The following is a 144,179-nucleotide window of genomic DNA, read 5'->3' on the forward strand; positions in this document are numbered from 1 at the left end:
CTTCTGCCGCTGGAGATCGGGTTGAATCAGCTTCAAAAAAGGTATGTATACTGATTTCTTCATTACAGGGCTAGATAGGTTTTTCTTAGATGGAGGAAGTCTATAGATGCAGGGATTTAAGTTTTAGTAAAACATGTGTAAAAAAAAATAATAAAGTTACAGCTAAGCACATAACACCCCCCAGAAAGTTTGAGGCACCACATACACACACTAATGAACATAAATGCAAGCATCCAGGGATGTCTATGCATAAACACATCAATTTATATGCACATGTTACATATCGCCATGCATGCTGAAGTAAGATCTATCTAAGATTTTAGCACTAGAGCTTCTGCTTACTGTAGCTCTAAACTTTTAATGCATCGCCTATAAAGATATAGTGTACTAAAGTTTGTTGTAATTTCATGGATGCATGCAATGTTAAGTTTTAACATCTTGGGTATCCGTTTACTCTTGGGTATCCGTGTAACCTCATCTTTTATATTTTACCAAGAACTTTGGTGATTTATTGTGTTTGTATACCCTAAAATTACCTTTAGGGTATTTTTTTACTGTAATGTGTGTATTCTAGAACTTTTCACTAATATCGTAGCGTAAAAATTGGAACAATCATCATTTTTATCTCTAGGGTGTCTGTTTTCATAAAATATATGATGTTTTGGGGGTTTTAGGCAATCTTTAGTGCTAAAATAATTTTTTAAGCATGTGTGCAAAAACACAAAAATGGCACTGGCAGCAAAAGGGTTTGTCATGCTGCACTTTTCATACACTCTGAAATAGTGTATTCTAACAGTGATTCATTTTTTTTAAATACAAATGCAGATTCTCACAAGGCTTAAAAACTGTGCAACGTATGCATACAATATTTATGTCTGGAAGCCCCCAGATTCGGATGTTATTGCACCTGTGGTGGTTCTCCAGATTTCCAAGCTGGAACCAGAGGCCCTAGATATAGGCCTGGTGGGTAATGGCTTTTCAGATCTTCCTTTCTGTCTTGCTTGTGAGAGCTCTCTACTCGGGAGAAAGTATTCCAGCTCACTTGGCAGCAAGGAAAAGTATTTGTGGAAAAGTTCATCTATGTGAGGGCCCTGCAGAGATGCAGAGATTTCCAGTGAACCCTCGTCATGCCAGGATTGATCTGTTTTGATGTCAAATAAAGGGGCTGGCGGAGAGGAAGACTCTGAGTGTGTCTCCCGGGTGCCATATTGGCTGAACGATGCAGGGCAGACTGATCTTCATTGCGGCCGAAGAAGGAGACTTTGGAGTCACTGGGTGCTTCCTTACAGTGCTCTGGGTGTTGCGGATGCTGTTATGGCTCATGGCCTAGATCAATGAGCAGTAGGGTGCATAGACAGGGCTGATTTTTTCTAGGTGGTAGCGGGAGCTCCCTCACGCACATCAGCTCTCAACCCTTACCGTAGCTTTAATATACCTAGATAGTTCCTCTTTTTTTGTGAAAGCAATGAGATAAATGAAAAAGTAATGAGTACTGTGGTGGTGGAGTTACAGCAGGGACCCAGTGAATATTTTCTAGTGGTGTACAAGAATCTATACCAAGGAACATAAGGGATTTTTCCTTGCCTCCACACTGCACTAATACCTTGATCACCTAAAGTTTGAATGACTCTTGGCAAGCGACAGTACCATACATAGTCAATTAAGATAAAATACCAGCACACCAGGTTCCAATACAGTACTTAAAGAGGTTGTAAACCCCCCCAAAAAAATGAAAAAAATAAAAAAAAAACCCTGTAAAACAATGGCATAATGAGCTAGTATGCATTGCATACTAGCTCATTATAAAATACTTACCTTAGAATGAAGCCCTCGCAGTGCTGCCACGTTCAGCCATCCTGCTTCCTGGTTCGCTTCCTTCAGCCATCTGATTGGCCAGAGGCGCGATGACATCACTCCCACACATGTGCATGGGAGCCACTGTTCACGACACAGGGCTCTGAAAGAACAGCAGGGGCGGCCGTTCCTTTAGAGGGCAGCCGCCAATGATGTCAACGGCTGCATTAAAAGTAAATATCTTCTAAACTGTGCAAGTTTATGAGATATTTACAGTACCTATAGGTAAGCCTTATAAAAGGCTTACCTATAGGTACAAGTTATAAGAGAGGGTTTACAAACTCTTTAATTAAAGTTCCATACAAGACCAACATAATCTTTTGGTGATAGGTAAGTCCCTTCATTAAGGTGACATTATTGACATACAGAACAGCCAAAGATACTGTGTCATGACTGTCTTTCTAACTTGTGATCAGGCTATTTTACTACACTTGCATTAGGGGCCTGGATATGGCATTGCGTTTATGGCTAGTGAGTCACCATGGGACTTCATTGTTGGGGGGGGGGGGGATATATTTGTAGTACATAGTATTTTTGCTGTTGGGTCACTTTGATAAATTTATGTTGATTTTATATATAAGACAGTTAACTCAAGCATATTATGTTGGCTTACACCTTAACAATTTACACATACACACACAAACATTATAGTATGAAAATACAATAAATAGGGGGGCACATGAGCAGGCCAGGATGGTCACACCTGACTAGAGTTCTGCTTCCTTTAAAAATATACTACCATCCACAGTGCTTTGCCTGGCTGCATCTTGCTCACCCACTGCATTGCTTTGATTTGGTCTTCAGAGGCCCCCAGCAGAAACCCAAAATTAAATCTATCAAGAATGTGCTAGTTCGAACCTTGTCCAAGATGGCTCAGCCATGTGCCTTCCGGAACACATTAAACAGACCTCTGATCATATCCCTGAAGGCCGGTCATGGGAGATCCATGAATTAGGCCAATGCACAGCAAATCTAGAGCAGAAGGTGGATGACATGGATGTTACAATTAAAAACCATTTGGAAGAACTTAAAGCCCACAAAGAAGAAAATCTCTCCCTATACATTTGGAGGACAATGAAATTAGGGTTCCTCCCACAACCTCTGCATCCATGGCAAATCCGGAATCAGTGGTTGAGCTTCAATCCACAGTGATGGCTCTATTCCAGGAACTCACTCTCTTTTGAGCATCTCAAAATGGATAGGGTCCACAGGGCATTGGCCCTACACAAACCAGAGGACCCCCCCATGATCTATTAACAAAATTGAATTTTTTTGCACTAAAGAACAACTTCTGACTGCAGCACAGCATCAAGATGCCCTTTCCTTCTAAGGTCTCTCCTACCAACTTTTTGTTGACCTCTCATAGCTGATCATCGCTGAACACCATGAAGTGTCATCTACAGATCCTGCATGGCATTACTTGGAGTTTCCCTTTTTCTCTTCACTTTACGCATCAGGGCACTAATTATGTCTGCAAATTTTCTGAAGACCTCCAAACTGTACTGCAAGACTTACGCCTCGTTTCACTAGCTTCTTCCTCCGATGGACATCATAAATGTTCAGCTTCCTTTCCCCACAGAAAGCCACCACTTCAGCACACAACAGGGGTCGCCAGAGACTTTATAAGAGGAGCCACTTTTCATCCTCTGCTTTTGTACAGTTGGATTCCATGGATTTACTGCTCTTCCTTTGACTCCTACCTCCAATACTCCCGGATTTTTATTGCTAGCTGATGGCTAGTTCTCTTTTTTTGTGTGCAGCTTTGGGCTTTGATTTTGGCACAATCCTGCAGCTTTCTACTACCAGAAATTACCACTTCCTTCAGTCTTTCATTATAAGGGATGCCTGAAGACCAGCCTCATTTGCTCATTAACTCTAAAGACCCCCCTTCTTGATGTAGTTCCTCAGAGAACCCATAAATACCTACTATTTGCTGGGTTACAGCTTTATTTTTATCATTTAGGATGCAATACGTTCATGTTCCCTGTGTTTTTTGGATTACACTTACCCATATTTGATTTCTCACCAGGGTGTTATCTATTTAGTCAGGGTTTTGCTTGCTTGCTTTGTTCTCACACCACCTCAGGCTATCGCCATAACTCTCATTGGTCCAGTGAATATGGCCAGAGGTTATCGCTTGTTCTTATGTGCTATATATAGTGATAATAGTTTTTGTTGCCACTGCAGAATTCACTTTATAGAAACCTAAGCCTTTTCCCCTAGAAAGCGTCTATCTACATTAGCTACCAGGCCTTTAGTTGGGTGCCATGCCCATGTCACTATAGTTTCATCACCCTACCTTGCCCCTTCATATGATGGAGGTTCACATTTCTATTTTGCCCTGAGTGGGTCACCTTCAAGTTCCCAGGTGTCCATCTCCAGCTGGGCTCCATCACCCTTCTTGCTTATAATACAAGGTACATAGCTGGTGCGGTCTTTAGTGATTTGCCCTTAGATACCCCAATTTTGGTTCTCCTTGGGCTGTGATTTGACCTCCAGACACCTGCCTGTCATTCTTTTGGAGGAAGTTTTCTCCTTTTTTTTCTTTTTTCTTCCATTTTTAGTCTACTGTTGCTACTCTATTCTTGTCCCTTTCCTCTTTGTTCTGTTTGTATTCCCTTCCTGCACTCCTCTCCTCTGTTTTTCTTCTGCTTCTCCTCTGTTTATGAACCATTAAACCCAAAGTTTTTTAATAACTCATATCCACAAGTTTTTACAGCTGCTGACAATTCTAAGCATAAGGACGTTCTCATGGCATTCCATCGTACTACTCCCTTCACCCTCCTGCTATAGATCAAAGCTCCTGAGGGACAATACATAGTTTTAACTGGTCATATTTTTGACTCAGAGGTTACTGTAGTCTCCTATTATGCCCCAAATAGAATTCCACTTCCTTTTCTCTCCCATTTATTGCAAGTTGTGGAGACTCATAAAAAGGTACACTGGGACTGTAATCAAGTTCTATACCCGTCGCCTTTCCCTGCTTTGGCTAGTTTAGGCAAATTGTCTTTCCAACAACTACTACATCAAAACTCCATATTCAATTTCTTGCAAGAAATCAACCCTGCCAGACACCAGTATACCCATTACTCCTATCTGCACACATATCAACTACATCTTTCTAACTGTGGGGGCGTCTCCAGCTTTTATCTCTTCTGTTATCCTTCCTTATATGTTGATGGACCATAATGCCGTCCTCATGATAATGGCTTAATTGGAGCCCCGACACTCTGATCCTTCCTGGTGTATCAATGACATTCTCCTGTCCCATCCAGCGCACTGGATGGATATCAAATTAGCACTTAAAGAATATATTACCCAAAACTTCAAAAACTTCACAGCTGAGGTCTCCCAATTGACTCTTTGGGAGGCCCATAAACTGGTGATATGTATTTGACAGGCATCTTATCTTAAGAAGGAGAAGCTGCTTCTCTATCAACGCGTGGAGGCTGAGTTCTATAATGCCCATGAATCCTTTCAGACTCACCCCTTCCCGACCACTAGGCAAACCCTAGATAAAGCTTGGCTTGAGGTGGACTTTTTTTTAATGGAGTCTGCAGAAAAAGCATTGCGTAGGTCTCGGCATAAGTTCTATATGAAAGCTAATAAAACTGATACTTTTCATACTCTGGCCCTCAGCAGATTGGACCATGTACCCAAGCCTATCCTTACCACAATCAAGGTGCTAAAACCAAACAAATGTCCTTGCTATTCATTACAAGAAATTATCCAACTTATTAGCACCCCCTGTTGGTGAGTGCCTTTAACTCCCTTCTAGATGGCCACTCAGAAACGCTCACTGCTCTCATCTCTATACTTCCTAAACATCACTGTCTGTTTGTGGATGATGCCCTCATCTTTATATTCCACCACTGATCTCCAACCCCAACCTTCTTAAAATTCTCGACCAGTTTGCAGTGGTCTCGGGCCTCATGGTGAACCACCGAAAACCCACAGCACTCAACATACAATAACTCTGCCGCCTTCCATCCTTCATCAAGTGCAGGAGATCTTACCATTCCCTTGGTTGACCCAAAACATTTCCTACATTGGCATCAAATTGTCAGCTAACCCAAACAATGCACACTGTGTCTGGAGTAGCACCCTAAGTTGTGCAGACCAACCCCACTCCCCAGGGACCCCGTTCCCTGTACTCTCCCCCTCCCCTTTTCTCTCTCTTATTCCTTACTCCTATTTCTCCTCTGCTCTTTTTCCCCAACAACCTTTTTAATTTCTTTCCTAATTCCTGCCCACTGCATGTGATTGTGGACAATGTCAATTTTTTTTTGTCAATGCTTTTGAACAAGCTGAAGTTAAATGCTGATTGGCTACCATGCCCCATTGCATCAGATTTTGCACACTCGTTTTGATAAATCAACTTCAAAGGTTTTAGTCTTATAATGTCGTATTGTTTTATAAAGAATGTGACTTCCTAGGAAAACTGTAATTTTCTTTCTTGGGAAATAAACTTTGGAGTGATTCTATCTGCTGTGATTACATATGTGCTCAAATCAACTTCCTTTTTTATAAATACAAGATAATCAGTCAAACATACACTTGTAAGGAGACTTGAACTTAAGTTTAATACTAGCAAGTGTTTAGTAGTTGGACATTTAATTAAAAATTATATTCAAAGTATGTGCTTGTGATATAACTTAAAATTGGCATTTGACATAATGTTAGTCTAGGGAAAAAATATGAATAACTTTGTAAAGGCATTTTTCTGATTATTACTAGAATTTTTTGAACATACTTCTAAAGCCTTTAGTTAGTTTATGTATCAAAAATAATATATTCTTACGCAATACCTATAATGTGTTTAAAGGACTTATGCTACAGTATACATTCACTGCCTAAGCTAATTTCTCTTTTACAAAATTAGGACTACTTGGAAGAGGTAATTATTTATTTATTTTTTGTCTGTGTCCACACAGAGACCTCCCCATACTTTATTTCTACTGATCAATGTATTCATTTAAATTTCCCTTCACTCTGGGAACACAGGAAGCAATACAAACCTGATAGGGGTTTGAATCATACCACACTCCACATCAAAAACTAGAGAACAACAGTTGGCTGGAATTAAATTAAAAGTGTTATTTGTGTTTGTCTCTACTGCTATTTAAACTTTCAATCATCTTGATGTATTTTAAGGCTTGAGCAGCTATCTCCCTGGGAAATATGACTAGGGGGCAACTGATAGTTCTCAGATGCATCAAATTCTGCAGTGTAATTCATATGTTGTCTAAGTGGATTAAAGTAGCGCATGTGCGGCTTACAACCTCCTTACTTCTTCTCAATGATAAAATAAAAGGCTTATTTTATCAGGTTACTCAGATGTTTTTTTTTAACTGGCAGATCTCTGCAGACCAAAATCATTACTTAATTAGAAGTGCCAATGCCCCCTCCCTAGTGTAGCCATAAACAACCTGCACCAGAGTGATTTATTATTCATTGGATACGTAATAAGTAGTAAAGGCAAAAGAAACAGATCTCTGGTTTGTCTTGGCTATTACTAGACAGGTAGAATTCTGCTAGTGATAAGTGAACAGGTATGACTGAACCAAGAGTTGTATTAAGTGGATCTTCCACACTGATCTCCAATACTCCGGTGGGTGACTGATCTACTCACATGAACCACTAAAGGCATGCGTCAGATCCCTTACCAGTTTACTTCCAATTTGGGAGAATCCGTTCACTGATCTTTTGCTCAGCTGTATGCCCTATTGACATTGCACTTATTGTAAAATAATATTAGGTTAACTAATTAAAAATAATATTAGGTTCAATCGTTTAGGAGGGAGGAGTGATAAACAGTGTTGTATTCAAAATAAAATGCTTACATTAAAGGAAAAGAAGTAAAGAATCAATTTGGATGTTGGACTTCTTAAATATAAATTCCACACTGGAGAAGGATTCAGTTGTGATGAAGGCAGTGGGGGGTTTATAATAGCAACCTAGTATTTGTAATTTTTCTCCCTCTTAGTCTGGAAGTATGCATTTCTTTCCTCTTTCCCCAGGAACACACACACAATATGCACAGTGGTACCAGAGGCCTGGCTGACCACAGGGTAAATGTATCATGCCAGAGGGACACATTCCAGGGGGACGATTGCTGCTGTTGTTCCAAAGAAGTGGCATTCTTTAATTTGGTGGCACTTCTGGTTTCGATAATTCAGAACATCTCTTCTGCTGTTTCCCTTCCACCTTAAACTGAATACAGACTGACACAGGACCCTGCTCCAAACCCAGAGGACATGGACAGCACTGAGCCTGCTCCAGTACCTTATCAAGGCTCAGCTGCTGATAGAGGTAAGTGGGCAGCACAGTCTCCAGCACTCTCTCTATCCAAAGCTGTATAAAAAACAGCATTGGGATGCCCTTGACAATTTTCCTCATGGCGAGGACAGCCATGAATCCTTGGCTGCCCACCTAGCCAGTGCAAGAAAGGAGAGAGCGGCGCCAGCTTAGTATAGTACAAGTTTATTTAACACTGTTAAAATTGGTGACTCACTGTCCGAGGTTGGGTGAGACGCCTGACGAAGGAGCACGGATGCTCTGAACGCGTGCAACCCCTATTTTTCTCCTGCCAGGAAGTGATGTCATCAGGGATCAGAAGTCGGCAGCCGGAGCCCTGTTGTGCATGCTCCGCCGCGGCCAGTGACAACTAGCAGCCCCACAGCGGCTCGGCTATACCTCTGGAACCTCACCACCTTCTCCTATGACCACTATCCTGGAAGAGGAAGATGGATGACCCTAACAGTCTTTGTGTACCGGTCTCACCCAACCTCGGACAGTGAGTCACCAATTTTAACAGTGTTAAATAAACTTGTACTATACTAAGCTGGCGCCGCTCTCTCCTTTCTTGCATCTCTCAGGGCTTCTCCACGCTTCAGCCGGCTGCCGCGGACTATAGCTTCCCTACAGTACCAAACTTTGTTCCCCCCCCCCCCCACGCAGCCCCATAACCCCCCCCTCCCATCCACCCACATTCCTTGTACCATCTTGGGATATTAGAAGAGCGCCATGACACCCCCCACTTCCACCTAGCCAGTGACCAGCCTGCCTTGGAGCAAATCCTTAAGCTTATGCTTCTTTCTCAGCAGAAAGACCTATGCAATCAGCTCCACTAATCCTTATCTTCCCTGCATTCCAGAGTGGAACAGGGAGAGGAACGCACAGATATCCTTGAGGGACAGATTACAGAACATGCCTCTGCTCACCATGAGGATTCTGAGGCTTATCACTAACACTCTAAGGAAATACTTTTTTTTTTGCAAGCTAAAGTGGTAGATCTGGAGGATCGCTCCAGAAGAAACAATATTAAGTTCAGGGATATCCCTGAGACTGTCATACCTCCAGATCCAATCCATATTATACAACAATTGTTTCTTAAACTCATTCCTCAACTATCACAAGCTGATATTGCCATATATCATTCTCACCGGATCGCTATACCTAACTATCTGCCACAGTCAGTCCTGGGACATGTATTCAATGTTTTCAAGTAAAAGAGAGAATTATGTCTGCAGCCCGTTCTGCCACTGCATTACCAGACCCCTTTTCCTCTGTTTACCTGTATATGGATATATTGGCTGCTATCACTCCAAAATGGAGAGAGTTCACCCAAGTCATGGTAGTCCTCCGAGATCATATTATCGCATACAAATGAGGCATTCCTGCCAAATTGGTGGTGACATTCAAAAACCAAGCAACGGATTGCTACACACCCAAGGAGGACATCAAAAGGCTGCTGAATCGGGTTCTCATCTCTTCATCTCTGCCAGACCTCAAGTCATGCCATCCACAAACCCACGGTCATGGCCGTAACAATTACAAACACGCTCCACCCCACTAACCAACATCGCTGCTGATATTTAAGCTTTTCCCGCGGGTGCCCTTGTTCCTCAACAGGCGATTGAAATGTTACTTTTCCCTTCAGCAGCAGACGTGTCCCAAATGAGTATTACTGTGTTTAGTGTTCTTCTTTTTGTTCTTGTTCTTTTTCACTTACCCCCCCTTGGAACCACAGAGTGCTAAGCACTCTGCTAAGCTAACTATCTCAAGTTAAGAAGTGTGCGTTAAATTTATTCAAATATTTGCCCCATTTTACATTATCTGTACTACTGTACTAATTGTTTATAAGTTCTACTGTTTGTGTTCTTCAACCAGTACTCAGCTATTTTGTGTGCGAAATTAGCAGGTGTTTCCCCCCCCTCCCCATTTAGGTCCATCCCTAACGAACAACCACTATGGCTATTAACATCACCTTCCTGAATATCAAGGACCTTAATTCCCACTTTAAGCATCATTTGTTTTGGAAAGAAGCTCTTAGACTTAACTCAGACCTCATATGTGTGCAGGAGACTCACTTCTCCTCTCGCAAACCTCCATATTGCTCTCACAAACCGTTTCCGCACTGTTTTTTTTGCCAATTCCCCTAAGAAAAAGGCTGGCGTCCTCATTGCCATATGCTCCACAGTAGCATTCCAATTACTGACATTCTGAGATCGATCCCCATGGCAGGTATGTCATCTTACATTCCTCCATTAACAATCACACTATGACTAGCATCAATGTTTACGCCCCAATTACTCATCACAGATAGTTTTATAAAAATGTAATGGGGAAACTAGAACCCTTCCAGCAAAACACCCTAATCTTCTGTGGCAACTTTAATCAAATAGTAGACCCAGCTTTAGACTCCTCCAACCAATCTCATATACAATTCACTGGTCTCCTCCCTCACTCCGATCTGAAGATATGTTTATCTTGGTCTCATTAGACCACAGGACATGGTTCCAGTAATCCATGTCCTTAGTCTGCTTGTCTTCAGCAAACTTGTTTGCAGGCTTTCTTGTGCATCATCTATAGAAGAGGCTTCCTTCTGGGACGACAGCCATGCAGACCAATTTGATGCAGTGTGTGGCGTATTGTCTGAGCACTGACAGGCTGACTCCCCACCCCTTCAACCTCTGAAGCAATGCTGGCAGCACTCATATGTCTATTTCCCAAAGACAACCTCTGGATATGATCCTGAGCACATGCAATAAATGTCTTTGGTCGACCATGGCGAGGCCTGTTCTGAGTGGAACCTGTCCTGTTTAACTACTGTATGGTCTTGGCCACTGTGCTGCAGATCAGTTTCAGGGTCTTGTCAATCTTCTTATAGCCTAGGCCATCTTTATTAAGAGCAACAATTCTTCTTTCAGATCATCAGGGAGTTCTTTGCCACGGGGTGCCATGTTGAACTTCCAGTGACCAGCATGAGAAGGTGAGAGCGATAGCACCAAATTTTTCCACACCTGTTTCCCATTCACATCCGATACCTTGTAACACTAATGACTCACATGACACTGGGGCGCTAGCTAATTGGGCCCAATTTGGACATGTTCACTTAGGGGTTTACTCACTTTTGTTGCCAGCAGTTTAGACATTTATGGCTGTGTATTGAGTTATTGTGAGGGGAAAGCAAATTTACACTGTTATAAAAGCTGTACACTCACTACTTTACATTGTAGCAAAGTGTCATTTCTTGTGTTATCACATGAGAAGATATAATAAAATATTTACAAAAATGTGAGGGGTGTACTCACTTTTGTGAGATACTGTACAACTTCTTTTCACATATATGCAAAAATCCTATTCTAGGATAGACATGTTTCTGGTAGATAAGCATACCCTTCAAGCAGTGCAAGGTGCCAAAATTGACACCATTGCATGGTCAGACCATACTCCAATTTTGCTTAAACTATTCTCTCCTCACCACACGTAATCAGGAACAATGTGGAGGTTTAACCGCTCCCTCATCTCTCATCACATCCGAGATTAAAAATTATTTATTGCTAAAAGCCGACTCTCTGCCTGATCCCGCAGTCAGTTGAAAGGTGCACAGGGCATATCTCAGAGGCCTTCTCATTAAATTAGGAGCTCATGAAAAAGGAAACACAATGCTACCACCCATAAATTACTGGAACAAATATACTCTCTTGAAATTGCACATAAGACCCAGCCCTCCTCATTTCTAGAGACCGAAATACGCAATACCAGATGAACACTAATGCCCCATACACATGTGCATATTATCTGCAGACTTTTGTCTGCAGACTTACCAAAACCATATAATATGAGGTCAAACCTAAACACTTTCAATTTGTATGCAATCCGGCAGGCCCTTGCTCTACATACAAAAGGTAAGTCTGCAGACAAAAGTCTGCAGATAATCTGCACGTGTGTATGGGGCATAAGCAAACACTTACATGCAAACTTTGACCTATCTCTGAGGCAACACTTCTACGTTTGCCACAATAAACCAGGAGCTGGCTTGTGAAACAACCTAATGGCTGACTAGTATACACTAAAATCTCATATCTTACCTCCCCTACTTGCACATGCCTTACCAACCCTAATGACAAAGCCAACTGATTTAGTCAGTTCTACGCCAACTTACACAACCTTGTCTCTACAGGTGAAGCCCTGTCCCCCACACCAACATACATATAACAGTTTCTAGACCATACCTAGACCATATACACCTACCATCATTATCCCCGGGAAAAACTGCACACCATCTCTAGCCCCTTCCTGTTATTTGAACTCAAACAAGCTGTCTTCTCTCCCCCAGTACACAAAGCCCCTGGGCCTGATGGCTTTAGCAATGAATATTATAAATGATTTTCCAAACTACTAGCCCCTCATCTCTATCAATTCTTCAATCATATTGTCGCCACAAGCTCATTCCCCCCGTAAGCGCTTGAAGCCAACATCAACACAATCCCCAAACCTGGTAAAAAAAATCTGATGACTCAGCCAGCTATAGGCCCATTTCACTACTAAATACTGACACAAAACTCTATGTCAAACTTTTAGCCATGCAACTTTCCTCCATCATTCCACACCTGGTACATCCCAACCAAGTGGGATTTGTGGCTGGTAGGCAGGCATCTGACGGCACACATTGATACATCGAATTACTACAATGGGACGAATATCACCGAAGCCTTCTCTCTTTATCTACCTAGATGCAGAGAAGGCATTCCACAGAGTTGACTGGAACTTCTTAGAAGCAGTTCTAATAGAATTTACCTCAGATACTTAAAGCCATAATGGCACTTTATTCCTCCCCCTAGTGCTAAAGTTATAACCTCAGGCATTCTGTCAGACCTCCTTTCATATAATTAGTGGAACCCGTCAGTGCTGTCCTCTGTCTCCACAGATTTTTAACCTTGTTATGAAGCCACGAGCACACTCAATTCCTACCAATACCTCTGGCATTGAAGTTGGTGATCTCAACCCCAAAATCAGCCTCTACCCCGATGATGTGATAAATTCTATAACCAACCCCACAAATCACTTCCTCATCTCCATTATACCCTGGACCTTTTTAGCAAACCATCCTTATACCAGATCAACTAATCCAAGTCATGTATGATTGGAGCAAATATTGACCTAAATACCAAGAATGTGCTCAGCACACCTCTTTTGCATTGGCCCTTGACTCTTTCCTCTCATATCTGGGTATATGCCTGACTACTCCTAACTCCCACCTCCTTCTACTTAACTTGTCACATCTAGTATCAAAGCTTCAAAAAACAGCACAGGATCTACAAAATATTCAAGCATCATGAGTCGGTCACATTGCAAGATGTACCTCTTATCTCATAAACTATATGTGTTTCAAACTTTGCCTATCCCTTTCTTGCAGTCACACCTCAACAAACTACAGACCATCGTGAAATTTGAAGAAATGGTGCCTCCTAGTGATATACTTCTGAAAATGTATAACGTAAAGATTAGAGAAATTTGAGGCACTGTATCTCAAAGTGCTAAGATCAATAAACAATTAATATACTGTAGCTTAGTGATAAATAAAAATCAATTAGGTGTTAAAAAATCTCTTTCATTAGTTATGGAAAAAATTGTATTTAAAGAATGAACAATAAAAAACCTTAGTGATCAATATAATATTAATAAAATAAGTATTAAAAGTCCATTGACATTTCCAAGACAGCAGTTCCACCAAAATTGTGCAAAAGTGCTCAAAAAGATCTTCTGCTATAAGGTGCTAGTGCTTAATAATCCTTCACCCATTAATATGAGGGTCACTCACCAGATGACTAAGGGCCTCTGGGACCCAACTCGCTTTACTATTTATTCCATAAGGGATAACCCTCTTGGTGATGGAAATGACTCACTGGACAGCCCCCTGGGCTCACAATGTAGGGTACAGTGCTTGTCCCACAATATGATGATATACAACGTCCCCCAAGAAAATAAAATAGGTGATTGCGCAATACCGTTTTTATTGTATGGTTAAAAGTGAATACAATTGGATTACTCAGATTTAAAAGTGCTTAAATCTGGCACACAATACAGGCAATGTAAAGATCCTGGAACGCCGCTCGAACCCGGCGTGTGACCAAAATGCATTCCAACAAAAGGCAGAAATGATGAAACCAGAAGTAATTGCCACTAGATCGACCTTAATGCATTTTGCAGGGTTGCGTTATCAGGAAGTTCTACTACAGGCCATATTGACCTCCTTTATATGGAATGGGAAGCATCCCAGAATTAAATGCTCTTCTCTATGTTCACCAACATCTGCCAGTGGAAGAGGAGCACCTGACATCTCAGCTTACTTTAAAGCAACCATTCTTGACCAAGTCAAATATTGGTGGAAGACGGACCTAAAACACACTTGGCTCCAAACAGAAACAACAGCATTAGCAACCTGCCCTAAGATGCTTCTCTGTGCATTACTTCTACAACACCACGAACAGCAATGCTATCTCAGCACTGTCAATGCAACTATCAGAACATGGCGAGCAGCCTATCAACATAATGGAGGCATTCCCACCTACTAATGAACTTTATGCCTCTAAACAGTCTGCAAACCATCACACCTGATATCCCATTATCAAACTGGTTGTATGCCAGCCTTAAAACAATTGGAGATCTCTATCAGACTTCCTCATTCCTTCCAACCCCTACAAACATCCCACTAAATCCCTCCTAAAGATTTCTTCACATATCTTAGAATCCGCTCAGCTCTTTCACATGTACCAAGGCCAAAGAACCTCTTTTTTTGGCACCTTCTGAAATTTTGCAACACTGAAAAGCCCCATCAGAGAGCTATCTCCTACATCTATAAGCTCAGCACTGACCCTGCACCTGAAACTAAACTTCTGCCATGCTATACTGGGAAAAGGCCACAAAAAATCTCCCGATGTATACTAAACTGGAAAACTATACAGAAAATTCTCAACAAATGGTAATCTACGCCTTCTAAGTTACCCTTCCAGATCAAATACCTGTTGGTGGAACTGTGAACATCCTGCAAAACCTTAACACATTTGGTGGACTTGCCCCAAACTAAAGCCTTTCTGGTCTATCCTTACAAGATTTCTGTCCTCTATTTTCTAAACCTCCATTTCCTTATCCTCTCAAATGGTCCTCTTGGGTTTAGACATAGACCCCTGGCCACCAACCACCCACACAATCCTATTCCATATACCTATTGCCACATGTTTGGCTATCGCTAAAAATTGGAAGTCTCCAAGTCCCCCTTCCATGACGAAAATGTTACTGTCACTGAACAACCAATGTCTAATGTAAATTTATGTATGCCAGGCCCACCTGCAAGTTCCTGCATTTGTTAAAAAGTGGAACTCCTGGCTAGTACATCTCAAATGCTTACCCTTGCCCTTATTACACATTATTTGGCTTCATTTTAGAATCTCAACACCCAATGGGACCACTTGCTCTATTACTAAGCTTACTAAGTGTGTAGTCCTACACTCTGTAGGCAACACACTATGTATACAAATGTTTACTTACCCTCCTGTTGCTTAGCGTAAATTACAACAACATGCTTTATTGTATTTATCTGTACCTTGTACCTGTTACCAAATTATCTGTATTCATTGAAATATATATTGCTGTATCACTAAAATATTTGAATAAATATTAAAGTTAAAAAAAAAATCAGGCCACGACCCTTACATCCCTGGCAGATAACATCAAAAGTCTCAAAAAACGTAGTCACGCTCTTGAGCATCTGTGGTGTAAGACTAAGTCTCACAAAGACTTCAACCAATACAAATCTGCCCCCCAAAAATATAATTATTGCCTCCACACTGCCAAGCAGACCTATTTTATCACTCACATTAACACCTTCTGATCCAGTTCCCATCAACTCTTCTTTACTTTTAACTCTCTACTTCGTCCTCCACTGCCTCCACCAACTAACTCACTCACTGCCCAGGAGATTGCCAATCACTTCAAAAATAAGATTGATTCAATTCATGATGAAATCTCCCCTCTATAGATATCGCTCCCACTTAACACCCCATGTCCACAGGTACAATCAACACTTCCCTTATTCAACCCTGCTACTATAGACGAGGTTGCTAAACATATTTCTAATGTCCACCTAGCCACCTTCCCCTCTGGACCCTGTTCCCTCTCAAAAATTGTGGTCACCCTCTGACTCTATCCTACACTTTCTAACCCACATGTTCAATTTCTCCCTCTCTTCTGGCATCTTCTCCAACTCTCTAAAACATGCACTAGTCACCCCCATACTTAAAAAAAGTCCTCCTTGGACCCCACCAATTTTGGTGAACCACCTCATTAAGAATAATTTTCTTGATCTCCTTTAGTCTGGATTTCACCCTCATCACTCCACAGAAACTGCTGTCCTTTAACTCACAAACGATTTACTAACCCCCAAAACCAACGGACGCTATTCTGTACTCCTACTTCTGGACCTTTTGGCTGCCATTGATACGGTTGACTACTCCTCCTCCTCAAAAATGTTACTTCTTTGGTCTCGGGGGCTGTGCTCTTTGCTGGCTCTCACCCTATTTATCCCACCACACCTTCAGTGCCACATTACAATTCTACTTCCTCCTCTCCTCTTCATTTCTCTGTCGGGGTCCCCCAAGGTTCTGTTCTTGGACCTCTCCTATTCTCAATCTACACCTCCTCACTGGGTCACTCCCATGGCTTTCAATATCATTTCTACGCTGACGACACCCAAATCTATCTCAGCTCACAACATTGGTCTCCTCACGGAACACTACTTTACTAACCGACTTATCAGTCTGGATGTTACACTACTTCCTCAAACACAACCTGTCCAAAAACAAGTTTATAATATTTCCTCCCCCACATGCCCCTTCCCCTGACTTAGCTTTCAAGATCAATGGCACAACCACCAACCCATCTCCGCATGCCGGGGTTCCAGGTGTTATCCTGGACTCTGAACTCACCTTTCGGCCCCACATCTAATCAATTTCCAAAGCTTGCCACCTCAATCTCCGCAACATCTCCAAAATATGTCCCTTCCTAACCAATGACAACCTAAAGTCTCTAATCCACTCCCTGGTTATCTCTCGCCTCGACCTCTGCAACTCCTTCCTCACTGGCTTACCTTTAAATAGGCTATCCTCTATTCAGTCCATCATGAATGCTGCTGTCAGACTCACTCACCTTACAAACCACTCAACATATGCTACCCCTCTCTTCCAATCCCTCCATTGTCTGAACTTCACCCAAATAATTAAATTCAAAATACCAATGAAACCTTACAAAGCCATCCACAACTTGGCCCCCAGCTACATCACTAACCTAGGCTCAATATACCAACCAAATTGGGCACCACTTCGCTCCTACCAAAACCTTCTGCTCTCTAATTCCCGTGTCACCTCCTCCTATGCTAAGATGCTGTCCAATTATCTCCAACACTATTTAGGCGATCCCTGAAAATGTTTCTCTTTAGAGAAGCCTATCCTGCCTCCACCTAACAGCTACTTTTATTTTCTCCATCAGCCCATCCCCCACAGTTATTATCTTTTGTATCACTTGACCTTCCCTCTTAGATTGTAAGCTCTAAAGAGCAGGGCCCTCTGATTCCTACTGTATTGAATTGTATTGAACCATACTGTTAGCAGGAACAGAGGTAGCAATTCTGGGTGACAGGGTGATTGCCGTAAGGGACTGTGTCTTGGGTGTTGGGGCCTAATGTCAGAGGTGCTGAGTGGCAGGAAGTTTCAGAGTCAGGGGTGCAAGGGAGTTCAGTGGTAAAAGTGAGGGATAGAAGGGAGATGCAATGTCAGAGTGCAAAAACATAAATAGAAAAGACAGGGTGAGCTGGCTCCTAGTGCAACACCGTTTATTGTTTCAGATAAAAAGATAACACTGTAAAACTCAATATTCACATTGTGTGCAGAGAGCAAGTGCATCTATGTAAAACTGTGGTGCCTTCCCATATGTAGGGCTCCAGGCTGGATCCAGGGTAAGCTGACAAGCAAAGTTCTCAGTGTAACTGCGTGCAGCCGCCAGCAAGCAGCATACAAGCCATCCCCACACAACGAGGATCCTCCGTTTACCAGGAGACTCGATTCAGATACACATCCAAGTGATCCTCGAGCAGTGCCAGCTGGTATCTGAAGCTAAGGTTGCTATGACAATGTTTTACAGAGGCCGTGGCCTCCTTCAGGTATGCCCAATGTTCTCAAGGAGGCCCTTATGTAATGTCATTTATATGGTTATTAACCCATTCCATGTCAGACAATAGGCTTCTCCAAGGAACATATGGCTACTAATTTATTAGCAAGGCAACTAAATGTGCAATTGTGGCGTGCATTCAAATATCATTAACATCAACCCCGTCCATTATGTGCTACAAACCTTACCTTGCCTTACCTTGCTATCAAACCTATCCTCTATTGTAACAAAACATACATTTAAAACATACAGTTAATTTAATAGAATCACTTTTACAAGCATCTATTTAGAAGCATCTATTAAAAATCCCAGAGGGAGGTGCAAATGATGGAAAACAAAAGTCTATAACTTTGCAACAGCAGTTTCTTTCATAAAATATCTATACAATAATATAATGGATATATGTAAATTTATTAAAATGATTTCTATATTGTAGTAAAAAACACAAAAAAACATCTGAACTCACTGTAGGATCACAATAGACAGGAAGGCTACCGACTCAATGTGTTTACCTATATGACACTGGGTTGGGTCATTATAACCACTACAGTATCATTGAATAACAATTTATTATATGTCCTAATTACGATATGAGTAGATCTTATAAGATTTCTTCAGTTTCTATAGTTTTTATAATATAGTTTCTATAGTTTCTGATACACCCTGCACATCCAGCTCAAATGGTATACTACCCAACTTGAACCGTCTGCATGTGCATATGCATTAGAAATAGTTCAATATAGTCACACAATATGTCTCTAAACATGGGGACACTGGTTGGCATCATGTGCATGTGTGAGAGGTGTACAAGAGCACACGTGAAGAGACACAGCCTCCCCATACGCGTGCCCCACCACACAAGCACATAAGCCCACATGCACCCGCAACCACAGTGAACTATGGTGTAGCATGCCAAATGTCACCCTATGTCTTTTGTTGTAAAACAATACAAAACAAATAAGGGCAGTAATACAGGAAATGCAGGCCTCACAGCCAAGACAGTGATAAAATAGGGAGAAACACAGGTAAATGCATTATTGGTTATATAACATGACAGAAATTAGTATAGACAGACAGGAGTCCAAGTGATTTGGTTTATAACCACAAAGAACAATACCCTATGGGGCTACCATCAAAATGGGGGTCTAAAGATAATTTTAGATAAGGTTTCATTGAGCAAGTAGATACTAAACATTCCTTGTCTTAAAAATGTGTGATATCGACAAAAACTTTGGTGCCCAAAAATCCCCATAGGTGATGCTTTAAAAGCCTTTACAGTTCATCATTTTAAATTTACCTAGGAGCTTTTGTGCTAGAATTATTGTTCTCACTCTGACATTCACAGTGCTATGTCATACATTTGGTGTAACCGTGGTTTACATACGCGTGCACATCCTGGGCTTGTATTTGCATTTGCGCAGGTGTGCAGGGCATCAGGGGTTACGGTAATTTTTTTTTTAAATTTTAATATATTTTTTTATATTGTTATTTTCTAAAACTTTTTTATTTTATTTATTTTATTTATTTTTACTTGATTGCTATCACAAGGAGTTAATAATCCCCTATGTGATAGCCATGAGCAGGTGACAGGTACTCTTTATTTAGACATTAGGGGTCTAATAGACCCCCATTTCTCTCCTGCCTTTCACAACATCTAACCAAGCACAGATCGGCTTGGTTAGATGTGTCCTCTAGCTGTACTGGCAAGGAAATGGTGCATCTTTATATGCCTTTAACCCTTTCACACCAATGGAACATAAATATGCGGCCTTGGCTTTAGGGTGATGCCTGTAGCTAGGGGCAACACCCCAGTGCCATTGTTAAAAGCCTGACTGTCGGCTTTCTTGCAATAGCAACCTATGCGGCTGAGCAGCTGCTCGGCTGCCATTACAAGGTGCAGTAGGGGACGTTCCCCGCTGCCCATTGCCTTCCGCTGCTCATCCGGGTCTCTCATCCCACCAGGAGACCCGAGCGACCAACCGGCACATCCGCCGTCTGGCCGAAGACCTCAAAAAAGCCGAATGTAAAAACCCCGAAGCAATATCATGACATCACTTCCGGGTACTGGAGCCTTAAAGGCGCCAGTTTAAAAAAAAAAAAATGACAGCCTTCAAAACAGCCAAACTTGCCATTTTGAATGCTTTTAAGTTCAAAGGAGAGATTTGGGGTCTTAGACCCCAGATCCCTCCATAAAGGGCACCTGTCACTGTCTATTTTTGTCAGAAGGGATGTTTATATTCCTTGTGAAAGCAAAAAAAGCAATCTTTTTTTTTTTAATGGATAATGTAAAAATAAAAAAAGTAAAATAATTAGGAAAAAAAAATTGAAAGTGCCCTGACCCTCTGCGTTCGCGCGCAGAAGCAAACGCATATGCAAGTTGTGCCTACATATGTAAACTGTGTTTAAATCACACATGTGAGGTTTTGCCACAATTGTTAGAGTGAGAGCAATAATTTTAGAACAGGACCTTCTCCGTAACTTTAAACAGGTAACCGTTAACATTTTTTAAAGCGTTGCCTATGGAGATTTCTAAGTACCAAAGTTTGTCGCCATTCCATGCAATTTTAAAGCATGACATGCTAGGTATCTATTTACTTGACATAACATCATCTTTCACGTTACATTACAAAAAAATTAGGCTAACTTAACTGTTTTGTTTTTTTTAATTTATGAAAGTGTATTTCTTCCCAAAATTGTTATTTTGAAAGACCACTGCACAAATACAATGTGACATAACATTTTGCAATGATTGCCATTTTATTCCCTAGGGTCTCTGATAAAAAAAACACACACACATATATATATATATAGTGCCTTGAGAAAGTATTCGGCCCCCTTGAACTTTTCGACCTTTTGCCACATTTCAGGCTTCAAATATAAAGATATAAAACTGTAATTTTTGGTGAAGAATCAACAACAAGTGGGACACAATCATGAAGTGGAACGAAATTTATTGGATATTTCAAACTTTTTTAACAAATAAAAAACTAAAAAATTGGGCGTGCAAAATTATTCAGCCCCCTTAAGTTAATACTTTGTAGCGCCACCTTTTGCTGCGATTACAGCTGTAAGTCAATTGGGGTATGTCTCTATCAGTTTTGCACATCGAGAGACTGACATTTTTGCCCATTCCTCCTTGCAAAACAGCTCGAGCTTAGTGAGGTTGGATGGAGAGCGTTTGTGAACAGCAGTTTTCAGTTCTTTCCACAGATTCTCGATTGGATTCAGGTCTGGACTTTGACTTGGCCATTCTAACACCTGGATATGTTTATTTGTATACCATTCCATTGTAGATTTTGCTTTATGTTTTGGATCATTGTCTTGTTGGAAGACAAATCTCTGTCCCAGTCTGAGGTCTTTTCAGACTCCATCAGGTTTTCTTCCAGAATGGTCCTGTATTTGGCTCCATCCATCTTCCCATCAATTTTAACCATCTTCTCTGTCCCTGCTGAAGAAAAGCAGGCCCAAACCATGATGCTGCCACCACCATGTTTGACAGTGAGGATGGTGTGTTCAGGGTGATGAGCTGTGTTGCTTTCACGCCAAACATAACGTTTTGCATTGTTGCCAAAAAGTTTGATTTTGGTTTCATCTGACCAGAGTACCTTCTTCCACATGTTTGGTGTGTCTCCCAGGTGGCTTGTGGCAAACTTTAAACGACACTTTTTATGGATATTTTTAAGAAATGGCTTTCTTCTTGCCACTCTTCCATAAAGGCCAGATTTGTGCAGTATACGACTGATTGTTGTCCTATGGACAGAGTCTCCCACCTCAGCTGTAGATCTCTGCAGTTCATCCAGAGTGATCATGGGCCTCTTGGCTGCATCTCTGATCAGTCTTCTCCTTGTATGAGCTTAAAGTTTAGAGGGACGGCCAGGTTTTCGTAGATTTGCAGTGGTCTGATACTCCTTCCATTTAAATATTATCGCTTGCACAGTGCTCCTTGGGATGTTTAAAGCTTGGGAAATCTTTTTTTATCCAAATCTGGCTTTAAACTTCTCCACAACAGTATCTCGGACCTGCCTGGTGTGTTCCTTGTTCTTCATGATGCTCTCTGCGCCTTAAACGGACCTCTGAGACTATCACAGTGCAGGTGCATTTATACAGAGACTTGATTACACACAGGTGGATTCTATTTATCATAATTTCATTTAGGTCAACATTGGATCATTCAGAAATCCTCACTGAACTTCTGGAGAGAGTTTGCTGCACTGAAAGTAAAGGGGCTGAATAATTTTGCACACCCAATTTTTCAGTTTTTTATTTGTTAACAAAGTTTGAAATATCCAATAAATTTCGTTCCACTTCATGATTGTGTCCCACTTGTTGTTGATTCTTCACAAAAAATTACAGTTTTATATCTTTATGTTTGAAGCCTGAAATGTGGCAAAAGGTCGCAAAGTTCAAGGGGGCTGAATACTTTTGCAAGGCACTGTATATATATATCTATATATATATATATATATATATATATATATATAGATATATATATATATATATAATGTTTGAGGGTTCCAAGTAATTTTCTAGCAAAAAATACAGATTTTAACTTAGGCAGCATATGTCAGAAAAAGGCTTAAGCTCCAAGGGGTTGAGTACGATCTCCACACATAAAAAAAAATTAATCCCCCCTAAAATTATATACCACATCATATTTAGTCATTTAAACATTAATAGCCTGTAAGACTGATATAAAGGACCTTGTTTGGGCTCTTTGACTTATGAGGTCACATTGCTGAGCCCGTCTCCCACAATCTCCTGCCTACAAGTCACATGCCTTCCCAAATGCAAAAAAAATGCTTCTGTACTGGTACACATTCCTCAGGAATATTACTCTGTTTTTGCAAAAAAGGCCTTTAAAATATATAGTTTAGCTAGCAACAATTAGAAAATATGCCTTGTCAAAATACACATGTAGCTGGTTATCAGGGAAATACATGTAAACCTTGAGACAGGTGATTAAAAAAATGCAAGCAGCAAGATATGGAAAATATGCCATTTTAAAAGCACACATGCAACCTAGTATGTTTGTTGATAGTTCATGTGAAAAGGCTGCAAAGAAGCTGCAGGAGCTCATTCTGCAACCCTTGCCCCACCATGCCTGTCCCAAAACTTTTTACCACTGTGCCTTCAGCCCATTTCCACCACTTTGCCTAATACACACCCCCCCTCACTCTCACTACTACATCTGACCCCATCCCCTCTTGCTCTCATTACTTCTTCCACGTACCTGCACTGTACTTGTCACAGCAATGTTTGGCTTTGTGCTTCTCACCACTGCACCAGTGTGCCATTGTACCAATGCACACATATGTGCTCACCACTTCTGTAGTGACATACCACTGCAGTGATATATTCAGCTTTATAAATTAATGAATGCATTTTCTAGCTCTATCATTAATAAGAAACAACTCTATCTTCTTCACATTTTTTTTTGTGCTGTTATTTACTGCTTTAACTTCTAGAATTATTACTTAACTGGCAGGCTTTGAGTCTGAGCTTCACTGTCTTCAAAGGTAAAGCAACATCTTCTGCATTTGACTTCTTCAGGGATGGTTCCTTCCCCATCTTCTTGGATGCCCTATCATTTCACTCATGGAGCATGTGAGGGATATATTTTGACTATACTCTTCAGCGTTTTGTGTTAATTTAGTTTTTTTATGTTAGGAATACTATGCATCTTTCAACATTATTGCTTGATTTAGTAGTACCGAAAAATGCCCTTCTACTCACTTTAGACATAGAGGCACTTTATTCATCCATTCCACTTTATAGGGGGATTCAAGTAGTGGAAAAAGTGCTCCAGATGAGGATCATCCACTGCAATGGGCACAAAGTGTGCCCCAGCCTATGCAAACATTTACTTAGGCAATTGAGAGACATTTCTGTTTAATAAGGGGGTGGCGTCAGTGTACCTGTCCAAAATTCTTTCTTGGTTCAGGTACACAGATGATGTCTGTTATATTTTGGGAAGGTTTAAATGAGGAAACTTTGGGATTTGTGGACAGTTTGGCACAGAATTTACTATCATCAAGTCCCTTTTTGGATTTAACTATCCATTTGGGACAAGGTTGCTCTTTCAGGACCAAACTGTATAGGAAGCCCACAGCCATGAACAGTTTTATTTACATACCAATAGCTTCCATCTGCGAGCATTGATTTGGAACATTGCTACAGGTCAGTTTTTAAGGTTCGTCTGTTATTGCAGGGTACAAAGGGATTTTGAACAGGAGAATGAAAGCCTGAATGATAGATTCCTGAGGTGAGAGGTTATAAAAAGGAATGGTTGAGTATGGCCTATAAATTAGCCAACGATAGCAATGGGAGCCTCTATTGTATAGTCAAGAAAGATGGATTGATCTTATACAGAACACAACAAGGCTACATCTGCAGTATATGAACCTCCTGCTGAGAGCTAAACAAATTTATAACAAACACTGGCACCTATTTACGAATAATGAACTGGTTGAAAAGTTCATCCCCAGATGCCATCAATATGTTTATAAAAAGGCTTAATCCCTGGGCGATTTTTTTGATTCACGTTTTTCTTTGATTTATGATATATCTAAGAAACCCACAAGTTTTTGAAAGATGACTGGAAAGAGATGTAGGTCCTGCTACTTCTGTGAATTTATGTTGGAAGGAGAGAGATAGACGATAGAGCCTCTGCTCTCTTGTACTTTACATCACTGGATCAAGATTGGGCTCAGGTAAGTATAAGGGGGGCTTAGAAGTAGCAGCACACTGAAGCTTTTTTGACCTTAGTACAGGGAAAGCATTAAAGTAAAAAAGCGTCAGGTTTTTGAAACACTTTAAGTGTGCACATGTGAAGCATTGGACATACTAAAGAATGATAGATTTAGCTCCAAGTCCTTGTAGTCAATGGGAAGTTTAGAGTGTTTATCCATCAAATGGTGGGATGTACACAAGTGCTGTCAGCAAAACATTTCTGCATGTTATGATCTGTGTCATATATTATACACTCCTTGTTAACTGTTTCCCATATTTTGGTGGACTACATTGATTTTGAATATATGCTTTGGGAAACAGCTGTGGCAGAGGGTTGCATTTACTTTCCCATTGTTGGAGTTTAAATATATTAATGGGCAATAGTTTCATGAGGGTGTTGTTCATTATGTATTTGAACAATATTTTAATCTTGTTTTGCTTTCTACAATGAAATATTTAAACAAGTAATATATTTTTAAATACATATTTGTAGTGTCTTAGGATTACCATTTGATATAATAACAATAATAATAATCATAATAATAATATATAATTATATGTCTGATTCAATGAGATAACTTGTGAAGTGAAGACTGCAAGCCAGGCTTTTATATGCGATTTTTGTGGTACCTGATGGGTAAACACCACAGTTTGATGGTATATTATTTCTTTTAAATTTTCTTTCAGCTGTTTTGTTCCTTGCAAAAAAAATTAAAGTCAGACAATTGACATGATTTTGTGATGTTTTATGATGAGTCATACTGGTACCTATTAAGAATTTTGATTATGATGATTTCCATATTCTAGCAAAGGGGGTGTGAGGAAAAAATGGTGCAACCCATATTAAAAAGATTAAGAAACGCTGCTTTGGAAGCTAACTTAAAGAAGCCTAGGCAGTCAGGATGAGTGTACTTTATTGTACACATGCACTTATCTTTCAAGGGTTTTATTCACTTTATGTTTAAAATTCAATCAAACACACAAAATGCTTGTATGCTACTTTTTCAGAGCTCACAGCAAAGCAGCACATGTGGACAGTGTATTTTGTAAGTATTGTATTTTCTCTTTCTAATTCATTATGTTGTTCTTTGCAACACATCCAGTTTGCACACGCCTGACTTAAAACTAGTTCTTATTTGTGAACTCAAAAATTAAAGGAACACTTTGAAAACACATCAGATCTCAATGGGGAAAAATATCATGCTGGATATCTATACTGATATGGACTGGGTAATGTGTTTCGGAATGAAAGGATGCCCCATCATTTACCAGTACCAGTTCACCATAGGTTGGGTGGTTCCAAAAAAGGAGTTAGGTACAAGTATAGGCAATGTTCTATAGAATAAGTATAGAAATTGGGGGAGGAGGATCATCCTAAAGCTGCTGAACGGCCTGACCAAAAAGTTCAACCCTAGATATATCCTGAACTTTTGAACGTAGTTTGTCTAGAAATGGGATATAGTTAGTTTTGAACAATACTTCTACTCTTGGCATTCGTGTAATACCCAAGTAATTTATTTTTGTATCGCTTCGTGTGTAGGGAAACGCTGCCCTAAGTTTTTGCTTGATGGGTGGAGGGATATCTAGCCCTAAGACATAAGATTTCATCTCATTCACTAGTAAAAGGAAATGCAGTTGAACAGTTTTAAAGCAGCGTCTACCGAAGCCAGGGAGTTCTCTACATCTGCGAGCATCAATATAATATCATTGGCAAAGAGGCTGATGTGTGTGATGTATGTGATGAGTTTTGAACTTGAAAACCTGTAATGCGGGAAAAGTTGCAAATATAAGTTGCCAAAGGTTCCATAAGTAAATTGAAGATAAGTGGGGAGAGTGGACATCCCTGATGGGTCCCATTCGTAATAATGAAAGGAATAGAAAGGACGCCAGAAGTGTATACCTGAGCCGAAGGTTTGGTATATAATGCCATTATGGCCTAATATATTGGGCCTGCAAATCCAAAGGCTGAAAATACTTTAGCTAAATAGCCCCAATGAATCAAAGCCTTCTCTACATCTAGTGCCAGAAGCAGAGAAGGTGACCCTCGTACTTTATTGCAATGGATAATATTTGTTAGACATTGTGTCGCATCTGAGGTCTGGCGTCCCTTGGCGAACCCTGATTGGTCCGAGTGTATGAGCAGTGGGAGAACATCTATTAGATGCAGGGCAATAAGCTTGGCATATACAGACATTTTAGGTCATTGTTAAGGAGTGAAAAAGGCCTAAAATTTTGAAATGTAAATGGATTCTTCCCTGGCTTGGATAGGGTTATTATTAAGGCTTTAAGCATCTCTGGGGGAAAAGAGGAAGAGGCAGCTGCAGTGTTGAAGATGTGAGCCAAATAAGGGGTCAAAACCTGTTTAAAGGTTTTATAATATTCCCCTTTGAAGCCATCTAGCTCGGGAGATTTAGTGATCAGTAGTGTATCTATTGCTTTGTGGATCTTTTGAGGGTCAAAGGGCACATTTAGTTTCTGAAGTTGTTCTGGGGTCAGTTGGGGAACAGTTAGTTTATGTAGAAAGTTTTTAATATATTCAGACGTTGGTTGGAATGTTTCTTGATCTTTATTAAGATTATAGAGAGAACTGTAATAGTGGCTGAAGGCATCCGCTATATCTTTAGGATGATGGCGTTTGTCTTTGGTATGTGGGTGTATTTTGTATGGGATTTTAGATGCAGCCTTGGAGGCGTTGGACCAAGACCTTCCCGCCCTGTTACCGTTAGCATAATATGTCATTTTTATTCTCCTGGAGGCCTTCTCAAAGTTCTCCAAAAGGAGTAGTTGAGATTATAGCGGAGTTGTGTTAGTTTGTGGGAGATCGAGGGTGAAGGGTTTTGTTTATTTAGGGCATCTAGTTAATTAATTTTGTCATTGAGTTTGCATAGACACCCTTTTGTCGCTGCCTCTTTACTCCTGCCCCCAGTTTAATGAAAATACCCCTAATAAATGCTTTATTAGCATTCCATAAGGTATCGTGGTCAGCTACTGAGGCATCGTTATCTGCAAAAAACCACAATAAATGTCTTTCTATTGTTTGTTTTATGTCATTACTTTGCAGACCATTCCATGTAATAGAGTTAATCGAGGTCAAGGTAGTCTTGGTCAGAAGCCACTGATCCACTAAGAAAAGGTCTATACAATAATAGGATTGATGGGGTGGGGAGAAGAAGGTAAAGTCTCTCTCGCCTGCATCAAAGCAAATTCATGCGTCAAACAGATTGTGTTGATATATTGAATTATTGAGTGAAGGTCCTAGACATCTAAAGGAAGACGTGGAGTCCATAGATAGGTCAGGGATGAGATTGAAGTCCCCACATATCAATAGAGAGCCTTTTTATTGTGTACAGATTTATTATAACAATTTATTGAGGAAGCAGGCTTGATGGGAGTTGGGAGCATATACATTGGCAATGATATAGGTTGTGGAGTTATTATCACAGATTAAAAGTAAGTAGCATCCTTGTGGGTCTTTGCCTTCCCCATGGAGGATGTCGCATTTAAATTGACTTCCTTTTAGCTGGGTGGTTAAGCCCTTTAGGTATTTATAGAAAGAAATGTTACTCCTATGTGGATGTCATGAGGATGATGAACTTAGATAAAATGCAGAAATGGCTCTTTGTGTGTAGGGAGCTCCCCCCAGTTACATAGTTAGTGAGGTTGAAAAAAAAAAAAAAAAGTCCATCCAGCTCAACCAGTGGACAATGTTGTTATTGTACCTTTAATATAGGAAGTATTTGAGATGAGTACTGATAGTACTCACAATGTGATGCTTGTTTTTTTCCGTAGGTAGCTGATAAAGTCCCCGAATGAAACGTTTGCAATGAGATATCTGTGAGGAAGGACTCAGGGAATGTAGTAGATCATAGTGTTCTGAGATGCAAAGTATCTGATGAAGTCTCCAGATAAAGATTTTTGCGCATGAGAATGCCTATGTGAGAGATCTCAAAGATTTTGGCACTTTATCGGGTGTTGACTGTGGTGTAAAGGAAGAAAACAGTAACAATAAAAAAATATAAAACCATATTTTAAATAGCAAACATCCAGTTTCCTGGGAAGGCACATACTTTTTGGATTAACGTTCCAAAACCAGAAAAGGGTATTTTGTAACCAACCGGATGCAGCTTACTTATGCTCAGGTTGATTAAGGAGTGACTCGTGGAAGGACTTCGATCTCCAGAGGAACATAAAGATTATATTATGCATTTTTCCAGGTTCAAGCATGGTCCTTGGAATTTTTAGCAGTAACCATTTGGCACTCAGGTTCTACTGGTGTGACAGCCCAAGGGGAGTTGGAATGTTGGGCATTTTCAGGCATAATCTGCCACTATTTTAGTAGAGAGAGACCTTTTTCCAGTAAACCATTATGTATGCGGAACCCTCTTTAGTGATGGAGAGTTTTGCTTGGTATCCCCATTTGTAGCCAATCCTGTGGTTCCTGAGAGTGTTAGTAATAGTAGTAAGTTTTTTTCTTTTTTTGGAGAGTATACTGGGATAGATCTGTGTGGAATTGGATATTCTGATACTGTGGAGAAATTTGCTCTTTATTATGCATTGCTGCCATGAGTTTTTAGTTTTTCTTTGGCTTGGTAAAAATGCAAGAGTAGTATCATATCTCTTGGAATCTGGTCAGGGAGGTATGTTGATTTAGGTAGATGATGGGCTCTGTCTATATCATCCAGCTCAGTGAGATCATGTAGGATCTTTTCAAACAATTTGCCAGCATAGGCACCCAGATCATTCTGTTGGACAGATTCAGGAATCCCTCTAATCTTCATATTATTCCTCCTTTTTTTTTTTTTTTTTTTAACAACATTTTTATTGAAATTTGTTACAAATACAGTGATAAAATCGTAACGGCATTTAAAAAAAAAATAAATAAATAAATTTATCCAAGGGAAGAAACATGTATCTTAAGAAAGAAAACCGTTGATAATGGTATACAAAACTTGAGCAAATTTCACATTTTTTTTTTTCCCTACATCGTTAGATAGCAAAATAATGGAACAGCAAAACTCGAAAATGTAGGTAGTGATGCGGAGAGGGGTGGGGGGGGAATGGGTGAGGGAAGAGAAGGGGAGGGGGGAGGGGTAGCAGATGCAGATATGGAAGAATTAACAACATCAGGAGACTCAGTCACTGGGGAGTCAGGGTCAGGTTGTGCCATCTTACATAAGCGAAGATGACCGTGGAATAATCAACATGGGATAGGCTAATCATCAATTACCAACAATCACCTAAAGCAACTGGTGTGGGCACTCTCCGTACCAGGAAAGTTGCGGCGGAGATTAGGACAATCCTGAGGGATTAGTAAGCAGGGTATGGTGGTGCGCCCTCAAGTGGACTGAGAGAGGGGGAGCGTTGGCGAGATAGGAAGGTGTCCATGATCTGTGGAACCGCCTATGTTGAGGGTGTGGGCTGTGATATAAGTCCAACAGATCAAATTTCAGTAGGGTATTGAGTTCAGTGCAGACTTCCGAAACCGAAGGAGGAGAAGTGGCAGTCCATTGTCGAAGGATGGCTCTTCTCGCTATCATGAGGCAGTTGAGGAGCCGTGGTTTGTGGAAGAGGAGGGATTTCCTATCGGAGGGCGGCAACATAGCACAGACGCCCTCCGTGTAGCCAAAGAGCAAAGCGAAAATGTCTTTAGGCAGGTCCATGCCAAGTGTAGAAGAAATGAAAAAGAGGATCTTGTCCCAGAAGCGAGAGATATCCGTACAAGTCCAGAGTTTGTGGAGTAACGTAGGTAGCTGAATCCCGCATAGGGTGCACACTTTGTGGGCCGGATCATTTGACCATCGAAGGCAAGGGAAGTATGCTCCATGCAGAATCTTAAATTGCTGCTCCCTCCAAAATTCATTGCGGACATACAAGCGTGTGGCGTTGTAGCCTTTGAGGGCCAGGTGGTGAGCATTGGGGGAGTCCAGCACTTTATTCCATTGTTTGGCTACTTGGAGAATGTCTGCGGCATGCCATTCTTGGCAAAGGGGAGCATAGATGTGGGAGATCCTGTGCCTGCCCTGCGAGACCCAACAGTCAATCAGAGTATGCTGAAAGCGTGTGACCTTATTTGAACATAGAGAGTTAACAAAACAAATACATTGTTGTACATACAAGTGATGGGAGAGCGGGATGCCAAATTGGGCGTTGAGTGCCTCTACAGAGGTTGGGGTACCTGAAATAGGGTCGAACAATTGTACAAACTTGGTCAGGCCTTTAGAGGCCCAGTCAGAGAAGGGGAAGCGCTGCTGGGCATGGGGGAACAGAGGATGGTTGCAAATAGGAAGAAAGGGGATAGCCTTTGGGGGGCCCCCAGTTTCTTCCGGACTTCCCGCCATGCCAAGACCGTGTCTCTAATTAAGACATTCTGCCGCAACGGCGTGGGAAGATCCCTGTGCCCACAATGCAGCAGCGCCACCAAATCATACGGCCCGACCATACTGTATTCTAGCTCTAAGTTGGTATATCTGGAATCTCTGGTGATCCAATCTAGAGCAACCCGGATGAGGCATGACAAGTTGTATAAGCGTATATCAGGGAGACCTACCCCCCCATCCTTGGTGGGCAGGAACAATTTGGCTATAGCCATACGTGGTCTACGACCTTTCCATATGAACTTAGCAACGGCCTTGTTTAGTCTGGAGACATCAGTGTGTTTTAAGAGGAGGGGTAAAGTTTGAAGAGGATATAGTAGTTTAGAGAAGCTCATCATTTTGTATAGGTGACAGCGACCTAGAAACGATATAGGGAGTTTTTGCCAGGAATGGAGTTCAGCTATAATTTTATCAATAGTGGACGATAGATTTAAACGATAAAGGGAGAACGGATGTTTACCTATTTTAATTCCCAAATAAGTGATGGAGGAGTGTACTACCTTGAACGACGAACTGGAGGCCCAGGGGGGTTGACGGTGGGTGTGGAGAGGGAGCACCTCGCTCTTACTGAAATTTATGCGCAACCCTGAGCACCGGCGAAAGTTGGCAAAGATGTCCTGTATCACTGGGAGGTCTTGACTGGGGTTTGCAGTGAAGATCAGGACATCGTCAGCGAAAAGCGCCGAACGCAAGTCCTTGTCCCCCACCGGAATGCCATGTAGCTGCGGGTGAGCGGTAATGAGTCTAGACAAAGGCTCCACTGCCAAATTGAACAACAGCGGAGACAGGGGGCAGCCCTGTCTCGTACCCTTGTGCAACCTGAAGGAGCCTGAAGCACAACCCGCCACCATCACTTGAGCCATCGGTTCGGAATACATAGTTCTGATCAAGTGGGTAAAAGGTCCTGAGAACCCGAGTTTGGCGAGGACCAAATCCAACCAACGGAAGCTCACATTATCGAATGCTTTTTCAGCGTTGAGCGTGATGATGGCAGAGTCCGAGGTTGGATTGGTCCTCGCGTATTCCAAGGCCGCTACAACCTTTCTAATGTTGGAGGTGGCGGATCTGCCTTGGATGAAACCCGCCTGGGCGGGGTGAATAAGAGAGGGGAGAATAGTGGCAAGGCGATTCGCGAGTATTTTGGAAAAAATTTTTGCATCAAGGATGAGCATTGAGATGGGACGGTACGATCCCGGATTGGTGGGATCCTTTCCTTTCTTATGAATAAGCTTTATGTGCGCTTGGAACCCGGTGGGCAGATAGGGGCTGCCAGAGTATATGAGATTATAAAGGTTTAGAAGGGTGGGGGCTACAGCATCGATGGCCATCTTATAAAAGTCTGAGGTGTACCCATCTGGACCAGGGGCTTTCCCGGGGGTGAGGGCTTGTACCGTAGTGACTATTTCTTCCAGCGTTATTGGCTCATTAAGGAGAGTCAGTTGGTCAGGGGATATCGTGGGGAGCGAGATGGAGGCTAGAAGAGAGTTAGCCTCCGCCTCATCAATGGGATCAGGGCCGTACAGCGATTTATAGAAATGCTCAAAAACGTCAGTGATGCCTTGGGGAGAGTCGACCGAGTTACCCTGGGCATCCGTCAGTGTCGTGATATGGGTAGGTGTATAGGGAGGTTTGCAGAGGGAAGCCAGAAGTTTACCTGGCTTGTTGCCAAATTTATGAAAGTTCCAGGCCTGCTGCGTCGCATGGATGGACTCCTGTGCCGCAGCCCATTTATCAAAGTCCAGCTTGGCATCGTGCCAGCGACTCCTGTGTTCTGGAGTGTTGGAGTGATTCACAAGCCTCTGCGCCTCTCTGAGAGACTCGCTGGCTGCCGTATAGGCTTTATTAATCTTTTTCTTATGGGCAGAGGCATAGGAGATAATCCGTCCCCGTAATACCGTCTTGCCCGTTTCCCAAAGTAGTGTGGGGGAGCAGTCAGGGGTAGCGTTTAGCTGAAGAAATTCATTCCATGAGTCCACTATTAGCTTGCGGGCTCCTGGATCTTTGGCTAGGTATGAAGGAAATCTCCAGGACCCTTTGAGAGGGGATGAAAGAGAAAAGGAGAGGTCGATGGAAATAGGAGCGTGGTCTGAGACTGCAATATCATGGATCTCGGGGTGGGAAGTAAAGGGGAGTAGGAGGTCATTTGGGAAGATGTAATCTATTCTAGTCAGCGTGTCGTGGGGGTGAGAAAAAAAGGTAAAATCCCGAGACGAGGGATGAGCCAAACGCCACGCGTCCGTGAGGTGTAACCCATCCGTGAAAATCTGGAGAGGTGAGATGGAGCTCGACAGAGAGGGCAGGGAGCGAACCCTGCTCCCCGATCTATCCTCACTATCAACCATGAGGGTATTGAAATCCCCCGCTACCAGCAGGGGGAGGTGTAGATAGGGGGCTATCATGGCCGTGAGCGTCTGGAAGAACGATTGCGTCGGGGAATTAGCGGCATAAACCGCTGCCAGAGCCCAGGTCCGGGAATCCGAGTGAAATTGTATTATGAGAATGCGACCTGTATCATCTGCATATGACAGGGAGACCTCGCACGACGTGGACTAGGATGAGAACACCAGCCTTGCCCTGAACAGCCGGAGAGCCAAAGACTTGGCCCACCCACAGCTTACGCATACGAGAGATGTCCTCCTCAGATAGATGCGTCTCCTGCAAGACAGCAATGTCTGCTTTCAGGCGGCGAAGGTGTCTGAGGATTGCCATACGTTTGTGAGGGGGCCGCAGTCCCTTAACATTCCATGAGACAACTTTCATCTAATCGGGGGGTACCAGTTGGGATGTATTTGCAGCCTTAACAACAGTGAGTGTGCACACCATGTGGTAGTGATGCCCATACAATCTAGCCTGACAGAGAAGGGGAGCATAGGTAATGAACATCTGCATGTAAAACCGGGCATAAGAGGGAAAGGGAACGCCCAACAGGGGACCAGGGGAGAAACATACCAGGTACATACCAGGTGGTGGAGAGACTTCGCTTTTTTCCTCATGGAACACAAAGTACACATCTGAAGCAGCGTTACCGGGGATCAGCGGTGGGCGCCCAAGAGTATTTCCAAAAGAAGTACTAGTGTAACCGCCAGTACTCACACATTCGGGGAACCTATGAAGGGTCAGGAGCGCGGATCACCGGGAAGGCTGGTTTCCTGGAAAGGAGGGGAGAACAAGGGGGCCCCAGGGAGCCACACATCAGGTACCTTTAGAGAAAAAGAAAAAATAACCAAGTAACATATTGCAGGACGTGGAAACCAAAATAAGTCATCAGAAGGCTTGGTAGACAGCCCTACTTAGAAAATACCAGTAGAAGCAGGCTGATGCCTGATCAATGAGCAATGACAAGTGCCAAAAAGAGCAATCAGGGCAGGCATGGGATCATCTAAGAGTCAGAGCGATAGAAGCTAGGAGGATCAGCGATGGCGTGATCTGCGGCTGGGACCGGAGAGGCGAAGTTTCCTGGCCGGATCCTTTCTAGGACTACGTTGGTCCCTAGGGATGTCGGTGTGCAGAACTTCAGAGCTTCCTGGGATGTCCAGGTGGATATGCATGTAATGCTGGAGATACTGGGCAGCCTCCTCCGGATGAGTAAAGGATTTCTGTTCCCCAGTGGAGTCAGAGAAGCGTAGGATCGCAGGGTACGCTAGTGTGAATTTGACAGCCCTTTGGAAAAGAGCCTGGCATACGGGTTGGAAAGCTTTTCTCCGCTTGGATACTTCCTGCGAATAGTCCGCAAATAGCAATAGCTTGTGGCCGGTCGATTTGCAGGGCTTTGGAGTTTCTGAAGGATTTCAAAATATTCACTCTGTCCATGTAGTTTAAGTAACGGACGATTACCGGTCGTTGGGAGCGACGTTCATTGGAGGGGGCACCAAGGCGGTGGGCTCTTTCAGCAATACATGGCGTTGTGAGGCCCAATGCTGAAGGGATCTTATTCACACAGATATCATGCAGGGAGTCATTATTGAAGGATTCAGGCAGGCCAATTATCCTGAGGTTGTTCCGTCTGGATCGATTTTCTAAGTCATCCAGCTTTTCCAGCAGGTATCTTTGCATCTGCCTGGCAGCCTGATCCTGAGAGAAGGAGGATTGGAACTCGTCTTCCACCTCAGACATGCGATTCTCCAGCTCTGTCAGCCTCGAGGAGTGTTCACCCAGCTCTTTACGGAGCTGGGTGATGCCCTGAACAATCGCCTTGTCCACAGCAGCCGTTATTGTGGGGGAGAGAAGCGCTGCTACCGCCTGGGCTAACGAAGCGATGTGTGCCTCAGGGATGCCGGAAGGAGAAGCGCTCTGAGGGAGAGGGGCGGGCAGCTGCGCTGTGTCCGCCATGTCTGCTTCGGATGAAGCTTGGAGCACGGGCTCACTGTGGGCCGGGACGGAGGATGGCGGGGGACCGTGTAGAAGGAATTTGTCCATCGGCACCGGAGGATCCCCAGCGGGCGGTTTGAGGGCACGGATGGGCTCAGTCACGGACTTATAAGCCGACGAGTGCGGAGCCGCTGTTCCTGGCGTCCGTTCACATGAGGCGCCGGAACCGGAAGTATATTATTCCTCCTTGATCTGTCCATATCTTCCATTTTTGCTCTAAGCCATTCCAACTCGCTCTCTTTCCCTTCATGTGCATCTATAGGGTCTTCGATGGTGGATGTGAATTTCCCCATTTTGGATTCAATAGGATCTACTCTAGATTCCAATGCTTGGATTTTATTATTCAATTTGTGCATACAGGACATCATGTCAGCCTGATGTAAGCTCCGCAAAGATAACAGCATATCTTTTAGTACAGTGTCCATAACATGCTGATTTATGGTTGGAAATTCTTCAATAGAGTCTGGAATTTTTTTTTAGGGAAACCGGGGGGGGGGGGGGGCGTTCTGCCGATGGGCTTATCGAGGACCAATTGGAAACACTCCGGGTGAAAAATTAGGGAGAAATTCCAAAAAAAGAAAATACCATTAGGAACTGGAATTTTTAACATTGGTAAACAACTGAGTGATCATGAAATTAAGGTTTTAGATAAGGGTCTCAAATATGCACCTGTAAAAAAATCTTAGTAAACTTGACACTTTTGTTCATCTTCAAAACTTTGTTCACACCCTGAATCGGAAATTTTTTTTTTTTATCTAAACCAAATAGTAGACCACCGGTTTTAGAGGTAGGCCAGCATTCCACTTTAAGAAATTAGTCAGTGTTTAACCCTCCAAATACCAATAAGTATATTGAAGTGTTTCAAAATATAGTATTGGAATATATGGAGAATCTAAAGATCTGTAAGATCCCTTATCCTGGTAGGGATGGGCTTCGAGTCGAACGTAAGCTTTTCGCTCATTGTCGAATGACTAACAAATGGGCTTCTTTCTGGGAACTTCGAGTTCCTGCATTATCATGGACTCTGACCTCTGATTCCCATAAATCACCTGCTGGCCAGGGTATTCGAACCCACAGCCATGTCAATTGCAAGCCTGGTATTCTATCACCTACGCCACCGTTAAGCCTGCTTAAGCTGATCACACTCTCCCTAACTTTTATCTCATCCACTGTGTGTAGGGTGAGATAGGAGTTAGTTAGTTAGGCAGGGAGAGTGTGTTCAGCCTAAGCATGCTTGACAGTGGCATAGCTGGTAGAATACCAAGCTTGCAATTGTGAGGCTGTGGGTTTGAATTCCTTGGCCAGCAGGGGATTTATAAGTGGAATTCTATAGTTAATACATTGCTGGCAGGGAGAGATATTTTTGCTTTTTACAGTTTGTTGAGATCAGATAGTGCAGTGTATACCACAAAGTTTATACACACACGCACACACGCACTTCAGTTTATATCAGTTTATGTCGGTATTGCTGAAAAAAACAGTGTGGTGTCCCCTCCAGTCCATACCAAGCCCCTCAGGTCTGGTATGGATTTTAAGGGGAACCCTGCGCCAAAATTTAAAAAAATGGCGTGAGGTTCCCCCTATAATTCATACCAGACCCTTAACCGAGCACACAGCCTGGCTGGCCAAGATGAGAGGGGGGCAAGTGAGCGCCCCCCCCTCCTGAACCTTACCAGGCCACATACCATCAACATGGGGGGGTGGGTGCTTTGGGTCAGGGGGGATCTGCACCTTGTCCCCATGTTGATGGGGACAGGGGTCTCTTCCTGACAACTGTGGGCTGTGGTTGTTGGGGTCTTTGGGGGGAGGCTTATCGGAATCTGGAGCCCCCTTTACCAAAGGGGGCCCCCAGATCCCACCCCCCCATGTGAATGGATATCGGGTACATCGTACCCCCTACCCATTCACCAAAAAAGTGTACAGAAAAAAAAAAGACAAAAGCCAGTTTTGGAAAAGTCCTTTATTAAAAAATAAAAAAATAGTATCCCCTGATGATCCGTCGCCCAACCATCCGCCCGCCCACCCGCCCGCCTGCCCGAAAAATAGAAATGTGGCCTGGTATGGTTCAGGTTGGTTCAGGTTCAACATTTTTTTTTAATTTTTCCATTTTTTTATCTGTATTGCTGGGAGCTGACAATACATCACAGCCGTGAGCGAGTTTAAATTACATTTTTCCCTTTAGAAATGTCAGTATTGCTGCAGCAGGCTAAAAACATTGCACAAATGCGCTACTTTACAGGCACATTAAGCCCCCCCCCCCCCCCCCAGGCACAATATTTAAAGGAATTTTTCATTTTTATTGTTTCACTTTAAGCATTATTACAATCACTGCTCCTGTAAAAACGATTGTTTTAAAAAAAAAAAAAGTGCATTGATTCATGTCCCCCCAGGGCAGTACCCAGGTCCCCATACACTTTTTTGGGCCAATAACTTGCATTTAAGCCTTTAAAATTAGGACTTTTGATTTTTCATGTTCGTGTCCTATAGACTTTAATGGAGTTTGCATGTTCGCTTTCCCCTGTTCAAGATGTTCTGGTGCGGACCGAACAGGGGGTGTTTGACTCATCACTACTCATTGGATTAAAAAAGACATAGCTGATCTAGAGAATGATAAGGATGCGGTTACATGTCCAGCTGATAAGGGGGGGGGGGGTTAGTGTTTATGAGCAAGGCCTACTATTGGACAGAAATGGAAAGACAGTTGTCAGATGATGCAACCTGAGCTGCTGCTGCTGAAAAGGAACTCTACTGTTGAATTTAAAGGGAAATTGGTAAATTTATTAGAGAGAGGTTTGAAAAAGGATATATTAAATAAAAAAGAGGCACAGTACCTGAACCCCCCAGCATGTAGAATCCCCATTATTTATTTTTTACCCAAAATTCATAAAGATGCAGTCAAACTCCCAGGCAGGCCCATTATTAATGGGATTGAATCAGTCTGTTCAAGACTTGGTCAATATATTGATTTTTTTCTACAACCTCTAGTGTCTCAAACAGAAGCCTATACCAAGGACACAAAACACATTATCAAATGTAAAAAGGATTGAGCCTGAGATACACTTATGTTAGAAGGTACCAGCACCCAGCATAGATAAATTAGAGGGGAAGGGGAACAAGGACCATTCCTCCCCATGGAAAAGTCCAAGGGGAATAGGGAAGGGGAATGGGAAAAAATTGGATTTAGGATTTTTCCGGTACCATATAATATTGTATGACATTAAAAAAAATCTTTTTACAAAATGTTATTCAAAAAAAATTAAAATCAAAGCATTGGTACAAAATTCAAACATATATTGAAGGCTGTTTATTCAGACCAGGGAATACAAAATAACATCCAGGCATATATTCCTCAACATGTTTCATGGAGATAAGCGCTTCATCAGGAGGATATAGAAAATACGCACATTCTTGTAATGATAACAAGATGCAATTAACACATAGAAAAATAAAGGTTAATTTTAACATTATAAATTTAAATGTACAGTGATTAGTGGGGAAGGAGCGGCCTCACCTGGAGATAGTAACCACCATAGACCCACTCGATACAGTCAGCCACCATATTCTCTCACCGGCAGACATGGGAGACTTTTTTCATAGTGAATTAATATTGGAATAGCAGCAAGAAGTTTTCAGTGTCATATCCTGATGCTATAGCATATCCCCCAATACCATAGATAAAGAGAGAGAAAAGCAGTTAAAACCACTAATGAAACGATTCTATTATTTTATGTCAGATTGTCCGATCTAGAATATGTAATGGTAAAAAGAAAAGAAGAATGTTGTGATATAAACAGTTAACTTTAGCAAACTGTACAGCTTTGTCTTTATTAACAAAGTAAAAAAAAAAGAAAGAAAGAAACTTTGGCAAGTGAAAAAGAATAAGGTGTAGACATTTCTGTATATGTGCATCAGGGTGTGACTGAAGTAGAACAAAAACTGCTTTCAGATTTGTATACATGGAAATTTATACATAAAATTTCAATTCATTTTTTGTTGAGGTGACTAAAACTCCCAAGAGAATCGATGCTGAAGTATGAATGATTAAACCTTGTCATGTAGGGTTATATCTGGAAATATATGTTTTATGACAAGTTGTGACAGTCACAAAGCGTTGAAGCATAACAAATAAAAGTGGCAGTTTGCTATGTGCGCTGTTACCATCAATGTATTTTATGAAAGTCTAAAGATACTTTCAAAATTCTTGCTGTTGAAATAAACATGTAATACTCGAAATCTTTGGACTGCATATCATTCTGCAACAATACAACTACTTGCAATCATTGCATCTGCACCTTTTGTAAGTTAATTAGTGCATTTTACTTACACTTTACAATTTCAAAACAATATTGTCCTCTAGAAGACAAGGCATCTGTTTTACTAAAGGCTTTACTTCTGAAGACAGAACATTTGCAGGATGTGACAGTATGATGTTTTCTTTGCAGATCTTGACAGTATGACCCCTGTAACAGTTTGAAAAGGGTTGATTGGCACTCAGGTTTCTCATCCATACAGATTTAGGGACTGCAGAATGCATGCTTGGTAAAAAGAAAACTGGTTGTTTGGTGTCCTCTGGCATTTGTAAGTCTTGGTATGAGTCCTAGAGGCTTCATAGACAGAGATTAAGCCTCCAATCATGGGTCCATGTTTTGCCACCAGTGAACATCCTAATTTGGATGGTGTGCCCTGCCCTTCTGCATTGGATATAGGGATAAGCTGTTCAGACAAAATTGGTGTTTGGCCAAGTCAATCTACTGCTAGTAAATGTAACAGTATCCCCTCAGGCTGGTTTTTAGAAAACTGGTAGCCACTGGTTCCCTAACAACTACTGCTCACACTTTGCTTGGACCAATAAGCTGTCACCTGTGAATTCTGGGCTGAAAGTGGAATGTAAACAAATGTTTATAAAATGCAATAAATACCAGCGCCTTTATAGGAGCAAACTCAAAACACCGGTATGTAAATCTGTATATATCAAAAATAGAGTTGCGCTAAAACTAGTGAAGAAAAAGTCCCAACAGTCCACATGCAATCAATTTCTCAATATGCGTAGAAAACTGGAGAATCTTGATAGCAATAGTGTGTCAATGCAGCAATACAAGATGTGGGAGGTACTAATAGGACATCCACCCAGGTGATAAACCGACAAAGACAGAGTGAATTCCCAGCCACCATATACTGCCTCTCACAATTATGCACTCACCCATTTGATGTATAACAAGCACATATCACAGCAGATAGTAATCAGCCTGAGTCTGTCCCGCAGTGTTCCTTCCGCAAACCAAAAAGATGGCCGTGCTTAGACTTCCGGGTGTGACGGAGGGGCTAGCCGAGCGTCTTACGTCACACCCTTAAGTCTAAGCACGCCCATCTTTTTGGTTTGCGGAAGGAACACTGCGGGACAGACTCAGGCTGATTACTATCTGCTGTGATATGTGCTTGTTACACATCAAATGGGTGAGTGCATAATTGTGTGTATACCCAAATAAAGGTTTTTTAAAGATAATGCACTATGGGCCTGTCCCTTTTGTTTAATATCCCCCAATACATGTGAGATACGGCACCTATGGGAGTCTGAATAGGATTGTACAACAACATCTTGAAGCGGAAGCGTTGGGAGCTGTATGATTCTGTGAAAGGTTGCAGTGGTCCTTAACCATTCACAGCTCCAGATCCACTTTTGTCCGGTAAGAGGCAGTATATGGTGGCTGGGAATTCACTCTGTCTTTGTCAGTTTATCACCTGGGTGGATGTCCTATTAGTACCTCCCACATCTTGTATTGCTGCATTGACACACTATTGCTATCAAGATTCTCCAGTTTTCTACGCATATTGAGCAATTGATTGCATGTGGACTGTTGGGACTTTTTCTTCACTAGTTTTAGCGCAACTCTATTTTTAACAAATGTCTATAATTAATATCACCCAGGAGACCCTGCCATTTTGTTTACTTTAGTCTGAATAGGATTTTACAACAACATCTTGAAGCGGAAGCGTTGGGAGCTGTATGATTCTGTGAAAGGTTTCAGTGGTCCTTAATCATTCACTGCTCCAGATCTACTTTTGTCCGGTAAGAGGCAGTATATGGTGGCTGGGAATTCACTCTGTCTTTGTCAGTTTATCACCTGGGTGGATGTCCTATTAGTACCTCCCACATCTTGTATTGCTGCATTGACACACTATTGCTATCAAGATTCTCCAGTTTTCTACGCATATTGAGCAATTGATTGCATGTGGACTGTTGGGACTTTTTCTTCACTAGTTTTAGCGCAACTCTATTTTTAACAAATGTCTATAATTAATATCACCCAGGAGACCCTGCCATTTTGTTTACTTTACTGTGGGGACTGGGAGATGTCATTCGATCTCTAAAATGGTGCATTTATTACTTTGAAAGGCCAGATAAAGGAAAAAACATTGATTTACATATTAATTTTTTTACAGCTTTCATAACTGTTGTAGGAGGAGGGTGTCCTTTGCCTATATAAATAGTGTTTTTAAAGTTATCTCAATATCTTAATCTTGGGAAGTCAAGGAGATATGCTATCTTTTTTTGTATATATGCTTACATAATTTAGAATTGAATACGTGTATTAGAAGTGAAAATTAAGGAATCCCAACAATATTAACTAATATTCACTGAAACACTGAATGCCACTAAATATTCTATAATCTAACTGAAGCCTTTTGAGAACTCAGCTTCAGCCAAACATTTTTTTAAATTTTGGATACAATTGTAAAGTGTAAATATTTCTGTCAATATTTTATTAGTGTCTCTAACCCCCATTGGTGAGATTTCCCTCTATTTCTTGTCACTGTAACAGTAGGACAAGAATAAAATGAAGATAGTTGTCACCAGAACAACAAGACACAGATTAGTAACAAACCTGACAGAGGTGCTAACCCTTCAACATTTTACAAAAATTGTTATATTGCATTATCTTTTAGAAAAAGGAAAGATCTGTATATAGATATGCTTTGAGTTTTCAGTGAAGGAAAAAATATCTAAATGCTTATTCACCAGTCAATGTTTCAATCAGAGAATTTCAATCAGAGAATGAAAACAGTTTCACTTGATTATTTGATTTAGTTTACGTTTACTCTGCATATTTGTGTTTCCACCTATTTTAATTTTACTTTTCCAAATATACTGCAAAGATTTTATTTTCCAAAGAGATGTGAATTTTCCTAGCTCTTCCCCAGCTCACGGTTTTCTGTATACTGCTTCTTTGAGAAGTGTATATTAGAGCAAAATAATGACATGGGCACCAGGATCTGCTATCCAGATATATTACTCAGATCATGGAAGCCTTTTTACAATTTGTTCCACCCACAGCTATTACCCTGCAGCCCTCTTTCTATTTAAAAAAAGAGCAGCACCTTTCAAAAATAATTAATACTTACCTGTGTCACTGCTAGTGCTACAGAACTTTACCACATAAAAAAGAGAAGCTTGCTGAAAAAGGTTCCACATTCAGCACATTACTGGATGCCTGGTCCTCATCTGTGGTACCAGCTTCTTCCAGGTACAGCCCCAATGCCACTAGTACATTCTGCAGTGACGTAGAGGCCAGCAGATGAAACCACAAAATGCATGGGGTCTAGTGAGTGGGGGTAGATTTTAAACCAAAGCATCCTGAGTTACTGACCAGTGGTCTATGGTATAGCTCAGAGTGTCCCCCAAAAATGAAAATATAGGGAATTGGGTGAGCCCTTATAGCATAGTAGATTAATTCAGAAAACAAAAATGCTTCTACACTTAAAGAACAAAAGGTGAAAATAGACTTACAACTGCTGAGGCTGCAGTTTCCCAGCAAAGGGGAAATGCATGACCTTCCTAGCGCGTGGATGGAGAAAACCTGTCTCTATGCAGGCTTAGGCCTCGTCTACACTTAACCCTCTTCTGTTATCTTATCTGTTCATGAGTCCTTTATACTCATTTAGAGGCAGTTGAGTTTAGTGGCATTTTTTGAAAGCAAAAAATTGCGTTCAGACAGAAGTTTATTGGCATTTGAAACGCCAAATGCTTACAATGTAAAATCGCTTCTATATGCAAACGCCGCTAAACGTGCATAAACGCGGCTTGTAAACACAGCGAAATTGAAGTTTTTAACAGTTGGTTACTAGCTGCAAAGTTTCAGCGCTCAGGAGAGGTTTTAAAACATCTAGTGCACATGAAGCCTTGGAGCGATTGCTCTCTATGCCCTGGGTATTCCCATCCTGGGCGCTCTGGGGGGTTTTCAGGTTATGTAACGTATAGGTAAGAGTCAGCAAAAAAAAAAAAACATTACTAATTCTTTTGGAAGAGGTGCCCAATATGGTTATTCAAAGGATAGGCATGAGTGCTTTAGTAAAACATCCAATTACCTTTTTTCAGAAAATAAAATGCATTTCCACTTCCTCAATTCAAGATGATAAAATTGATGTCTAGTATCTAGTAGCTGGTGGTATTATCCACACAGAAAATATTCTTTATCAGCCACTAGGTAGAGTGTACAGTTTGCGGCAATAATGTCACCTAAGTGGATCACATGATATCATTGCCACAAAGACATGTGTCATACCTAGCCTTTGAATAAACACAGTGGGCGCCTTTGCCATTCAAACTACTGAAGGTTTTTTCTTGCTTACTCTTCTTATAAAATGTGTGGTGACACCCCAGCATCTAACATTTTCAAAAGTGTTGGATGAAGATGATTTTTCAGCAAGTTTTTCACTTTAACGCAAAAGTGTTTGGTGGCACAGATAGTAGGATAAGCAAGTATTAACTTTTTTTAGTGAGTTTTTTTAATTTTTTTTTTTCGGTACAGGATTTTGTTTTTGTTTTGAAATGAAAAATCTGTTGATGAACTGTATGACACAGAAAAAGCATGTGATAGACACAAATCCAGAGCCTTAGTCCCTTAAAAAATGTAATACCTGAGGAAGATTAACATGAGAAAACACTTACATTACTTTGCAGTGAGCTGCAACCAGTCTATGGTCATATACTCTTTCCTGATTGGTCTATTATTTAGTAAGACATAGAAGGTCATTTGGCTGGAACAACCAAAAGTAAAGTAAAACTTGAATGTAAGTATAGGTGATCCCTCCCCTGTCCGAAGTAATGTCAGTGGAGTATTTGTCAATGTAAGGCATGAATGCCTTCTTTAATATTGATGGTCTAGGATCGCTGGACTAATCAAGTTACATTGCCAAGTATTCCTCTGACATTACCTTGGGAAATCCTTGTATTTACCTTTCACCTATAATTTCACCTTGAGAAATGCATCCAACTACAACACCTTTCATAGCTGAATCTAGGGGGTGCTCGGGTGGACTATGCCCTTCCAGATTTCAGTTTCGCCCTCCAAAGCAACCAGTCACCCTCTTCCACTCTGGACACTGTGCCTGGCAGCTGAACTATACTTTAGACAGCTGAATTGTCCCTGTCTCTGCTGCTTTTTAAGCACAGTGATGATCGGCTGAGCAGGGAGCCCAGCTGATCGAGGGAGGATGCCTGTAACACCCCCCCCCCCCCAGCCATCTAATCTGGTTAGGTTATCCCTCTGGGATCTACAATATCTCCTCATGCAGCCAAAGTTAGTGGGCCAGGCTTGGGTGAGTGGCAGCTTCCTCCACTACCGCCATAGACTCCTTCACTCAGGCTGATCCCGCAGATGAAGAAGAAGAAAGTAGAGGAGTCGACACAGCAGCCTGGGAGTCTTTAATTACAAGCCATGGGTATAATACCATGACACCATATACTACTAGTCTAACATTTGACTGCCCTAACCTGCCACTATACTAACAATATTCTGCCCTAATCTGCCACTATACACTGCCTTAACCTGTCACTATACTGCCCCAACATGCCACTGTACTGTCCTAACCTGCCACTATACTGCCCTAACCTTCCACAATATATTGCCTTAACCTACCACTTTATTGCTCTTTAATGCCACTGTACTGCCATAACCTGCCACTATACTGCACTAACCTGCCTATACACTGCCCTATACTGCCCTAACCCGACATTATACTGCCCTAACCTGGCACTATATTGCTCTAGCCTACCACTATACTGCCCTAACCTGCCACTATATTGCCCTAACCTGCCATAAGCTGCCACTGTATTGCCCTAACATGCTACTATACTGCCCTTACCTGCCACTATATTGCCTTATCATGTCACCATACTGCCCTAACCTGCCACTATATTGCTCTAGCCTGGCACTATACTATACTGACCCCTGTTCTCAGATCTACTGTTCCTATCCCCTGTACACTGCCCTGCTGTCCCATATCCTCTGCCCTGGGGGACCCCTTTGCACTGCCCTACAAGCTAAAGGCCTCTGTATACTGCCCTACAAACTGCTGACCCTAAACTCTGTCCTGCTGATGGCCTCTCTGCTCCTGATGATGTCACTCTGATGAAACACATAGGGCGGAGCCTAGAACATCATCTCTTCGCTCCAGGTTTTGAGCCTTCTGGTCTGTGGAACAGAGGTCATCCTAGACACATTGTTTGTTACAATGCCTTGACTCTTTGGACCTTTGTAAGTGCATTTTTTGGCTTTTATTAATAAATGTTTATGCAACGGACTTACACTATAAGTTTCCTTTTTTGTCCATTTACCTCGATATGAGTGTCCTCATTGACCAGACCCGGTGAGGAGGAGAAGGAGACATAGGATTGTGCAATAATCTATTTACGGTGCCTCTGACCCCTGCAAGTGGTCAGTCCTCTGGTGAGTGTGAATCTGAGGGGGGAGCAGGTGTGGATTCACTCACTGTTTCTTCACCAGAAATTTACACTGCACCTTGCTGTTTATGCACTTTGTAATTAGGATCACCTACAGTATATGGACTTATGAACTCTCTTTTTTCACCTATGGGATTATTTGTTAAACGATTTTACTTCTTTAAATTGGCTTTTGTATAACATTTGTCTTTGCACATGTTTGCACTTAGAGCACTTTTGAGTAGGCAGCAGCCATATTGTCTAAACCGTAGCACAGAATAACACATTTTTTTTTTTATGAAGTTAGAAGCTGATTGGCTACCATGCACAGCTGGTCCAGATTTTGCATTCCCCAGTTTTAGTAAACCAACCCCAATGTGACAACAGGGATAAAGACAGAAAAACCTAGCATAAGTTCTTACTTATCTTCACTCTATTCAAGGTTCAGGTTGAAAATACACTTTAAGTAATGCAATACGGTATGACACAAGAATAAGAATTGTTGTCAGTATTTTAAACCTCTGTTCTGAATTGGTTTTGTTCTCTTTCAAATCACTTTCTTCTCTTTGTAACTGTCTAGCTTTTCTATTGCTCTAACATTTAAAAGCTACTATTATTTTTTATGTGTTCTGCAATTACTACAAATGACACCTCCCCTTTTAAGCCCTATGCCAGAAATGTGAAACAAACAAATGCATTTTATTATGACAGCCCGCTTTTTGTATTCTTAACAATGATAACCACCACAGCCACTTATGCTCACACTGTTTTCTGCAGCTTACTTGAGAGTTTCCTAGAAAATATGACAATATAATGTATTCAACAGTATGGTTAGCAAGAATGTATTTTATATGCTTACCAACTTGCCTTTTTTTAGGCTTTATTATGCTGAGGGTATATTACCAGTCAAAGCTCCTTTTCTAATTTAATAATGTATTGCCTACAATTCTATATTGTAAATATTTACATGAACATCAAATAGTTTAGGATAGGGCATCTAAATATATATTATTATATAAATATATATAATTATTTTATATTATCTATCACTAAATATTTTTAAAATACAAGCAGTGTATATGCTTTAATTTGACCTATCATCAAGCTCATGTAGTCTCAGTACAGCAGTGCTGGAGTATGAGAGGTAGACCCAGAACAAGGGGCCATATAATTTATGTTCTGACAAAAAGTATGATGAGCCCCCCTGATAAAGTCACATGACTTGGACGTAAAGTGACGACACACATGAAGAGGAGCCAGGTGATGTCATAGATGAGCTATGCATAGATGTATCTATTCCATTTTATTTTTTATTGGAATGCAATAATATAAGTATTTAATGTGTGAGTGCAATATCTACTTTTAATAAAGTAATTGGTGTTTTTACTTACTACACTATGGCAGTCTTTTTGTGGTCTTGAGCTCTGTCAAGAGAATATATTGGGAAATCAATGAGGGAAATTGGGGATTGGAGGACCTTAACTATGAAGAGAGCTTACAAGCGCTTGATTTATTCTCCCTGGAGAAGAGAAGCCTGAGACGGGACATGATAGCAATTTATAAATACCTCAATGGTGATATCAACATAGAAAAAAAACTATTCAGTCACAAAGAATGTATAAAGACACAAGGCCATACAATGTGATTAGAGGAGAAGCGATTTAACCTCAGACTACGCAGTGGGTTTTTTACAGTAAGGGCTACAAGACTGTGGAATTCTCTACCACAAATGGTAGTTACTAGTGGGAAGTATGGCTTTAAAAGACTCTTGGATGTACATCTCAAGGATAAAAACATTCAGGGATATGGGAAATAAATACGTCCACACACACCTACACAGGTTGAACTGGATGGACTATTGTCTTTATTCAACCTTAACTATGTACTATGTTACTATGTTACTATGATGAGACTAATTGGATAGAGAAAGAGGAGACATTGAAGGCAATAGGTGGTGACTAGGGATGAGCGAACCCGGACTGTATTATTCGGGATCGTACCGGACTTTTGGGTATTCGGTACCCAGACACGGACCAGAACATTTTACTGTATGTTCGGGTACTGTCCGTTGTTCAGTAATGTTATTTGATGTTTTGGCGTGGTTTTAATGGCGCGGTTTCAACGGGTGCAAGGCAGCCAATCAGCAAGTGTTTAACTAGTGTGCCCTTAGAAGCCATCACAGCAATGCCTACTAATGGCATGGCTGTGATTGGCCAGTGCAGCATGTGACCCAGAGTCTATATAAGCTGGAGTCACATAGCGCCGCGCGTCACTCTGCTCAAACTATACTAGGGAGAGGTTGCTGATGCTGCTGAGGGAGAGATAGGGAGATTATTGTAGGGTCAGGCTGGAGATTAGATGCAAGAGAGGAAAAAAAACGCTCTAGTTTATGAATGCCCAAACAATCAAATAGGGTGCTGGTGAGGTCCGCAATCCCAGCAGCTGTGTAAATAGAAGTTTAGACAACAGCACTCCAAATTGAAAGTAAAGATGAATAAAATCAGTTTATTGAAGATGTCAAAAATCCATAATAACAAAAATCTGAGACAGGGGACAGACATAGTTGACGCGTTTCACAAAATTACATTCGCTTAGTCATAACTATGATCAGGCTGGAGATTGCTTTGAGAGAAAGCATAGGAAGAATCTTCTTTAATCAGACAGCTATCTACATTGATTTGATTGTGTGGGGGTGCAGTGCACAACATTTTTTTGCCCGGAGGGAGAGATAGGAGATTATTGTAGGGGCAGGCTGGAGATTGCTTTGAGGGAAAGAATAGGAAGAATCTTCTTTAATCAGACAGTGATCTACATTGATTGTATTGTGTGGGGGTGCAGTGCACGATCTTTATGCCCTGACCTGAGCCCAGTGAGGAGGAGAAAGGAGAAAAAAAAACTTTTATCACTCTGTTAGGTGGGCGGCATGTGGTGCTGCACATTTAATGCAAGCTCAGTGCATATGTGTCTGCTTAATCTGCATTTAAAAAAGAAAAAAACTTTTTTCCTTCATATTTTACTTTGACAGACATTGTATAGACAGACACTGCTTTTCTAATCTGCTCTTCAAAAAGCACCAAGGTAAGGGGAAAATAATTATTTTTCAGTATTTAGGGAAAAAAATATATTTTTCAATTTTTTCATTCAAATGGGGTTTTTTTTAAATTCAATAACGGAATAGAACAACAACATTATCCAACCTGTTAGGCGTGCGGTGTGTAGTGACCATTTCATGCAAGCTGCGTGCATATGTGTCTGTATAATCTGCATTTAAAAAAGAAAAAAACTTTTTTTCCTTCATATTTTACTTTGACATACATTGTTTAGACAGACACTGTTTTTCTAGCCTGCTCTTCAAAAAGCACCAATGTAAGGGGAAAATAATTGTTTTTCAGTATTTAGGGAAAAAAAAATATTTTTCAGTTTTTCATTCAAATGGATTTTTTTTATTCAATAGTGGAATAGAACAACAACAGTATCCAACCTGTTAGACGTGCGGTGTGTAGCGGCCATTTCATGCAAGCTGAGTGCATATGTGTCTGCTTAATCTGCATTTAAAAAAGAAAAACACTTTTTTCCTTCATATTTTACTGTGACTTACAGCATTTAGACACTGCATTTCAAATTTGCTATTCAACAAGCACCAATTAAAGAGACAATTATTTTTCAGATTTTCATTCATACGTTACAGTGCGATACACCCATTGCATACTGTTGTTGTATTCCGCTTTGCAATAAAAACCCATTTAGGGGAAAATAAATAAATTGCAGCCTAGTCTGCATATGGTACAGTGAGATACACCCATTGCATACTGTTGTTGTATTCCGCTTTGCAATAAAAACCCATTTAGGGGAAAATAAATAAATTGTAGCCTAGTCTGCATATGGTACAGTGAGATACACCCATTGCATACTGTTGTATTCCGCTTTGCAATAAAAACCCTTTTAGGGGAAAAAAAAGTTAATTACGGCCTAGTCTGCATATGGTACAGTGAGATACACCCATTGCATATGTTGTATTCCGCTTTGCAATAAAAAGCCATTTAGAGGATAAAAAGTTAATTGCGGCCTAGTCTGCACATGTTACAGTGAAATACACCCATTGCATACTGTTGTATTCCGCTTTGCAATAAAAACCCATTTAGGGGGGAAAAAAAGTTAATTGCGGCCTAGTCTGCATATGGTACAGTGAGATACACCCATTGCATACTGTTGTATTCCGCTTTGCAATAAAAACCCATTTAGGGGATAAAAAGTTAATTGCGGCCTAGTCTGCATATGTTACTGTGAGATACACCCGTTGGATACTGTTGTTTTATTCCGCTATTCAATAAACACCCATTTAGGGAAAAAATATTAAATTGCGGCCTAGTCTGTATCTGTACGTGTGAGATACACCATTTTAGATACTGTAGTTCTATTCTGCTATTCAATAAACACCCATGTAGGGGAAGGAAAGGTATTAAATTGCGGCTTAGTCTGTATCTGTATGTGTGAGATACACCCTTTGTATACTGTTGTTCTATTCCGCTATTCAATAAACACCCATATAGGGAAAAAATATTAAATGGTGGCCTAGTCTGCATATGTTACTGTGAGATACACCCTTTGGATACTGCTGTTCTATTCTGCTATTCAATAAACACCCATTTAGGGGACAGAAAGGTATTAAATTGGGGCTTAGGAGGCGCATGCATGGCTTCTGATGATGGCGGACGTGTAGCGGGCGAGCTCCAATCCCCGCCGGCTCTTCGCTGCCTCTAACCAGCTTACACCAGCACGAAACTAGCAGGGGGTAAGCTGCATCGTACCCTGAGCTCCTCCAGGTCCGCATGGGCAAAGTCAGACAGCAGAAGCAGGGATATTCTGCACCTCTGGAGCCGCGATCACAGGCCGCCATGGAGAGGTTCCTTACTAGGCCGCAATCCCCAGCCTCAATTTCACAGCCGGATCCGTTTGCCGCGCTGGATCCATCGCTGGACCTGGATCCTCCTGCTGATCCCCCCGCCCCCTCTCAGCTTCGGGGGGCTTCGATCTCTCCCCCCACCACCTCCACCACCTCTGTGTTAACCCCGGCCATCCTGGATGAAAAATTACAGGTGTTCCTACAGCAGATGACATGGAACATGGCTGCTGAGGTGGGTAAGCTTTCAATTGAACTTAGGGGGGAAATTGCACACATTGGGGAGCGCACTGACACCCTAGAAACAAAGTTTGATGAACTGGTGCAATATGTTCAAGTACTGGAGGATGAGAATTTTACACTGAAATGCTCCATTTTCCAACTCCAGCTACAGCAGGAGGATTTGGAGAACCGTGAACAACGCCAAAATCTTCGTTTCAGTGGGATCCCTGAGACAGTTTGGGATAATAATTTACAATCTTTTCTATTGGGACTGTTCAACACCCTTGCCCCTAATATAGTGGATATAGATTGGCGTTTGGACCGTGCTCACAGATCGCTGGGCCCGAAGCCCCCTGCTGGCGCCAGACCGCGTGATGTTATAGTGCGCTTTCATTATTATGACAGTAAGGAGGCCCTGACGTTGGCCACACGCAACAAGTCTCAGGTGGACTAAAAGGGGGCTAAAATCCAAATCTTTAATGACCTTTCGCCTACTACTCTGAACAAGCGCAGGAATTTGAGACCAGTGACCGCCTTTCTGCAAAAACACTGTGTCCCCTATTATTGGGGTTTCCCTTTCCACTTGGTGGTCACAAGGGAGGGTACTCAACACCAAATGCGTGATTTGCATGAAGCAGAGGCCTTTATTCGCAACTTGGGCCTCCCGTCTATGCCTGAAGAGGATCTCGTGTCACAGCCTGGTGTGTCTCGTCCTGTTCCGTCCACTCCCGGATGTCTGTGGACCCCGGCCAGGACTCCGCAGAGAAGGAATGTTGGGACCCCCCTTCGTCCACGTCATCTCAAGCCCCCGACTTGAACTGCTTCCATTGAACTTATGTGGCACAGTTATCGGCTGGTGGCTCTTGCGGCTACCTGAAGACCCTTGTTTCCACCCTGCAGGAGTGGATACCCTTTCCCCTGCCATGGGGTTATACGTTGGCTAAGTTTTTTGGCTGTTTAGTGCCAATGGATTCACAGTTTTTTTTTTCTTTCTGATCCGCTGATGAGCCGGTGGGTTTCATCTTCTATTCCTAACTCGTAGAAGTCTGTCATCTGGAGGCTCTCATGTTGCCTCACGAATACCAGGACCTGGGTTCTGGTCTCCTGAGAGGTCGTGGCCTCTCAGGTTTGTTACTGACGTTTCTTTGACTGTTTTTTGGACTTGTTTTGTCCTGTTTTTTTTTTTTCTTTTTTCTTCTTTTTTGGAGTTGCTTTTCTTTTTTCTTATTTTTTTTTCATTCATTGGCGAGACCTTTTTTGGGCTGGGTCTCGTCTGGTCAATTTTTTGTGTGACTCGGTGCCTCTGTGTCACATCTGCGGCTGTGTCACAGATAGCATCGGAAACTGTATGTTTAATGCTTATTTTGAATGATCAAACTGCTTTTCTATTAAGGTGTAATGCTTATGTTCACTGTCTGGTTCCCCCCCTTTTCATGGCTCTGAGATTTCTCTCATACAATGTTAAGGGGTTGAACTTTGTACAGAAGCGCTGGTTGGCGCTCAAGGAGTTCCGCACCTCGGGTGCGGATGTCATATTGGTTCAGGAGACTAATTTTCATTCAGATGGTTCTTTTAAATTTGCCTCCAGGTATTTTCTCGCTGCCTTCTTGGCCTCTGACCCTTCGGGCAAGGGGGGAGTGGCAATCCTGATAAAGAAAACATGCCCTATTCGGGTTAGAGATTCCATGTTAGATCCTCAAGGTAGGTTTGTGGTATTGGTCTGTGATTATCTGTCCACCTCTTTTACGCTGCTTAATATCTATGCCCCTAATTCGGGTCATTTGGGTTTCCTTGATGACGTTTTTCATTCCACCTCTCATCTGTGGCAACCGTTCACGGTGGTGGGTGGTGATTTTAACCTCATTATGTCCCCGCATAGAGACCGTCAATCGCTGCACAATGACATGCCCTCGAGGCAAATCCAATCCCAGGCTACAGCCTTCCGTAGATGTGTCCGCTCTCACAGGCTGTTTGACTCCTGGCGAATCAAGCATCCTGTCCATAAACAGTTTTCTTTTTATTCAGCAGCACATAAAATGCATTCGAGGTTAGACCATTTTTTCATTTCCGCTCCACTTATACCCTGCGTGATCACCTCTGATATTCTCCCCATCTCCTGGTCGAATCATGCCCCGATCATGATGGAGGTTTCTCTGACCTCCTCACGCCCCAAAGTATGCCACTGGAGTTTGAATGATCATCTTCTCCAATCTCATGAGATCCGGGACCGGCTGACCCAGAGCCTGCAGGAGTTTTTTGATTTGAATGACGGGTCTGTAGAAGAGGTGTCCACCCTGTGGGAGTCTCACAAGGCCTTTTTCCTGGGCCTTTGTATAGCAGAGGGTTCTTGTCTGAAGAAACAGGCGGAGGGCCTGAGATCTTCTCTACTGGCCGACCTTAGCTTGTGAGCTCCCCCAGTGTGTCCTCCCTTCGTAAAGTAGTAGGCCATCAGGATAGACTCAAGTCTTTGGAGATGTTTAAAATGGCTAAGTCCTTGTCATGGTCACGTCTGCGTTTTTACGAATACTCTAACAAACCTCTTAGGATGCTGGTCAACCATCTCCGTCCCCGGCCTTTTCATTCGGTCCCGGATCTCCTGGTCCGTGCTGACGGTACCCCAACTCACTGTCCCTACACTATGGCTGAGGAGTTTGGTGACTTTTATAGTAATTTGTATAACTGCCTTACTCCTGAACATCAGTTTAATTTTACCCAGGACAACTTTGATGCCTTTTTTCAGGACTTGTCTCTCCCCAAATTGTCAGCTGCTGATCTCTTGAAGCTAAACGCAGACATCTCCTTTGACGAACTTGCCTCCACTGTGAAGCAGTTACCCTCTCACAAGGCCCTGGGCCCTGATGGGTTACCCTATCTTTACTATAAATCATTTTTGCCCACCATTGCGCCACATCTCCTTGAGCTCTATGCCTCTGTTGAAAGGCAAGATCCCTCACCCCCAATTTAACCACTCTTATATTTCGGTCATCCCTAAACCGGGGAAAGATGCTTCCCTACCTGATAATTACAGACCAATAGCATTGTTGAACTTTGACTATAAAATTTTCACTAAAATCCTGGCTAATAGGCTTGCCAATGTTGTCCCCAAGTTGGCTGATCGGGATCAGGTGGGCTTCGTTCAATCACGCCATGCTGGGGATAACACTAGATGCACGGCGGACCTGATCGATCTCCACGATCGCTTCCCTCGTCCGGCGGTGGTCCTCAGTTTGGACGCTCAAAAGGCCTTTGATCGCCTCAGTTGGCCCTACCTGTTTTCTACTTTATAAAGATTTGGTCTGAAGGGTTCGTTCTATAGTGCCATTTAGGCCCTTTATGCCCCGGTTACTGCTCAAGTAAGACTGTCCTCTGCATTTGTGTCGCCTCGGTTCTCCATGTCCAATGGCACCCGCCAGAGGGTGCCCCCTATCTCCTTTACTTTTTATTTTGTGTTTGGAGCCTTTGGCTGTGGCCATTCGTTCCCACCCGAATATTTCAGGGGTACTGATGCGACACAGAGAATACAAGCTTTCATTGTTTGCAGATGAAATCTTGCTGACCCTGACTAACCCTCTGGTATCCTTACCTTCACTGCATTCAGTGTTGTCTTCTTTTAGTGCTATTTCGGGTTATAAGATCAACACCTCAAAAACTGAAGCCATGCCTTTACATATTCCCACGGATGTGCTCTCCCAAATGCAGAGTTCGTACCCTTATCGATGGTGTCCCATAGCCCTTAAATACTTGGGGGTCCACCTGACCCCTTCCCACTCTCTGCTATATAATGCTAATTATGTCCCTTTGTTCGGTGAAATTTCCAAATCTCTCAGTCAGTGGGTGGGTCTCCCGTTGTCGCTCTTGGGAAGCGTAAATGTGTTAAAAATGTCCATTCTACCCAAATTACTTTATTTGTTTGATACCCTCCCGGTAGCGATCCCCTTGGCCCAACTTAAAGCGTTACAGAGGTCTTTTCTTAACTTTATTTGGAAAGGTGGCTCTCACAGGTTAGCTGTGGCAGTGGTGTTTTCTCTGAGGAGGAGGGGGGCCTAGGGGCTCCTGAAATTATTAAGTACTATTATGCCTCTCACCTCCGTGTGGCGGCCTCCTGGTCATCCCTGGTGGCCCCCAACCGGTGGTCAGAAATTGCGTGGGGTGCGATCTTCCCGGTCTACCCTTGCTCCCTCCTCTGGTCGCCTGCTTTACACACTGATAGGGTGCTCAGGGAAATGAGCTTGGCTCCTATGAGGGTCACCATGGAGGTTTGGCGCCGGTGTTTCCTCAGGTTCTCTCTCTCTTCGCCATGTCCTCCTTTGACTAGTGTACTGTTTAACCCTTTGATCACGGATGGTCTTCAGATTGGTAGAATATGGTCTTGGACCCATGCCCCTCTCTTTCAGCTTCGCAATCTGGTCCTTCCGGTGTTGCGTACCTTTTTCTCATTTGAAACGTTGTGGGCTAAATTTGCACTTCCCAAACAGACCTTTTATTATTATTTTCAAGTGCGTCACTTTTTTAGGTCCCTGACACCCTCCCTGTCCTTGGAGCGGCCATCCCCATTTGAATACATGTGTTCCCATGGCCCACACCAGGGACACTTAGTGTCCACTATTTATAACATTCTTCATGATGCTATTCCCTTGACTGAGGATTACCATCCCTACATGTCAAAATGGTCCAGGATCTTGAACCGTCCAATCCCCCTACCTCTATGGAGCAAGATCTGGGCCTCCACTTTTAAAGCATCCAGGTGTGTAGTGCAGAGAGAGACTACCTTGAAAATGATTCTCTTTTGGTATCGTAACCCAGCTCGTCTCCACAAGATTAATCCGGCTAGTTCTGCCTTGTGCTGGCCAAGCGGGGTCGAGGTGGGCAATTTGTTTCACATTTTTTGGCAATGTACTGATATTCAACCTTTATGGACCATGGTTATGTCATTACTATGTCGTGTTACTGGTTTACAATTGCCCTTGGACCAGCTGCACTATCTGCTGGGCCTTCCATTCCCTGGTATTTCCAAATTGGCTAACAAATTGGCTTCCTTCATTTTATTAGCAGCCAGGCGGGCCATTCCGCTCCAATGGCTCAGTTGAATCCCCCCAGATAAACTTCTTCTATTGCGGTTGATTTCGGAGGTTCGGGGGATGGAACACCTTACTGCAATGGTCCATGATGAAGTCTCTAAATTTGATGCTGTTTGGGACGATTGGGATCATTATAACACTAATTTGACTTGAGTTCTGATGTTCCCCTTGAGGGTGTGGTTTCCTGTTTATTTTCTCTTTCTTATGTTTCCATGCAATCTTTAGTGCCTTGTACTGTTTTTCTAATTATTGCTGTTGCTGTATTGTTCCATACATGAGGGCACCGCCCCTTGGACTGTAATATTGGGGTTTTTCCTTTTGCCCATGTATGTTTCTATTCAATGTACTTTTTCCTTTTTTTTCTAAATAAAAATTACAATAAAAAAAAAAAAAAATTGCGGCTTAGTCTGTATCTGTACGTGGGAGATACACCCTTTGGATACTGTTGTTCTATTCTGCTATTCAATAAACACCCATTTAGGGGACAGAAAGATATTACATTGTGGCTTAGTCTGTATCTATACATGTGAGATACACCCTTTGGATATTGTTGTTCTTTTCTCCTATTCAATAAACACCCATTTAGGGGACAGAAATATATTAAATTGCGGCTTAGTCTTTATCTGTACGTGTGAGACACACCCTTTGGATACTGTTGTTCTATTCTGCTATTCAATAAACACCCATTTAGGGGAAAATTAATAATTTTGCAGCTTTTGCTGATCATGTTACTGTGAGATAAACCCTTTAAATTTATTTGGCGCATCTCCTTCCACCACCGAGGATTGCAGGGCGCTTCAGTTTGCCTCCTGTTGCTAACTCCTCCTACTCCGCTTCCTCATCATCATCCTCTACCGCCTCCGCATCCGGAGCAGTGATCATTTCCAAGGCTTTCAGGGCAGTCATTCACAAGTGGCTCCGAGGGTGGGTTCCTGCACCCACAAACGCCAGATACACAATTGTCTAGCAAGGGCACAGTTCTGGAGGATGACGAGGTGGAGGATGAGGAGGAGGAGGAGATAGAGGAGGAGGAACCATGTTCATAGCAGGGTGGCACCCAGATATCTGATAAGAACAGATACTACACTTGATCTTAGCCAAAAGGTCGAGAAGCAATCCTGGTGGCATTCCCACCTGACAGCGGGGGCACAGTGGAAGCACAAGGCGAAGGCAGAGGAGGAGGTCGCCAATGCAGCCAGGGCACCGCCAGCACCTCATAAGGCAGGGTTAGCATGTATGAAATGTGGAAAAGCTTTGTCGGCACGCCACAACAACCAGGACCACCAGCTGTTTTTTTTTTAAGCCCGTGGTGTGTGCATAAAAAAGTGCACACCAAAAAAGTGAAACACAAAAAGTGCACAGGGTGTACACATGATCCTTGACCCTGATCCCCGGGGGCGCAAGGCTCCTGACAGGGACTGGGGTACTTACACTGGCTAACCGGGCCGAAAACCAGGCAGCCCCATTCTTTAGGAGGTCTGCTTAAACAGACCACCCCAAGTACTAGGTGGGGCTCTCCCAAAGAGAGACCCCCATGAGAGAGGGCGAACCAAGCAATATCCACCCCCTCCCAAGACTTTCAGGGACAGGCCCAAGGACCTACACCCTACTAATCACGCTGTGCAAAATAAAGTGTACCGCCACAATAAAAAACACAAAACGTGAGACACACAACTCATAAGAGTGGGGAAAGGGATAGTAGAGAAGTGTAAGGTTGGTGCCACATTGCAATACTGGCAGGCCCTTCGGCCAGGAATAAAAAATTCCTCTGGTCCTGACTCCTGACCAAAAGGCCCCGCCCTAGAGGCAGGTGTGAAAAATGTGTGTAGGAAGTGCAGTGTCCTTGGTGCCATACTCATAATGTTGCCATTCACCGTGAATTATGGCACCCCTGGACTGCCACTCCAGGGGCACATACACCACAGGCTTTTCTGAATCCCGGTCCCTGGCAAGACCAGTGCAGCCCCGTCCCTACCAGAAGGCCTCAGAACTTAGACAGCTTTGGGAGTGCCCAGCCCACAACCAGGGACACATACCTTTTCCAAGGCCAGACTCAACCCAGAAGGGGGAAAAAAGCCCCACGCCGCCATCACCTTTCCTTACCATATACCATACACTATATACAGTTCCTTACTGTTCCTTACGTGCTATACACATACTGAATGACGGGTCTGCCCCCTTCAACTTCTGGGTCTCCAAATTGGGCACATGGCCTGAGCTTGCCCTTCATGCCTTGGAGGTGCTGGCCTGTCCTACAGCCAGTGTATTACCTGAACGTGTATTTAGCACGGATGGGGGCGTTATCACAGACACGCGCAGCCGCCTGCCCAGAGCCAATGTGGACAAGCTCACGTTCATTAAAATGAACCAGGCATGGATCCCAAAGGACTTGTCTGTACCTTGTGCAGAATAGACATGTATACCTGCCTTACCCAGCCATTGTTGTATTTTTGATCTTTCTCACTCTTTTGGGGTGTACCCTAATTTAAATAGAAATAAAATTAAAAACAAAAACCAGTGTTGGCTACCTCATCCTCCTCCACCGCCGCTTCCACCTACACCGCCACATCCACTGCCACCTCAACCTCCTACTCCATATGGGCCTCGTCCTCCTCCTCCACCGCCGCCGCCGCTTCCACCTACACCGACATATCCTCCGCCAACCTCAACCTCCAATTCCATACGGGCCTCGTCCTCCTCCTACATCATTCAAGATGATTATTTTTTATTTTTCTGTTTTTTATGTTATTTTAAGTTATTTCCCTATCCACATTTGTTTGCAGGACGCTTGCCATGCTCTTAAGATGATTTTTCTGCCATTTGCAGCCCTCTAGCCCTTTCCATGTTTGTTTTAGAGCTATTTTAGTGCTCAAAAGTTCAGGTCTCCATTGACTTCAATGGGGTTCAGGATCGGGGTAAAGTTCGGGTTAAGTCCGTGTCACGAACCCAGACTTTTTTTTCAAGTTCGGCCAGACCTGCCGAACCCAGACATCCAGGTGTTCGCTCAACTCTAGTGGTGACCATTCCTTGGTGATTTTACACACTAGATTACCCCTATATTGGGAAACAGGCACCTTTGGACCTAGGTTATAGGTCTAGAGAACAGGTATGAGTCCGCTCTTATCTTTCACTATTTGGTGGAGCACTAGAGAAGATATAGCAGTCTTTACAGCACTGGGACTTGGGTTGCATAACAGCAGCAGAGTTTTCTTTTCTTTAGTTTAAATGTCCCAGGTAAAGGATATGCTCATGGTGGTATTCACACTAAATAAGGAGACACAGCTAGTGGAATATTTCATTTATTGAACATTAGAAAAGACTATTACCAAATAGTGTTCCTGGACTCACAGCACTGGCTAATATTGTTTTAAGTTAGGAGCACAAGTATTAACAAGAGGTCTACTTATTTATGTATTGTTGTTTGTTGCATTTATATATATCATCTATTGCATTTATTTTGCACATTGATATATTGGTCTTTTCACAGCAGTGCAGCACATTTCATATACAGTATATTCATACATACGGTATTTCATTGATATTTGTAATTTTATGTGAGAAACACACATTCAGTGATTGTAGCAGCTGGTTATTCAACACGGTTTTTAGATTTGTATCAACCTTTTTTTGGCAGCGCACAGGTTTTTCCCCTCTACCCTTTCTTATGGGATACATAGTTGTCATAGGTGAGATGTCACCTAGAAATAAAGACACTTACATGTTTGAAAAGTTATTTTTTAAAAAAAATATATGTCCCCAAAAAAGTCCCTAGTTCTAAATGCATACTTAACCACTACATTAGCGGGCACTTTGACACCTTTCCTGCCCAAGCCAATTTTCAGCTTTCAGCGCTGTCGCACTTTAAATGACAATTGCGCAGTCATGCAACACTGTACCCAACTAAAATTTTTTATCATTTTGCTCACACAAATAGAAATTTATTTTGGTAGTATTTATTCACTACTGGGTTTTTATTTTTTTGCTAAATAAACAAAAGAAAACCAAAAATTTTGAAAAAAAAACCCCACATTTTTCTTAGTTTCTGTTATAAGATTTTGAAAATAAAAAAATAATTCTTTAAAATTTAGGCCAAAATGTATTCTGCTATATTTCTTTGGGCAAAATAGCCCAAATTGGTGTATATTATTTAGTCTGTAGGAAATTTCTGGAGTACATAAACTATGGTATATACTGTATCTGAAAATGTATCATCCTGATGTACTGATAAAATCTCATTTCTTGAGGCCCAAAAATGTCAGGACAGTAAAAATATCCCCTAAATAACCCCTTTTTTTAATGTACTATATACAGTCCAATGTATTAAGAGGCATGGCAAGTTTTTTGAAGTTGTCCTTTTTTTGTCATAATGTTTTAGAAAATTAAGAAATTATTATTATTTTTTATTTTTTTAAATACTGTCACCAGTGCAGTAGTGCATTGATCATTGGCAATAATAAGTGACACTGACTAGTGACAGTACGATATAAAAAAAAAAAAAATAATGTTACCATAGTACCATTGTACTACACTGGGAAAGTGATCTTTTTTTTTTTTTTTTTTACACGTTATGTTTGCTTATAGCAAGGAATTACATTGCAATATGCACACATTTTACTGAATGAAACCGATTAATTCAGGTTGTTTTGTTGTGATTAGCTGGTATTGGTCCCAGCTGATCACATGGCACAGATGGGCTGTGATTGGTCCAGTCTGTACCATGTGATCACTGTAACCAATCACAGCAAGCAAGTTCACAATTGTACACAATGGTTGGCTTGAAGGGAAGCCATTCATTGTTTACAACTGTCATGTGACCTGCTGTAAATGGTTACAGTAGTCACATGGTACTGGAAGTGGGCCAGTACAGTGATCAGTCATTGGCTGTGTACGGTGGACACAGCCCATGACAGATTGCGCCACTGCAAGGCAAGATCCGGGAGGACATCAAATGACATCCATCAGGATCGATGAGAGGCTGGTCCCCGTGTCAATCAGCCATAGGCTGGGTGTGAACTGGTTAATCACAATGCCCTTCTGACTCACAACCGATCCCAATGGTATTCATAGCCGAATTACAGCAACAGCTGTCATCAGCTTTATGGAGAAAGGGGCAGGGATAGTGTTGACACCATTGACTAAATATGGGCATGGCCATATTAGATCAATGGTCCTGACCAAATATGGCCAACTGCCATATTTTGGGCAGTGATATCACTGCTGCCCCTTTGGTTAAATGGAATTTCTGGACATTAGAGGTCCTTAGGGATGCAGCGAGATGCTGTAATTTGTAGAAGTGGTAGAAATACCTCTTCTATTCAAGATAGTTGGCTCCCACCAAACAGGGATTTAACAACAAAAGCTCTGTCAAACCTAGGTTTGCACTGAACTATCAGCTCATCTCTAATAAGGTTTACAATTTATTTTTGTTTCTGCCCATATTATTTTAACATAACATAGTTGTATTCTACATTGTTTAGGCCATATTCATGAGCAAAAAGAAAAATGAATTGCTTAGTTTAAACTAAATGTTGTATCCAACAATTAAAGTGACCCTATCATTAAAATCACACCTGCCATGAAACAATTATATAGATTAAGTAATTGTAAAAAAAAAAAAAATATATCTTTTTGATTAAAAAAGTACCCCTTTCCTGTTATGATTAAAAATGATTTTCTGAGGATTATCAGTCTAGGTGACAAGGATTTAAGTTACCAAATGCATTATTAGAGCCTGCTGTTTTCATCTTGGGCAGACCTTTGCATGAGGAATATGAGGATCAAAAAGAAGCAAAACCTTCATGTGTAATTTGTAAATGTAGCTGGCATCAAATATATATATACAATGAAAAATTATAGCTAAAAAGTGGTTTGAAAAACACTGAAAGATTTATAAGACAGTCACAATGGTTGTATAATAATCTAGTCTTATTGTAATGTGATCAACCTACATGCCATGCCATGGGACTGCTCTATTTTGTTTATGCATTCTAACAAAAAAAAAAAAAAACAATCTAATCACAGTCCTGAATATTCCTCATTTCAGTCTTCGTTTCTGTTATAAGATTTTGAAAATAAAAAAATCATTCTTTAAAATTTAGGCCAAAATGTATTCTGCTATATTTTTTTGGTGAAAATAGCCCAAATTGGTGTATATTATTTAGTCTGTAGGAAATTTCTGGAGCACATAAACTATGGTATATACTGTATCTGAAAATTTATCAATCCTGATGTACTGATAAAATCTAATTTCTTGAGGCCCAAAAATGTCAGGACAGTAAAAATATCCCCCAAATAACCCCTTTTTTGAAAGTGGCATGGCAAGTTTTTTGAAGTTTGTCCTTTTTTGTCATAATGTTTTAGAAAATTAAGAAATTATTATTATTTTTTATTTTTTAAATTACTGTCACCAGTGCAGTGGAGCATTGATCATTGGCACTAATCAGTGACACTGACTAGTGACAGTACGATATAAAAAAAAATGTGATTTTTTTTATTTTTTATTATATATATTTTTTCTATTATTTATTATTTTTTTATCACACTGTGACCAGAGCAAATTCATGTTACCATAGTACCATTGTACTACTCTGGGAAAGTGATCAGTATTTTTTTTTTTACACATTATGTTTGCTTATAGCAAGGAATTACATTGCAATATGCACACATTTTACTCTGACAGTCTCCTGTACTATGTTCGCAGTCTCTGACCCTCTCCTGTACTATGTCCACAGCCTCTGACAGTCTCTCGTACTATGTCCACAGCCTCTGACCATCTCTTGTACTATGTCCGCAGCCTCTGACCATCTCTTTTACTTTGTCAGCAGTCTCTGACCAGCTTTGTCTGCAGCCTCTGACCATCTCCTGTACTATGTCTGCAGTCTATGACCCTCTCCTGTACTAAGCCTGCAGTCTCTGTCCCTCTCCTGTACTATGCCTGCCTCTCCTGTACTGTGTCCAGAGCCTCTGACCCTTTCCTGTACTGTGTCCGCAGCCTCTGACCCTCTCCTGTACTATGTCTGCAGCCTCTGACAGTCTCCTGTATTATGTCTGCAGCCTCTGACAGTCTCCTGTACTATGTTTGCAGTCTCTGACCCTCTCCTGTACTATGTCCACAGCCTCTGACAGTCTCCTGTACTATGTCCGCAGCCTATGACCATCTCTTGTACTATGTCCGCAGCCTCTGACCATCTCTTGTACTATGTCTGCAGCCTCTGACAGTCTCCTGTACTATGTCCGCAGCCTATGACCATCTCTTGTACTATGTCCGCAGCCTCTGACCATCTCCTGTACTATGTCTGCAGTCTATGACCCTCTCATGTACTATGTCCAAAGTCTCTGACCCTCTCCGGTACTATGTCCGCAGTCTCTGACCCTCTCCGGTACCATGCCTGCAGTCTCTGTCCCTCTCCTGTACTATGCCTGCCTCTCCTGTACTATGTCCGCAGTCTCTGACCCTCTCCTGTACTATGTCTGAAGTCTTGTATTATGTTCGCAGCCTCTGACCCTCTTCTGTACTATTTCCACAGTCTCTGACCATCTCCTTTATTATGTCTGCAGCCGCTGACCATCTCCTGTACTATGTCCACAGCCTCTGACCATCTCTTGTACTTTGTCCACAGCCTCTGACCATCTTGTGTACTATGTCTGCAGCCTCTAACCATCTCCTGTACTATGTCTGCAGTCTCTGACAGTCTCCTGTGCTATGTCCGCAGCCTCTGACAGTCTTCTGTACTATGTCCACAGCCTCTGACCATCCACTGTACTATGTCCGCAGTCTCTGACACTCTCCTCTACTACGTATGCAGTCTCTGACTATCTCCTGTACTGTGTCCACAGCCTCTGACCCTTTCCTGTACTGTGTCCGCAGCCTCTGACCCTCTCCTGTACTATGTCTGCTGCCTCTGACAGTCTCCTGTACTATGTCTGCAGCCTCTGACAGTCTCCTGTACTATGTTTGCAGTCTCTGACCCTCTCCTGTACTATGTCCACAGCCTCTGACAGTCTCCTGTACTATGTCCACAGCCTCTGAGCATCTCTTGTACTATGTTCGCAGCCTCTGACAATCTCTTGTACTATGTCCGCAGCCTCTGACCCTCTCCTGTACTATGTCCGCAGCCTCTGACTATCTCTTTTACTATGTCCACAGCCTCTGACCATCCCCTGTACTATGTACACAGCCTCTGACCATCTCTTGTACTTTGTCAGCAGTCTCTGACCAGCTCTAGTACTATGTCCGCAGCCTCTGTCCATCTCCTGTACTATGTCGGAAGTCTATGACCGTTTCATGTACTATGTCCACAGTCTCTGACCCTTTCCTGTACTATGCCCGCAGTCTCTGACCCTTTCCTGTACTATGGTTGCAGTCTCTGTCCCTCTCCTGTACTATGCCTGCCTCTCCTGTACTATGTTCGCAGCCTCTGACCATCTCTTGTACTTTGTCCACAGCCTCTGACCATCTTGTGTACTATGTCTGCAGCCTCTAACCATCTCCTGTACTATGTCTGCAGTCTCTGACAGTCTCCTGTGCTATGTCCGCAGCCTCTGACAGTCTTCTGTACTATGTCCACAGCCTCTGACCATCCACTGTACTATGTCCGCAGTCTCTGACACTCTCCTCTACTACGTATGCAGTCTCTGACTATCTCCTGTACTGTGTCCACAGCCGCTGACCCTTTCCTGTACTGTGTCCGCAGCCTCTGACCCTCTCCTGTACTATGTCTGCTGCCTCTGACAGTCTCCTGTACTATGTCTGCAGCCTCTGACAGTCTCCTGTACTATGTTTGCAGTCTCTGACCCTCTCCTGTACTATGTCCACAGCCTCTGACAGTCTCCAGTAATATGTCTGCTGCCTCTGACAGTCTCCTGTACTATGTCCACAGCCTCTGACCATCCCCTGTACTATGTCCACAGCCTCTGACCATCTCTTGTACTTTGTCAGCAGTCTCTGACCAGCTCTAGTACTATGTCCGCAGCCTCTGACCATCTCCTGTACTATGTGGGAAGTCTATGACCGTTTCATGTACTATGTCCACAGTCTCTGACCCTTTCCTGTACTATGCCCGCAGTCTCTGACCCTTTCCTGTACTATGGTTGCAGTCTCTGTCCCTCTCCTGTACTATGCCTGCCTCTCCTGTACTATGTCCGCAGTCTCTGACTATCTCCTGTAAAATGTTTGCAGCCCCTGACCATCACCTGTACTATGTTCGCAGCCTCTGACCCTGTCCTGTACTATGTCCACAGCCTCTGACAGTCTCCTTTACTATGTCCCCAGTCTCTGACCATCTCCTGTACTTTTATCCGCAGTCTCTGACCCTCTCCTGTACTATGTCTGCAGCCTCTTACAGTCTCCTGTACTATGTCGGCAGCCTCTTACAGTCTCCTGTACTATGTCCACAGCCTCTTACATTCTCCTGTACTATGTCGGCAGCCTCTAACCATCTCCTGTACTATGTCTGCAGTCTCTGACAGTCTCCTGTGCTATGTCCGCAGTCTCTGACACTCTCCTCTACTATGTATGCAGTCTCTGACTATCTCCTGTACTGTGTCCACAGCCTCTAACCCTTTCCTGTACTGTGTCCGCAGCCTCTGACCCTCTCCTACACTATGTCTGCAGCCTCTGACAGTCTCCTGTACTATGTCTGCAGCCTCTGACAGTCTCCTGTACTATGTTTGCAGTCTCTGACCCTTTCCTGTACTATGTCCACAGCCTCTGACAGTCTCCTGTACTATGTCCACAGCTTCTGACAGTCTCCTGTACTATGTCCGCAGCCTCTGTGCATCTCCTGTACTATGTCCGCAGTCTCTGACCCTCTCCTGTACTATGTCTGAAGTCTTGTATTATGTTCGCAGCCTCTGACCCTCTTCTGTACTATTTCCACAGTCTCTGACCATCTCCTTTATTATGTCTGCAGCCGCTGACCATCTCCTGTACTATGTCTGCAGCCTCTGACCATCTCTTGTACTTTGTCCACAGCCTCTGACCATCTTGTGTACTATGTCTGCAGCCTCTAACCATCTCCTGTACTATGTCTGCAGTCTCTGACAGTCTCCTGTGCTATGTTCGCAGCCTCTGACAGTCTTCTGTACTATGTCCACAGCCTCTGACCATCCACTGTACTATGTCCGCAGTCTCTGACACTCTCCTCTACTACGTATGCAGTCTCTGACTATCTCCTGTACTGTGTCCACAGCCTCTGACCCTTTCCTGTACTGTGTCCGCAGCCTCTGACCCTCTCCTGTACTATGTCTGCTGCCTCTGACAGTCTCCTGTACTATGTCTGCAGCCTCTGACAGTCTCCTGTACTATGTTTGCAGTCTCTGACCCTCTCCTGTACTATGTCCACAGCCTCTGACAGTCTCCTGTACTATGTCCACAGCCTCTGAGCATCTCTTGTACTATGTTCGCAGCCTCTGACAATCTCTTGTACTATGTCCGCAGCCTCTGACCCTCTCCTGTACTATGTCCGCAGCCTCTGACTATCTCTTTTACTATGTCCACAGCCTCTGACCATCCCCTGTACTATGTCCACAGCCTCTGACCATCTCTTGTACTTTGTCAGCAGTCTCTGACCAGCTCTAGTACTATGTCCGCAGCCTCTGACCATCTCCTGTACTATGTCGGAAGTCTATGACCGTTTCATGTACTATGTCCACAGTCTCTGACCCTTTCCTGTACTATGCCCGCAGTCTCTGACCCTTTCCTGTACTATGGTTGCAGTCTCTGTCCCTCTCCTGTACTATGCCTGCCTCTCCTGTACTATGTCCGCAGTCTCTGACTATCTCCTGTAAAATGTTTGCAGCCCCTGACCATCACCTGTACTATGTTCGCAGCCTCTGACCCTGTCCTGTACTATGTCCACAGCCTCTGACAGTCTCCTTTACTATGTCCCCAGTCTCTGACCATCTCCTGTACTTTTATCCGCAGTCTCTGACCCTTTCCTGTACTATGTCTGCAGCCTCTTACAGTCTCCTGTACTATGTCGGCAGCCTCTTACAGTCTCCTGTACTATGTCCACAGCCTCTTACATTCTCCTGTACTATGTCGGCAGCCTCTGACCATCCACTGTACTATGTCCTCAGCCTCTTACATTCTCCTGTACTATGTCGGCAGCCTCTAACCATCTCCTGTACTATGTCTGCAGTCTCTGACAGTCTCCTATGCTATGTCCGCAGTCTCTGACACTCTCCTCTACTATGTATGCAGTCTCTGACTATCTCCTGTACTGTGTCCACAGCCTCTAACCCTTTCCTGTACTGTGTCCACAGCCTCTGACCCTCTCCTATACTATGTCTGCAGCCTCTGACAGTCTCCTGTACTATGTCTGCAGCCTCTGACAGTCTCCTGTACTATGTTTGCAGTCTCTGACCCTTTCCTGTACTATGTCCACAGCCTCTGACAGTCTCCTGTACTATGTCCACAGCCTCTGACAGTCTCCTGTACTATGTCCGCAGCCTCTGTGCATCTCCTGTACTATGTCCGCAGCCTCTGACCATCCCCTGTACTATGTCCGCAGCCTCTGACCATCTCTTGTACTTTGTCAGCAGTCTCTGATCAGCTCTAGTACTATGTCCGCAGCCTCTGACCATCTCCTGTACTATGTCTGAAGTCTATGACCCTCTCATGTACTATGTCCACAGTCTCTGACCCTTTCCTGTACTATGCCCGCAGTCTCTGACCCTTTCCTGTACTATGGTCGCAGTCTCTTTCCCTCTCCTGTACTATGCCTGCCTCTCCTGTACTATGTCCGCAGTCTCTGACCCTCTCCTGTACTATGTCTGCAGCCTCTTACAGTCTCCTGTACTATGTTGGCAGCCTCTTACTGTCTCCTGTACTATGTCCGCAGCCTCTTACAGTCTCCTTTACTATGTCTGCAGCCTCTGACCATCTCCTGTACTATGTTCGCAGCCTCTGACCCTCTCCTGTACTATGTCTGCAGCCTCTTACAGTCTCCTGTACTATGTCAGCAGCCTCTTACTGTCTCCTGTACTATGTCCGCAGCCTCTTACAGTCTCCTGTACTATGTCTGCAGTCTCTGACCATCCCCTGTACTATGTCTGCAGCTTCTGACCATCTCCTGTTCTATATCCACAGCCTCTGACCATCTCCTGTACTATGTCCACAGTCTCTGACCCTCTCCTGTACTATGTCCGCAATCTCTGACCCTCTCCTGTACTATGCCTGCAGTCTCTGACCCTCTCCTGTACTATGTCTCAGGTCTCTGACCATCTCCTCTAGTATGTCCGCAGTCTCTGACCATCTACTGCAGTATGTCCACAGTCTCTAACTGTCTCTTGCACCATATCTGCCTTCTCTGACTGTCTCCTATAGTATTGCAATCTCTGACCCTCTCCTGTAGTATGTGTATTAATATGCTAAATTATTTGGAATTTCTCCACTGCTCCGTGAGTGGTAATGATGTGCAATAACCTGTAGCAATCAATGATCAGTGAACAGTAGTGATCTGCTGTAATCTCTAGCAAGCAATTATGCCTTGTTTGCACTGAGCGTAACGGTTCGGGTTGGTACAGTTTGGAAGGGTTATAATGGTCCGGCCTATTCAGGTGAGTGTTTCCACTGCAAGTCTGGACTGAGCTTTTCGTATGATGTGAGCATTGACGTTTTCCTGTCCGCCAATCAGTGGAATGTATTGTTTGACGCCAGTAGCTCCACCCTAACCATTTCCTATGGCCCTACATCTTAAGGAAGACCAGGAATGGTGCGGTTTGGTTCGGTTGTATGGGCCACTTTCATAATGGAAACACTCAAAATAACGTACTGTACTGAACCAACCCGAACCGATCCACTCAGTGGAAACGAGGCATTAGTGAGTGGTAATAATGTGCAGTAATTTTTAGCAACTAATCGGCAAGCAGAAATTATGAATTGAAACCTCTAGCAACCAGTCTGTGAGCGGTAAGATTAGTCTGTAACCTCTGACAACCAACTGTGATCACTGCATGATCTGCTGCAGTACACTGATTTTGAGTCTACCTGTTATTTGTTTGTATGTCCCAAGAATGGAGAGGGGGGGGGGGCAAGAAAATTTTAATCAATATTTAAGACGGCCCTGTCTGTAATCCCTTGTCTTGGAACTCTAAAGTGCCTTATATGTTTACTTAAGATTATATTAGTAATTTACGAAGTATATGTCCCTTAGAGATACATTTTAAAGTATTAACTAAAAATGTATTTGATTAAAAAATTAAACTTGCAGAAAAGTAACAATTGTTGACAATAAAAAAGTGGATGGTATAACAAGGGAGCTATTTACTAATCAGGAAAAAAGTTGCTTCTGCTTTACAAATAATTTAATTTGAATGACTCAGTCTTATTGACATGCTACTAAATATATACAAAGGAGGCATAATAAGCAGTTTTCCAAATAAAACTAGATTTCTGTCTATAGTAATACAAACATTTGGACATGACTCCTTTTTTCTGAATTCTCTCCTCCCCCAATGAACAATGTTCCTAAATACCAGTTTACAGCTGGCACTATTTTACATTTCTCTCTCCCACATTCACACAAAAGAAAGATCACAGTTTTTATTTATCTGCACTTGCATCTGTAGTTCCAAATAATACAGCTGCAAAATAAACATTTTTTTCAATTTATCCATACATGTGCCCACTGGAAAATGGGATAATCTTTATTTTTAATAAACTGTTTATACATCGATAGAAATTAACCTTTATTCCACACATAAACACGATATAAAAGTATGTTGTATTTATTAACACACATTAATAAGTGAAGAAGAAAGCTCATGTTATATGCACACCTTACAAAGAAAGAACATGTGTTTTCCAATGAGTCAGAATGTGGGATGTTTAAAAATAGGTTGTTTTTAACCGTCTTTTTTATTTCTGCTTTTATCTGAACCAAGTTTGTTGTTTTAGATATTTTGCTAAAGTATTTTCAAGAAAAGTAGAAAGTTTAAAGACACAGTGCACGAAAAAATTAATTTTAGATATACATTGACTATTGTGGCCTAAGCCAGTCCCAGACTTTTTAAATGACTTTGATTATCAAAAATCAGTGTTCCAGACCATCTGCTAAATTTGGAGTTTCCCAGAGACATTTTCTTGATTAAGCATGTCTTGGTGCATCCTCAATTTTATAATATTATTTTAAAATCCAACAGGTAGAGTGAGACCCCAGTATAGTTGTCACTTAAGGAGTGAAGACCCAGTAGCTCAAGAGCAGAGCCTGTCAGGTGGTTTAACTCCTAAGTAACTAAACTACATCATCAGTTTTGGGTTCACTGACTCATGTTATTGTAATACAGAGGGGAAAACTACTGTACAACAATCCTCTTTTATGTTTTTATTTTTCTTAATTCTTATTTTTTAAATATCTTTTATTAAAGTTTTCAAAGTTACAGCGTGAGTAGAATAAAGGTAGCAACCACGACAAAGAAGAAAAACATCAAGTCACTGCAGAAAAAGTAACATTCTAAGTGGCCTTATTGACATTCTGAGTGGCCTTATTGCCCAATGTGGCAAAATAGTACTTGGTGGTCCAAATTTCCCAGCTTACTATTCTCTATGCAACACATGACATCCCAGATTGGGTGCCCCTCCAACTTCCTAACTGTGCACCTACCTAGTAACCGCCTTGCAATGGCTACCACATAGATCCCACTTGAGCCCCCTAATGTCACATAGCCTGCAGCTTTGGGACTCTGTGAGCAACTGAGACAACTTCATGCCCCCCTTTGTATCCCTGCTTCCACTTCTGAAAATCCCCCTCTTCCTCCCAGGCCTAGAACAACTGGGGACTTTTTCTTGGTGAAACTTGCATGGTTTCATGCAGGTATGTCACTTTCTTAATTCTCATTCCTTTCCTTTTTGGCCTTCCAATCAAAAATCATTTGAAGCACTGCCCGCATAATTTTCCCAATACCTTCAGCTTCATCACTGGCTGCACAAGCACACAAGACGCACCTCCACCTTCCCATTCCTTAAAACAGCCTTTGAGCACATCTGTTTGCACTCTCAGGGGCCTCAGGTACAATCTCAACAATTTATTCTTCCTTGAGTGTGGTCGGTGCCCCTCAATTTTTCCCGTCCTACACATCTCTTTGAGCACGTGATATAGCAACCCCTATTGACCCTGAGGAATATAGAGCAAAGTCTGGTCTACTGCTTATTCAAAACCACAACCCCATATAGTGCACGTAAGCCCATATAGCGCATGCAAATCCTTTATATAGTGATAAATGTTTTAGGGGCTGTAGCCTACCTGGAGATGTCTTCCATACATGGTAGACTTGACCGCGCCTAACCGGATTTTGGTCTAGGACTTTCACACTTCTGCACTTCTCAATTTATCCATTCACAAGGATGCAAGGTTGGCCTTATTGAACTGCCCTATCCGGGTCTATTCTCCTATAAACAGAAACTGGCCACCTATTTGTTCCTTAAAGCTAAGTATACCATAGCCAAGGCCTAGGAGAAACTCACAATCTCCTTTGCAGCTGTAAAGGACTGTTTGGCAACTATGATGATCAATGCAAACATGTCTAGCACTTTACATGACTCCAACTCTAAATTCCTAAAAATATAGGAATCCTGGCTATCTTACTCTTTTCCCACACTAAACCCAGCCAATATTGGCACCTTGTAACCCACCAGTGGGCTAATACCAGGGCCAGTGAGATCTCACCCTCACCTCCCACCCTCCCTTTTCTTTTTCTTTTTTTCTTCCTCTTATTTCTCTTTTTCTTACTCTGATCTCCCTCTTATGGATCTCTGTTCCTGGCTCCCTTCTAACATTCTCCACACACTCTCTCATGCTTGGGCCTCTTGACCCAGCCAGCTGTTCAGGCCAATGGCCTGCTGTGTGGCCATATTGTTCAATCTTTAAAACATTGTTCATTATAGCAGGCACCCACCATTTTTTTTGATAATTACTGTTTGAAGGTGTAAACGATTCTCATACAAATGTGATCATACATGACCCCCTGCATGTGTGACCCTTGCATTATGTTTCCTTTGATTTTAAATTACATTATTGTACCAGAGAATGAGCCTCCGGCCACTAGCAAGCAGATGCATATCCACTGTCGACGACTGCCTCTCTATACCAGAGAGACTGTTGGCACATCCAAAAAGGAGAAGTGGATATTTAGCTATCTTGTGCTTAGTCACTCCTTGTACATAGGACAAGATCTGGTCCCAGAAAATGGAAATGGCAGGACATGCCTTCAAATGTTGGTAGAGTGTAGGTCGAGTGGCTTTGCATAGCGGGCAGGATTTTTTTTTCCAATGATTCCCTCAGGTTCACAAAGAGCATATAAGCTCTATGGATTAAGTTGAAGTGAGTTTCCCTCCAAAATTCATTCATAATTAACTTCAGGTTTTTGTTGTAGCCTTGTAAGATATAGGTCATGAGGTCCGGAACAAGAAGATCTTTGCTCCAGGATTTCATGGATGGATGTTCCAATGGTTTCACAAAGAAAGAGATTGGTGGTTTGTAGATGTCAGATATGAAAATACTTTTTGGAGATCAGTCAGTTTGGGAAGGACATTTGAAATCTTAGATGTTTCTTGGGACACACGTTGCTGATATAATCTGAAAAATTTAGAATGGGAAATAAATGGTGGCTGGGTAAATTAAATTCCTAGGCCAAGGATGAACAGGATTTGAGATGGCCAGAGTTGACATCATGAAGAAATACATCTAATTTTAGCCCCTAAATATTCTATGTAGCAAAAGCTTAATTGTGAGGGCCTACATATAGGTAGGTGGAAAGAGATGTGCGGGGAGAGGCACATTTGTTTTCGGGATTCCCTCCACACAATCACTGTGTCATGAAGAAGCAAATTGCGTTGCGTAGGAAGGTAATATTGCTGTAGAAGCATGCAGCCAGGTGGAAAGGGTGGGCCATAGCAGATTCCAGGTCCTAATTAATATATTTTGATGACTGTAGAAGCCAGTCTAATCCTAGACATAATAAGCAGGACAAATTATAAAGTATAACAAAAGGTAGATTTCACCCCCCTCACTCCTTGGGAGATACAGCTTAGTCAAAGTAATGCAAGGCTTTTTTGTAATGTCACAAAAAAGCCACTAGGGCCTTGCGTTTGCAGAGCTTTCTGTTTAGGTAGACGAGGAATCATCTGCATGGAGTATAGGAGAAAAGAGAAGCTAACCATTTTGTAAAGATGTCATCTCTATTGTGAGTGTAGAGTGTCAGTTTTATGTGAATCTAGTGATAATGCAGTGTTTGAGTAGTGCTACCATTCATTTTTACTTTAGTGTCATTTTATTAGGTCAGGGCAGGCTTCTGGCAGTATATTTCAGTGCGTTACTGCATGTTTACTGCAGTATATTGCAGTGTGTTATTGCAGATTTACTGCAGTATATTTCCGTACATTATTGCACGTTTACTGCAGTATATTGCAGTGTATTACTGCATGTTTAATGTAGTATATTTCAGGGCGTTTTTGCAGGTTTACTGCAGTATATTGCAGTGCGTTAGCGCACATTTAACACAGTATCCACGGGACCCGGCGCATCACGGATCGTGGTAAAGGGCCAAAGACAGCCGTGGTTTACCACATGATTGCTCCATCCAATGACAGAAAGATCAGTTGTCAACAAACCGGCTCATGTCCAGTTCAGTTCTCTCCTCTTCTTGCACGCTGTACACAGTAATCAGTACATCGTGCGAGGAGTGGAGAGAGACCGCAGCACCACTCACATCTGCCTCCTTTTCTTATTTATGCTTCAATCATACCGCAGTCATGCCTAAATCAAGCCTCATTCATGCCCATCCGTGCCTCAATCATGCCCACCCATGCCTCAATAATGCCCATCTGTGCCTTAATCATGCCAACTCGTGCATCAATCATGCCAATCTGTGCCTAAATCATGCACATCCATGCCTCAATCATGCCAATATGTGCCTCATCCATGCCTCAGTCATGCCCATCTGTGCCTAAATCATTCCTCATGCATGCCTATCCTTGCCACATCCATGCCTTATCTTTTCCCACCCATGCCTCATCTGTGCCCATCCATGCCACCTCAGTGCTCATCCATGCCACATCAGTGCTCTTCCATGCCACATCAGTGCTCATCCTTCCCACACCCATGCCACATCAGTGCTCACCCGTGCCACATCCATGCCACATCAGTGCTCATCCATGCCTCATCGATGCCACATTAGTGCTCATCCGTGCCACATCCATGCCACATCAGTGCTCATCCGTGCCACATCAGTGCTCATCCATGCCACATCCATGCCACATCAGTGCCATGCCACACCCATGCAACATCAGTGCTCATCTGTGCCACATCCATGCCATGTCAGTGCTCATCCGTGCAACATCCATGCTACGTCAGTGCTCATTTGTGCCACATCTATGTCACATCAGTGCTCATCCCTGCCATATCCATGCCACATCAGTGCTCATTCATGCCACATCAGTACTCATCTGTGCCACATCCATGCTACGTCAGTGCTCATCCATGCCTCATCCATGCCCCGTCAGTGCTCATCCGTGCCACATCAGTGCCACTATAGTGCTTATCAGTGCCCTACAGTGCCTCACAAAAGTGTAATGGGTAGTCAGGAAATGACGGTGCTCCCTGAATGTTGGGCCTCTGTATGTGGCTAGGCTGTGTAAAAGTGTGGTATTGCCATACTCAAGAGTAGTAGGAGAATATATTTTGGGATGTCATTTTTGCTATGTAAATGCTATGTATTAGAAATATCTTATAAATGGACAAAATAATGTGTTTTTATTTTCTTTCCACATTTTCTAAAAACTTGTGGAAAAAAATGGCATGTTCAAAAGACTCATCATGCCTCCTAGATTATGTGTTGGGGTGTTTGCTTTCCAAAATGAGGTCATTTTGTGGGTGTTTCCATTGTCCTGGTGCTCCAGGGACTTGAAAAGTGTGATAGGTTGTCATGAATTTATGTGTGTAATTTACGCCTGGAGGTGCTACTTGGATGTTGGGCCTCTGTATGTGGCCAGGCTGTGTAATGTCGCACACATGTGGTATGGCCATACTCAGGAGGAGTAGCAGAATGTATTTTGGGGTGTATTTGAAAGTATGCCTATACAGCGTGTGAGATATAACTTGGTAATAAGACAATTTAGTGGAAAAAAATCTTCATTTTGCAAAGAATTGTGGGAAAAAATGACAACTTCAAAAAACTCAAAAGTCTCTTACTAAAAACAGTATCTTCGAATGTCTACTTTCCAAAAAGGGGTCATTTGGGGGGGTATTTGTACTTTGCTGGCGTGTTAGTATCTCAAGAAATGAGACGTCAGCACATCAGGTGTGATCAATTTTCAACCATAGCTTCTAGACTGTATAACGCAAAGACCAAAAAATATTTAGTTATTTGGTGTTTTTTTTTTTTTTACCAAAGATATGTAGCAGTATAACTTTTTGCTAAAATTTATAAAGAAAAATTACTAAATTTGCAAAATTTTAAGACTGAAACAAAGAAAAATGCATTTTTTTTTTTACAGAATTTTCATTATTTTTTTAATTTATAGTGCAAAAAAAAAAAAAAAAAACCCAGTGATGAACAAATACCACCAAAAGAAAGATCTATTTGTGTGAAAAAGAGGATGAAAGTTTCATATGGGTACAGTGCTGCATGACTGAGCAATTGTCATTCAAAATGTGAGAGCACTGAAAACTGAATATTGGTCTGGTTAGGAAGCGGGTTTAACAACTTTTGGACCGGAAGGATTTGCCCCCTTAATAACCAGGCCTTTTTTTGCGATTCGGCACTGCGGTATTTTAACAGACAATTGCATGGTTGTGCGATGCTGTACCTAAATAAAATTGATGTCCTTTTTTCCCCACAAATAGAGCTTTCTTTTGGTGGTATTTGATCACCTGTGCCATTTTTATTTTTTGCGCTATTAACAAAAATAGAGCGCCAATTCTGAAAAAAAACAATATTTTTCACATTCTGCTATATAACATTCCCCAAAAAAAATTAAAAATGGGCCAATTTTAGGCCAATTTGTTGCCTGCTACATATTTTTGGTAAAAAAAATTGCAATAAGTGTATTTTGATAGGTTTGCGCAAAAGTATTTGTGTCTACTAACTACGGCAAAGATTTATATCATTTTTATTTATTTATTTATTTTTACTAGTAATGGCAGCGATCTGCGATTTTTAGCGGGACTGCAACATTGCGGTGAAAAGATCGGACCCCTAACTGACCTTTTTGACACTTTTGGGGGGACCAGTAACATTACTACAGTAATCAGTGCTACATATATGCACTGTTACTGTAATAATGCCATTTACAGGGAAGGGGTTAACCCAGAGGCGATCAAAGGGTTAAATGTGTACCTAGGGGTGTTTTTCTAACTGTATGGGGGCGGGACTTGTGAAATGATCACAGAGACTTGTGATCCTATATAGAAGGATCACAGGAGCTCTGTGATCATTCCAGAGAGAAGAACAGTGAGCTGTGTTTACAACAGCTGACCGTTCTTCTCTCTTAGTGGGGAGTGATCGTGGGTGGCAGGCAGCAATCGGAGCTGCCTGCCCCATGCATCGGAGTCCCCGCTTCTGAGTGGGGGCAGGAGCGTGGCACCGGCGGCGCGCACTCGCCCCCTAGCTGCAGGCGCGCAACCGATCTATGCCTACGGGGGGTTCACGCGGGAGGGCCAGTCTGCCACAGTATTTCTGCAGCGGTTCCAAAAGCGGTTACGTGCCCAGTGGGTAAGTGGTTACTAGAACCTAAAGCCAGGCCTTTAGGCTCAAAGGCCCACCATTGGCGTAGGAAAAACACTAGTTCTAAATTTAGAATGTCATAACGGCTCTTCGGTCTGAGCTCTTGAAGTTAGCTCTAATCATGCAAAATCTGCAAACAACAGAACATTTATTATTATATAAGATAATACCTGGGCATTAAATATTAATAGGATGTTAATGTGAGTGGAGGTACAATTTAAAAAAAGAGGTTAATAATATGAAAGTCTATTAGGAGAGAAAAGAGATATCTTCCTTTTTTTCTTGGTTCTATTTAGGTTTTTTCCCCTGATAGCTTTATTTTCTGTGATATTTGTGTTTTAAGGACACACTTGGGTAAACGCTAAAATGTTTAGCAAGCATACTGTCATTAAATAATTTATATTAATCAGCTTATAGTTATTACAGTAAACTTAGGTTTATAAGTTAACCACTTCTGGGCCGGTCCTTTTTCTGACATTTGTTGTTAAAAGTTAAAATCTGTTTTTTTTGCTATGAAATTACTTAGAACTCCAAAACATTATATATATTTTTTAGCAGAGACCCTAGAGAATAAAATGGAGATTGTTGCAATATTTTTTATCACACCGTATTTGCGCTGTGGTTTTACAAACACAATTTTTTTTTTAATTCACTTTTTTAATTAGAAAATAAAAAAAACCTAAAGTTAGCCCAATGTTTTTCTACAATGTGAAAGACAATGTTACGCCGAGTGAATAGATACCCAACATGTCATGCTTCAAAATTGCCCATGCTCACGGAAAGGCGATAAACATTGGTACTTAAAAATCCCCATAGGCGACAATTTAAACATTTCTACGGGTTACAAGTTTGTTTAGAGTTACAGAGGAGGTTTAGGGCTCAAATCATTGCTCTCGCTCTAATGATCGTGGCATTACCACATATGTGTGGTTTGAACACCATTTACATATGTGAGCGCGACTTGCGTATGCATTTAGGGATGATCGAACTTTTCAAAAGTTCGGTTCGGCCAGAACATCTGAACTTCCCGAAAGTTTGGCCCGGATTTCAGAACCCCATTGAAATCAATGGGACCCGAACTTCGGTAATCAAAAAACACAATTTTTAAGCCCTAAAACCCAGTAAATGCCCCTAAAAATTGCCTAGGGTTCTGGGTCATACCCCAGGGACTATTAATCACACAAAAAAAGTTCTTAAAAATTGTCATTTTTGATAGAGAGCCAATTATTGAAAAAAAAAAAAAGAAAAAAAAAATTCTTTGGATTTAGTATCTGGGGGTCTAAAAAGTGTACCTGTGAAGTTTCAGCTCTGTAGCATGTCCAGAACCATAAAAAAAAGATTGTTTGTATTTTGTCACTTATAGAACAGGTTAGTGGCTTCTCGCTTTTCACACCTTGCCGATTTAGTAGCAAGCGTTTTTTTTGGGCATTTTTGGTTTCTTTGGAGGCAGGAAAAACATCTGAACTTGTGTATTGTGGTATATATACCACTATACACAAGTTCAGATGTTTTGCCTGCCTCCAATGAACCCAAAAAAACGCCCAAAAAAACGCTAGCGTCAAAAAAAAAAAAACGCCCAGGTGTGTTGTTGCAGGCATTTTTTTGGGGTTTTTGGAGGCAGGCAAAACATCTGAACTTGTGTATAGTGGTATATACACACACATACTTATATGTATTTTACACTTAGACATATATAGGTGTTATAGGAGCGTAACCATATTAGTGTAAATGATTTCATTAGCGCAAGCATATATTTCTGCTACTATCGCACCTATATATATGTCTAGGTGTGTATATACATATAAGTATGTGTGTATATATACCACCATACACAAGTTCAGATGTTTTGCCTGCCTCCAAAAACCCCCAAAAAATGCCTGCAACAACACACCTGGGCGCTTTTTTTTTTTGGCGCTAGCGTTTTTTTGGGCATTTTTTTGGGTTCTTTGGAGGTAGGCAAAACATCTGAACTTGTGTATACGGGTATATATACACACATACTTATATGTATATATACACCTAGACATATATAGGTGTGATAGTAGCAGAAATATATGCTTGCGCTAATGAAATAATTAACACCAATATAGTTACGCTCCTATCACACCTATATATGTCTAAGTGTAAAATACACTTAAGTATGTGTGTGTATATACCACTATACACAATTTCAGATGTTTTGCCTGCCTCCAAAAACCCCCAAAAAATTCCTGCAACAACACACCTGGGCGTTTTTTTTTTTTTTTTTGACGCTAGCGTTTTTTTGGGCATTTTTTTGAGTTCTTTGGAGGCAGGCAAAACATCTGAACTTGTGTATAGTGGTATATATACACACATACTTATATGTATTTTACACTTAGACATATATAGGTGTGATAGGAGCATAACTATATTGGTGTTAATTATTTCATTAGCGCAAGTAGTTTTTTCTGCTCCTTTCACACCTATATATGTGCAGGTGTATATATACATACATGGGTGTGTATATATACCCCCTATACACATGTTCAGATGTCATGCCTGACTCCAAACATGTGCTCAAAAGATCCCTATGGACGCCTGCAGCCAAAAAGAATGCTGACGGGGGCGAAGCCATATTACTGCAGCGAAAGTGACTTCAGAGAAACTAGCTTTTCTCTATAGCGGTCACCCTGATATGGAAGGGTTTGGTCACCCTGCCATAGCAGTTACTGTCAGTTAACCCTACACTACACTACGGTCACCCTGCCACTTATCATTTTCCCTACAGAAACTGAATAAATTAAAGCTAACTAAAGTGTAAAAGAGCACCCTAACTACATTAGATTTCCCTTTCCTCACACTAATAAATGCTAAATGACACTTTGTAGCAGAAGTCCACGAACTGCTTCCACTCTCTTCCATGTCCCTGTATAACAATGCTAGGAATTTGGCGGGGGCTATCTTATATACTGGGGGGCGTATTCACTAATGATTGGTCTATGGACCCCCTAGTCACTCCAATCACATTCCTGGCATTCTCCTGCCCCCTCAATTGGCGTTTGCTAATGTTTCTGGTCCAATCATGGGCTTTTAAAGCCCATTTCCTGTCCCATTGCATTTTGGTCGGTTCTGGTTGCCGAATTCCGAACTTTTTGGGCAAAAAGTTCTAAATTCGGCCGAACCTCGAACAGCCAATGTTCGGGTCGAATCGATGGTCGACCCGAACCGTTCGATCATCCCTATATGCATTAACTTCTGCACGCGAGCTAACGGGGCCGGGGCACTTTAATTATTTTTTCCTATTTAATTTATCTTTTATTTTTACACTGTTTTTTTTTTTAAATGTTTTTGATCAATTTTATTTCTATTACAAGGAATGTAAACATCCCTTGAAATAGAAATAAGCATGACAGGACCTCTTTAATGTGAGATATGAGGTCAAAAAGACCTCAAATCTCACATCTACACTAAAAAAGAAAAAAATATATTTTTTTCATCTTGAAAGAAAATGGGCTCTTTAAATCGGTTGGTAGGAAGAGACGTATGGCGTCGCTCTGGTCCTCCAAGGCCATAGAGTCGAGTGAGGGCCATCTTGCCCTCACTCAACTTCCTACCTGAGGGGACAGCAGACTCGATCGTTTTCCCCGCTACAGGCGGGTCCTGTAAGCGGGGAAAATATCCTGCCACCTATAAGGGTGGTCCCACAGTGAATCCACTGCTGGGACCACCCTTATGTTAAAGCAGACTGCCCACAGTTTATAAAACTACCGGGAGGTTATGACAGCTATCTGCTGCCATAATCCCGGTATTTAACGTCAAAGTACCCAGGTAAAACTGCAGCGGGCGGTCCGGAAGTGGTTGTAAAAAAGGTAGTAAACAATAAAAGGAATTCCCAGCATAACTAGAGAATAGGGATGAGCTTTGAGCTTGAGTCGAAGGTAAGTTCGACCCGAACATCACTCATTCGATTGTTCGTCGAATGATGAACAAATGTGCTTCTTCGTGGGAAATTTGAGTTTCCCATAATGCACTGCGCACGAGCCAAAGCATGCACCCTGACCTCATGCTTTGGCCAGTCAAATGATCTCTGCCATGATTGGACTAAAGGCAGGCTGCCTTAAGCCAATCATTGCTCAGGGGCCACGCCCCACGCTACATAAAGGCTGCTCGTGCAGCCACAGCATGTAGTGTCATTGTGCGGGCAATGAGACAGGGACAGGCACGCAATTGAGGCAGGGAGAGAGTCGTTTTTTTGGAGTTTGTGAGACATTAATAGCAGTGTAGGAAGGACCAGCTTCCTGTGTGAGGTAGGGAGAGATTTCTTTCTTTAAATCAGATATCAGTCATAGTATTGTTCATCGGTCAGTGGTGGAACATTCTATAATATTCACAGACCTATTTGATTATAGATCACTTCAGATATCATTCAGAGTATTCATTGGTCAGTGGTGGAACATTCTATAATATTCACATGAATAGTGAATATGTCAAAAACAAAAAATTATATGTATAATGACAATATGTGTAAATAATAAGCAAACTCAATGACCTTAAATCATCAAGTGCTTCCCAATATCACACAAAAAAAAAATCAAAAAATAATTAAGTGTCAATAAATCAATATGTGCATACACTCAAAATCGTGAAATTAAATGTCCATAAATAGTTGCATTCCAATCCTCAAAGTAATGGCCACCACAGAGGTGATTAATATATGATATTGTGCTTCACTCCACCGCCACCAGAGATCAAAGCCTCTCACCTTAAGATTTGACCCAGAACACTCAGTCAAAAACAGCTTTTTTCCCCTCTGGGGTCACAGGCTGATGTCGCCAAATGGTAAGGAGGTCTCAGACGGATGCACAGGGACAAGGTAACAGCAATGGTGCCGCTTTCACACAGGGCACATAGAGATCACCACATAAGCAAAGAAGCAAAAAGAAATCTAATGCTCTCCGTGTGGATAAGCTGGTAACAGCCGTTTATTAAAATCAATATACTCACAAACAGCCACTTGGAGTCATGCTTGTAACAATGAGATTGCACAGCTGAGAGGATACACCGAGCAGCAGAGAAGGCTCCGCCCCCTATACACATTAAGTCTAAGCCTATTGGGCGCTGACTTCAACAGTAGAGGACCTCATTTTTAAAAATCACATTTCACTGCATTTAAAAAATACTAAACAGTAAAGTTAGCCCATTTTTTTGTATATTGTGAAAGATGATGTCACACCGAGTAAATAGATACCCAACATGTTACGGTTTAAAATTGCGCACACCCGTGGGATGGCGAAAAACTACGGTCAATAGAGATCTCAATAGGCGACGCTTTAAAATGTTTTAACGGTTACCAGTTAAGAGTTAGAGTGTAGCTCTTTTTTTAAAATTATTGCTCACGCTCTGGCGATCACGGTGATACCTCACATGTGTGGTTTGAACAGTGAGTTCATTCGCGGCTCGACTTCCGTATACATTATTTTTTTTTTTTCCTATTTATTTTTTTTTTTTAACTTTATTACAGGTTTTTAAAAAAATAAAAATCTGATCACTTTTATTGCTGTCACAAGCAATATAAACATCCCTTGTGACACCAATATGCAGTGACAGGTACTCTTTATGGAGGGATCAGGGGTCTAAAAGACCCTAGACCCCTCCACTACACTTCCATGTATGCAATGTATGCAAAACGCCGAAAACGGCGTTTTTGCATACAGCCGTTTTTTAAATTTGCCGCCTTTTGCAGCACAGTAACCCGGAAGTGACGTCATGGAGACCCGATCGAAGCCATTTCCGGCTTTGATCGGGCTCCATCCAGCCGGCAGATGTGCCGGCTGGGTGCCCAGGTCTCCTGGTGGGACGGGAGCCCCGAGCAAAGTCGCGGAAGGCGGCAGGAGGGGGGACGTCCACTCCCGCTCACCCGGGTAACGATCGAGCGGCTCCCGAGCCGCATCGGTCATTACTGACGGAAAGCCGACCGTCGGTTGTAAACCACGGTACCGGGATGGTGCCTCTAGCTAGAGGCATCATTCTGGTATAACACCGCAAAGTTTGCCAACGTAGTCCTACATCACTTTGCGGTAAGTGGTTATAGATCACTTCAGATATCATTCAGAGTATTCATTGGTCAGTTGTGGAACATTCTATAATATTCACAGACCTATTTGATTATAGATCACTTCAGATATCAGTCAGATTATTCATTGGTCAGTGGTGGAACATTCTATAATATTCACAGACCTATTTGATTATAGATCACTTCAGATATCAGTCACAGTATTCATGGGTCAGTGGTGGAACATTCTATAATATTCATAGACCTATTTGATTATAGATCACTTCAGATATCATTCAGAGTATTCATTGGTCAGTTGTGGAACATTCTATAGTATTCACAGACCTATAGGGTGGTCACAGTGGACATAGTGCATCCTTTGCAGGCGGGGCACGCCCGTCCTTTATTTTCGGTGCTGCCCGTGCTATTCATCCACAACATGTGGAAGAGTTGATGGAGTGGATAAATAAGTCGTCCTCATCTTTCTCTGAGACCCACGCTCCTAGCAGTTTGCCTTCCACTGCAGCGGCCAAAGCGGCCCGTTCCACAGGCTCCTTCTCCACAGCCACTCCTTCAGTCGCCCCACCAACATGCACGGAGGAGTCACCTGAACTGTTTGATCACAGTGTCAGTGACATGGTCCTGGAGGATGCGCAGCAGTTTGAAAGCTGCGATGTTGGTTCCCAGGTTGATGAAGGGGATAACGGGAGCCTAGAGAGAGGGGGTGAAAATGACGGACAAGAAACCAGCAGTCATGTTGCCATAGCTGAAGCATATTGACAAGTTTGCTCCAGTGACGAGGAGGGAGGGGATGGTGAGGTCACTGACTGTACTTGGGTGCTTGACAGGATAGAGGAGGAGGGGAGGATGAGGAGGATGCACAACTCCAATGAGGCAGGATGTGCTCCAGGGGCAGCCATAGCAGTAGCCAACCTATTGCATTACAGCCCAGAGCTCCACGGGTGCAGGGTGCTGCAAAATCCCTGCAGACTCCAAAAAGTTCATCAGTGTGGGCTTTTTTTAGCATCTCTGCAGTAGACCACAGCGTTGCTGTTTGCAACATCTGTCTAAAGCGGATCAAGTGTGGCCAGAACACCAGCCGCTTGGGCACCACATGCTTGACAAGGCATATGACAGCATCTGAAAAAGGCACCAGATCAAAACAAGCATACATCACCTTGCTCCTCATCCGCAATCTCTAACCTTACTATGCTTCATGCCTTCTCAAATACCAACATTGAGAGGGATGATGGTATAGTAATGAGTGGCTCAGAGACTTGCACCCAATCTGCTAGCAGTACACCACCGCTTGATTTGAGCAGCAGGCAAATTTCACTACCCCAGTATTTGAACCGTAGAAAGAAATACTGTCCCAACCATCCACATGCTCAACGTCTTAATGCTAGATTGGCCATATTGCTAGCATTACAGTTGCTGCGTTTTCATCTGGTAGACTCAGCTCCCTTTTGCAAAATTGTGGAATGTGCTGCACCACAGTGGCAGGTCCCAAAAAAGCATTTCTTTTCGCGTAAGGCCTTTCTGGCTTTCTACCATCATGTAGAAGGTAGTGTTTTGGCCTCGTTGGACAAAGTGTACAGCAGGAAAATGCACATTACTGCTGACTCTTTGTCCAGCAGGCATGGACTGGGACATTACATTTCTTTCACGGCGCACTGGGCAACTCTGCTGGCAGCTGGGACGGGTGCAGGACAGGGTTTGGTGTTGCAGTTTGTTTTGCCACCACGCCTCCAAAAAGCTGGTGCTGGTTCTGCCACATCTGGCTACTCCATCACCTCATCCTCTACTTGAGGCAGAACAGCGTCAGGAAGAGGAGGACTTCCTTTTCTCACAAGGCCCCCTTTATGTAGATATCATTCCTGCAGGGCCACAAAACACACAGGAGGAAGAGCAGGAGGAGGAGGATTTTGGCAGCATGGATGTAGAGGAAAAGGATAGCATACAGCAGTCTTCAAGGGATGGTTTTGATTCCCCAGAAACCACAGGAGTTGTACGTGGTTGGGGAGAGGTTGCTCCTGCTGACAATGTCATCCTTAGTGACCCAGAGGACTCAGAAGCTCGTGCCTCCTCCAACTTACGTTGCATGGGCTCCCTGATTCGGCAAAACCTGTGAAAGGACCCAAGGATTTGTGCTATATTTGGGATAATTACTGGTTTGCAACCCTTCTTGATCCACTTGATCCACTTTACAAGGGTAAAGGGACAGAGCCCATCCTGCCTTCGCAGAGTATGAAACATCTTGAGGAGGCCTTGAAAGAAATGTGTGTACCGCCTTTCCAGACACTGGGAGGTCAACATTCTCCGGACATGTTTCTGAGGCATCGTTCAGCCAAAGGAGAAGTGATGGAGAACGCAGCCGGCTGACCGATGCCTTTACACAGTTCTTTTGTCCTCAGCAACACCCAGGGCTGTTAGGTTTAAGCAACCATCACCAGCGTCTCCATTATATGGTGCAGGATTATCTAGGAGCAAGAGCAGACTTGGAGACCTTTCCAAGTGAGCATCCACTGACTTACTGGGTCTTGAGGATGGACCACTGGCCAGAACTTGCTCAATATGCAATGGAGCTACTGGCCTGTCCTGCTTCCAGCGCACTTTCCGAACAAATGTTCAGTGATGCTGGAGGTTTTGTGACGGACAAAAGAGTGCATCTGTGCACAGACTCTGTTGACCAGCTGACTTTTATCAAAATGAACCAGTCCTGGATCAACAAGAGCTATCAGGCCCCTGATGTTGATGTAACTGATTGAATTTCCTAGGGGTCTGCCATCCCTTGAAGACTACATATGCTGCCTATCCTATTCCTCTACCTTTATTCTGCTAGCTTCCAACAATATTTTTGGTTTAGGTCACTACCAACCCCCAAGGCCTAATTTTTCAGCACTTGTATGACAGGTACATACAAGTTAAATGTCGTCTGTCATTTTTAACAGCAGGCCCTGTCCCTATGCCCTGCTAACTGTGAGGGTTTACGGTGTTCAGGCACCACCAGCACCAAAGGCCCAATTTTTGTCACCTGTATAGCACAATTTCATATTTGTTTGGAATTCTTACCAGCAGGTCCCGTTCCAGCTCCCAGCAAGAGTAACTGTGAGGCCTTGGTTACAGTGTTCAGGCACCACCTATGGCAAAGGCCCAATTTTTGGCACTTGTATAGCATATGCAATTTCAAATTTGTATGGAATTCTTACCAGCAGGTCCCATTCCTGCACCCACCAAGAGTAACTGCGAGGCCTTGGTTACGGTGTTCAGGCACCACCAACAGCAAAGGCCCAATTTTTGGCACCTGTATGACAAGTACATGCGATTTCAAATTTGTATGGATTTTGTAGCAGCAGGGCCCGTTCCTGCGCCCAGCAAGAGTAACTGTGAGGGGTTACGGTGTTCAGGCACCACCAACAAACAAGGCCCAATTTTTCTGCACCCATATGACAAGTACATGCAATTTTAAATTTGTATTTAAATGGAATAGATGACAAACAGAGGATAAAAAAATTATTGTTGTTTCGATTCGGTATTTAAATAAATTAATTTAGTTAAATTCATTACATTCGTTTTCAAAATTTGTTTAGTTAGTTTCGTATTCAAATTTGAAAAATTCAACCAAATTAGAAACAAATCTGACCACATTAAAAAAAAAATGTGAAAAAATTATTGAATCTGTATTCAAATTCAAAAACGTATTCAAATATTTTTTTTTTCCATTTAAATGCAGCTTTTACATTAGTCTATTGATACTAACTGTCTGACAATTTGAAAATTAGAACAAAATATAATAAATATAAAAAAATATATAGTCATCATTCCAGTTTTGAATAGAATGAATTTGAATAGAAAAGGTTTGAATAAAATAGAAAATAATACAAAACAAAATAATAGAAAATAATAGAATAGAATACAATAGAATAGAATAAACTAGAAAGACTATATAACCCTCTTCCAAATGTTGAATTTCGAATAGAATGATTTTGAATAGAAAAGAATAGAATAGGAAATAATAGAAAATAATAGAACAGAAAATAAGAATAGAAAATAAAAGAATAGAAAATCAATAGAAAAGAATGAATGAAAATATAATGTTTATATTCTCTCTTTTTTATGTTATTCTATATCAATTATTTTTATTTTCTGTTCTCTTATTTTCCATTCTATTGTTTTCTATTTTAATATCTATTCAAATGCATTGCATTTGAAATTCAAATTTCTGAAGATGATTAGATTATATTATTTCTATTTTATTCTATTCTATGTTTTTCTATTCTGTTATTTTCTATTCTCTTATTTTCTATTCTACTATGTTCTTTTATTTTGGATTGCAAGTTTTGGATTCTATTCTGCACTGTAACAGATGTTCACAGGACACTGGTGATATCCTGTGACACATGTTGATGGGACAGTGGTACACTGTGGCAGATGTTGATGGGACAATGGTACACTATGACAGATGTTGATGGGGCACTGGTACACTGTGACAGAGGTAGATGGGGCAATGGTACACTGTGACAGATGTTGATGGGTCACTGTTACACTGTCACAGATGTGCATGGGGCACTGGTGGTACTCTGTGACAGATGTTGATGGGACAATAGTACACTGTGACAGATTCTATTCTATTCTACTGCTTTTATTTTCTATTTTTTTTCTGTTCTATTCTTTTGTATTATTTTCTGTTCTATTATTTTCCATTCTATTCTACTCTGTTCTATTCAAATTCATTTTATTCAAAATTCAAATTTCAGAAGATAGTTATAATAGAGCAATATTGTTGCAGGACACAAATACACTTGTAAAAGTATACTCTGATAACACCCCACTTCAATATGTGCTATTGGGGGGCCACTGGTCTATCACACCAGTTCTACAAATAATTGGCCAGGGAGTTTGCCACTGTGTGTAGTGTTGCTGCAGAAACGCTCAGTCTCACCAGCACACCTGTCACAATGCTGCACAGTGCACAATAATACTACTAATCCACTATAATATGCTTTCTACAAAGTATATTAACCAAAACAGTATTACATGTGCAGAAAGCATCAGAGACACCAATTATAATGTGTTCATAATGCCTAGTACACATAATGAGAATATCGGGAGAATGATTGTCCATTTTTTTTTTCTTTTTTTTTTTTGCATGCTAGTCTCATATCAAAAATGAATAGTTTACTAAAGTTACAAAAATTCTCGTAAGACAGAATATAACATTTTCTAGCGTGCATGGTCTTGGTCACTAAATTTTTTTCTCGTACAAATGGTATACTAATTACACTAAAAACAATTTGCTCTGTTATCTTACGAGAACATTTTTTGTGCTTGTTTCTTCAGATATTTTCACACAAACTTTCATGATGGGTACTTGAAAACTGTGTGCCAACATATAGGTTATCGGTCGATTGCTCCAAATGTGTTTTTTTGTCCGATATTCTCATTGTGTGTATTAGACATAAGAGATAATACTAAACTTAGCACACAGTATAGATAGAACTGACCACACAGTGCAACATTGATGCTGATACATTTTAAATATCACTTTGTTTATAGACACACAGTCTGAATGTCTTCAAATATTTAGAAATGTCTTTATGCCTGTAAGAGAGCAGTAGCTTTGTTGAGGATCTGCCACTAACTTACTAACAGACATATCTGTCTGGATGTCACACCACTTCCTCAAACACAACTTGTCCAAAACTAAGGTCATAATATTTCCTCCCACATGTGCCTCTTTCCCTGACTTCACATCCACCCACCCCCACATGCCAGGGTGCTAGGTGTTATCCTGGACTCTGAATTCTCCTTTTGGCCTCACATCCAATCATGTTCCAATGCTTGCCACTTCAACCTCTGCATAACTCCAAAACGAAGTCCCTTCCTAACCAATGAGACCACTGATTTTCTCACCTGGACTACTGCAACTCACTCTTCATTGGCTAACCTATAAAAAAGGCTATCCCCCCCTTGAGTCCATAATGAATGCTGCTGCCAGACTCATCCACCTTACAAACTGCTCAGTGTCTGCTATCCCCCTCTGCCAATCTCTCCATTGGCTGCCACTCACCTAACAAATTAAATTCAAAATACTAACAATAACTTACAAAGCCATCCACAACTCGGTTCCAAGCTACATCATTAGCCTATTCTCAAAATACCAACCAAATTGTCCTCTTCGTTCCTCCCAAGACCTCCTGCTCTCTAGCTCCCTCATCACCTCCTTACATACTCGCCTCCAGGACCTCTCACGGGCCTCTCCCATCTTCTGGAATTCCTTATCCCAATCTGTCAGACTATCTCCTACTCTATCCACTGTTAGGAGATCCCTGAAAAGTTTTCTCTTCAGAAAAGCCTATTCTGCCTCAACCTAACAACTGTACTTTTATTTTCTTCATCAGCTCATCCCCACAGTTACCTTTTGTATCACTTGACCCTCCCTCTTAGAGTGTATGCTCTAACGAGGGCCCTCTGATTCCTCCTATATTAAATTGTATTGTAATTGTACTGTCTGCCCTAACATCGTAAAGCACTGCACAAGCTGTTGGTGTTATATAAGTCCCGTATAATATTAATAAAAATAATAATTAGGAGTTTTATCATCCTGGGTTCAGATTAGGCACCAGTTCAATTTTTTTATATATGAAATCACTTGTCCCAAATCCAAATCAAATACTGTGGTAACATAAAATATGGACATTAACTTTCTTTGTCAGCTTGGGTACACATCTTGGTAGAACCACAAACAGCCTTTAATCAATATTGCTCTGCTCAAATTGGCCTGCAGTGCCTTAATAATTATTAGTAGTATATACTGTATTAGTAGTATTTTTTGTTGTCCAGTTTTGGTTTTGGTCATCTTACTTAGGTGATAAACAATATAAAATACGTTTAATGGAGAAATTTAACAATTGCAGAGTTGTAGATCTTTAGCTGAAAAAACATAATGATCTTCTATAGAAATGTAACTTATTTTGATTCTCCATATATAGGTAGTGTTTTGACTTATTTTTGGCTGTAGTGTCACCATGCGTTATTTCTGGTAAATGTACTCTAAGTATAGAATAGTAGAAATAAATACTGTATTCCATAATGGAACTGAACACATTATAATATGGTTAAACACACTGTAATTTCTATTTTTGTGTTATTATCAATATGAATGTTTTTTTTCTTGCTTCACCCCTTTGTATAAACACTATTAACAAGGTAAATTGCTGTTTTAACTACATAGAAAACCTAATATTGTTAGTATGTAAACATAATGTTAAGCTCAAATACTAAATAGCGAATATTTTGCAGACTGGTTAAAATGGTGATCACATATTGCTTGGATATACATATCCCATGTCATACATTATTTTAACAATTGATCAGTCGTTTTTCCAAGATAAACCCATGACATTTCATTTTAAGAGGTAGATAATCTATATGCAGTATAAGTATTTAGTTATTTTAACCACATCTGGACCGGAAGGTTTTCACCCTTAATGACCAGGCCAATTTTTGCGATACGGCACTGTGTTAATTTAACTGACAATTGCGCTGTGTAAGAAAAGAAACGGCCACACATCCAGGAATTCCAATTGCTTTTAATTTCCAAAGTGATGACACCAAAGACACCAACATAGGGTCACGTAGACGCGTTTCACACATACATCTTGTGCTTAATCATTACCCAATTGCACGGTTGTGCGACGCTGTACCCAAATAAAATTGATGTCCTTTTTTTCCCACAAATAGAGCTTTCTTTTATTGGTATTTGATAACCACTGAATTTTTTTTTTTTTTTTGCAGTATAAACAAAAAAATAGCAACAATTTTGAAAAAAGACAATATTTTTTACTTTTTGCTTTATAACAATCTAATTTTTTCATCATTTTAGGTCAATTTGTATTTTCCTACATATTTTTTGGGGAAAAAAAATCCAAATAAGCATATATTGTTTGGTTTGCGCAAAAGGTATTGCATTTACAAACTAGGGGAAAGATTTATGTCAGTTTTATTTATTTTATTTTTTTACTAGGATTGGCGGCAATCAGCGATTTTTAGCGGGTCTGCGACATTCTGACGGACAGATCAGACACCTAACTGACATTTTTGACACTTTTGGGGGTCCAGTGAACTTAATGGTGACATTACTACAGTAACTGTACTAATGAAACTGGCAGGGAAGGGGTTAACACCAGGGGCGATCAAAGAGTGTCCCTAGGGGGTGCTTTATAACTGTGGCGGGATCGGCTTGCTGCCTGAAAACAGAGACCTGTGTTCCTAAATAAGAGGCTCCCCCTGTAGCCAATCGGCGCATGCTCACACCCCCACTAGCAGTACCATGAAACGACTACCAGTAACGTCATTTCACAGGACAGAGCTGACCTGCCGCAGTATATGTACTGCTGGCGATCGGCAAGTGGTTAAAATGAGACATTTATCTATTATGTCATCATGAGTCCAATGCAATGAGACTCTTGTACAAAATATGAATAACACATAAAAATATACAAATCACAAAATACCTAGTTCAAAGAAGCACTCACAACATGTTTCATAAACATAGAATTGCCAGGCTGAAGGTAAGATATGATTTATTGTACTTTAAAATTGCTGATCTTTCTTCCTACAGAGTGGTGTTTCGCTAGTTTCTTGATGTATTGGTGCAGTGTATTATGTCTGCATGACATGCTCTGTTTTACCTTCAGGGGATGTTGTGATATTTCCATCATTTTATTTGCTATTTTCACAATACATAATGTTAGATTTCAATAATGCAGCCTCATTTTTAGAGAGTTAATTGTTGTATGCATCTAGTAAATAGTCTGTGCCACACCATCAACATAAAACACATAAAATCGCAAATGTGCAAAAAAAACTATGTACAGTACAACCAAAAATGATAAAATGTGATCAAACACAATTACATGTCCATTAGGTGCAAAACATAACATTTGAAGTCCATAAATAAAATCCATATTTAAACTTGTAAATTGTGATTCCTTAATAATTCCCAAAAACGGTGCTCTCAAACAAACCCCTGACTTGTGTTCCCTCCACCAGATGTGCTCTCACCTGGGATATATGACGACACTTTTAGATATGGTCTATACAGATTTGTGTCCTTTCCAGAGGACTAGACCTATTCCAGATCACTGGATTTCACAAGAAACTTCTTGACCTGCTATTACAATCCTGGATGTCTCCATTCACCCACACATGAAGAAAGGGAAACAGCCAAACATAGTACTTTATCCTTAAAGAGGAAGTAAATCCTCTGAAAAAAAAAAAAAACCTGTAAAGACAAAGGCATTGCATACTAGCTCATTATGAAGTACTAACCTAAAAATGAATCCCCCGCAGTGCCGCTCACTCAGCGACAGAACAGCTGACATGTTCGACTGTCCTGCTTCCTGGATTGCGTCCTCCAGCCATCTGATTGGCCGGAGGTGAGATTACATCACTCACGTGCATGCGCGCAGAAGTCGCTGGTCACGGCACAGGGCTCTGAAGGAACGGCACGGGTGGCCGTTCCTTCAGAGCGCATGAGCCGATGATGTCACTGGCTGCATGCACTGTAAATATCTCCTAAACGGTGCAAGTTTAGGAGATATTTATAGCACCTATAGGTAAGCCTTAATATATGCTTACCTATAGGTAAAAGTCTTTAAAGTGGGTTTACAACCACTTTAAGATGAATTTGTTTGTAGCAGAAAGTAAAACTATAAATATTTTTCAAAATTCACAGTCTTTTTTTATTTATATCGCAAAAAAAAATAAAAAACCCCCATGGTGATCAAATACCACCAAAAGAAAGCTTTATTTGTGTGGAAAAAAAATGATATACATTTTGTTTGAGTAGAGCCTTAGGCTCCGTTCACATCTTAGCGTATGGATCACGGGCAGAACCGCCGCGGTTCTGCCCGCGATCCGGAGATTATTGCAAATCGTGGGATGCCCGTGCATTGCCCGTTGATTTGCAATAGACCCCCAAACGCTGAGCGATGTTGCAGCGATTTCCGCCTGCCGAATCGCGGTAACATCGCGCAAAAAAAATCGCTCTTGTACTTTTTTGGTCGTAATGCGTCCCGCGATTTTTTTTGCGCGATGTTACCGCGATTCGGCAGGCGGAAATCGCGGCAACATCGCTCAGTGTTTGGGGGTCTATTGCAAATCAACGGGCAACGCACGGGCATCCCGCGATTTGCAATAATCTCCAGATCGCGGGCGGAACCGCGGCAGTTCTGCCCGTGATCCATACGCTAAGATGTGAACGGAGCCTTACATTATTGCACAATTATCAGTTAATGGTAAATTGCCTGGTCACTAAAGGGGTGAAATCTTCTAGAGCTCAAGTAGTTAAAAGTATAGGAAAGCTAGAGATGTATAGTAACTAAGTAGAACTACTTCACTACTGTACTTAAGTACCGAAAGTCGGTATCTGTACTTTCCTAGAGTAGGATTTTTTTCTCCTACTTCCACTTTTACTTCACTAAATTTTTTCAATGATTTCAATACTTCTACTCCGATATTTTTTTTTTTTTGTGCTGCATAGTTACTAGTTACTATTATAAAAATTACCACTGCCAGAACAGTAGATGGCAGGTTTCATGAAGCTCAAAACATGTGTATTATCAGCGCATACGAAAATAAATGCTACTGTATGTATAAATAAAAGCTGCATTTGAAATAATAAAAAACAATATGATGTTCAAACTTTTGACTTCTTTCTTTAATTACTACATAACACGGTACTTGTACTTTTACTTTCAGTACTTGAGTAGCAATTTTTTTTTCAAAACTACTGGTACTTTTACTTTCAGTACTTGAGTAGCAAAATTTAAAAAAAAACTACTTGCAATACTTAAGTACAAAAAATGTTGAATAGTTTAGTACTTCTACTCAAGTCACTTTTTGATCGAGCACTTCCACTTCTACTCAATCACTTTTTGATCGAGCACTTGTACTTTTACTCAAGTATGGGTTTCGAGTACTTTATACAACTCTGAGGATAGCACTAGACACCCAGAAATAGCATATTGGCAGCGAAGGTATACAGTGCATTCCCTTACCAATTCACTGACAGTACAACAACAGGGGTGTACTGGCGCAAAAGAGATTGAAGGATAACAATCAATAAACCTTCTATAAGAACCATATAGGAAAAATGGAAGAACTATAAATGCATTACACATATACAGAGTCCATAAAGTCCATAAAAAACACAGCAGGTCTGTGAACACTTGAAGGCAGCTCTGTCACAAGTGAAGAAGATGAACTTGCAGAGTGCTAGGAGAGAAAGACAGGCGCCACTCTAAGTGTAATATGACTTTGTGTTTATTGAAAATTCACCATATTACATACTCACAATCGTGCAAGTAGCAAAACAGCAGTGGATATACATCTAGGGGGTGCGATGAATCCAGATGCCTCTGCAGAAGAAAACCGACTGGTCCACTATGGAGATCCGTTGTACGCCGCCGGAAGCTCTGACAGTGTCCCCAGGGTCCGGGATATGCCGATCTACACTGGCTGCAACGGATCTCCATAGTGGACCGGTCGGTTTTCTTCTGCAGAGGCATCCGGATTCATCGCACCCCCTAGATGTATATCCACTGCTGTTTTGCTACTTGCACGATTGTGAGTATGTAATATGGTGAATTTTCAATAAACACAAAGTCATATTACACTTAGAGTGGCGCCTGCAATTCACTGACAGTACAAACAAATGGCAACCACCCCAACCTATAACTGGCCTTTGCAGCGAGGTGCAGATGAAAGGGTGACGCATGCCAAAAAACAGCAAACAAAAATTCCCAGCTCACTTTCCAATCAGCCTAAAACAAATCAAATAGACCTTGTAGTTCACAATAAAATCAAGGAGTTTAGTTTGCACACATTTGCAAATACATGCTTAAGCTGCAGCGACCAGGTCACGACAACCCAGTGTACTGCAATCCTAACTCTATAGATTTGAGAGTCTCCTGAGAAGAAACAAATATATAATAATGGATAGGTTAAGGGCAGGTATGCCTGGAGGGAGCCCACCCCTACTTAAAAGTATAGGGAAGCACTGGTCACCCAGCAATAACGCAAGAGCAGATAAGGTAACCAATGCATCCCCTTACCAGTTCACCAATACAAATATATGGCAACCACCCATCCTATAATTGTTTTTGTAGACAAGGTAGACAAGGTCAATTTGGATTGTTTCAGGCTGGCTGGTAGGTGAGCAGGGAATTTTTGTTTGTTGTTTTTTGACATACTGTTTGTCAACCTCCCATGTGCTTCTAGTTGCAAAGGCCAGTTATAGGTTGGGTTGGTTGCCATTTGTTTGTACTACCTGCATGAAGCTTGCATGTTCTTTCTGTACCTGCGTGGGTTTCCTTTGGGTTTTCCTCCCACACTCCAAAGACATGCTGTTATTTTAATTGGCTCCTGTCCAAATTGGATCTAGTATGTGTATTTTTGAATGTGAGTTAGAGACCTTAGATTGTAAGCTCCTTGATGGCAGGGGCTAATGTGAATGTACAATATACTGTGTAAATTGACAGCCCTATATAAGTGCCTGTAATAAATAAAAAACACGAAGAAGTGGAGCAAATCAGAACTACCTTAATTTGGCACATGTCAGAACCAAAACTGTTGCAGATGTTTTTTTTTAATTAAGTGAAACACATTAACAAGACCAATTAATGCTAGAAAAGTAGTGCAGCAGCTTTATTCCCCCTTGTATCCTATTAACATTTTGATTGATCCCACATTTGATTGAGATAATTATACATATTAAAAGCATTTTTTAAAACAGAAAGAAACTTTCCCTGGGTATACTGAAAAACTTGATGTGTTATCTTTATATTATATACCTTTTTCACATATTACTCAGTTTCCTCACACCTCAGAATTTTAAATGTATTTTTATAATACCATTGCGATCTTTCATGCTGCTTTCAGTGATGGGGCCAGGGTAAATTCTCAATGTGTTTCTCAAGTCTGTTAACCCACTTAATCAGAAGCTTTTAAAGTTGAAAACCATGATAAAAGAGAAGTACATGCCACAATTGCAACTAAATACATACCTAAAACCCAAAAAAAAAAAGATAATACATGATCATCATTACCATATCACGTACAGGTGAGTTGAACAGTCACTACAATGCCTGGGGTTTACTGCTCACAGGAGAAAGCAGTAAGAGATTAAAAACAGGACTAACTGCTATCGGGACATAAAATAGAGAGAATTCCTGGGGTTCAAAGTAGTTTTATATATATATATATATATATATATATATATATATATATATATATAAATATATATATATAGCTCAACACACAGCCATTATTTGTCTAAACCGCTGGCAACAAAAGTGAGCACCCCCCTAAGTAAAAAGGTCCAAATTGGGCCCAATTAGCCATTTCTCTTCCCCGGTGTCGTGTGATTTGTTAGTGTTACAAGATCTCAGGTGTGAATGAGGAGCAGGTGTATTAAATTTGGTGTTTTCACTGTCACTCTCTTATACTGGTCACTGGAAGTTCATCATGGCACCTCATGGTAAAGAACTCTCTGAGGATCTGAAAAAAATAATTTTTGTTCTACATAAAGATGACCTAGACTATAAGAAGTTTGCCAAGACCCTGAAACTGAGCTGCAGCACGGTGGCCAAGACTATACAGCGGTTTAACAGGACACTCAGAACAGGCCTCGCCATGGTCGACCAAAGTTGAGTATACGTGCTCAGCATCATATCCTGAGGTTGTCTTTGGGAAATAGACGTATGAGTGCTGCTAGCATTGCTGCAGAGGTTGAAGGGGATGGGGGTCAGCCTGTCAGTGCTCAGACCATGCGTCGCACACTGCATCAAATTGGTCTGCATGGCTGTCATCCAAGAAGGAAGCCTCTCTAACATCCACCAGCTTCGTGATGTCCTCATGGAGGAGTGGAAGAGGACTCCATTGGCAACCTGTGAAGCTTTGGTGAACTCCATGCCCAAGAGGGTTAAAGCAGTGCTGGAAAATAATGGTGGCCAAACAAAATATTGACACTTTGGGTCCAGTTTGGACATGTTTTGCTAGGGGGGGGGGGTACTCACTTTTGTTGCCAGTGGTTCAGACATTAACGGCTGTGTGTTGAGTTATTTTGAGGGGACAGCAATCTTACACTGTTATACAAGCTGTACACTCACTACTTTACATTGTAGCAATATGTTATTTCTTCAGTGTTGTCACAAGAAAAGATCATAAAATATTTACAAAAATGTGAGAGATGTACTCATTTTTGTGAGATATTGTATATCTATGTATAAAAAATGTTTACACTAATGTAGCATTTTTAGAAGCGTCAATCATTATTTGGATTCTCAAATGTGGCATTTAAAATCTTAAAGTGCAGTTGCCCCAAAGCTTAGTAAGTCAGGTAAGGCTTCACTTTGCAAAAAAAGTACACAATCACGCGCAAGAAAAATAGAAGAAATGCATTTTTGCTTGCAATTGATTGGATGATGGAAGTCAGCAGAGTTTTTGCTCATTTACTAAGCTCCGGAGCAACTGGTCTTGAAGAGTGCAACTGCACTTTATAAGGTGCACAGTCTATTTGCTTTTAGTAAAACAACCCGAATGTGATACAAATTGCTCATTTACATTTTCCCAAGCAAAAAATGTAAAATTTGTCAATTTAACCTGTTCATATACTTGCTCTTAGATTACCATTACTCAGTTCACTGACATCAACTTTATATACTATAGAATCTGAGAGGTCTGCAATAGATTTAATAGATATTTTGTTAATTAATTATTTAATAAATAAACAAGCCGTTTACTCCTCCTATATTTATAACTGTTCATCTGTGTCTGCTGCTGTTAATATATCTGTGCCACGCTGCTCAGGTTTGTCCACAAATCAGAAACCTAGTAATTCTCCTGCGATCCGGTGGTATGTGACAAAGGATAAATAATCTTAAATGGTCTTTGTAGGCATCACTTATGGTCTTGCCGGCCCCTCAGGACCAAGGGTGCACCCCTCTCTTGTTGTTGTCTAGTCCACAAAGCTGCAAAGGGTATTTCACCTAAACATTGGGTGCCTCTAGGAATAGTAAACATGACACAAATGACAAAAAATTATCAATATATTTAGTAAAGAACATGTTGCTATACTATAATAAAATTAATCTTTCAATCTCACCTATATGTGAGTATATTAGAATGTCCTCCTGCACCAAAGAGGGAGATGGTTCACCCCTAGACTATGCCTCCCCCTCAAGGGACTGAAGTAGAGTAAGAAGATGCATCTGCTCTCCAATTTTATCTACCCCACTGCTGTGCCAACTGTTTACTGCAAACACAAGGTGATAGCACAGCCTGATTGCACTGCATGCCTGCACACGATTGGCCCATGTCAGCCAGCCCACGGCCTTGTGTTGATGATGATGACACTCATCCTGGGCTTGTTATGCAGCTAAGGCCAGAAGTGCAACAGTGGCAGAAACTCATGACATACATCCCATCGCCATTTTAGAAAGTTTAGAATATTTCTTCAGCGTTAATTACATAGATTAAGTACAAACCATTTACATCAATATGTAGTTATTTGTATCCCTTTTAAATACAAATCAACTGGAATTATGACTATGTTACTATAATATGGGCAATCTATGATTAATACCAAATACCCTATACATAGCATACCCTGTATATGGGAGATGTTCCTGTGGTCTTTTCTTTAGGTCTCCCTATCTAGTTTTACACAAATAGATAATTACATATCATAGAGGGAAGAAAACATTTTGATCATCCATGAAAAAAAGCTGACAACTACCTTTTATTTTCAGATCATTAGATTTATATACAGTACATAGAGAGAATTATTTTAGCCTGGGATATGTAGAATAACTCCATTATCTTAATAGCTTGATCGATCATGGAAAACTTTTACAACAAAACGTTATGACTTTATGTAGGGGACCTGTCAGTTCCTTGCGGTGTTGTTTTTGCATTTTATATATATATATATATATATATATATATCTATAGCATCCTTGTGTTGATAATTTGCACCAGCATTTTTTTTTTATTTATTGTGTATGCATTAGTATTAATTTGTTCTTTTGTTTTGTTATGTTTATCATTGTTTATCATTGGTGGAGCAGCACTACCACAAACTTTTTTCTTTTTTTTTCTTATACAGACTCCTTATCCATTCAAATACAGTGCAGCTCGGGCTGCAGAGAAAGGGACTGTATTTAGTCCCTTTCTCTTTTTCAAAAAAGAGACATTAGAGGTCTGTTTAGACCCCTGATGTCTCTCCCCAGCGCAATAGTAAGGGTAGATTCAGACATGTGTCTAGGTTTTCACATGGGGCAGATCTGTTTTGACAGATTCCGCATGCTCGGCAGGGACACACTCCTAGACACGCTCCTAAACCTTTTGGACAGCCTTCCCAGAAGCTGTTATAGCTGCATGGGATGGGTCAACTCAATATTAAAGGCTATGGGCTAAGACTGGATTGCCATTAAAGTTCATATGTGGGCAAAGGCAGGTATCCCAATACTTTTGACAATATTGTATATGTTCTATATGACTGAAAGTATTTCTATTTTTGATTTTGAACTGTCTATTGACATACAGTAGCAAGTATTGTTGGCTATAGAGCATTTGTTTTCAGAATCACTAAAATGCTGGAGCTTGGGCTAAAGAATTGTGTTGGACATAGTTCCCGAGGAATCTAGAGCTTCCCAAACAGTTCCAAATAGGATTGGAGGTTAAATTATGGGGCAAGTTCTTCAGGAATAAAATAGTTAATTTTCATTGAAATTACTTGGGAGTGGTTCTTTCCATTAGCAGTGTGTCAGCATTGTCTGCAGCCATTACAAATCATCTGCTATTTGTTGTTGTATTGCTTGCATTTTATTATTTCTGTTCATTTGCTTAAATCCTCTAATGCCATTATTGATTTTAACTTCCAGTGTAACAAGTTCCAAACAGAAGGTGCAGCAACAAAAATGGATAAAGGTTCTAACAATTTCCTACTCTGCCCAATCTCCCTACTCTTCCCAAAACAAGACAACATTTTTATTTTGAGCTTCATAGCCAAAACTTTGTTTTTTTTGGATAGAATTGGGAAACATTAGAACTTTTGTCACATTTTTTTTACGCAGTCAGAGTTCATCTCCAATTTATTTTAAACATTGTTGCCAGATTATTTTGGGCTTTAAACAATTAAAAAAAAAAACTAGAACACAGAACATGATCAATATTAATAACTTGCAGCATATTGTTTTTTTCTGATTGCCTGAAATATAATTCGACCATGCGGTATATGTATATGACCTTTCCCTACATTTACATTTCTTCTAGGTCCGTTTCTGTGTATATGACAAGAAATATCAAATTAACTCAGGAATTACATTCTCAGGATCTGTTGTGTATGGTCACCTACTAGAGAAGATGTAATCATTAACTTTGATTGGTATACAGATGGAAGATCTCCTTTTCAAAGGTACTTGGCATAAAAAGCTTTTTTGAATCACCTTAACCACATAGCTAGCTGAATTTTATCCTTTACAATCAACTAAGCATTTTTTGTTAAGAAATTATTTAATTTCTATTTAAGGATAAAAACAGAACAATAAAGTTATTATACAATTTTCTTTCTCCAGCTTAATCATTGATGTAGCAAAGAAAACCTCCTTCAAAATCATTTTCTGTCTCACATATATACAGCATACAGTGGGGTTGATGTATTTAAAGGGAGATTCTATCAGTGGTATAAATAAATTAAATGTAAAATCCCTATAAACTGCCCCTGTAATAAAATAATTTTAAAAAAGCATACATACTAGTCTATGGAACTTCTTGAGGTGAAGTTTCTCTTGTTCCACTTGTTTCTGGTGCAAGTATCTTGAAGAGTGATCTGGTACATGCACAGAAATGCTGCCTATAGACCTGGCAGAGTACCCCACATGTCTGCACATGTACCAAATCCCCCCCCACACATATGCAGGTACTGTATGCTGACAGGCTCCCAGGAGTCACTGATGGCTGTATACATTATCCTCACCTAATCAATGATTAGGGAAGCAGCAAGGTACACAAAAAAAGTTAAAAATTCTGCAACTGTGTAGGAGGGAGAGGGGAGGTGGCAGGTGACTAAATAGAAAGACTATATGGAGAATTCTAATAAAAAAGCAGGTACACTCTATAGGACATGCAAGAGGAAGGTTCAAAAACACCCTTTTAAAACGTTCCTCTTGTTGCAAGCCCCATAATGAAGTCAAGCTGCTTTCTTCTAAAAATGATACCCCGATCAGCCATAACTTAATGACCACCCACCTAATATTGAGTAGGTTCCCCTTTTGCCAGCAAAACTGCCTTGACCCACTGAGAAATGTGTAAGTTTATATAAGTATTATCCCATACATACCTTTTCTATCAACATATTTTTACAACTGAATGGACTCCAGTAGACCTATGAAGATATACTGTGGTATCCTTTAAATCCTGTAAGTTGTGAGGTGCGGCTTCTGTGGATCACAGCACATCCCACAGGTGCTTAGTTGGATCAAAAATTTGAGATTACATGAAAATGCTGCTTTTGGAATAAACATGCTTATGTTTAAATAAGTCTGACTCCCTTTGAGGATTATTGAACTGTATCTTGTTCTCTAAAAACTATAATTTTAAAACTCTGCAATAAATGCTTAGATTAGTTAATTGGATGATAAACAGTGTAATAATTTACCCGTTTCTCTAAGCTTAATATACATAACCTTTTTTAGGAAGAGAATGGAGATATGATGCCTAGAAGAGCTATAAAATAAATGATTGTGGTTATATCAGTAAGGAGATATTTGAAAAATGTTAGGGTCCTTTCACACGGCCGCTTCGTGTGTCCGCAAATCATCCTATTTTTTGCGGATGATTTTCGGACATAATGTAAGTGAATGGCACTGCGGATGTCAGCGGAATACCATCCGCTGACATCCGATTTTCCTCCTTTCAGTTCTGTTCCGTTTTTTTTGAATGGAACAGAACCCTATTTTTTCATCCGTGTAAAAAACGGAAAGGAAGGAAAATCGGATGTCAGCGGTGTCATCCGCTGACATCCGCAGTGCCATATACTTACATTATGTCCGCATATCATCCGCAAACGGATGGGATGATATGCGGGCACATGGAGCAGATGACACAAATGTCATCCGCTCCATGAAAAAAAAAAAAAAAAAAGTCCCGCAGCGGACTAAAGCAGCGGAGCGGCCGTGTGAAAGGACCCTTACAGTGTTATATCACTGGCAGAGTTAGCTATGCTAAAACAAAATGGTAAATGTTGTACAAAATATTGTGATAACACTTTAAGTAACACTTTTTGCATTGCTTTGAAGTATTATTATTTCACATGAAAGGTTGAATATGTGTTTTGTGATTTGGTTTAATAACATTCATAGGTTGTGAGAATTTACAAATTGTGACTTGATTTTATAAATATATTTACCCTCCTTTGCTCTTTGAACATAGATTACTGTAGTTATGATATCCTGAACTATAGTCCAGATGATCAGTTATCAATTACTTCACAAAACTTTAGGGGACTGATATGTTTGTCATATCATTATTTGCCAAACCATGCTGTTCCTGCTTAGTGATGAGATTTAGGTTTGGGCTGAACATAAATTTGATTACATCTCAACCTGTTTGTGGTTCCCTGAATCACCAAGTAAGCTGTCCCAAATAGGCCAATTCACCAACAGCTGCTGAAACATGAACAAACAATTGGAGATCCTGAATGATCACTATATTTGACTATATTTAGTTAATTACATTCACAAGGACCCCCACTGTTGTGTTTACATTCCTGGGGAGCTGTAGTTTAAAGTGAGGGTACAGTGAAGAAACATTGTCAGGCAGTGGGTTGTTGTAGTGGTGGTGGTACTAATGTACCTCTGCACTCATTACCCTGGGAGGGGAAAGATTCATTTATGTATTTCTTCTTAGAGGATAGGATGTGGGGAAGAGACCCATGTCCCACAACATTGAGACAAAGTGCCTTGAAAGATATCCCCCCCCCCCCTGTAATATTCAAATGCACTGCATTCAAAAACAGACATATGCATCTTTTTAGTGTCATTTTTGTTCCTTAGGTAAAATGAATGGGCTTGGCTAACACAATACAAGTTAATGCACATAAACATGCACATCAATGTTCATATGCTGGTATGCATTATGTACATCTACTGCAGAGTGTTGTTACAACACATCACAGTGCTATTTTTTCTTTTTAAATTTACAATAATGTATTGCTATGAGTGACAGCATGTTGCAACACATTGCAATAAAAAAATCCACTGCATTGTGAAATAATGGATGCCTGGATTATTTTATGGCAACACACACATGGCACTTATAGATTTATAGTGTAGGTCACTTATATACAGTGTTGCATACCTTCAATTTTCACCAAAAATAGGTACAATTTGCAAAAAGGCACAATTTGAAAATCACAAATACGTGTTGTTTAATAACCTAATACTGTTTTAGTTTTTATATTTAGTGGGGTTTTAGTATTAGGACTTTTTGTATGTTTGCTTGTGCTAATTATGATTTTAGTGCATTTTGATCAAAAATATCCTTTAGTAAACATTTTTGCAAATATCATGTGACCTACAAAATCGGTTGTACCATAACTCTATTCTACCAGTCCTGTGCCTTTCAGAAAATGTATAGGTTGGGGATCTTTTACAAACTCTGAAAGCTGAAAGTGAAAAATAAATAAGTTGCATATTTCCAGTTTTATGTATCTTTGCTTTTTACCATTTCTCAAAAAGGAACAACTTCAAATTTACATTTTTTTTTCAATTTAATTGTTTATTTTAAATATTTTTCAAATAACGAAATAGACATTTGAAATAAAGTAGATCCACATAGAAGGAAAGAATAACACTAGAGCTGCAACATAAATTGTCCATCTGCATAAAAATCACAGATGCATTTCCCATGGGGCATTGTTCACATTCGTCATCCATGGCCAGAGAAATATAAATCATAGTTAGCAATGAGAGGTTCTGTAAAAGCATATGCTGATGAGATCATCTAAAGTGCACTGGAATGTTCAAAGTCCTTATACCGTGATATGTGGATGATCAGAAAAAAACACCTAAATCAAAAGGAAAAGACACAGGGAAGACAAACAGCAAAGAATATAAAGGGGTAAAACAGAAAGAAGAGAGTAGGAAAGAAAAATAGGGTGTTGGGGGGGGGGGACACTTAGTGTGCTTGATCCCAAGATTTGTTTATTGCTTGTTTAGGTCAAGTACATAGTTACATAGTAGTTGGGGTTGAATAAAGACAATAGTCCATCCAGTTCAACCTGTGTAGGTGTGTGTGTCTGTAATCATTTCTCATACCCCTGAATGTTTTGAGCCTTGAAATGTACGTCCAAGAGTCTTTTAAACATAGCCATACCATTTGTGGCAGAGAATTCCACAGTCTTGTAGCCCTTACTGTAAAGAACCCCCTGCATAGCCTGAGGTTAAAACGCTTCTCCTCTAAACGCATTGTATGGCTTTGTGTCCTCATGCATTCCTTTCAACTGAATAGTTTTTTTCACCATTGAGGTATTTGTAAATTGCTTTCATGTCCCCTCTCAGGTGTCTCCTCTCCAGGGAGAATAAAAGTAAATATCTTATGTGTTCCACACAGAATTAAATTTATCCAACGCATTCCAGCCATAAGATGTTCCTTACTTTTAAGTGAATCAGTAAATCCTGAATAGTGTGTGTGTGTGGGGGGGGGGGGGTATTTGTTTCTACCTTTTAGTAATCAAACATCTGGCAGCTGTAAAAATTTGAATTATATATTTTTTTTTCAATGCCTCATAAAGGAATAAATAGAAGCTATTTTAGTGGCTTAGGAGTAATTAAGATTTCTGCTAGCTCATAAAGTAAGGAATTAGTTCTTCCCCAATATGACAAAATTCCTGGACAGGTCCACTGGATGTGAAACAAAGATTTGACCTAAAAGGTGCATTTACAACATAAGTTATTAACTGTAGGGCACTGTATATAGAATACAGCAATTGAGAGGTATAATACCAGCACGTTAATAATGTATATGCTTTTTCTTTACAAGTTGTACATATAGAGCTCCTATGGGCTTTAGATCAAAGCTTTGCCAAGTATCTAAGAAAAGTTCATGTCCCAGTGTTTTTTCCCATCTCAATATATAGAAATATTAATGGAATAGCACTTCTACATTTGTACTGAGTGATTTGTGTATGTCAGAAATGATGGCTTTGCTAGTAGCACCTTCTGTACAATTTTTTTTAAAATGTAGTTAACTGAGCAAACAGTAAGTCCTTTGTGAGGGACTAGGCAAAGTGTTGGATTTGAACATAACAGTAAAAGAAAGAGGATGGAAGATCAAATATATCCTGCGGATCGGAAACTGGCATAAGCATACCTGTGCAGTGATCACATACTGTATGTCTCCAAATTTAACCTCCCTGGCGGTATGATTCTTTCCGATTTTAGGTGCTGAAAGCGGTACCATTATTTTGCATGTAATTCTTAAGAATGAGCAGCCCAAACCAACTATTTACATATGATTTTTTTTACTGTGCGTTCTTCTTTATAACATCTCCGGGTATGATAACGTTTGAAACACAAAATCATAAATTATAATATAATAAATAACTATAAATAAGTTAAAGTATGTATGTATATATATATATATATATATATATATATATATATATACATGTAAATTATATATATATACATGTAAATTATATATATATATATATATATACAAAGTACAGTAAAACTGCAGGAAAGGGCACTGGGGGGGGAAACTAATGTGAATTTATTTTATTTTGCAATGTATCAGTGTGTTTGGTGTGTTTTACTTTTTGAATTTGCTGCCCGTTCCACCCCCCCTGCGAGCGTCACATCGCAGGAGACGGAAGCCGGGGCACACAGAGCATCGGGAGGAAGATCCGCCGCCGCACACCGCTGGGATACATCGCTGGATCCCGGGGACAAGGTGAGTACCCTCTCTTACAGGATCCAGTGATCTTCCTAGCAGTACCCCCCACGAGTGTGGCTCGGGGTTACCGCTTTTGGCACTGAAATTTAACCCCGAGCCACACTTGGGAATACCGCTAGGAAGGTTAAACAAAGAGTTTATTTTCAAGTGCTAATTCATTGTTCTCATGTCTTTTTCATGATATTTACCGGGGTATACCACCACATCCTAAACAATACTACATATGCTTATTTTGGATTAAATCTGGAAAACTCAAGGAGAACAGGACTTTAGAGGTGGATTGTCTCAAAGAAACACTTACACTGACATATTAAAATCAAACAACTTTAATAGGAATGTTAAAAACTATTAGGGTCATTTGAATCCATTGATTAGGACAATAACAGATAGCATGGTGGACCTAGATTGCATATATTATACATTCCAATGCCTGCAAATACTGGTACCAAATATAATACTATCGCAATTTGGTTTGTGTTGTGGATTAATGGAAAAAAGCACAGTAAATCTTAATGCATTTTGCCCAGAGGAGCTTCCTCAGGGGAACAATGAGGGTTATATTCTGTTAATGAAAAAAAATAACATAACAGAACATAACCCCCACTGTTTTTGTTTTGTATTCACACACATATACTGCATAATTATAGGTCACACAAATAATAAATTATTTTTTTTATATATTTGTATATATGTTTATTATATTTTCATAAATGTGTCCAGCTCAGCTGCTGTTTTAGTTCCTTCATTATTTTTCTTTTATCTTCTTATGATAAAATGTAAGCATTTCGTTTTTTTTTTTTTTTTTTTTCCCACAAGGCCTAAAATGTGCTGGTGTTTTCTGTTCTTTCCCAGGTTTAGGGATTGTAACAATGTATGCTCTCAGCATTTATTGTGAGAATGAGGCCTTAAGACAGCATTCATAAAAAGATTCACTTGATAGATAGGAGAAAAATGTTTTGTACTATTTATTGGTAAACCCATCCAGATCGTGCAAATTACCCTTCAGTAATGAGTCAAACGTTTTGATAATTTTAGAGGTGGTGAATGGGAAATGTAAACTATCAAGCTGTAATTCAGAGGGAAGCAGGAGCTTAAAATGGGATAAAAAGGTTTTATATCTACTTCAATGAGTTGAGATGTGTGTACGTCCTTCCTTAGATTAAATAAAGAGTCCTAATAATTTTTTGTATCCTGCAGGTTTATTCATTTATGTTTAATGAGGGGATGCACAAGGTGTCGTAACCCCTTGCTGACGGAAATATTTATCAGGCTGTTCACATATCAACCCTCTGAGTCCAGTCCTAAGTTTTGAGAAACAGGTTAAGTCAACATCAGAAGGGGTAGCTTTATTTTTAGGCTCCAAGGAATGTATGGCAGCTAAAAGATCCTTAAGACATAAGTTGTCTTTTAGCTCTTGCACCGCATTGTATAATTACAGGTATGTCCACATACGGACCTTAAATGCTTTCCATTATGTGAAGGCATGTAAGGGGGAATTATTAAAGTGGAAGTAGCCTCAGAGATGCTGAGAAAGGAAAACCGTGTTACTGGAATTCTGGATAACTCGAAAGATACACAGGTAAACAGGTATCCTTCTCCTCCACAGTTATGGTAATGACTGCATGATCTGGAAAAGAGATATCAGATGGTTAAGGGGGATATTTTTTATAACAACCATTTATCTACTACAAATACGCTATATTATCAAAGGTATTGGGATGCTTGCCCTTACACACACACATGAACTTTAATGGCAACCCAATCTTAGTCTGTAGGGTTCACTATTGAGTTGACCCACCCTTTGCAGCTATTACAGCTTCAACTCTTCTGGGAAGGCTGTCCACAATGTTTAGGAGTGTGACTGTGGGAATGTTTGACCATTCTTCCAGAAGTGCATTTGTGAGATCAGGCACTGATGTTGGATGAGAAGGCCTCGCACCCAGTATTCACTGTAATTCATCCCAAAGGTGTTCTATCAGGTTGAGGTGAGGACTCTGTGCAGGTCAGTCAAGTTCCTCCACCCCAAACTCGCTGATCCATGTCTTTCTGGGCCTTGCTTTGTGCACTGGTAAGCATTCATGTGGAACAGAAAGGGGCCACCCACATCAAATTATTTGGACCAGTGCACAAAGGAAGGTCCTGACCCTGATCCAAATAGAACACCTTTGGGATGAATTAGAGCAGAGACTGCGAGCCAAGCCTTCTCGTCCATTATCAGTACCTGACCTCACACATGCGTTTCTGGGAGAATGGTCAAACATTTCCATAGACACACTCCTAAACCTTGTGGACAGCCTTCCTTGAAGAGTTGAAGCTATAATAGCTGCAAAGGGTGGGTTGAGATCAAGATGTGTGTCCACAGATAGATTGAAGTCCTACAAAGGATGAGACTTCCATATTTTACATTGGATATTTTCTTGCAAATAATTCATATTTGGTGAGAGTTGGGTGAATAAACACTCCCCAAGCTGTATGGTTGATCATTAACATCACAATGTAAAATGACATTTGAGGTATCTACCCTCAGGTGTTACTACATCCACCAAAATGGCTGCCCACAGCCGCAGCACGGGAGCCTCCATCCAGGCAGCTCCACAGGGGAAAAAGGCTCATCACCCTCCCAGCAGGGAGCAGAAACTCCTCTGGGGCCTCCACTCCTTCCATGAGGAGCCCAGTAAAATCCAGGGCCGGCAGAGAGTCTCCAGGAAATAACAAGCCCATCCGCAGCATGGAGGTAGGCTCTGCACAGGCTTCTGGCCCTGCCACTCACACAGACCCCTTTTCTGCATTCCCCACAAAAGGCCTACCAGTTTCTGACACAATTTTAAAGGATATGCTCCTGTCCCTACGCTCATCCCTCCACTTAGATATGCTTTCCTGTATTTACCAATTCAAATCTGAATTCCAGGATCTGGGAGAGAGAGTAGATAGGGTCGAAACGTCTATATCTGAAGTATCTGTCTCTTTTAACATTATGGTAGATGCTCATACAGCTCAATTTGAGGATATCAAGTGGTTGAAGAACAAAGTGGTGGATGGTCCAGGAGGAATAATATCAAAATAAGAGGGGTTCAGGACTCAGTCCCATCTAAACAGCTAATGCAATATACTCACACCCTTTTCTCCACTCTGGTCCCTTCTCCATCCCCTACAGATCTCCTTATCGATATAAGACACAGACTTCTGAAACTCTCCTTCCTTCCTTAGGAGGTCCAGAGAGATGTTTTACTGAGGATTCACTTTTTCCACACGAAAGAAAAAATCCTATCTGCCACTCTCCAGCTCAAGGGCCTCACGGAACCCTATGCCTCTGTCCAACTACTCCCAGATCTTTAACAACATACCCTCGAATGCCGCACAAATCTTGCAACAGTGACAAAATCTCTGTGAAACAGGATCCTACACAAGTGGAAATACCCGGTGAGCCTGCAAGTTACACACAATGGCACCACCATCCGCCTCAACACCCTGGAAGAAGGTATGCCCACCCTAAAACAATGGAGCATAATACCAGACCCTCCGGCGGCAGTGTGGCATAATGAAAACCCTGGTACGGTGCAACCAGATTTGCAAGCGATATCCTGCAAGCGTTCTACAAAGCTGATTGCCTATGGAGGATCCTGAACTACTACGTCCGCCTAGCAACAAAGTTCCTGGCCTTACATAGGCCTTTTTCTAATTTCACACTTGTTCCCCCCATCCAGTCTCATTGCAGCCGATTCTTCTCTGCGCGCGGCCCTCAGTATGGGCTACCTTCTTAGACTTTTTCTTTGTTGTTGTTTATCACTCCCCAAGTTCTGTTTATTGCAGCACTTTACTGGCTACACAATGCAAGAGTGACTCTCTCATTCAACAATGTCACCCCAAGATGTCCCTCATTAACTCTGGAGACCAAATCCCCCCAACTGCACAGACCATCGCCAATCATTCAATGTGATTTATCAATGCCACTGAAATGCCATTCTGTTAATGTTAAGGGCCTTAATCACCCAGCCAAGACATTTTCTCTCTGGAAAGAACCATCTACAGTGCATGCAGATATACTCTGCACCCTGGAAACACATTTCCACAAGGAAGCAATCCCCAAATTCACACAAAAGGGCTAGCCACAAATCTTTCTGACTAGTGCATCTGAGAAGTAATGGGGTGTCCTCCTGGCCATAAACAAATCTGTGGAATTCCATCTCAAGCACTCCCTACTGGATAAAGAGGGCAGATACATAATCATCACAGGGGACTTTAACTCTATGCCACTCACCATTGTTACTATCTACACCCCCCAAAATGCACCAACCATGGTTTGTACGCAGAATCTTCAATCTCATCTCCCCTATCAAGTACGGCCAACAGCTGATATGTGGGGACTTCAATATAACAATGGACCCTCATCTAGATTCCAGCTCAACATCAAGAGTAAGACACCAATCTCCATGGGACTTATTCCATAAAGAGGGGGTTCATGATGTCTGGCGATGCCAGCAGGCTTGCAAAAGGGATTATACATTCATTTCCTTTAGGCACCACTCCTACTCTCGTATTGACCTTTTTGTGACTGACCAATGGCTCCACTAGAGGGTTTCCTCCTCCTCATTTCATGACATAACATTGTCAGACCATGCAGCCATTTCCATCTTAGTCAAGGAAGGGGACCCCCTCTATAGAACTCCTATGTGGCAATGTAATGTAGACTGTTACAGGATGACCAGACATTTAAGATTATATCTCAGCATCTCTGGGACTTCTTTTCCAACAACACTCACTCTGTCTCAGATCCTTTCACCTTATGGAATGCCCACAAAGCTTTCATACCGAGAATCTGCATCCACCATGGAGCAAGGGCTAAAAAATAGCACACCCACAAATGAAATACCCTCCTCACAGAGATCCCCACTCTTAAAACACAAAACGAAAAACTCCCTACTCCCTCTGTCTCATCATCTCTAGCTACCCTCCGGGGAAAACTAAGAGACCTACTCGTGGAACAATTTGATAGACATCTCCGCTCACTCAAACTCACATATTATGGCCAATGCTAACAAAACTGGGAAACACCTAGCTAATAGACTGAAAACCGCCCAAGCCAAAACCAGAACTCCCCACCACACACACCCCACTTCCAACTGTAAGATCATGAATAGGGATGATCGAATGGTTCGGGTCGACCATCTGTTCGACCCGAACATTGGCTGTTCGAAATTCGGCCGAATTCCGAACTTTTTGCGGTAAAAGTTCGGAATTCGGCCACCAGAACCGCCCAAAATGCAATGGGACAGGAACTGGGCTTTAAAAGCCCGTGATTGGTCCAGAAACATCAGGAAAAGCAGATTGGAGTGACTAAGGGGTCCAGAGGCCAATCAGGAGTGAATACGCCCCCCATACGCCCCCCAGTATATAACATAGCCCCGCCAAATCTCTAGCACTGTATTGCAGAGGCTGTGGAATAGAGTGGAAGCATTTCTGCTGCTCCAGTGTCATTTTGCAATTATTAGTGTGAGGAAAGGGATATGCAGTGTAGTTAGGGTACTATATACCACTATAGTTAGATTCAATAATCTAGTTTCTGTAGGGAAAGTGTTAAGTGTCAGGGTGACCGTAGTGTAGGGTGAACTGACTCTGCTATGCCAGGGTGACCAAACTGTATAGGGGTATATATACACATATACACATACACACATATAGGTGTGAAAGGAGCGGAACCCCATCCCTGCGCTACTGAAATAATTTCAGTAGCGCAGGGATGGGGTTCCGCTCCTTTTACACCTATATGTGTGTATGTGTATATGTGTATATATATGTGTGTGTGTGTATATATACCCCTATACAGAAGTTCAGATGTTATGCCTGCCTCCAAAGACGCCCAAAAAATCCCCAATAAACGCCTGCAACAAAAACGCCCAGGTGTGAAAGGAGCGAAACCCCATCCCTGCGCTACTGAAAATTCTAAGAACAATTATCTTTTTTTCTGGTTCTGGACATGCTACAGAGCTGAAACTTCACAGGTACACTTTTTAGACCCCCCCCCCCAGACACGAAATCCAAAGAAATCTTATTTTTTTTTTCAATAATTTTTTCAATAATTGGCTCTCTATCAAAAACGACAATTTTTAAGAACTTTTTTTTTGTGTGATTAATAGTCCCTGGGGCATGACTCAGAGCCCTAGGCACTTTTTAGGGCCATTTATTGGGTTTTAGGGCTTCAAAATGGGATTTTTTGATTCCAGAAGTTCGGGTCCCATTGATTTCAATGGGGTTCTGGAATCCGAACCGAACTTTCGGGAAGTTCGGGTGTTCTGGTCGAACCAAACTTTTCAAAAGTTCGATCATCCCTAATCATGAACCCTCAAGCTATTGTTGATGAGTTAGCCCTCTATTATAGTGCGCTTTACAACCTCAGAGAGGACTCTAATGCTCCTCAGCCCTCCTCATCAGACATCCAAAGCTTTTTGTCCAAACTACAGCTCCCCTTCCTGACAACTAGGGATGTGCTTCGAGTTTGAGTCAAACATAATTTCGACTCAAATATTGGCTGTTCGCTTCTTCGCGGGAACTTCGAGTTCCTGCATTATCATGGACTCTGACCTCTGATTTCAAAAAATCACTTGCTGGCGGGGGCGTTCGAACCCAGAGCTATCTCATTGCACGCCTGGTATTCTACCACCTACGCTACCGTTAAGCCTGCTTAAGCTGAACACACTCTCCCTAACTTTATCTTATCCACTATGTGTAGGGTAAGATAGGAGTTAGGCAGGGAAAATGTGGTTAGCTTAAGCATGCTTGGTGGGTGGCGTAGCTGGTAGAATACCACACTTGCAATGGCGAGGTTGTGGGCTCAAATCCCTTAGCCAGCAGTTGATTTATAAGTGGATTTTTATGGTTAATAATAAATTGCTGGTTAATAATACATTGCTGGCAGGGAGAGAGGTTTTTGCTTTTTACTGTTTGTTGAGATCAGATGCAGTGTATACCACAAAGTTATATATATATACATATACAGTGCCTTGCGAAAGTATTCGGCCCCCTTGAACTTTGCAACCTTTTGCCACATTTCAGGCTTCAAACATAAAGATATAAAACTGTAATTTTTGTGAAGAATCAACAACAAGTGGGACACAATCATGAAGTGGAACGAAATTTATTGGATATTTCAAACTTTGTTAACAAATAAAAAACTGAAAAATTGGGCGTGCAAAATTATTCAGCTCCTTTACTTTCAGTGCAGCAAACTCACTCCAGAAGTTCAGTGAGGATCTCTGAATGATCCAATGTTGACCTAAATGACTAATTATGATAAAAAGAATCCACCTGTGTGTAATCAAGTCTCCGTATAAATGCACCTGCACTCTGCTACTCTCAGAGGTCCGTTTAAAGCGCAGAGAGCATCATGAAGAACAAGGAACACACCAGGCAGGTCCGAGATACTGTTGTGGAGAAGTTTAAAGCTGGATTTGGATACAAAAAGATTTCCCAAGCTTTAAACATCCCAAGGAGCACTGTGCAAGCGATAATATTGACATGGAAGGAGTATCAGACCACTGCAAATCTACGAAAAACCTGGCCGTCCCTCTAAACTTTCAGCTCATACAAGGAGAAGACTGGTCAGAGATGCAGCCAAGAGGCCCATGATCACTCTGGAAGATACTGCAGACATATATAACTGAGGTGGGAGACTCTGTCCATAGGACAACAATCAGTCATATACTACACAAATCTGGCCTTTATGGAAGAGTGGCAAGAAGAAAGCCATTTCTTAAAGATATCTATAAAAAGTGTCATTTAAAGTTTGCCACAAGCCACCTGGGAGACACACCAAACATGTGGAAGAAGGTGCTCTGGTCAAATGAATCCAAAATCGATTTTTTTGGCAACAATGCAAAACGTTATGTTTGGCGTAAATGCAACACAGCTCATCACCCTGAACACACCATCCCCACTGTCAAACATGGTGGTGGCAGCATCATTGTTTTCGGCCTGCTTTTCTTCAGCAGGGACAGGGAAGATGGTTAAAAATTGATGGGAAGGTGGATGGAGCCAAATACAGGACCATTCTGGAAGAAAACCTGATGGAGTCTGCAAAAGACCTGAGACTGGGACGGAGATTTGTCTTCCAACAAGACAATGATCCAAAACATAAAGCAAAATCTACAATAGAATGGTTCACAAATAAACAAATCCAGGTGTTAGAATGGCCAATTCAAAGTCCAGACCTGAATCCAATCGAGAATCTGTGGAAAGAACTGAAAACTGCTTTTCACAAACGCTCTCCATCCAACCTCACTGAGCTCGAGCTGTTTTGCAAGGAGGAATGGGCAAAATTTTCAGTCTCTCAATGTGCAAAACTGATAGAGACATACCCCAAGCAACTTACAGCTGTAATCGCAGCAAAAGGTGGCGCTACAAAGTATTAAGTTAAGGGGGCTGAATCATTTTTGCTTGCCCAATTTTTCAGTTTTGTTATTTGTTAAAAAAGTTTGAAATATCCAATAAATTCCGTTCCACTTCATGATTGTGTCCCACTTGTTGTTGATTCTTCATAAAAAATTACAGTTTTATATCTTTATGTTTGAAGCCTGAAATGTGGCAAAAGGTCGCAAAGTTCAAGGGGGCCGAATACTTTCGCAAGGCACTGTATGTATATATATATATATATATATATTTATATATATACTGTATATACATATATATAGGCACTTCAGTCTATATCAGTTTATGTCAGTATTGCTGAAAAAAACATTGTTGCGTCCTCCTAGTCCATACCAGGCCCCTCGGGTCTGGTATGCATTTTAAGGGGACCCCCGCACCAAAATGAAAAAAAAAAGGTCTTGGGGTTCCCCCTAAAATCCATAACAGACCCTTTTTTGAGCACACAGCCTGGCTGGCCAGGGTGGGGTTGGGTGCTTTGGGGCAGGGGGGGCTCCCAGACCCCACCCCCCCATGTGAATGGATATCGAATACATCGTACCCCTACCCATTCACCACCAAAAGAGTACAAAATAAATCAAAACAAAAGCCAGTTTTGGAAAAGTCCTTTATTAAAAAAATTAAAAAATAGTGTCCCCCCATGATCAGTCGCCCGAAAAATAGAAAAAAAAGAAGAAGCTTCTGCTTCTTTGGATGCTTCCTGCTCTCTGAGCTGCTTTGATTTTGACAGCTCTTTTATAGGGACCTGATGTCACAAGCCACCCCAAAATGCACTGCTCAGATGCAGTGAATAAATTATTGACATCATGCCTTTAAAATTAGGACTTTTGATTTTTCATGTTCGTGTCCCATAAACTTTAATGGAGTTCACATGTTCGCTAGAACATTTCCCCTGTTCGAGATGTTCTGATGCGAGCCGAATAGGGGGGATGTTCGGCTCATCACTACTGACAACAGGGCAACTTTCTGAACGCTCCCTTCTCAGACTTAGAAATATCCAAATCTATACAATTACTACCCACGGGGAAGTCTCCTGGCCCTGATGGCCCACCAAATGAGTATTATAAGCTGTTTGCCCAAACCCTCAACCTACACCTTAACTCTGGGTTTACTAAAGTAGCACACACATCCTTTTTCACCCCGGAGATCCTGAGCGTGCAAGTGGTCACTCTCCCCAAACCAGGCAAAGACCCACCACTCCTACAAATTCTTGCCCGAATTCCTTATTGAATTTTGATATGAAAATATACGCCAAAGTCTTAGCAAAATGTCTGATGGCAGTCCTACTCACTCTGATTTCACAAGACCAAATTGGGTTTGTGCCTCGTAGACAGACATCAGACGTGACAAGATGCATTATCAACAATATCCACTACACAAACAAAACTTGACGCCTTCTCTGCTTCTCCAAGGTTTTGGAAAAATGTGGCTTCCATGGGACTACACTCAATGCAATTATGGCCCTATACTCAACTCCTTTGTCACAAGTCAATGCCTCAGGTCAATTGTTCAAACCCTTCTCCATCACAAATGGGACCAGGCAGGGATGCCCCCTGTCTCCCTCCATCTTCGGTCTGGTGATTGAACCTCTTGCAAAAGCGATCCGCTCCCATCCAGGAATCATGGGCTTCCCACTTGGTAAATACACCCACAAAATAAACCTCTTTGCGGATGACATTATACTACTCCCAACAAACCCGAATTTCCCCCTTCCAAAGGATTTTCAAATTTTCACCCATTTTAGTCACGTATCATAATTTAAAGTTAATGCCGCCAAATCCCTGATCCTAGATCTGGGATTCCATCCCTCCTCGAAACTCAAACTACAAAGTTGTTTCCTATTTAAATGGGCTGACGAGGGAATCCCATATCTTGGTATCCCACTAACATCCTCCACCACCTCCTTGGTGGCAGCCAACTACGTACCAATACTTTCCAAAATTTAATGGGAAATTAAACACATACCCCAATGTGAGCTCTCATGGTGTGGTATATTGGCAGCGGTCAAGATGAATATCCTCCCCAAATCCTTTATTTATTCAGGTCATACCTAACATCCCTGTCCAAAACCCTCAGGACCTATATTTGGAATGGCTGCAGGGACAGATGCTCCCATCTATCCCTAATAAACACAAATCGTGAGGTGGAGCGGGTTTCTCTGCTGTCAAGAACTAATACTGGGCTGAAGAACTAGACCAATTTAAACACTGGTTCTCCCCCCCCCCCCAGCACTCCCACTATTGGTTGACATAGAACATAGCCTTTCTCCTGACAGTTTTAAGTGCAGATTTCAGTGCTTAAGCTACAAACAAGTACAATATGCAATTAGCCATGTGGTTTAAGATAGACATTAAGGTAAACAAAAACATATTTCTTATGCTATTTTTGATATAGTAAGGATGGGCTATTATAACCCATCAGATTTTGTCACCTATGTCCAACTGGAGATATTTCCCCTTAATTTCTGTTCCATAGCCATCACAGAAAGTGAGGGGAAATTCCTGAAAGCCACCAGGATCACCCAAATGTATGTCCCCAATTCTAAGAACCGCCTGTCTCCATCACTCCATTCCTCCATCATCTTCTGACTCCATCACTTCATCACTTTCTGTCTCCATCACACCATCCCTCCATCACCTCCTGTCTCCAACACACTATCACCTCCTGTCTCCATCACTCCATCCACCCATCACCTGTTGTCTCCATCCCCCCATCACCTCCTGTTTCCATACCCCCCATCACCTCCTGTTTCCATCTCTCCATCCCTCCATCACACCATCCCTCATCATCTCCTGTCTTGATCACATCATCACCTCCTTTCCCCATCCCCCATCACCTCCTGTCTCCATCCCTCCATTACCTCCTGTCTCCATCCCCCATCACCTCCTGTCTCCATCCCTCTGTCACCTCCCGTCTCCATCCCTCCATCACCTCCTGTCTCCATCCCTCCATCTCCCCTTGTCTCCATACCTCCATCTCCCCCTTGTCTCCATCCCTCCATCTCCTCTTGTCTCCATCCCTCCATCACCCCCTGTCTCCAACCCTCTATCACCCCCTGTCTCCATCCCTCTATCACTTCCTGTCTCCATCCCTCCATTTCCCCCTGTCTCCATCCCTCCATCTCCCCCTGTCTCCATCCCTCCATCACCCCCAGTCTCCATCCCTCCATCACCCCCTGTCTCCATCCCTTTATCCCTCCATTAAACTGTCCATCCAAACATCCCTCTGTTGTAGGTCCCTCCAACCACTTCACCCTCCATCATTTTCATCTTTCCATAACTCCACCCTTTTATCTCTTGCTCCATCCATCCCTTGTTTCATTTATCTGCCCCTTGTTCCATCTCTCCATCCTAATGTCCATTCAACAATCCTTGTGCCCTATATCCCTCCCCCTTTTCTACCCGCCATAAATTGTATCCTTCTATTATTCTGTCTCTCCCTTTATCTTTCAATAACTCTATCCCTCCATCACCCCATTGCTCACTCCATCACTCCATTTCTCTGTGTCTCTCACCATCCCTCCATGCCTTGCTCCATCCTTTCATCTATCCATCTCTCTATCATCCAATCTATAACTCTATCTCTTACTCCTCACTCTTTCCATCTCTCTGTCCACTCCACCACTCTGTCTTTCCATTATAAACAAATAAAAATACCCCAGAGCACTTCCACACCAAATGTGCTTTCTACATACTCAGATATATATGAATAGTAAACACCTTAAGACCACCAAGCACAATAAATAAATATAATGATCATACAGTATACAGACACACTGTACACTATGCACATTTCATCTGCCAATCAGCCTCATCTGTCATATTGCTGATGCTTCCACTCTCCTGGCATTCTTGGATTTGTAGAGCCACAGGCACATGAGGTGGTAATGCAGGAGAGGAGTATGTGCCTGGACTGGAGTGGTGAGTAGGTAATGGGTAGGGATTCTAGGGAGGTGTATTAGACATTGGGGGTAGAAATCAGAAACTATCCTCCCTTCAGAAGCAGAGCAGTTCTCACACACAAAAAAAAAATGATCCAACAGAAAGGAGCCTGCTACAGAAAGCCCATTCTCTCCCCCCTCCTCCTGTCCACTAAGACAAGCCACTGACATGACATTTTGCTTAGTTTAGCCAGCTTACTTTCTGCTAGGCTAAACAAGTCTGTCCTCCACTGCAGACTGTGCACTTCTCCCCCTCCTGGCAACTCTTCTGGTTTAAGTAAAAAAAGGCATACTGGGGAAGGGGGAGGGTGCAAGTAGCATCAGCACTGTGAGTCAGAAAGACAAAAGCTTTATAGGCTGACAGGCTATTTTTTACTGGCAGGCTTTTTACCTTATGGGCATTTATAGGCATGAAAAAAGTGCCCAGTTTTTACAGGCTTCCGGTAAATCTATGGGCGGTTGGCAACACTGATCTCTTTACATCAGCCAAAGTGTTACAACACAGTGGCTGGAATGCAGTGGGCTGCAGTGGAATGAATGCAGTGCCGATGCACCAATCACAGCTCATCACACTGTTCCCTTTTTAAAAACAAACTTTACTAAGTTCTATTAGTTGCTGTGTGGTATGAGGTGGAGGATTGTCTCACACTGCAGTGGAAAAAAGTATTGTCTGTGATACTTTTTGTGCACATTACAGCAACACACAGGAATAACCCAGAGAGGTAGGAAACAAGAAATAGCTACCCAATGCAGTCTTACCTCACCTAGTATGAATGTAGCCTAAGGGCCAGTTCACACTGGAATGTGTGCATTCCCTTGCAGTCTGGTTTTGACAGCCCGTTTTTTTTAATGGGATGCTAAATGCATGGGAATGAGTAAAAATTAGTGCAGGTACTACTTTTTCAGACAATGCCACAACAAACTGTATGGTACTGCAGTACCACATGGTTTAGTGGCCCCAAATGTGCTGCATTTGGGAGATACCTTTGGGTGCCATTAACAATAAATGACACCTACATGCATCTCACAAGGACGGCACATTCATGTGTGGTATGCAGATCTTTCCCACACTGTGTTACAGTATGACCTGGCCCTAAGAGAGTATTGTCTGTGGCAGGAGATATAGTCAATAAATATTTAGTGCCTGCATTGCAACCACACATGTCTAGTTAATTTAGTGGTGGGAATATAGAGGATGAGACACAAGGTAAAAGGCACAGGGAAGGAGTCACTATAAGGAGACGGAATAGGCTTGAGTTACAGATCATTCAGGGCAGGAAGAGAAAAAGAACAGTGACTAGGGGGCAAAGCTGATGATGTTACAGAGACACCAGGGACAGTGTACTGTAAATGGAAAAGGAGGGATAGAAATGCCACACAGACACGCTGGGAGCATGTTAATGAGATAGAAAGAGGTAGAAAGAGTTAAAAAAAAACAGGCTAGAAAAGCAAGTGTCTGTTCACAGCAGCCACTGACCAGGCAAGCGAAGGAGTCGGCATTGCTGTATGTATATACCAATGCCTTCCTGTGACACCAACCCCCACTTGCACCACCTGCCTCAATCTGCTAGCACAACACTGGTTGTGAGGGAAGCGTACTGTGCACAAAAATGGAAATGGGGGTGGTCTTGTGCCATAATCAGCCTACCTGCAGAAGCTAAGCCACTGGCTGTCTATTGCAATACATCTGTTTATGTATTCTGTGCTGCCTGTGGCAAGACCTATAGCAAATTGTGAATACAAAACCCCAGCAGGTGTTACTTAAAAAAAAAACAAAACATGGATACAGTCTATGGGTGGAAAGTGTATAAAGGGCTGATAGCAAGATGGACTCCAGACACAATTACATCAAAGCCCAGGTGTCCATAAAAGGTCAAAAATGGTTTGTCAAATGAGTTAAAAGCATGGAAAACATGACCGGATGTTATGCAGTATTACTGCTGGTAAATTTTCTCTTCCCACCATTCCAGTGATCACTTTAAGGCTGTCCTGATTTGTATCATTCATTGGCATCACATCTTGTTCCAGCTGTGGACATCTTATCCAGATTGTTGTGGTGCTCCGGATAAGTGATCGGGAAGAATTAGTGAGGAGTAGGCAGCGGCGATATAAATCCTGTGCGGGTGTCATTTGTGCGGCCAGGAAGGAAGCAATCATTGCCAAGGTTTTGACAAGACTGTATCCAGGACACGTTTCCAGCCCTGCCAGTGTCAGACAACCAAATAGAAATTCTGAAATCATCACTCAGGTACAAAGAACTGGAGAAAGCCATTCAGAGGTTGCACAGCCCACAGCACCATCTTCAGCAGGGTTGGAGTTGGAAAGGAGGCACATTGGGCAGAATGAATGTAACAGGACTTAACGACTGCCCGCTTGGTGGATAATATCTAATGAGGAGGAGTGAAGGATCCCGGCTTTCCAGGGCTTGTGCCATTAGCTTTTTTTGACCTTTGTGATGAGGGTCATTGGGATCTGGTAAGGACCAGTGTGTGCGGGTGCCTGGTGGTGGTTTCCCTCGCTGAGGATCTTCACATCTCTCCCCTTCTTCTTGAAGTTTTTATTTATCCATGGGAAAGAATTTGAACTGTTGCTTATTATCCACTAATATCAAAGATTTTTCTTTGATTAATCTTACAAGATTAGCGCCACATTTGTATTATTATTGTTATTGATCTTTCTGTTTCCAAAGATTTGTGTTGGCTGCTTTTCGCATATTGAGTGTTTTATAGTATATTCTAGCGCAGCAATATTATGTTTTATAATCTTATCCAGATTGCGAGGTAGCAGTCTTGCGCCCAATATGTTTGTGTGTAGATACTGTATATCCCATAGCCAATTGTGCCCACCTCCCCAACATTAGGTCTATGCACCCCGGGCAGCTGCAACCCCCCCCCCCCCCCCACCTTAATCACTGTATCTGGACTTTTTATCCAAGGCCCATATGCAAACTAAATGACCCACATTTTACCATTAACTTTATCATGTTTAACTTTAGTATATCTTTTGATTTAGCTTACAATTTTCACTAATTTTGCTAGAAATTGGAAGCATCGAACAGGAAAAGTATTGTCACTAAATAGTAGAAGTGTTTCATATTGGTATTATATTTCTTCTCTATAGTATTGTGTTATGTATATTTTAGTGCCTTTCTTAAAAAAAAAAAAAAAAAAAACCCTTTATTATTAATTTTAAATATTACAGTTTTTCTCTTCTTCATTACTTACTTTATTATTCTTCATTACTTCACTTATCTCTTTGTAGATAGGAATTATCTTATAATATTGGCTATCTTTTTGCTATCTATTGTATATTAATAGTGGCATTCATTATAACATTACATTTTATACAACAAATATATCAGCTCTGGGAAAATATTATGAAATCATTGTTACCGTTAGTGATTTACGTATAGAATGTATGGCTTCAGAACAAGGTCTGATAAGATATTGGGAAATACACCCTACTCCTGACTGGGCTAGCTACAATTTATTTGATTTGAATATTTCTGTTTCTGTCTTTGTTAACCGCTTCCATACAGAGCAGTTAGACCCCCTTCCTGCCCAGACCAATTTTCAGCTTTCAGCACTCTCACACTTTGAATGACAATTGCTCAGTCATGCTACACTGTAACCAAACAAAATTTTTATAATTTTTTTCACACAAATAGAGCTTTCTTTTGGTGGTATTTGATCACAACTGGGGTTTTTTTTTCGTGATATAAGCAAAAAAAGAGCAAACATTTTGAAAAAAAAAAACACTTTTTTTTAGTTTCTATTAAAAAATTTTTCTTCATACATTTGGGCCAAAATTTATACTGCTACATATCTCTGGTAAAATTAACCCAAATTATTGTATATTATTTAGTCTGTGTGAAAGTTATTGAGTCTAGAAGCTATGGTACCAATTACTGAAAATTGATCACACCAGATGTACTGATGGCCTATCTCCTTTCTTGAGGCCCTGAAATGTCAGGACAGTACAAATACCCCCCAAATGACCCCTTTTTGTAAAGTAGACAGTCCAAGGTATTTAGTAAGAGGCATGGTGAGTTTTTTTGAAGTTATAATTTTTTCCCACAATTCTTGGGAAAATGAAGAAAAAAATATTTTTTTCTTTTTTTTTTCCCAAAACGTTGTCAATTTATAAGCTATTTCTAACACATAGCATGTACACAGCAAAAATGACACCCCAAAATTCATTCTGCTACTCCTTCTGAGTATGGTGATACCACATGTGTGAGACTTTTACACAGTCTGGCCACAAAAAGAGACTCCACGTCCAAGTAGCACCATAAGGCGTTTTAGGAGCATAAATACACATAAAACTTTCTTACTACCTATCACACTTTTCAAGGCCCTAGAGCACCAATACAATGGAAAAGTCCACAAAATGACCCCATTTTGGAAAGCAAACACTCCAACGTAATTTTATTGGCTGTTTACCTTGATCGGGGTTGGGCTCAGTCCGAGGGACGAGCCTCACCCCGATCGCCGCGCTGCGAGACCGGGCAGACGTCATATGACGGCCGCCCGGATCGAGAAAGGATTCCTGCCGACGTCATTTTATAATGGCGCAGTATGGAAGGGGTTAATAGTTATTTAAATAAACTTTTCATATCTTTGAACGCTATTAATTTTCTTGTGCAGGTATCCATGAGAGAATCCTGTACTATTTTGGAAATAGTTAATTAAAGAGATCTAGTGATATTTTGATATTTGTCCCTATCCACTTTCCTAAATCCTCCACATTGTTTTCTCCATTTCTCCACAGTCTTTTTTGCTCCACAGAACCAAGCTTGCAAAGTCACGCTGCACTCTGCTGTTGACAATCTTTAGCTTAGGGATAGCTAACTTGTACATGCAAATCAAACCAAACTCTTAAATCAATGACTACCCTAGGATCTGCGTTCATAGGCTTATGGCTTCTGCCAATGGCATCAATTAAACATGCTTCTGAGATCACTCAATATTAGACCTGCAGTCAAACTCCACCTGACCTGTTTCAAGCATATTTGGCATTCCCATAGAATTGTTTGGAAATGCACAGCCAACTTGAAGTAAACAAAAGCCCATCAACTTAGGCCATTATTCTATTTCTAATAGTGATAGTATAATCAGCGCAAACCATATGCTTAAATTAGAGTGAGATATATACACAAGGCCGCCAACAATCAGTGTCAAACACAAAACACCAGTGAGTAATAAAATAATAAATATTGCTGCGCCAAGTGAATCAAAAAAATATTAAATAATATAATACACAAAATATCATGTATAAATCATAATATGAAAGCAAATCAATGCTTATACTAATATAAACTTTTCAACATTCCAAGTGTTTGAAATCAAGTGATTAATAAAGTCCCAATAGTGCACAGATATATGATATATAATAAGTGAGCCAAAAAAGTCCAAATAAAAACATTAAATCTTCTTCTGTGATCAAACAGTGCAAAAAGTGCTCCATGCTCCACTCAAGTGCTCCCGGTGATTGGTGCAAATATAGCAGCTAACCTTAAGGATAGACTCCAAGGAGTCATACACGCTTAAAGGTTAAGGATACACAGCCTGTTCACTCCTCTCCTTCTGCTTCAGCTGACCCTCTGAATTTGCCAGGAACAGCATAAAATAAATAGGAGAAGGGATCTAGTGCTCTCTGTTTGAACTGGTTTATTAGATCAAATGCAAAAGAAATCCACTTACATATCGCTGCACTTAAGCAGTGCGGGCTTCCAACAGCAGGCAATACACGGTAATACAAAGTTTACGATCGTCCCGGGGACAGACGTGCTGCGAGTAGCCTCCTCCCCCGGTACACGTTACGTCAGATGACTATTTCTCTTACTTCTGTTTAGGAATGGAAAAATAAATATTTATAGGCAAAAATAAAAGCAATCATTTTCACAGTACAAATTATTCCATAGGATAAAGCGGAAGGATTAACCAGACCGGAATTATAATTGTGCTTTATTTAAAGATAAATAAATAAGCATGTACGGCACAATACTTTTTAACAGATTATTGCTTTATAGAAAATATGATTACTTTCTTTTGTAGGAAAACAAATGTAATAACTTTTTTATCTTGTGTCTGTGTATTAAAAAGTAACATAAGTCTCACAATTAAACAAATATTGTCTGTTGTTTTGATCTTGCTGATTACAGCTGGGCATTGTTCCAGTAACATATTTTCTTTCATCCAATATCCTTTTGTCTCAAAAGACATTTTAAGTTTACTGGACTTAACTCTTTAAAAAAAAAACGTTTTTGCATTGTTTTCATGCACTAATAATAAACTACTGCTTATTGTACGCTTGTATACTTCAAGAAAAACCAATGCAAAACTTTTGTACATGTATTTATAAGGAAAATAATGTAACAAACTGACACTAAAAATAGCCAACACCTCTTAATGCCAGGATATTACAGTATTTCTGATTTCCTTTATAGAACTCTGGGGGTCCCTTAAGCCCTGAAATGAAAATAGTAACCAACATTTGTGGTTATTTCATCTTATGTTCTTCACTTTTGGCCCATCACTGCTATAGTCAGTCATGCTAACCAATGTTAATTTGCAGGATGTGGGGGTTGGTGGACCAGAGCTGGTAATTGAGGAAGCTGGTAACCCCCAGAGGCTCCTAGTGCTCTTAAAAAAAGCAAGGAGCCAATGTGTGGACACAATATGCACTGGTGCTTTAATCTTACAGAGTTAAGATGAGGACTTTTGGATGATAGTAAAATTATTTGGTTTTCAGTGCCAGGATATCAGTGTAATTTGTGATACCCTAGCCAATGCCAGTGCTCCTTCACGCTAACCTACTCTATATTCCTTATGTTAAACCCCATTATGTACTGTAAACTTCAAGTAGATGAACAAAATCAATACTAATTTCTAAATACATTAGACTGCAATAAATAATTATAATGAAACTAGCGGTTTGAACAAAAAACTGTACTAACAATCAAATGTTAGTACAGTGTTCTCCCCTGTTGTCCTATGGTGTTCTGACTGTGCTACACCCCCCCCCCCCAGCAGCTTGTTTTCCAGCATGCTCATCCTACAGAAACCGGTCGAAAGGCTGGCTCCTGTCAGACTGGCTGCCATACACACGGGTCGAAATGTATAGGTACATGATAGAAAAATATCTATGAACTATGGATCAAAAGCTTACATAATACTCAAAACTTTTTTGGAGAAATGCAAACCATAGAAAAATAATTGGATCCTAAATTATTGGATCATTTAACAGGCTTTACTTCACCATGACACCAATGGAGAAGCAGATAAAACATTTTCCATTGCCCATTTTTTCTCTGGGTCTCAGTTAGCAAATTCATTCTAGTGTAATAACTGAATCAAACTGAAAACCCAGTGTATTATACAGCTGACATGATCCACAGATTTAGGGCAAAGTAACAATAAAGTATACTGAAAATGTATAAAATTACTTTATATATACCCAGACAGACTAAACTAGACAGTTTGACTGGCAGAAGTAGTTTATTGTTTCTGAAATTAAAAGAAAGCCCATCACTCCCTCTGAACATTTTGACTGCTCCTGCAGATTGAATTCCCAAACAGGTACCATAGTGGTTAAAACAGAGAGGAGCAAATGTCCCTTTTATGACTAATTAAATTCTCAGGCCAGTGTAACAGATCCACTTTTGTGTTTTTTTATGTTCCCACTGGAGTCCTCATGGGCTTTTATGAACAAACTAAAAAGGCCTATAGATGATCTGTATGTTATGCAGTGGTGGCATAGCTTGTCATTTGTCCTCTTCTTATTTGCTGATCAATAGAACATCTGTGAATGGTGTACAAACATCCTTCTATTTGAAGTTTACTAAATAGGTGGAAAGTAGAATTTTCAATGCAAATAATGTCAGGATGATAACAAATATGCAAACATTATATAACAGGTATAGCACAGAGGTTTCTCAAACCAATGTCCCTGTGGCTAGATCAGGACACTAGGTCTCAGCACAGCAAAGACTCTATAAGGTTTAAGATAACAGAGGCTAGGTAAAAATTGCTACTACAGTAAACAGAACAGTATGAAAACAGCTACTTGCACTTATGCTCATAGAGAGCATCACTCGCTATGGCTAATAAAACTTTAATAAGACCCTTTAAGAGATAACAGAATTCCATATATCTATTCCATGTGAAAAAATATGACTAGATATTTGTTTTGGTTCTACAAAAAAATAAAAAGGCAGATCACCACATCATCATACTGTTGTACTATAAGTACAGCAAACATAACTGTAAACGCAGATGTGCTTCCCTAATTGCCTGTTCCTAATAATATAAGGTGCCCAAGTAAGTACACTTAGAAATGATTAGATGCTTGTTTTGAGCAGCAAAGATTATATTCAATGTTTGCCAAATAAATCTCTACAAAAGATAAGTACATTGGTAGAATGAAATCATCCTTTAATATATCTTCGATAAGTTAGTGTGTAGAGAGAGCAGTATCTCACAAAAGTGAGTACACCCCTCACATTATTGTAAATATTTTAATATATCTTTTCATGTGACAACACTGAAGAAAATACACTTTGCTACAATGTAAAGTAGTGAGTGTACAGCTTGTATAACAGTGTAAATGTGCTGTCCCCTCAAATAACTCAACACACAGCCATTAATGTCTAAGTGATAATGCCCAAATTGGGCCCAAAGTGTCAATATTTTGTGTGGCCACCAATATTTTCCAGCACTGCCTTAACCCTCTTGGGCATGGAGTTCAGCAGAGCTTTATAGGTTGCCACTGGAGTCCTCTTTCACTCCTCCATGAAGACATCATGGAGCTGGTGGATGTTAGAGACCTTGCGCTCCTCCACCTTCCATTTGAGGATGCCCCACAGATGCTCTATAGGGTTTAGGTCTGGAGACATGCTTGGCCAGTCCATCACCTTTACCCTAAGCTTCTTTAGCAAGGTAGTGGTCATCTTAGAGGTGTGTTTGGGGTCATTATCATGTTGGAATACTGCTCTGCGGCCCAGGGAGTGGATCATGCTCTGCTTCAGTATGTCACAGTACATGTTGGCATTCATAGTTTCCTCAATGAACTGTAGTTTCCCAGTGCAGGCAGCACTCATGCAGCCCCAGACCATAACACTCCCACCACAATGCTTGGCTGTAGGTAAGGCACACTTGTCTTTGTACTTCTCACCTGGTTGCCGCCACACACGCTTGACACCATCTGACCCAAAAAAGGTTATCTTGGTCTAATCAAACCAAAGGACATGGTTCCAGTAATCCATGTCCTTACTCTGCTTGTCTTCAGCAAACTGTCTTCAGTGGGCTTTCTTATGCATCATCTTTAGAAGAGGCTTCTTTCTGGGAGGAGTGCAGTCTGCGGCGTATAGTCTGAGCACTGACAGGCTGACCCCCCCCACCCCTCCATCTCTGCAGCAATGCTGGCAGAACTAATAAATCTATTTCCCAAAGGCAACCTCTGGATTGGACGCTGAGCATGTGCACCCAACTTCTTTGGTAGACCATGGGGTGGCCTGTTCTGAGTGGAACCTGTCCTGTTTAACCGCTGTATGGTCTTGGTCACCATGCTGTAGCTCAGTTTCAGGGTCTTGGCAATCTTCTTATAGCCTAGGCCATCTTTGTGTAGAGCAACAATTTTTTTTTCTGATTCTCAGAGAGTTCTTTGCCATGACGTGCCATGTTGAACTTTCAGTGACCAGTATGGGAAAGTGAGAGCGATAACACCAAATTTAACACACCTGCTCCCCATTCACACCTGAGATCCAGCAACACTAATGAGTCACATGACACCGGGGAGAGAAAATGGCTAATTGGGCCCAATTTGGACATTTTCACTTAGGGTATGCTCACTTTTGTTGCTAGTGGTTTAGACATTAATGGTTGTGTGGGGGGTTGTCACATGAAAAGATATAATAAAAGATATACAAAAATGTGAGGGGTGTACTCACTTTTGTGAGATACTGTACATGGTTTTGACAGCAAATAATCACCCCTATATATACATAGATGGAAAACACTTGAGGTAACTTTGCAGACAATATGCTTATTTAGAATGAAAATAATGTTTTTAAGGGAACATAATTTCAAATTATTTTTTTTTCTATATGTATGCAATGTTTGTTTTACAAATAAACATTTAATACATAGCAAAAGATTTTCAGAGCTTTATGGGTTATCTAAAAAAAGAGTACAGCAGAAGTGCCTATTATGTGGCTGGATTTGTGTGAATGAAACTTTGGAAGGTAAAGAATGAGCCACTTGCTCTGACATGAATAATCTGATCAGGCACATTTTTAGCTTCAGCTACTGAGGTCTTTCGTTAACAGGCTTTTTACAGACACAAACAAATACATTATTTTAACTCCAATCACATCAGCCTTCACCAAACATTTTTGTTACAGGACAAGATCAGAGACAGTCCCCACAGACCAAGTCTCCCTTTGACATGTTTATGGTTAGACCCTTTCTGACTGAAACATGTTGAAGTTCCATGTAGGGAGTGCTAATTCATACATCGGTAGCACCTAAATCCACAGAGATAGGCAGGCATATAAGCGGTAGCTTTCTTGAATATTGCTAGGCTGTTTACAGCAGGTGGTAGGAACACAAAGGATAACATGTAAAAAGAAGCTCAAAGTTCCATCTCCTGGAAAAAGTATACATAAAATTATCATTCCATGTCCTTTATTTTAAAAGCATTTATAAGTAAAACCAATGGGGTAATGTCTGCATAAAATCATTTATTATGCAGTGGTTTGTGGCCTCATAATCCCTAAATATATGTATAGATTTAACATAAGCAAAACGCACTATTCTTGGAAGAAACTTAAAGCTGTACCATCAACAGCAAAAATCAATTATGCTGTGAATTTCACTGAAGCATAAAATATTGTAAGCATGGCATTTAAAAGGTGAACTCACAGCAACTATGTAAGTTTGTCATTTTCAGATATGTCAGACAGTGGAAATATTCCAATAAAAGTTTTTTTAAATATGTATTATTTAACATATAAATATGCAGAATATTGTGCATGCTTTCTATGATGTCTAGCAAAGGTGACTATGGTTGTTTTATTCTTACTTTCTTTACATTTCTAATTCAGTTGCAGATGGCTTTGATTAAATATGTGAATACGTTTTCCTTTATCAATATAAGTTTTCTTGTTAGATTCTGTACTATATCTTTCTTATTATTTAACTACAGTAACACAATAGAACATAGTCAAGATTTGTGACTTTTGGCCAACAGCAAATAGTAACACATTATAATTGGGCAACTTACAAAGTCTGCCTGTTTCCAAGTATTGCTTGGTTATTGTATTTCAGCATTAGAATATGGATAGGAAATTATCCCCTGCCATCTAGTTTCTATTGAAAAGACGCTATGCTTACTGTCATTACCTGTTCATCACTTGCAGTAACTGGAGATTGTTTTGTATGGTAGTGTTAATTTGCTGATGTTAAGTATTGAGTTTGAGCCTAATATAATGAAAAATGTTTTAATGTGATATACTACATATAATATAAAAAGTAGGCATACAAATGTTTTAAAACACATAATTCTGAATATTTATTTTTTAGAAAGATGATGTACCTGATATATCAAAGGGAAGTTAGCAAGACTAGCCATAAATTGCAATGGTACAGTAGCATTTTATCTCATAAAAGCTTGGATGTATGTGCAAATAGTGAACATGATCCCTGACCTATCTAGTAAATTGTACACTGATATTCAATGCAACTATGTGGTCCTTAACCACTTAAGCCCCGGAGGATTTGGCTGCTAAAAGACCAGGGGGTATTTTGCGATTCGGCACTGCGTAACTTTAACGGACAATTGCGCGGTCGTGCGACGCTGTACCTAAACGAATTTGACGTCCTTCTTTTCCCACAAACAGAGCTTTCTTTTGGTGGTATTTGATCACCTGTGCGATTTTTTGATCACGCGCTATAAACAAAAAAAGAGCGTCAATTTTGCAAAACTAACAATATTTTTCACATTTTTTTATATGAAATTCCCCCCCCAAAAAAAAGTAAAAATCAAAATGTTTTAACATTTTTGGCCAATTTGTTTTATGCTACATATGTTTGATAAAAAAAAACGCAAAAAGCGTATTTGCGCAAAAGTTATCGCGTTTACTAACAAAGGGAAAGATTTTTGTCATTTTTGTTGTTTTTTTTTAACACGTAATGGCGACGATCTGTGATTTTTTTGCGGTACTGCGACATTGGGGCGGACAGATCGGACCCTTGACTGACATTTTCGACACTTTTGGGGTTACCAGTGACATTTCTACAGTAATCAGTGCTATATATATGCACTGTTACTGTAAAATTACACTGGCAGTGAAGGGGTTAACTTTATTTAAGAGGGAGGGGCTGTGTGTGTCCCTAGGGGCATGATTCTAACTGTGATTGTCTGTGGCTTGAGCTGTAGGAACAATGATCAACGGTCCTACATAGTAGAACCATATGATCAGTGTTTCTACACAGGAGAGAATGACAGGCGACTTGTTTACACAAGCTGCCTGCCTTTCTCCCTCTCCCCCAACGATCGCAGAGTGAGCGGCGGACATAGGGTCCACCGGTCACATGCGCTGGGGGGTCCGTGACCGCGCGGGAGCGCGCCGCAGGTGGCGCGCGCGCGCTCCCCAGAGCCTCACAGGCTAGTGACGTATATATACGTCACTTTGCATGTGAGGGGCTGACCGCCGCAGTATATCTACTTGCGGCGGTCGGCAAGCTGTTAATTTGCCCAGAGAGGGACTTTAAGACATGCCAAGCTGACCAGTCTTGAATCACAAGGTATGCAGGCTTGAATCTCTATAGTAAGAATGCATACCATCTGCTATTTGGCCATCAGCTCATGTGCCTTTAAGCATTGGGTGGGTGCTTTGAGATGGGTTCTCAACCCTAAAATGGGGGTACACGCCTGATGCTGTCAGACATTGATCTTATCAGTCCCTGGGTCTCCGGGGGGAGGGCAAGTGGGGACTTATGTACCATGAAGATGGTCACCCACTCCTTGGTCAACTGGTGTTGGGAATAACTCAGTCCCCTGTATGATGTGTGCAGGCAAGGGAAAAAAAAAACACAACACGCACATTAAAAACATTTTAGCTTTTTTACCCAACACTTAACTTTACAGGTTACTGTGATGTCCAAGGTCAGAGGAAGAGGGACATTATTATCCAAATATGGGCAAGAATGTAAAAGGGAACTCTCCACCTCAGGGTTTCCTGGGAACATACAACTTTGCCAAGTACAGACCACCCAAAAAAGCTCAAAGGGGAGTTTTAATTGGTATTACCACATCAATACTAGGCACTTTCACCCCCTTCCTGCCCTGGCCTGGCCAATTTTCAGCTTTCAGCCCTCTTTCACTCTGAATGACAATTGCGCGGTCATGCAAAAATGAACACTTATGACATTATTATCCTTTTTTTTTTAGTCAGATGGTACTGGTGGTACTGTATGTAATCACCACTGGGTTTCTTTAATTTGTGCTGAACAAATGAAAAAAGATTGAACATTTAAAAAAAAAAAAATCTTTTTTCTTTGTTTCTGTTTTTTTTTGCAAATAAGTAAGTTTTCTTCTTCAATGATGTGTGCTGATTAGGCGCATGAGGTATGTTTTTTTGCAAATGCTGGCTACAACAGACTGTTCATATATTGTTTTTTGTAGTCTGTACATTGTTCCTTCACTTTTAGAGTGAAATATTTACATTTATAGTTTTTCAGTACCTAAAAAGCTGCATGAGGTACAGTATTTAATTGTTTTTTTTAACTGCAAATGCAGCCCATAACAGATTTTTATATTGTTGTTTATGTATCTGTACTTTATTCCTTTGTTTTCACAGGGAAAAATATACACATTACTTTTTTTGTACTGAAAAGGTGCACGCGGTGTGTGATTTTACAAATGTGGCTTACAACAGGTTGTTAAAATACTGTTTATATAGTTTGTACATTATTCCCTCATTTTACAGTGAAAAATATATATTCAGTAGTTTTATTTTTTGGGCTAAACATGTGCATGAGGTGTTTCATTTTGTAAATGCATGCTACAACGGATTGTTCAAATACCGTTTGAATACTCTGTAATAATGTATTTACAGTGAAAAATATACTTTGCTTGTTGGGAAAAAAAGAAAATATACTTTTTTTTGTGGTTTTAAAATCTGCATGAAGTGGGTAATTTTGAAAATGCAGTCTAGAACAGATTGTTTAATTGTGTAGTCTGCAAAAATCTGCAGGAATAGGGGAAAAGCAGTTCCAGCTACTTCAACACTGAATATATGGCAATTTAATGGTATGGCAATGTAATGGCAAGGGGTGCTGGGGTTTGCTGGAGGGTCTTTTAATGCTGACTTCTGTTATCTACTATTGTTTGTTGGGATCTATTGTTGCAGGGGTCTATTGTTACCAGGGAAGCCTATTTTGTAGGGGGGTATAGCTGGGGGGTCTACTGTTCAGGAAGCAGTATATTGCATCTAGCTTCTGAAGGCTCTATTGATGCTGACAGATCTATTGTCACTGGTAGGGTCTACTGTTGCTGAGATAGATTAATTGTTTCTGGGGGGTACTTTGTTGTGGGAGGGTCTATTGTTGCTGGGTGGATCTATTGAAACTGACTACATCTATTTCACTGCCTTTCTTGATATCATTAACACATTTCATACAAATTACTTAGTACCACAAAATTACACTTTGTTCTGTATTATGTGTTGCTATGGTGGTGATTTTTCTATAGCATAGATATATGTGAATCGTTAGCGTTTAAGATCATGTGTTGCTTTAAAAGCTAGGCCGCACCTATTGATATACTAACAAACCTGTTTGGGCTGCTTTATGAAGCTCCTTGCAGGAAATGAGGTAGCAGGGAATAGGGGGAGGGAAATTGGACTATAAACACATAATGTGCTTGAGGAACAAAGGAGCAGAAGTTGTTCTGGAAGACAAACTTGTTCTGGAGACAGAGGAGGACAGAGTTGTTTTGAGACTTCGGAGGAAACAGAGGAGTTGTGCTGGACTATAAAAAAACGTGAAGAGTCCCTCACCAGGAAACCCAAGTTAAGTAGCAGATTAGTATACTTGTGCCTATCCCATAAATGCTTATTTGTTAGGAAGGATAGATAGTTTGTACATTGCAGGCATATTTTGTTATACTTTGTATGCTATGCATTGTGTATCCTGTAGCTGTATGTGCATCTTTTCTGTTTAGTAAATGAATACACTACAGAGTTTAATTGTTTCCTAGGCTTTTACCACAAAGTAAGCTTAATAGACGCAAAAAAACAATAACAGTATTTACAAAACAATGTACACTATAAGTGCATTTTAAGTACACTGGGTTACATAATATTTACAAATTATGCACAGATCCTTATTGAAAATACAATGTACAGTACAAGTATGAAGTTAGTTTTCCTCTCAGCTTTAGGTATGGTCATACTGAGTGCTTGTGTGTCTCAGCACAAAGAGAGAGAATAGCTTGATAACAATTCATTATACCCCCCTCTTCTTTCTGTGTAATGGCTAATGTAATGCACCCTAATTGGTCACTATACCTAGCAAATGTATATTTGGGTGCAGCCTGATTAGAAAGTTCAAATAAGGCTGCTGTTTACAACCCATGTGAAATGTGAAAAGGGAAAAATAATGACCAGACCCTTGAAGTGAAAAACTATTTACGGCAACACCAACAGGGAAACTAGAAATGGTTTGATGCTGAAACAAACTCACGTTTTTGGGACTGGAAGCGTTCATGGGGTATGTGATTTAAAAACTGTAGCCTATAACAGATTGCTCAGATATATTTTTTTGTAGTTGTTACTCTATCCCTGATTTTTTGTCATGCAACAAGCTTGTCTTTTATAGTGATTTTTAGCCTTAAAAGGTGCATGAATGCGAGTTGGTGTGTACATTTGTAAATCTGAGCTAGAACAGTTGGTTTAAATAATATTTAAATGTTTAATTTTATGGTGAAACTTTTTTTGTATGTTTTTGCAAATTGAGATAAAAAAACAAATATTTACATACTGTTTATGTAGTCTAAAAATTATTCCTTTGTTTTTCAAATAAAATATGTACTCTAATAGCATTTCTTGACCAAAAAAGCTGCATAAGATGTGTGATTTTGCAAATGAAGGTTATAACTGATTTTTCACATACTGTTTATAAAGTCCATAAATGACTCCTTTACTTTTGTACTGAAACATTTTTCTAAAACCGGTTGTTAAAATACTGTTTATGTAGCCTGTGCAATAGTCTTTAATTTTTTCAGTAAATTTCAGTAAAATTCAGAGTGATTTTGTAAATTCAACCTGTAACGGAATCGCGATCCCACACTGTGCTTGTGTGCTTCCGTCAGAATGCCGCTTCCTTCAGTCTTGAACATAGATATCAGATATTACAGCGCCCCATACAAAACTTAGCTTGAATAAATCTGGAACCTTTATTGAACAAACTCACACTGAATATATACCACACACAGGTCAGGTGCCTGATTACATTATTGTATGCAGATGAAATTGTATACAGAAATATAATTAACCTGAGCTATTTACCAAGCCATCTGGACAGAAACAATATGTGAGTTAATTAACAATTAACAATGGGACATACATGCTTAACATAAAACACATCAAACCTTTATACACAGACAATAACAGGAGACCACCAGTACAAACTGTCTGTCTCTTACATTGAAGAACATGAAACAGAGGCCAATGTGACCAACTCTTTCAATGAACATGTTCAGAATCAAACAGGCCAAGAATAGTCTCAATATATTTCTTGAGCTATATGGTTTATAAATATTACTGTCCTATTTGAAGTAATTCAAACCATTTTCTCAGTGTCCATTAAGTAGCTGTCCATCATTTCCTTGGTCACTCTGTGCCCCTAATAGACACAGGGTGACTTACACATAAGAGGAGCCTAGGGAGCTGAAAGAGGGATTTCTCAACCTCTCTAAGGTAAGCTGGGTTCCATGAGCCCCCCCAACCAAAATGACTCCCGTCACACAACCTATGACAGATTTTTCAAATATTGTTTATGTAAACAGTACAATATTATTTCATGTTCTAAATAAAAAATACTTTATACACTTTCCCACACATAAAGAACGTTAGCGCTGGTGAAACCAAATGTAGCAACAGCAGCTAGCGCACAAAGGTGAATATATAACCCTCAGACATGTAAACAAAAAGTGCAGCGCTAAAAAATCTAAAATGATGAGTGTCCAAATCAGTGCTATAATGAGACCAATAGCCACATATCAAACTATAATGAGGCTAGTCCATCTGCCAAGGATCCAGTCAAAGAAATTGTAAGTCCTCGAAGAAGCATGTAATTCAAACCCTATAATGAATATAGGGAGAAGATCTTCTTGTTATATAGGTTAAATGAAAAGCCACCAGTGCACTTTTAATATATAAAGTCAACTCAAATACTGCTCACCTCCACCGTGCCTATGCACTCACCAGGTTAAGGACACCAGGTTCTGACTTTCGGAATGATCCCTGGTGTGATAAAAACAGTTCCTGTTGAATAGGACTCAAGGTGTATATACACCAGACATATGGTGAGTGCATAGGCACGGTGGAGGGGAGCACTATTTGAGTTGACTTTATACATAAGAAGTGCACTGGTGGCTTTTCATTTACCCTATATAACAAGAAGATCTTCTCCCTATACACAATACAGAATTTGAATGACATGCTTCTTCAAGGACTTATAATTTCTTTGACTGGATCCTTAGCAGATGGACTAGCCTCTTTTAGTTTGATATGTGGCTATTGGTCTCGTTATAGTACTGATTTGGACACTCATTATCATTTTAGATTTTTTAGCACTGCTCTTTTTGTTTACATGACTTTATGCACTTTGTTTTTTTGCCCTAATCTTTCACTGTCACTAATGTACAGCATACGTTAGCAGCAGCAAAGGGTTTTGCACACACATAATCTTTTACACACAGCTGTAAATCTGGCAAGCTGACTGTCAGGTGGAAGTGACTGGTGGCCATACAGCCTCCTAAATGCTTCCATGCACCCCTGGTATGTTCAGCTCCCCACGCAGTTCTTTCATCATGTTTCTCTGGGCTCTTGTCCCATCTGCAGACTTAGGATATGACAGTTGCCCCCAGGCAGAGGATAGGGGGGACTAGGGTTTTCACTGATCTCCCCTACCTAGTAAAAACTTGGAAGCAATGTGTATTACATCATTTCTGTCATTTTCCCCAGCCAAAGTGACAGAGGAAGAAGCTTTTGGAGTGAAATGTGCACTCCATTAGCTTCAATGGAAGAAAGATGAGACATGAGAGTTCTAAAAGACCCCTGACATCTCATTAAAGTAAAAATAATAACACAAATCTCCCCAAAACAAGTTGAGCCCCCTACCTCCTGACATGCACTTAAGAACATAAATACATATGTCAGGGGCTCCTATGTTCAATATTCTCTCAGATTAAGTTTGATGGATCATATTATCAATATAATAGCACTAGATCATATTATACCAAAAGTTAATAGTTGCTACCACCATTTATGTAATTATTCACAGCAGGAGTAAGTAGGTGTAAAAACCTCATTCAGTCCATGAGGTACTCTGGTACTTCTAGTCTAAAATCTATTTTACCCCAGTTTTTCCAGAATTAACCAACACTTCATATTCCCATCATGCATAGACCATGCATACCTTGCCAAAGCTGTATCTTTCTTCAGCAAAATATCATGCACATGTTCAAGCACTTGTCTCCAAAATTATCCCATTATTTTTTCAATATAATGTTTGAAACATGAGCAACGCGTATAACTTCAGAAGAGCAAATCATATTTTCCAACAGTAAAGGAATTTGTAAATGCAAAGAATAAAGAGGTTACAAAGATTAAGCTATTCTAAAATTTGTAGCTTTTCTAGACTAATATATGATCCCAAAAGCCCATGCTTGAAACTCTATATTGGTAATATGATGATTATTTAAGAGACAATTTCCTGCACATGTGGATGCTATTTTGCTAAAGAGAGATTTTACTGTACATTTACTGTATTTCCAGCTATATTCATGGTGAAAATAAAGAGTGTTTGAAGTTTTGGATAATTCAGGAAAATAAATTATGTCCGAAGAAAGACGACCTTGATCAAATAAATTTCCAGACTGATAAAAAATAGATTTTTAGACTAGACTAAATACCAGAGTACCTTGTGATTTGAGGTAAGGGTTTATATACCTACCCTTTGTGAATAAATACATGGATAGTAACTAGATTATACAAAAACAATAGTAATTGTTGTGCCAAAAGTGTGGTATAATACAGAAAATATGAACCATCAAGTTTGAATGGAGAGAAACGTATAAGGGAATGTTTTAATTACTGGTTTAGAATGTTACATTGATGCAAACCATGAGGTGGTCAAATGAATTTGTCATAATAGTTTATATAAGAATGATTGTTTTAACTTCTATATACAATAAGACATGGGACCACTCACTAAAACTAGAGGAAAAACGGTTTAACCTTAAAATCTGTAAGGGGTTCTTTACTGTCAGAGCAGTAAGGATGTGGAATTCTCTTCCACAAGCAGTAGTATCAGCAGGGAGCATCGATAGCTTCAAAAAACTATTAGATGGGCACCTTAAAGACCACAACATACAGGGGTATACAATGTACGGTTAACACACACACACACATCATAGGTTGAACTGGATGGACTGATGTCTTTTTTCAACCTCACAAACTATGTAACTGTGTAACTATGTAACTTTGATATGCATTTATATTCATGTATTCAAATTTAATTGATTACGTATTATATATAATAAAAAAAAGTGACATTATGGATTGAAATTCTAAAATAAAATTATGGTTTGGGTTATGTAAATTTGTTTGTGATTATAGTGTAAAAATCTCAAACTAATTTGAATTTAAATTAATTGATAAAGATGTGCTAAGCAAATATAGGGTATACATTATTTTTCATTTTTTATTTTCAATATTACATAAAGACAAAAGGTTGAAATGTACCGTAATTTTCAATATTTAAATAAAAAAAAATATAGTTGATGCCAATAACTGGCAAGAGTGCCCATCCATCCCCTAGTTAAAATGTTAGAAATGGAAGTTAATTAATGTCAAAATGTCACAGATTTTAAAATGTATAGATAATAAACGTTATGCTTTAAATTCAGTGATTTAGATATGTTAGAGTTTGATGCACATCATATTCTTTACAAATTAATAAAACATTTTAGCGTGGTTCACCTCCACTGTGATCTCAGCTACTACTTGAAATACTACTGCATGTGAGGTTGGCACAGTTCCTATCTCTGTTCTCACCCTGCTGTTTTTCTTTCCCTCGGCTATGTGGTATTTTTTAGCTTTGCACTCAGTGGTGGTATAACAGGCCAGTGATCTATTTTACACAGTACCAGAAGATAAAAAAAGTGTGGCTCACTTTTGTAGCTGGACACAAGAACTACTGCATGTTTTACTTTTTCATCAATGGTATATGTTCTAAAACTTGATCTTACAAACACTTTAGACCATGTAAATTCAATGTGTTTATGTTTATTTATTATTAAGTAGATAACAGTGTCTTAAAGTTAAAGCCCAAATTAAGTCTTTTAGAGAATCAAACCCCTGATTTCATGGTGCAGCAAGAATAAAGCTATGTCCGGGAAACACTCCTTGTATATATAGGGGTTACAACATTATTGTCTCTCCAGAGTCCATGCTTGCACATGATGGCAAGTGTCAATCTACCCACCCTATGTGGAACTAAGTTCCAATTAAAGTGAAATTTTTTTTAAAGTGAGAAAAATTCTATATATACTGTACATTGTAGTGTTTTAGCAAATATTATTGCAGATCCCAAGTGTGTCCCGTTATCTGGATATATAAAAAAGCCCATTCCAGTCTTCTAGCTGATTTGTACAGAATGAATTCTAAACTCAAGGTTCCAATTTTAGTATAATAACCTCTTAACGACCACCTGCTGCAGTTTTACTGCGGCAGGCAGCCCCTCCTTAGCAAATTGACGTAACTGTACATTGGTTGCGCGCCTGCCCCCTTAAAGACCAGACCATATTTTGTGATTCGGCACTACGTTACTTTAATGGGCAATTGCACGGTCGTGCGACCCAAATAAAAATGATGTCCTTTTTCCCACTAATAGAGCTTTCTTTTGGTGGTATTTGATCACCTTTGCAATTTTTATTTTTTGTGCTATAAACAAAAAAAGAGCAACAATTCTGAAAAAAAATATATATTTTTCACATTCTACTATATAACATTCCCCCAAAAAAATTTAACCACTTGCCGACCGCTCACATTGAGCGTACTGCGGCAAAGTTGCTCGTTATCGTCCAGCGATGTAGACCTATGTCACTGGACTCCTCCCCTTGTGGGTGGCGCACGCGCACTGCCGGAGGCTCGTTCCCACTGTATTCAGACACAGTGGGAGGCGGGCCAGGGGAGGAGAGGTGGTGATCACCGCCGCTCTTCCCCGATCGTCGGGGCTCGAGTGAGGAGATCCGCCCGCTTCTGTAAACAAAGCGGGCGGATCTCCTATGTGACAGGCAGGGACAGATTACAGGATTCAGCATAGCTGAACCTGCGATCTGTGCCTGTGACTTACAGTCCCCTCCCCCCACACACGTCAGTAAGCACCAGGCATACATTAACTCCTTGATCATCAATAAAGTTAACCCCTTCCCTGCCAGTGTCATTATTACAGTAACAGTGCATATTTATAGCACTGATTACTGTAGTAATGTCACTGGTACCCCCAAAAGTGTCAAAAATGTTAGTTAGGGGTACGATCTGTCCGCCGCAATGTTGCAGTCCCGCAAAAAAAATTGCAGATCGCCGCCAGATCGCCGCCATTACTAGTTAAAAAAAAACAATAAAAATGACATAAATTTCCCGTAGTTAGTAGCTGGGATAACTTTTGCGCAAACAAATCAAAATACGCTTATTGCGATTTTTTTTACCAAACATATGTAGCAGAAAACAAATTGGCCTAAAGTGTTAAAAATTTTGATTTTTACTTTTTTTTTTGGGGGGGGGGGGGGAATTTCATATAACAAAATGTGAAAAATATTGTTATTTTTTCAAAATTGTCGCTCTTTTTTTGGTTATAGCACAAAAAGTAAATATCGCACAGGTGATAAAATGCCGCCAAAAGAAAGCTCTATTTGTGGGGAAAAAAGAACATAATTAATTAATTAATTTGGGTACAGCATCGCACGACCGCGCAATTGTCCGTTAAATTAACGCAGTGCCGAATCGCAAAATATGGCCTGTCAGGAATGGGGTAAAATCTTCCGGTCTTAAAGCAGTTAAAAATACGCTCATTGAGAATTTTTTTGTCAAAGACATGTAGCTAAATACATTTTGGCCTAAATATATGACAACAATTGAATATATTGGATATTTTTAAACTGTCAAATTAGAAAAATATTGTTATTTTTTCAAAATTGTCGCATTTTTTTATTAACCTGCTCCCATCCACGCTACAGCCTATATACGGCTGCAGCACGGACTTGAATTTTCGGGAGGCCGTTTTTAAATGGCCTCCCAGTGACACGCCCCCCGCGCGCTCCCGCGAGCGCGCATCGGGGAGAATCTGTGTCGGCAGTGTCACGGCCGATCACAGATCGTGGTGAATGGCCGCTGTGATTGGCCATTCACCACGATCTGTGATCGGGCCGTCCAATGAGCGATGATCTCATATGTAAACATATGAGATCATCTCTCATCGCCGGCGCTCCTTCCTCACACAGAGCCTGCAGTGTGAGGAAGGAGGGGGAGCCGTCAGCCGCCGGGGACACACAGCGATGTAATCAGGGCACTGATCACCAGTGCCCTGATTACTAAAGGTAAAAAAACACACACATTGCCCGCCATCAGTGCCCACAGTGCCCGCCATCAGTGCCCCCCATCAATGCCCACAATCAGTGCCCATAGTGCTGCTAGTCAGTGCCCATCAGTGCCTGCTCATCTAGGCACTGATGAGCACTGACTGGCAGCACTATGGGCACTGAGTGTAGGCACTGATGGTGCTGCCCATCAGTGCTCATCAGTGCCGCCCATCAGTGCTCATCAGTGCCACCCGTCAGTGTCCATCAGTGCCATCTGCCAGTGCCCATCAGTGCCGCCTATCAGTGCCCATTAGTGCCGCCCGTCAGTGCCGCCTCTCAGTGCCCAGCAGTGCCACCTCTCAGTGCCCAGCAGTGCCGCCTATCAGTGCTCATCAGTGCCGACTATCAGTGCCGCCTATCAGTGCCTCCTATCAGTGCTCATCAGTGCGGCATATTAGTACCTCCTCATCAGTGCCCATAAGTGCCACCTCATCAGTGCCCATAAGTGCAACCTCATCAGTGCCCATAAGTGCCACCTCATCAGTGCCCATCAGTGCAGCCTATCAGTGCCCATCAGTGCTGCCTCATCAGCGCACATCAGTGAAGGAGAAAATTTTATTTTCAAAAAACTTTTTTTTTTTCAAAATTTTCTGTCTTTATTCTTTTTTTTTGTAAAAAATAAAAAACCCAGAGATGATTACATACCACCAAAAGAAAGCTCTATTTGTGTGAAAAAATGATAAAAATTTCATATGGGTACAGTGTAGCATGACCGCGCAATTGTCAGTCAAAGTGTGAGAGCGCTGAAAGCTGAAAATTGGCCTGGATGGGAAGGGTGTTTAAGTGCACAGTAGGCAAGTGGTTAATATCACAAAAAATGAAAAGTGCATAGGTGATCAAATACCACCAAAAGAAAGCTCTGTTTATGGGAAAAAAAGGACGTACATTTTGTTTGGGTACGGCATTGCATGACCGCGCAATTGTCAGTTAAAGTCCCACAGTGCCAAGTTGCAAAAAGTGGCCTGGACGTAAAGCAGGAAAATCCTCCGGTCCTAAAGTGGTTAAAAATCTAAATTTTTTAACATATTAGGCCAATTTGTTTTCTGCTACATATTTTTGGTATAAAAAAAAAATTGCAATAAGCGTATTTTGATTGGTTTGCGCAAAAGATATCACGTCTACTAACTACGGGAAAGATTCATGTAATTTTTATTGTTTTTTTTTTTTACTAGTAATGGTGGCGATCTGCGATTTTTAGCGGGTTTGCGACATTGCGGCGGACAGATCAGACCCCTGACTGACATTTTTGACACTTTTGGGGGGACCAGTGACATTAATACAGTAATCAGTGCTAAAAATATGCACTGTTACTGTAATAATGACACTGGCAAGGAAGAGGTTAACACAGTGATCAAGGGGTTAAATGTGTACCTAGGGGTGTGTTTCTAACTGTATGGGGGCATGGCTTGTGAAATGATCACAGAGACCTGTGATCCTATATAGAAGGATCACAGGAGCTCTGTGATCATTCCAGAGAGAAGAACGGTCAGCTGTGTTTATAACAGCTGACCATTCTTCTCTCTCAGCGGGGAGCGATGGTGGGTGTCAGGCAGCAATCGGAGCCGCCTACAGTCAAGGATGGTGGTGGGAGTGTCATGGTCTGGGGCTACATGAGTGCTGCCGGCACTGGGGAGCTACAGTTCATTGAGGGAACCATGAGTGCCAACATGTACTGTGACATACTGAAGCAGAGCATGATCCCCTCCCTTTGGAAACTGGGCTGCAGGGCAGTATTCTAACATGATAACCACCCCAAACACACCTCCAAGATGACCACTGCCTTGCTAAAGAAGCTGAGGGTAAAGGTGATGGACTTGCCAAGCATTTCTCCAGACCTAAACCCTATTGAGCATCTGTGAGGTATCCTCAAAGTGTAATTTCTTCAGTGTTGTCACATGAAAAGATATAATAAAATAGGAAAAAACGAATCAAGGGCATAGGCAGACACCATAGGGAGGTCCGGCTAGGTCCCTGAAGGAGGGGGGATTTAAATGTGCCTCTATAAGTCACAAAACTATGCATATGTTTACATCAGACATGGCAACACATATATGTTAAAAGAATAACAAATCTTTATTTGTACAAATGATAAAAACAGTAAGTACGTCGTTCTATCTATATAGATGAACCATTAATATATGGTACAATGTTTAACAAACATATCAAAAGATGGCTGGAACTACGCGTTTCGCATTATGCGCTTCATCAGGGTCCAGCAATGGAATATATTTAGACAGAAATTCAATCTTTAGTAATCTAGAGGTACATAAAACATTTGTTATAAACATAATCATGTACATACATTATTTTTATTTATTTATGATTTATTGCATTTAAACTCTAAATATCAAGCTGTTCACTTAACCTCAAGAACATTAT

The sequence above is a fragment of the Pelophylax lessonae genome, assembly GCF_965119305.1.
Source record: "Pelophylax lessonae genome assembly, chromosome: 1".
Lineage (NCBI taxonomy): Eukaryota > Metazoa > Chordata > Amphibia > Anura > Ranidae > Pelophylax > Pelophylax lessonae.